General features: G+C 42.6%; 8 protein-coding genes across 10 annotated transcripts; 2 read left to right on the forward strand and 6 right to left on the reverse strand.

Moving 5' to 3' along the window:
* Positions 1-4,730: 4,730 nt before the first annotated feature.
* zswim5 (zinc finger, SWIM-type containing 5) lies at positions 4,731-65,458 on the reverse strand (the record flags this gene model as incomplete). 2 transcript variants are annotated; one of them, XM_083890423.1, is made up of 16 exons in its annotated part: positions 4,731-5,593; positions 6,013-6,094; positions 7,084-7,247; positions 7,343-7,500; positions 8,165-8,300; positions 8,471-8,573; positions 9,347-9,498; positions 11,274-11,411; positions 11,500-11,646; positions 12,655-12,831; positions 13,479-13,655; positions 14,422-14,572; positions 14,707-14,855; positions 17,437-17,605; positions 18,492-18,679; positions 64,891-65,458. In XM_083890423.1, the coding sequence occupies 16 exons, from the start codon at positions 65,420-65,422 to the stop codon at positions 4,731-4,733; spliced, it is 3,486 nt and encodes a 1,161-aa protein (XP_083746549.1). The 2 variants fall into 2 exon arrangements, with proteins under 2 accessions (XP_083746549.1, XP_083746548.1); XM_083890422.1 differs by having other exon boundaries at positions 9,347-9,558; positions 64,891-65,422.
* A 26,232-nt stretch (positions 65,459-91,690) lies between these two features.
* On the reverse strand, positions 91,691-93,670 carry LOC310926917 (gastrotropin-like; the record flags this gene model as incomplete). The annotated part of the gene is made up of 4 exons (XM_083889129.1): positions 93,586-93,670; positions 93,316-93,491; positions 93,147-93,236; positions 91,691-91,741 (listed from the first exon to the last, which is right to left on the reverse strand). Exons 1-4 carry the CDS (start codon positions 93,650-93,652, stop codon positions 91,691-91,693), a joined length of 384 nt encoding a protein of 127 aa, XP_083745255.1. The 5' UTR covers positions 93,653-93,670.
* A 5,939-nt stretch (positions 93,671-99,609) lies between these two features.
* On the reverse strand, positions 99,610-108,833 carry selenop2 (selenoprotein P2; the record flags this gene model as incomplete). Its single annotated transcript, XM_083888891.1, has 6 exons — positions 99,610-99,721; positions 106,373-106,566; positions 107,225-107,344; positions 107,567-107,675; positions 108,300-108,512; positions 108,607-108,833. The coding sequence occupies 6 exons, from the start codon at positions 108,831-108,833 to the stop codon at positions 99,610-99,612; spliced, it is 975 nt and encodes a 324-aa protein (XP_083745017.1).
* Positions 108,834-115,685: 6,852 nt separating this feature from the next.
* On the forward strand, positions 115,686-116,893 carry LOC310926708 (histone H2A-like; the record flags this gene model as incomplete). Its single annotated transcript, XM_083888892.1, has 2 exons — positions 115,686-115,712; positions 116,510-116,893. 2 exons carry the CDS (start codon positions 115,686-115,688, stop codon positions 116,891-116,893), a joined length of 411 nt encoding a protein of 136 aa, XP_083745018.1.
* A 4,920-nt stretch (positions 116,894-121,813) lies between these two features.
* On the reverse strand, positions 121,814-123,036 carry LOC310927777 (histone H1-like). Its single transcript, XM_083890166.1, has one exon. It carries the CDS (start codon positions 123,024-123,026, stop codon positions 122,388-122,390), a length of 639 nt encoding a protein of 212 aa, XP_083746292.1. The 5' UTR covers positions 123,027-123,036; the 3' UTR covers positions 121,814-122,387.
* Positions 123,037-126,025: 2,989 nt separating this feature from the next.
* Positions 126,026-126,400, reverse strand: LOC310927129 (histone H2B-like; the record flags this gene model as incomplete). Its single annotated transcript, XM_083889396.1, has 1 exon — positions 126,026-126,400. One exon carries the CDS (start codon positions 126,398-126,400, stop codon positions 126,026-126,028), a length of 375 nt encoding a protein of 124 aa, XP_083745522.1.
* A 2,464-nt stretch (positions 126,401-128,864) lies between these two features.
* LOC310926921 (histone H2B-like) lies at positions 128,865-130,465 on the reverse strand (the record flags this gene model as incomplete). Of its 2 annotated transcripts, none has more annotated exons than XM_083889134.1 (2): positions 128,865-129,170; positions 130,418-130,465. In XM_083889134.1, the coding sequence occupies 2 exons, from the start codon at positions 130,463-130,465 to the stop codon at positions 128,865-128,867; spliced, it is 354 nt and encodes a 117-aa protein (XP_083745260.1). The 2 variants fall into 2 exon arrangements, with proteins under 2 accessions (XP_083745260.1, XP_083745259.1); XM_083889133.1 differs by having other exon boundaries at positions 128,865-129,182.
* Positions 130,466-135,340: 4,875 nt separating this feature from the next.
* tmem70 (transmembrane protein 70) lies at positions 135,341-138,612 on the forward strand. The gene is made up of 3 exons (XM_083889898.1): positions 135,341-135,574; positions 136,358-136,457; positions 137,409-138,612. The coding sequence occupies exons 1-3, from the start codon at positions 135,401-135,403 to the stop codon at positions 137,852-137,854; spliced, it is 720 nt and encodes a 239-aa protein (XP_083746024.1). The 5' UTR covers positions 135,341-135,400; the 3' UTR covers positions 137,855-138,612.
* Positions 138,613-139,603: the final 991 nt, after the last annotated feature.

A 139,603-nucleotide genomic window follows, 5' to 3' on the forward strand; every position in this document is an offset into this window, starting at 1 on the left:
TTTTTCTCCACAAACCAAAATTATGCACTTAATCGTTTCAGTAAATGAAATATCGGACACAACACAAACACTAACACTCGTTCTTTCTTAACGTGTTTCACACTTTATTCATAGAAAAGCACTGAGATTCCAACACAAATCAATATAAAATGGTAGTAGCGTTACATAAATAGTAATAAATTTTCGCTTTATAGACAGTAGCTCAAGAAGTCGCATGGAAAAAAAAATAAAATTACAAATTCCAAAACAGACAAAAAAGATGTTCATGATAAGCTATCATACTTCTGTGGCAACAAATACTGGAAATACCTTTTCTTTTTTTTTTTCATAAATCAGTAGCACAAAGAGGCAACCAACACTTTTCCATTTTCCCTTAAGTTACAAAAATCAAGTAGGAAACAGAAGGTGAGCTAGATCTAGGAAGGAAGGAAGGAAGGAAGGAGGGAAGGAAGGAAAAAAGACCTTAGGAACTGGCTGATAATAAGGAACGTCTTTGTTGTAATGCTGTCAGGTAGTGCATGACATCATGACCCCTCTGTCACGTAGGATTTCAAAAACAAACACTGCCAACGAAGTCGCCAAGAAAGTCGGGGGGGGGGGGGGAGGGGGGAGGACGCAAATTTGTGCGTCCACGAAGCTGAAATCAAAACAAAAGAAAACAAAAGTGGAAAAGGGAAACAAACGTACGGTGGTGACGCAGAGGACGATGTGAACTCTGCCAGTTTTTTGTTTTTAGGCCGAAGTGAGCGTTCATTAATAATCCGTGACAAAAAAAAAAAGACAAAACAAAATGAGTTGCAAGAAAAAAAAAAAACGCGAACACGAGTCCGTTCATAGGCCGTCGTCGATTTTGTTCGTACAGTTCCCGTCGCTGACGCTCGGTCGTCCGTGTGTCGACGCGACGCCTCGGAGAAGACACTAAAGGCTTGAGTCCTGATTTAAATAAAACCGCCAAAAACGAGATACGCAAAAATAAACTTTGTACATTGATCAGTCAGAAAGGCATTTTCCAACATCTTTCTTTTCTTCTTCTTCTTCTTCTTTTAAATGTTGCAGCGAATGCAGGCTGGCTACGGCTTATTATTGTCCAAATACAAGCATGCTGGGCCTCGTCTTTGTCCATACTCGTCTCCTCCTGAAGGGGGCGACAAGACCGTCCAAAGTGGTTCTGCATAGTCTAGGTTTATATCTGTTTACAAATGAAACGCCTTAGTCATTTTTCCTCAAATCTGAATAACATGCCTTCTTTTGGAAAACAGATTCTTTTCTTTTAAAAAAACAATAATAAAAAAAACTTATTTGCAAATCTAAAACAAACACAAACAATAATAATAATAATAATAATTATAGTAAAATCAAAACGGAAAGAAATGTACACAGGAGCACCTGAGAAATGCCTTGAAGTCTTTGCTCTTACGTTAAAAAAAAAAAAAAAAAAAAAGGTCCTATAGTTCCCACGTTCCAAAACAATTCAAGTACACCCTCGGCAAAAACAAAAGGAAAAAAAGCCAAACACATAACGTACTTATCATAAATAATTATAACTTTACAATTTCTGAATTGACACTATCATATTTACAATATCTTAAATGCTTAATGCTACTACTTTTTGTTTTGTTTCTTTAAGTGATGTCCCTGAGAACTGAGTTTAGCCTCTCAATTTTCCTTTTTTTTGTCGTCGTTCTTCTATCTGCATTTCTTCAGATCCAACAAAAAAAACCCTCAAAGAACAAAAAAACGAAGGTAGCTTCCATGGAATGTTAAAGCAGACGAGAAAATGTGCCTCCATTCTTTTATTCTCCTGACGTCCACAGGCCGACTCATCTGGTATTTGAGTTTTTTTTTTTTTTAAGTCCAGTTCTTTTCTTTTTTTTTGCGTTTTTCCACTCGAGACACACAAAACAATCAATAAATAAATGCTGACGCAGGCAGGAACGTACTAAAGAGGTATTTCTTTTTTCTGTGTGAAGTGCTTGTACGATGATCAGTTTGACCAGAAGAAGTTTCAAAGTCTCTCGCTGTACGAGACACTGCCGTTAACACCATAAACAAATCAGAACTACTTCCTGCGTTGACTCGAATGTGTACGATTGATGGCGTCGAAACGTAAAAAAATTAGGGCTGCAACTCGCGTTTAATTTTCATAACAAAAATTATTTTTGATTTCTTTGTTATATGGAGCAAAGAAAGCAGGAAAATGATCACATTTAGTGAAAAGTGTTGACAAATGTGTTGTTTGTTATTAAAAGAAACCAATCAAAATAGTTGTCCATTAATTTAGTAATCGATTAACCGAATAATCGTTGCAGCCCTACATAAAATATACAGTAATGTTTTTTGTGATACGTCACCCTTAGAGAAAGACAAAGCCGCTTATCTTCACAGTCCAGAATGATCACAACCAGTAGCATATGCAGCTAACTAGCTTTAGTAACTAAAGACCCTTTTCCATAAAGATTTTCTGAAACCACAAGTTTCTTGAGCATCTTCACTTATCTATTAGCCATGATAAATTCAGTGTATTTTTTAGCTCTGGTTTTGTCAGCTACTAAAACCTCTGCTCGACTTATTAGCTCGTGGCTAAGCAGTTATTAGCCAACAACCAGTGTAGCCGTGGCTGGTTTAAAGGTTGATACGTTAAATATGCTGTCAATAGCCAAACAGTTGTCTTAATAATGCTAATAACGACACTTAACATCGAGCAAATAGTCCTGCTGGCAATATTGACTCTTATTTTTAGTTTTGCTCTGCATTTTAGCTAGTAGCTAGTAGCTGGCAACAGGTGCATTCTGTAGTAAGCTTAATAATAACTCAGTTTCTATCTCTATTTTACTCTTAAACCACACTTGAGTAAGAAAAGTCTTGTTCAGCTGCTAAAACTTCTGCTATGCTCATTAGCTAGCAGCTAACTTGTTAACAGCCAGCTGGTTTTAGCAGTGGATAAAAGCAAAAGAAGACTTAAGTCAAATTTTACTGCACTAACATGCTTGTGACATAGTTGAGGTGAGGAGAGTTAAAGTATTTTGTCTGTTGCTAATAGCAAAAAATCTTAACTAGCGCAGCCTCATTAGTGGTTTAAGGTTAGTTCTGCTAACAAAGGTTTGCTTGGCTAACTCTATACTCAAAGCAGGACGTCTACCTGCTATTAGTTGTATATAAATAGTCCTTTTTGCATGACCCAAAAAATGTAGACCTAAAAATATAACCAGATTTCTGCTCTTGAAATAGGATAATGTTCTGGGTTCTTGCCAAAGCTGAAGGAACAAAGACTTAAACTTTTATGGGGACTCATGAGTTCCCATTAAAGTTCTTCAAAAGTGGAAAAGGGGCTTTAGTTAGAAGCAGAGTTAAACAGTCCCAACATCTTATCAGGCTTCTTATCACAATACAAGGTGATGAAAGTAAAGCCACTGCATGATTTAAAAAAACAACAACAAAAACAAACAAAGCAGACTTGTCTTATATTGCTTATTGAATTATTTTTGATTTAGCACGCGGAAAGGAATCGATGCAGTCTTACAGACTTTTGGCCACAAACGGACAGCAGTGCAGTGGTATCTCTAGAGACAGAAGCATATAATGTGTGTGTGTGTGACGCCCTCAGTTCATCACAGTTGTTGTTGTTGTTTTCTCACTGTTTTTATGAACACTCGCTCTACCTTAGCGAGAGTAGCCTGAAAAATTTCAATAATGTCAGGCGGCTGGTCTGGAGACTCAGTTCTACCTCTAAAGCTACGCTAATGCCGGGATCAGACGACGTGAATTTAGGCCGATTCGGACGTGTCGCGTAAAAACATAATTGAAGAAGTGCTCCTTTGCTTTGGCAACAGCACCCCCTGCCTCTTTGACATCTCCTCGAGGGACTACCATGACAACACTTGACCATGAACGATAACTCCTTGGTTCCCGTCTCCCCAACGACCGCTGAAGTCGCGCAGTGTCGCGAATGGCGACTGCGACTGACAATCTGACGCGGTGAGGACGTAAATATGGTGCGATCTGATCCCGGCGTTAATGGGAAAGCACTGACCAGCAGGTGTGGAGGACGGGAGCTAGTCTAGAATGGCTTTAGTCCACTTTTTAAACCCGTCGGTGCCGACGTGGTCTTTGTCCGCTTTCTGTATTCTGCCCTCTCTACTCTCTACGATGCCCTGAATGAAACAAGAGGCCGTTTCTGATAGAGAAGTTAAAGCTGACAAATAATACAGTTGAGGTACGACAGCAACACTATGTGCGATTACCACCTCAGTGGTTTTTTCTTTGTCTGGAATGACTCAAACCTTCCATTGTTAAAACCACGTCTTCTCCTTAAGCGTCTTCCGGCTCAAACTATGTACCTCCGCCATCAAATTAATTTGGTTTTCCACTGAAATACAAAAGTTCCTTTTTATGCTTTTTTTGTCACCACAATCTCCGGACTTTTTCCCATTATAGATATATTTAATGTGAATTAGAGGGGAACATGTTTGTTTGCTGTTGTTTCTTTGATGTCTCGAGCCATTTACGCCTTTTGCAGTTCCGATGAAGACGAGCAGTGTACTGCAAACACTTCCTGGTTCACATTCAAGAAACAAATCAACCAAACGAACAAACAATTATGACTTAGTCAACAAATGGCTCAACAAAGGTGAAAAAAAACTAGAATGAAAAAAAAACAAAAAAAACTTAAATAGAAACAAATACATTTAACTACTTCCCAAGGACTGTGTCCTTGTGAGGGAGGTGTAAGGTCAGCCGAAGCGCTCCCTGACCAACATCATGAGTTTCTTCTTGCCCTTGTAGATTTGTTTCAGGTTGTCTATGAACTGGGCAAACTGAATGTGGCCGTCCTGTGCCAGCAGGAAAGTTACCCTTGCTTTGCTCAGGAACTCTATGAACTCTCCATAGTGCCGCGGACTGATGTGCGTCAGACGAGAGTGCGTGGTGTTGATGTACGCCGAGATTGTGGCGTCAAGGAGCTGCCGCAATGGCGCCTTGTCTGTTGACATCAGCTTCCCAGAGTTCCTTCTCCCGGGGATGCCGGCAAGACCGGGTGCTGTCAACGTGCACCGCTTAAGGATGTCAGACAGCACCGTGGCGCAGTGCACGCTCTTTACCACCAGGGGAATAATGGCTGCAAGCTCATTTTTACCCAAAGAGTGGCTGAGCGCACAGGCCCAGAGCACGTCGTTAATAGCTGGGTGAGTGTCCTGGTTGTAAGCCAGGTTCAGATGGGTCATGGCGAGGGAGGCCAGTTTGAAAGAGCGCAGTGGGTATCCTCTGTGCTCCATGTACCTCGCAATGGTAAACAGCTGAGAGTACGTCATTCCTGTCGATGCCGCGTCGATCACAATCTGGTAGGCCGTCTCGAAGGCGATGTGGTCCTTCTCGCAGAGCGTCAGAGCGGACAGGGCGCAGTTCTGCGGGTCCTTCATGGCGCACTGAAGGGCAAGGGTCCTTGCGCAGCTGGCCAGCTCCTCGCGTTGAGGGTAGTCGAGGCTGAGGCGCAGGATGGTGTTGTGGGACATGACGGTGGCGGCCACGATGCTGGTGGCCTCGGTCGGTGTGAAGAGAGTGTACCAGCTCTGCAAGATGCTAACCAAAGCCCGAAGACCTGAGGAGGGGGAAAAAAGACAAAATGTAGGATGTCGTGTAGGATCATGGCAGTATGTTCACAGAAGTCAATCCAGAGATTCTCCTGCCAACTTCCTTGATCTACAGTTCATGTCCAAGTGTCTCTCTGACTGATCGGTGACAACAAACGTCCCAACCCACATCTCTGGACATTATCTGTTGCTCATGACTAATCTGTAACCATCGGGTTCTTGGTCACCTTTGATAGCAAAGTCTTTGCTCAGTTTGGCCAATCAACAAGATCTTGAAATTATTATTATTATTCCTACGATTCTTCCACTCAAGGATGTGATAGTGGGAACTTTCTCCAATGAAATCCTGTTCTTTTGACCTCATATCGGGTCCAAATCATCTAGCTAGCTAGCAATCAACTAGCATGTTTTCTAAGTTTTCCCTTACCAACTTCAGTGGCACAGGTGACCAACCAGCGAACCATCTCTCTCCGCCTCCAGTTCAGTGTGGACAGAGTCATCCTCATTACCTGTAAATCACACACACACACACACATCACATTTTAGATTTCAGAATTCATTGCACTATATTTAACCGTTACCGTGGCGAGCCATTTCAGACTAAATAGTGAAAACTAAACCTAACATATTGACAGTTACACCCATGATTAACTGCGGTCCTTCCATTTCCAGCCCTTTGGCACAGAAAAGTCTGTCCACATGTTAAATAGTAGGAGAAACAGTCTGGTGAAGCCACAACCAAACTGCTGCTTTGACGATGTCGAGGGTTTGTGTTTACTGTGGAGCCCAACAGACGCAATTATGTGGTTTCTTTTGCAGCAAGTTGCTGCGAGAAGTTTTCCCTGTTAATTTGTAGTGAGGCTGTGTCGGACTGCAGAAATGACAAATCCAAGAAAATGGTCACCTTGGCTCGACGCAGGGACCAGTCTTTGCTTTTCTGTCACACACCGACCTGAATAAATAACATTCCCGCAAAACATATCGTCCGTCTATTTCACGACAAAGGCGTTTCCTGAACACCCTGAATTAATCGTGATACTTTTTAGACTTTTCAGAACATCATCTTTTTGAGTGATCTCCATTTTAGTTCATTCATCGGGAAAATAATTGTTAGTTGCAGACCTAATTTCTTAGATGTCGCTGGAACTGTAGAACAGCGCTTTGTGGAGCTTTGGCAACAGAGTTTTGAGGAAATACGGGCGATTATAGCAATTTCATGGTTATAAATGTGGTGAAGTTATGGAAACGGCAAATAACCTCGGAAAATCAGATGCTTTTTTCTCTTAGCCTCAACATCACACCAGCCATGACTCCCACCCTCTTTTTTTAGCAGTTGTCCAAGTAACTTTTATAACACATTTTTATTGCAGTCTTACTTCATTTTGAGTATGTATATATCCTCTGCTGTTAGCATTTTTATGGTCAAGTATGGATGGCTTGCTCTTAACATCGTCACAAATGTGATGTCAAACAACATTTATTATGAAACACACAGTACCTGCAGGCCGAGCTCCAGTGCTACGTTGAGTAGGGTTATGTCAGGTGGGCTGTCTGCGGGCGTGGCTATCTTAAAGGCGTCCTGGGCCAGTTTGAAAATTAACGAAGAAGAGTGGATGTTTTTCTGGATGGCCTCCAGAACCGTCCGCAACCTCAACATATCACCTGCGGGCAAAGATGACGATAATAATAAACGTTAGCTATGATCTCGTTCTTGAAAATAACGGCCTGGACTGTGTGGATTTGTTGACTGACTGTACCTTTAGCAGCAGTTAGCATGGTGGAGGCTAGCTCGCACTGCTGTGACTCCAGGTGTCCCAGTGTGAACCAGCGTGGGTATCTACTGGGAACGATGGAGATGCCATGGTGAGGGTGGCCCACGTCACCGGAGCCTCCCGATGATTCCAAAACAGGCAGCCTGGAAAAAAAACAAAACATGACGGTTTATTGGTGACTACGCAAATGTAGAATTACGGCACCGGCTACATTAACCCTCTTATGACCATTGTGTTATTCAGGCCGTCTGGATTTATTATGAATTAATGGCTGTAGAGTTGTCAGAAAATGTTGTTCATGGAGTGAGTTCTTCTGCCCCCAAGATGACTTTCACTTTCTGGCAGTTATTCAACCGTTTAGGAATTACGGTACTGAGAAGCTGACGTCACAAAACGTGCGATGCACTGGTGAATCTCGTCTGCGATTGGACCGTCGCTCCCTGGAAGTCCTGTGGGGCTACTGTAAGGGCACGTATATGGGTGCACAGCTCTAGGGTCGCAGGGGGATTCTTTGGCGAAAGGGTCACACCCTGGACCGATCGCCATTTCATAGTTTTTTTAATTTTCTAGATGTCACAAACGGCGTCGAAAGTTTTGGTAAAAGAAGGGTTAAGTTGATGCATAAGCCAACGTCAGAGAGGGTGAATGTAGTTCCCTAATGTACCGAGGAAAAGGAGGGGGTAAGTGGAGGACTGCTTCCTTGTTGCAATTTGCAGTCTGACCATTAGATTAGATGTCACTAGTTCTTAGTTCCCAGGCACATCCAACACAGCCGTTTAAAATTAAAATGTCTTTTGAGATGCTGACCTCATTGCACGGAGAGCCACTTTGTACGCCAGGTCTGCGTCATGTGGCAGCAGCGCGGAGAAGAGGTACTTGGCAAAGGTGTGCATGGGAACACTCTCTCTGTGGATGACTTCACCCAAGCCGCTAAACGGACCAGCTGCAACGAGACAAAGGCAAAAACAATGTCGTCAACGTCTTAAAACGATCAGTTTATTCAAATACGGGGCTAAAACAGCAAAGATCGAGATTATGAGTCAAACTAAAAATCCTTTGTTTCCGACATGCTGTAACTCATAAAGCATCGTGGGGACGGTGTCGTTGTCGTACCATCTAGAAGCTGTATGGCCTGTTTCCGAAGAGTCTGCACCAGGAGGTCATCCAGGTCCAGTTCTTGAAGCTTTGCGACGATCTGCTCCTCGTTGCGACACACCTAAAAAACACACAAGATGCATTCTGTTCAGTTTTTATTAACTCAGAACAGCATCAACGAGTCATAGAAGAACCGATTCTGTCGATTCTGATTCTGCTGCATCACCCAAACGCATACCAAGGGCTTAGCTAAAGAAGTAACTGTGGTAGTATCGCGGGAATGGACAGGTTGGACCTTCAAAGTTTCGACTCTGAGATGGTAGAGCATCTGCTTTTTGGGTTTGAAAAGTCTGACGTGGACCAAACAACCATATAGGAGTACCAAGGTGTGTTTACCATTGTACCATTTTCCCAAAAAATGCCATTGAATGCTGTGAAACCCATTCAAATTTTGAAAAAGAGGGTCATATAAATGTTTGATCATAGCCCCCAGCACTGCTTTATCTCGTAAATTGGATTAGAACGTTGTTTCCCTTCGTTCAGCCTGCAATCCGCTAAGATCTCACTTTGCAAATTTGATTAATATTCAAGACTTTTGCATAAAAACCTTCATGTTTTTGCCGATTCCCATGACGTTTACATTAACAAAAGCCTTTGGCAGTGCGTGTTTGAACACTTTGAAGCAGATTAGCACTTTCGTGCAAATGTGAAATGTCCCTGTGAACGGCTTTAATCTAATTCCCATTGACTTTCTGCTTCTTTTTTCGCCGAACAAAACAACATGACCTTTACTCTCCCCCGCGCTCTCTCTCTCTCCCTGCATTGAATATTCCTCTCATAGATGTTAGATTAGAGCAGTTTTCTACCCTGAAACGCATTCAGAAGAAGTCGTACCTTATCCTGAGCGTACAGGCCCTCGGGCATTATCCTCTGCTGGCCCATCCCCATCAGAGCCACCTCTAAGGCCAGAGTCAGGTACGACTCCCCGCTGTCGGGACTTCCCCACACGGGTACGTGGTGGTAGACTGGAGGTCTGGGTTCTCCTTCTGAGGGTGGAAACAAAGTGGAGACGCACACAAAGGGTTGATCATTGATGACAAACAATGCTAACATAATCTGGCGAGTGACAACCAAGGATATTTTACTGAGCTTGTAATTTATTCACCTCCATTTTCTACTCTATTTATATATCCGTCGATTATTTTCTCCAGTTGTTTGGTTCATAAAATGCTGAAAAATCCTCATGTTTTCACTTTTTAAGGATTTCTTTTATGTGGAGCAGAAAATACTGACATTTAAGAAGCCAAGACGTACGTATTTATATGTATTATTATGGTTTTATTTGTATTTATGGTGTTTACCACCGTGTTTCATCTGTTTTTTTTGTGTGCGTTTGTTTCTTATTGATTACTTTGGGCCTTAGTGTGTTTGTTATTTGTCGATCGGATTCGATGATTGGCTGATACGTAGCCATGTCCCGCCTCCTCCTCCTCCTTGACAGATGTTCCCAGCTGTCTTCCATTGGGAAATAAAGCCCGGTGACCGGGTTACACACACACACACACACACACACACACACACACACACACACACACAAAATAATCATAGCACTCTGCTCAAATTCCCAAAACAACAAAGGCAAATCACTCAACTCTTTCTTTAGAGAACCAACACACACACACACACACACACTTGAGTGTGCCAGTGGTCAATGCATTGCTTGAGCTGACAATGGCTCCCTGTAGGCCAGGAACAATGGGGAAAAAACCCAGCCCTTATTCTGCTTTGTTGCAATGACCACTGGTGCAAAAAGGCCCTGGGCAGGATGAGAAATGCAAATGGTGATGGATTCTATACATACCACACACACACAAACACACACACACACACACTGATACACACTCACAAAGAGTGTGGTCTAAATGAGCAGCGTGTTCCAACCCGATCCATTCATGCTCTGCAGCAACAATGGCGCCTGGGTCCATATACAAGAACATGGACGCTGGTGTAAATGAGTCACTGCTGGTGACCCTGATCGACCTCTGCGTCAGCTGATACAGTGTCGTCGCGGGGGGGGGGGGGGGGGGGGGTCGGAGTTTTAATCGAATTGTAGAGCGGTGCTTTATAGCGCGTCGATGATAATGCAGCAGATTCACCGGTGGACACACAGAGAATGAGTATTTCATGTAGAGCTGCAACTTAAACGCTTATTTTCAGGTGCTTCATATAGTCAGTGTAGTCTTATGGAGATGCTATTGTGTCGCCTTATTTCCAAGCCTGAAACTCGTATGGTAAACCTTTTAAAGGCGCCATATGAGAGGATGTGGCCAAAAACAGTTACTACATTCAAATTGAAAATATCGAGGTCTTTTAGGTTTCGTTTTCTTGACGTAACTGGCAACCCGTGGCTGCTCGGCAGCTGAGACTCTACTGACTGCATGATTGGTAGACGGCGGTAGGTGGCGCCACATGACGCCAAAACATGATTTGCAGTCTGCAAAAAATGTTTTTAATGCAAATATTTTGTCTGTACTGTTGTTGTTGGTGAGTTCAGTTTGTTATATGAACATTATTCCTGAGTCTCTGTGACATTTTTTGAGGATTTTATGGCCAGTTGCTTTAGATTTACTACATAATGCACCTTTAAGTGACAGACTCTGAAAAATCAAAAGTCAACGGTTTGTTGATTCCCCAGAAATAATGGAAATGACAGGCTTCAGGAGCAGAAACACTTCAGTTAATAACTGAAGGTTGTGAAAACGGAAGATCCCTTCAAAAGAGCAGATTTTTAAAAACGAGAACAGTGATCATGTTGCAGTACCTCCAATGTCCATGCTGTTGTCGTCGTCCACGCGGCATGTTTCGGTGAGCGTGACGAACAGACACCCGATGGGGTCTAACGGGTGACCGACCCAGCCTTCCAGATTGGTGGTGGAGGTCACGCCTCTCTGGAGAAGCTCTGACAGAGGGTTGAGGAGACCGTTAGAGCGACGTGAGGCGACTGAGACGGTGTATCTGTGTCTCTGTGTGTGTGTGTGTGCGCTTACCTTTCTTTTGGTGTTTGTAGATGTCCATCTGCCGCTGCTGTTGGAGGCGGAGTGTGTTGATGATGGCCACGGCCAAACGCAGTGCTTCCCTGGAGTAACCGTGGGAGCGCAGGGCGTCGACGCGAGCGCACGCCGTTGGGACGTGGTCTACGTGGAGGACAGAGGGGAACAGACGGAGGGTGAGGTGAGGGAGACTCGACACACACTCGCTCACTCACTTGCAGGCTCAGCAGAACACCAATGCTCGTCTGATCGCTGGCTTAAATTGCAGAATCTGACAGATCTTAGCTGGAAGCTGCTTACTGCAGATCCTGACCTCAGTATCAGCAGAATTACTCTGTGTGTAGGTGTCTTCTTATATTTGTTACCACTTTAGGACCCGTTTTTTTTTCCCTTGGAGACCAGAACCTGGCAGAACCTCATTTTCTGAGGAACTGGTTAAGTTTAGTGCTTGGTTTAGAACATCGGTTCTCAAAGTGCGGCCCGGGGGCCAATGGCGGCCCGCAGAAACATTTCTGGCGGCCCCGCAATGAATTACTGTTGATAGTTTTAATCCAGGAGCTACTAAGCTTGTTAAATGTTTATTGGACATTACTGGATACAGACCAATAAGTGTAAACAAAAATACTGGGTATTTAACTGGTTTCTATATGGTGAATTTTAGTGTATTATTGGGTTATAAGCTGGTAATAAGCAAGTAGCTACAGCCCCCAATTACTAGCTATTTACCCAGTAAATATATGGTAACAGAAATGTGTTACTTGATATTAGCCTGTAATTAGAAGGTAAGAACAATGGCCAAAATACTGGGTAATTACCCATTAAATTATAAAGCGTTATTATATTAATGCTTAAATTACATTATATTAACACTTATATTACTTAACGCTAAACTGTAGAACGGCAATCTGGTCATTAAAATGATTACAAATGGGATTTATTTCTGTTTTTTTTTCGTTTTTTTTTCCTTTGGCGGCCCTCAGTCCAATGTTGGGTTCCTAAATTGGCCCTCAGGTATCAAAAGTTTGAGAAACCCTGGTTTAGAATGTCCAAATGAATGTAAGTTAATGTAGTGTCCTAAGAAGAGCAGCTGTTCACGTTTTCATACAGATTTTCGTCAGACGACGCATTCGAGTCACGGGTCCAGGTTCTTACCGAGCCACAGAGGCAGACCCTGCGGGTTGAAGAGCAGACTCTCTCCTTCTCTCTGGTAGGACGGCGACATGTAGAAGTCACTGCTGATGATTCTCTGCAGGTGACTGTCCTGCCAGTGCAGGTCACAGGCCTCCACCGCTCGACTGAAAACCGTCCTCCTAGGTCTGGCCAGGGAGTCTGCGGAAGAAGAACGGACACAAATTCAAATGCGTTCAGATGCAGCGTGAGAATAATCAGAGCACCTTTCGTACATGAATTCAGCTCAAAAGTCGTGAAAATTGGAGCCGCGTGGTGAAGGAAAAAGCAGCAAATGCAGGCGTTGGCAGAGCAAGCATTTTCTATATCTAACCTCTGAGAGAAGCCTCAACGGTGATTGACTTCAGAAGTCTTGCTCTTAGTTCCGTCCGTTATAACGCGTTAACGGCCGTTAACGCAAAAACCCATTTTAACGCCGTCGATTTTATTATCGCGAGATTAACGCTCTTTTTGCCCGAGCAAACTTTGTAGTTTTTTTTCACATGCAAATAGTAACGTTACAAAAACTACGGCACTGGATCTAGCTAGAAAAAATAATGGGACAAAAAGAAATAGTGGGACATTTAGAATGGATAAAAATTTGGATTTTAACTGCGATTAATCGCAATTAAATATTGTAATCGTTTGTCAGCACTACTTATTGAACATCACGTTTTATTTCCTGCATTAGAATCTTTTCAAACATTTGTTTGTGCCGCTGCTTATTCCTCGTCGCCTGTGATCAGATCTCTGAGCACTGATTGTGACCGTGTTGTTGTTGTTGTTGTTGTTGTTGTTCTTCTGCTTACCCTGGGCGAGGTTGCTCTGCGGCAGAGCATTGGTGATGTTGGGCAGTTCGCTGCCATAGTTGCCGTCCTCCAGCGGGCAGATGTCCATGTCTCCCCATTTCTTCAGCTGCTTCAACCAGCAGGTCTTCTCCTCGCTTTTACAGTGCGGGTTTAGAACCACGCATACCCACAATGCACCTGCAGGAGAGAGGAAAAAAAGATGATCAACGAACTGGTCCAAGTCCTTCAGCGAGCAAGGTCCTGGTTTGAGAAATAACTGTGTCCGTATTCTACAAAAGTACAAATGTAAAAAAGTACAGATGTTCCCTTCCTGTAAATAATCTCTGATATTGAGTAAAAAAAAAAAAAAAAGCTCGGTCGATTTATCGTAAATTGCAGAGTGACGTCTTAAATGACATTACATTCAATAAAATCTAATTTACGTGAAGTAGCAGCTGAAGTCTCTGTGACCTTTTTCTGCTGCGTCACTGCACCAGACTCCCGGCCTTAAACTGCGTCTCACCGCACAAGAGGAAGGAGGCCTGTTTGTCCTCTCTGTCCCAGGAAGTGTTCTTATTGACCTCCTAAACGCTGAGATTGATCGCGAGAAGAGAAGCCGAGCAGCCGTATTGATCGGCAGCCTTTATCCTTCGCTCGGAGGAGAAGCCTCTTGACCACATGACCTCAGTGCTTACCGACTGAGACGAGCGTTTACCTCACGAGCTGCAAGTGACCATTATTGATCTGTCTTTCATTTTGTAAATGAACCAATTTGTCGTTTTGGTCCTTAAAAAAACATCAGAGAAATGTTGAAAATAGAGCTGCGACTAACGATTACGCTGTCGGTTATTTTCTCGATGAATCGTTTGGTCCATAAAATGTCAGAAAACGATGTTCTCCAATGTCTATCTTTCACTCCATAGCCAATAACTCGGTCGCTAAGCGTTTCTCCGTCAGTTCTTACCCAGTTCATCCCAGAGTTGCCGACACTTGTCAGTCATCCCCGTGCCCTGTTGTCTCCATAGCGACAGACGAGGGTCGGCCATAAACTGCTCCGTGATGAGCGTCAGCATCCGGGCGCCGTTGGAGTCTCTCATTCGAAGCATCTCCCGCACCTGGAAACACCGACAGGGCTCAGACGCTGTCGTTCCTAACCAGTGTGTGTCTTTGTGTGTCCTTGTCAAGTATATTTTTTTATCATTTTTAACATAATAATCCTTTGGGGGGGGGGGGGGGGGGAGAAACAAACCTTGGCAAACATGGAGTTGAGCTGCTTCCCAGAGCCGTAGTATCCTCCCTGTGATAGAAACTCTTTGACCTGCTCCCTGACTTGATCCTCGTCCAGATGCCAACAGTTGTCATCATCAATGCTGGCGCCTGCCGTTGGGTCTGGTGCACCTGGGAACACACACATACACACACACGCACACACACTTAGACGACATCCACTTTCACTTAAAAATGCATAAATTATCCTCCTCCCCTGGTGTTTTACATGCCAAATAAATGCTGCTAGCTCTGTTTTAGATTGGACAGGCAAAAGCTGCAGCACAGTTAGGCACACATTCATGTATTAACACCTTATTCTACTTCTATACGTGCTTAATATTTAATAATAAAGGGCTAGTATGCTACTTATATGCATGTTAGTAAGCACCTAGTTAATGGTGAATATGTGTTCCCTAATCTAAAGTGTTACCGGTAATCTCTGTGCCGATCAGGCTTTTAGCTAGGATTTTTTTAGAGGGTGTCCCCCCTTGCCATCCGGAACCCCCCCCCCCCCAAAAAAAAAAAATTGCCGGGCATGCAGAGCTTTTGAAAATTTGTGGTAAAAATTGGGGATTTTGAGGCTTTTTGAAGGACCATTATGGAGACTCATGAAGTAAGGGCAAGTAACTCAAAATGGAAAAAAACTGAAAAACCGAAATTAATTCTCTGTGCGCATTTTCATCGCCACATTCATGTATGAGACATACATAATGATCTCTATGACGAGGATCCAGTGCAGTGGCGATGAAATACAGGAGAGCCGAGAAGATCTTAGTAAACTATTGACAGATTCTCAAGAGCGCACTTTTCATTGTTTTTACTCCGTGGTCTCGTTCTTTCTTTAGAAGACGCTTTAGCGCTGTAATTAAGGGAACAACGGATGCATCGGATGAGCTGATCTTTTTAGTTAACTGCTCAAAGAGAGAGAGAAGAGAGTGTCGCGGGGACACCCGGACGCCCTGCTGGCTAAAAGCCTGGTGCCGATAGCATACAAAACTTCTCCGACGTCTCCTAGACTACGAAGGGTTAAAAAGAAAATATAGAAAATCAACCTTAAAACAATCACATCCAATATCAACATCCTTCTCACACCATCAAAGCTGCCGTAAACAGAGGTGCGTGTCCTTCCTGTCCTCAATTCTTAACCGGAGAAAAAGAAATAAACAAACGTCTGCACATGTGGCCCAGTTTGAATCCGTCCAAACCAAAGCTTATCGCGCAAAACGATGATCGTGAAAACAAAAAACACAACTCTGCTCCACCGCCTTTGCACCTGTGTGACATTTACAAAAAAAAAAAAAAAACCTGCTCTTTACAAGCTAATCATACACCGAGGGGGGAATATATAAGGCCAACTTTATTTTCCTAATATCCTGTGCTGAGCATGTGTGTCTGGGTAATACTACAGGGACATGTTGATACGCTCTAAACTGGGGGGGAAGGCGCTTTGATGTCGGCAGGAAGTGAGCGGAGGAAAAGCCCTGAGACGTAGTTTCCAACTGAGTGCACTGCAGCAAAACAGCAACATTCCTCATCAAAGAGCGTCTCATTCCTGGAGCCACTGAAGTGAACTTCAGGGCCCCCATGAGCCCCCACCACCACCACCACCTCCACCTCCACCATCCTCCCCCCTTCTTCTTCTTCTTCTTCTTCTTTCGCTCTTAAAACACAGAGAGGAAACGCTGCCCAGCACTTCCTGGACAGGAGCGCTGGAGAATGTCAACATTTAGGAAGACGAGGATGAAACGGAGAAAACATGAAGAATTTTGTTTGGTGAGAGGATGTGTGTTGTTTTTGTCGCTGCACAGATCTCCTCCTCTCGGCTCACTTTCATCTTCCCCCTTCCCATCCCTTCCCTCACCGTTTCTCTCGTCTCTTCCTCTCAGGTCTTTTTTAGTTACCGCACAATTTTTTTTTATTTTTCTTTACTTTCTGCCGTTCAACTTGTTCTCCCTCCACTTTCTTTCAACGCACTCCTTTCCGCACGGCGGTGACTGGAGAGAGTGGGAGCTGAATCAAACGAGCCATTTGAAGCCCGTGGCTTTGCTGCTTCACTGGAGTAATCACAGTCGCTGACGTATGACGGCCTGTGGACGCGCATGCAGCATGTTTCAAGTCTGGAAGCTTTTAAGTCTGGCCTGTTTCTGTGAAGATATCACTGCAGAGGGACGGACAGCATCTCCACAAAGCAGAGGGTACAAACCTCGTTTTTAAAGACGGAGTTTCTCTGTTAAAAAAAACAGTGGCTGAGAACGAGAAAAAGTAAGACAAACCGTTTCTCCGCGGTTGGCTCGATGTTAGCGCTGTAACGATACAAAAACCCTCAGAGAACTTTATCAGCAGTAAATGAAGTTGAGGAGAAGAGCCGCCTCCTGCTGTGAGGCCGCAGTACCACTGAGGGCAACAGAGGGAGACAGAGAGCAGGGACTGTAGCTGAACCAGAGCACGAGGAGGAGGAGTGGACGGAACGTCTTGAAGTGGCACCAAAGCAGCTGAAAGTCGCTCGTCTACATGTACACGTCAACAGGAAGTGTGATAGCGGCGCGTTATCGTTAATATCCTGTTACAAACACTGATGTTCACAGACTTTGGGGACCCCGCTACAGTGCATAAATCTGTACGTGTGTGTTTGGGTCCTCCAGTGCGCACAAGTGTGGCTCTCACAAAAGCCACAAAACAAACTGAACGCACAAACAAGCGACGCTCTTACCGTGGACCTGGTTGATCTCGGAGTTGGACGACAGGATCTCGTCGGCCAGTTTCTGAGCAGTGGGCAGCACCTCGGTGTGGTGAGCCGTGATCAGATACTGAACCAGCTTCTGCAGCTGATCTCTGTTCATCTGGAACAACGTCTCCGAGATGGGCAGCCGCAGCTTCACCTGCACCACGCACACACACACACATATTAATTAGTGCTGTCAAACGTTAATGCGTCAACGGCGTTTAAAGGCTTCAACGTTAACGCGCGACGTATTTCCATGACGGCTGACCGGGGAAAAAAAAGGACGTGCGTGACGTCATGTTTACGTGACTCCGGATTGTAAAAATGAGTCTTTAAAGTAACGCTAAACTTTAAAAACAGAGATACATACGCAGTACACAGGTACGCTGGTTATTTGTTTACGTTTCGTTTAACAAACAGAGCACTCCAGTTCAACTGTAGGTACGCTAACGGCGTTAAAGGAGCTAATGCAGCTAACGGAGCTAACTGGTAAACTGTGCCTGGACTCCGGTGTTGCGGCAGGTAAACATGACGTCATGTGCATCTTTTTCTGGTCAGTCGTCATGGAAACGTGTCACGCATTAACCTATTGCACAGCACTAATATTGATGTTTGCCGCCACAACTTTCCTCCGCCATTACAACCTCAATTACTATCTCGTGATTGGATTTGGATGTTTGGGGCTACAATTCGATTGTTAAAATGAGTCTCTAATGTAACGCTAAACGCTTAAAACAGAGGCACACATGCGCAGTATTATTTGTAGCGCAGTATAAATTTGTGGACCGCTCCAGTTCGACTGTAGGCGCACTAACGTCGCTAAAGGAGCTAACGCAGCTAACGGAGCTAGCGGACGGCTAGCGGACTCCGGTGCCGTGGCACGTAAACGTGACTTTTTCCAGTCAGTCGCCATGGAAACGCGCCATTGCATTGACGGCACACCCCTAATGGATATGTCGGCAAACGTTGCCACGTTGTGAACCTGCATTAATCCGGCGCTGAAGGTCACCGATCTAGATCGTGTCCTGTGAGTTCCAGTTTACCTGTTCAGGTTTGCGAATCCGGTACAGAGACAGCGCCACCACGTGTGCGCAGTAGAAAATGTCCCTGTTGCCACATCCGCAGGTGACCGACGTGATCTTGCAGCGGTCGAAGCTGATGGCCACCTTGTGCGTGACCGCCGGCTCCGATGACGTGGTGGGTTCAGTGACCGTGCCGCTGAGGTGAAACCCTGTAAAAACACAAATAAAAGAAGGAGGAAGACGTCAGTCGAATGAAATTATAAAGCGACATCGAGAGCTGTGCGACTTCTGAAGATGAACAGCGACGGCACAAAACCAGACACACTGCAGTTAAAACATTCTAAACTCATTTGTTTTAGCTTCAATTTAGATCTTATACGGTGACCGGGTCACTAAAACGTTATTTTCTGCTTGGTGTAGATTATACCGAGAGATCATTTGTGTTTTTGTGTTAGGGAATCAACCCTGGACTGCTCTGATTCTAAAAAATCGGCTTTGGCCATAGAAACACCAATATCAGTCGACCTCAGTGAAACTCCAGTACACACATTTTAATGAGGCGTATCCAATAGGACTCCACCTCTGTGCATGTGTGTGTGTGAGTGTGTGCGGTAAAACAGGTTGCTAAGGGTAGTTAATTAAATACTGTAGATTAACTTTGACTCTGCTTTGCCTAGTTAATCTTTACAGCCCTCGTACAGCGACTGGACTATTTGCCGTCATGCTCCGCTGAGCTGTAGTTAAGTGAACGTGGGTCGACCGTGTCATTTTCTCGCAGGATGTCAGGCATCGTTGCCTTTAGTTGCTCTTCATAAGCAGCTGTTTGGTCATTTTGCCGTGTGGGATTAGCAGGATGGATTCTGAAACATTGATTCCTGAGCCATTATTCCCCGCCGTCATGCACGTGCGTTTTGGCCGTCATCAGCGCGACAGCTGTAGCCTTTGAAATAAGTTTAACTGCAGGTTTTAACGGGGGGCGACTGAAACCTAATCGGGCTTTGTTGACGCCATCGTCTCAGACCTGTGGAATGAAAACGGCGAACGCTCTGAGAGAATTGGCGAAATTCTTTGCAGAGTAAAACACAATAAATATGTTGTGTTTTATATTCTAGGAAATGGATTAACCGTGTGAAAAAAATACAGCAATTTAACACCAGGTCAGCACCAAGCTTTGAAACTAGATACGAGTGTAATCCTGGGTTTTTCTAGGATTACCTACTTTATTCCACCTGCCAACAAAAACAAATAGTGAAAATAAATCGTCATCTTTACACAAGTTCAATAAAAGAGGGAAAAAAAAACTTTGTTGTGGAGTACCTCAAGGCTCTGTCCTAAGTCCTCTTATTTTTTTGTTTTGTTTTATGGATAAATGCTTTTATTTGACTAAAAAAATAACATCACTATTATCAGCATCTGCTTAAGTTTAATCAGAAAATGTCACATATATCACAGCTAACGATAAAAGATATTAAGCCATTTCATTCCACCTTTAGAACAAAAGAAACGAGCGAGAACGGCGCCTGCTGACAGGCAAACTAAATTCGATATGAGGAGAAACCTAAGTATATATGGTCTGTTCCAGTCGTCTCATGGTGACAAGTCACTTATTTATGAGGTGAGGTGTCTCCACTGCTGTTTTTACAGCCAGAAAGACCGAAGAAAGACCGAAACCCGAGGAGAGGATGAGCAATGCCAACTGGAAAGCGATAATGTGGCTATTTGTGGGCTAAGAAGGAAATGCAAGTTCTGACAAACTATTAGTTTTCTCTGCAGACTAAAATGCCTTTGATTAGTTTTTTCAAATCCCCAAAAAAAACACCCAGCCATGAATGGTTAAAAGGTCAGATCCACTGTATGCCGTTCAACATAAAGACCAAATACCAACGTCCCACCGACATAGCAACCACCGACTTCACAGATATGCATTGTTAAGCTGCTCCCACAGACCACTGCAAAGTATTTCTGTGTGGAAGTACGGACAAAAGGAGAACATTTTTGATGGACCAGATATGTTAAGACGGTGCATGACTGGGAGAGACGTCGCCTCCGAGTCGAGTTGAACGCCACGCTTCTACCGCGCGGAGCGGTTCGGTTCTGATTATTAGAGGGATAGTTCGGAATTTTGGACATAAGACCTATTTTCCGACTCAGCCGGTGTGATGGAGACGTCTGGAGACGTTTTCAAGAAATTTCATTCAGTTCTTCTAGTTGCCGAGTTCGCTGATGCTATGGCTAGCGCAAGTCAATGATACAAGCTAGCATGGCATTAAAAACACTCATACTGACTCCACAGTGCACCCGAGGCAAATCGATCGTAACGGCAGACTATCGATGTACATATCTGTGTTGATAGAATGTTTGAAATAAAACCAACCTTGCAATTTGAAGGATTTATGTCTCAGCAGCAGCAGCAGCGCGTCATACTTCCTGTTAGGCTATGGCAGCGGCGGACTGATTCCACTGCTGCTGAGAAAGTAGTCCCTCAAAAATTCATGCGATGCGAGGTTAGTTTTGATTCAAATATTATTCTATCAACACAGATATGTACATCGATAGTCTGCCGTTACAATCGATTTGCCTCGGGTGCACTGTGGAGTCAGTATGAGTGTTTTTAATGCCATGCTAACTTATATCATTGACTTGCGCTAGCCATAGCATCAGCGAACTCGGCAACTAGAAGAACTGAATGAAATTTCTTGAAAACCTCTCCAGACGTCTCCATCACACCCGGCTGAGTTGGAAAATAGGTCTTATGTCCAAAATTCCGAACTATCCCTTCAATCGACAGATTACGAAAATAATCGTTAGTTTGCAGCTCGACGGCCAACCGTTCCAGTTTTGGCACCCTTCCCTTGGGGTACCAGAACAAAATGGTACGATCACCCAAGGCGATCGGCTGACCCCCCCTTCTACCGAATAAAAGTACCGTTATCGGTCGAAAACACGAGCCTGACCACGGGCTTTACCATTCCAAACTGTGCCAAACTGAACTTATCAGCATAACTGGGCATCTGACAGTGACAGGACAGATAAGAGTGACACTGAGTGAGAACAGACTGCATGGGGAGGATGAGCGGTGGATGCATCTGCTGGTGATAGACATAAAGAGTCCTCCAGCCTGTCCAACCCATCTCTGTGTCTCGCAGCCTCATGGTTAATATCGTAAATGTCAGAAGAAAGGCTTTCGCCCGTCCCCCCCCCCCCCCCCCACCTCGTCATTAATGGATCTACCTGTCGAGCTAATTTGTGCAAACCACAGCTTAAAGTAACGGGAGGCCAAATTGTTTTATCTTCCAGTGGCAAAATCCGTACAGAAGGGAAAGATCAGGCAAAAATCTGGAGGAGTGCATTTCTTAAAAGCATCGGGGGGAACATTTGAGAGCAACCCCCCCCCCCCCCCCCCCCCCCCACCAGAGCTGTGTAAATAGGCTCTTGTCAGTCATCAGTCATTGCTGCACTTGCCTCCAGAAATCCAGTCTAGCGTTTCAGATGAGTGTTGAAGGTTTGATGGCAGATGATATTCAGCATTCAATCTTCCTCGCAGCTGGGAGTGCTAACCTTCCTCCTTCCTCCTGGCTTTAGACCTAAGCCCCTCCCCCTTCCTCTCTCTGTCTGTGTCTGTTAGGTTGAAGCCCATTGTTGCTCGGGCCACAGGGTGAATGTGACGGTGACACCGCTGCTCTTTTCACTTTCAATCAAGTCGGGGAAAAAACGGCTCAGACACTGTTCATAGTCCGTCTGTCTGGCACTGCTCCCTCTCTCTTTCTCTCTTTCTCTTGCCAGATTCGCACATAAAAGTTGAAGCGACGCTGGGGTTAATCATCTGGTTATGTTGGCAATTTTTGAGTGAAGTTGCTTGGGTGTTTTTCCGTTTTAGACTTGGCCTTCCAAGGTGGTGCAAATAAAAACATCAGTTTAGTCTATTGTGGTTGATATTGCTATCCCTATATGATCAGGGTATCTTAAAAAGTCTTAAATCCAATAATTTGAATTTAAGGCCTTAAAATGCCTTAAATTCTCCTAAAAATTCGTAAAAGGTCTTAAATACAATTTTGAAAGGTCTTAAAAATAAACTAATGTTCAACCTTCAGTCTCGCTTTCAAATGTTTGGATTTTTGCGATAACAGAACATAACTACAACAACTAAAGTAGGCCACTTGTGCTGCCCGGGGAGAATTAATCGAGCACCACTAGCTAGTGTGCTGTGCGCGCCATTATGGATGTGAAATGGGTCTTAAATTGTATTCATTAGGGTCTTTAAAAAGTCTTAAAAAGTCTTAAATTTGACTTGTTGAAACCTGCAGAGACCCTGATCATTTTTTTTCCCTTTTTCGTTCTTGGAAAGTTGTCTGTAAACATAACATTGGGACTTAGGAAAGAAGAGAAAAATTAACGTAAAGTAAAGCGGAAAAGAGTTCACTTTCTCATGGGTGACTTCTGGCGACCACTTGTCCTTTTCTACTCCCATATCTTGGTCAGGTGATGCACAAAGGCTCTGTTGTCAAAATTTGGAATTTCAAAGGTCATGTGGCGTTCCTTCCATGGCAAGCCCCAAATTTCGGAACGTCACCAACCCAGACATGGGATTCAAAGCTGGCTGCCACTGTTTGAACACTGTTAGTTTACTTTACTGTTCGTAGAACTTCTGTCGTATTCGTTTTACTTGTTGCTACGCCGTTTGTGTACGCAAATAACACGTCAAGTATTGGTATTGCTAGCCCAAGACGCGTTTCCATCCATGGTTTCTTCCAACTAGGGCTGCAACGATTACTTGAGTGATTGGAGTAACTCTATTGCCTCGAGTATCCGTTTAATTCCTGTGTCGCGCGAGGGATCATTGTTCCACACGGACCGTTTTAGCAGACGCACATCCAGGTCCAATTGGTCGAATACTGGATTACAAAAATATCCGATAACTGCAGCCCTACTTCCGACCTCTCCACTGGAACACCGCAAACTCAAGGGGTTTAAGTCACTCCCAGGTCCGACCTGAGAACAGCATATAAACACCGAGCTTGTCAGGACCAGAAGAGTCCTCATAGAGGCCAAAACCTGGTCCTCATGAGGCAGAACCTCATTCCTGAGGAACTGGTTAAGGTTGTAGATCAGGCTTTATTTAGACTGTCCACGTGAATCGACGTCAAAGGGAAGAACGGCTGTTGTGTGCGAAGGAAAAACCTTGTGTCTTCGGCAGGTGGGCATGAAATGGCACTTGATGAAAGAAAAAGATTCAGACACAGACGCGGAAACAAAATAACCTTTTCAAAGCCTGTGTCTGCTTTTGTTCTTAATACCAGAGCAAACAAAAGTCCATGATATTTACTGTAGATATCATCAGTCTGTCTCTCTCTATTGTATCTTTGTTCCTTTCGCACAAACGCGTCATGCATATTCTTGTTCTTGATATGTGCTCATGCAGATATACGTGTGTGTCCAGAAAACCTACAAACACTGTTGTATGTGTAGAACTGCAACGGTTACTCCATTACCAGATTAGTCGATTATTTCGCACTATTTACGTTTGTGAACGTCATCGTTTTGAGAGTCGGGAATCGCACATCGACACTTTGACATTTTATGGACCGAGCCACTCCTCAATCATGAAATCAATCAACAGATTAATGGAGTATGGAAATAATCATCTGCAGCCCCGACGTGTGTGTGTGTGTGTGTGTGTGCGCATTGTTTACTGATAAATAAAAGCTGTGTGTGAATTCAATCCTCACGGTGACAAAGAAAAGACAATGAACCACAGCGGCTCCTCCTTCTCTTCTCAGATGAGGCAGAATTTGCATGTGGATTTGTTTTATTTGGAAATATTTGCATTTCAATCGCATATATGATAATAATAATAATAATAATAATGCACTGGGGACCTGACATCACAACATGTAATTCACTGGCTGTCGTCTCGATATAAAGAGACGGTGGTCTGCGGTCATCTATACGTACACGCGTCATTGTGTGCAGACACAAACACACATTCTACCCTGCCTCCCACCCACAATGTTATACACCATCTGCCACTTGATGAAAACCCCACCCACACGTATGCACGCCGGCCAATCAAGGCGCGGAGAGCTCCCCCACGCTTACAGGCCATTAACCCCTTAATCAGCTGGGGAGATGGAGCTGGGAGCTCAGCCAAAGTGTGCATGAACACCCACCCACACACACACACACACACAGATAAGACTATAGTCTTATTCAAACCCCTGCCGCGCCACAAGCCTCGTAGACACACACACACACACACACACACAAAAAAACACACAAACTCCGCCCACTCCTCAGAGTCCATTTTAAAGTTCAGGAACGACGGCATCTTTGATTCCATCCTTTTCACCACAACACTGTGTTAATATTACACACACACACACACACACACACACACACCGTGCCAAAAACCACTCCTCCATTTTGCCACCCACGCTGGATCAATGCATTCTGCGGTCGTTACAGTAACATCAGTAAAGTTTAGTGTAAAATCAAACGTCCACCGTGAGTCTCCAGAACAGTTATTAAACATACATCTTATTTCATCATATTTTTAACTTACAGCTATAACCTGTGTAATGATTGGGAAAATTCTGCAAATAAATCCGCCATGATCCATCCGCGGGTCCTGGCCCTGTCTTTTTGGAATCACTGGTTCAAATGGTAAAATTAGGCTGCGTGGGAGAAGAGAGCTGCGTTATTGAGACGTATTCAATGTCTGTCCATGTGGGCCCAGAAATACCAGGCAGGTGTATCCAGGAGTAGATGCGACACATTAATATGAATAGTTTGGATGGAGCCGAACTCTATGGGAAAAGGAGTTTGATTTCTATCATCGGTAGACCCTTTCCTGGGGCGTCAACGAGACAGGACGTCCATTTTGTAAATTGTCGTCCAATTAAGATTCAAATGGACCATAAAAGCGCTCTCGGTGAGACCCAACCTTCACTTCTTCACCAGCTGCACCCTCTCATCCAAATACGGTCTTCTTTTCTGGTGTCAACAAAACATGGTGGACAAAACCGGAGCGGAGCTGTTTAAAAAAACGCACTTCGTCTCGTTGCAGTAACTAGAACCATGGCTTAAGTGTCTATTGCCGTCAAACACAAACGCACTTTTACTCCATTCACCCATTCGTCGACGTCATTTAATTGCACCGCCGTCCTTGACCCAGTTTACAAAAGTGTGTCAACCTCCACTCCACTAGGTGCCGATATAACCCTGTTCAGTTTGTCAGTATTAGGCATTTCCCAGTTGTCCGATTACGTCATAGGCGAAAAACTACTTTAGCTGGTCAATCGTTAGGCCTTATCCATAACATACGATCTTTTTTATATTCTTGCCTCATTGCCAGGCCTGCAGGTGGCGCTGTAACACCAATGTAGGACCCCCCCCAAGAAAATAGCATTTAAGGGCCCCCTGTTCCATCTTATGTCTTTCTCCATCCATTAACGGTATTTCAATGATATTTCATTCATAATTATAGTCCCCCCCCCCCAAAAGAAACAAAACCCAAACCAATCTGGTGTCTTTTCGCAGTTGTCGTCGTCTTATTCTTATTCTTTTGTTGTACCAGCTTCTTCTATTATTTCTAGGTCAAAGCTTGGGGGTGGGGGGCGGGAACTGAGGAGCATTCATGTGTAGAGCGTCTAGACCAGTTTGGGTCCAGTAGAATGTAAACATACAACCGTAATTCAACTCCCTTGTTGTATAGGGGCGTGGTGTTCCTGACGCAAGAGTTATTTCTGCGTTAGATTCCTTTTAATGTAAAAACAAGAAGAAACAATCATTTCCCACAGATATCGTGATGAAACATTGTTGTTTTCGACCCTGATGTCAGACGACGCGGTCTAACGTGATAACACGTGCATTAAAAAGTTTGGGTTTTAATTCATCGTGTAAATGTACCGACTGGCTCCTCCTCTTCCTCGGGCCCGCCCACATGTCGTAACTCTGTCTACGTCGAGAAACTCACACACACACACACACACACACACACACACACACACACACACACACACACACACACACACACACACACACACACACACACACACACACACACACACACACACACACACACACACACACACACACACACACACAGCCGCGGTAGAGAATACATCCCAGAACACACAGATCTCTGACACTCCCGTCACTTTCCAAACCAGCAGCCGACGCATCCCTCGCAGCCTCTGTGGCCCCTCCCTCCCCATCGCCCATCTGTTCTGACAGCTCCAAGGTTAACACAGCAACCCCCTGCTCAGCTCTCACACACACACACGGCTCTCTATTCAATCAGCCATCTATCTCAGCAGACACACACAGAGTACAGCCGATCCATCCTTACATTCATCCATTCATCCATCATGCATCCATCCCTCACTCCCTCCTGCAGTGTTTACTGATGCGATAACAGTTGATTGATTCATTTGTGATATCCCATCATCCATGTCACACACACACACACGCACACACACACACAAAGAAATCCTTGCTAACCGCAGAGACTCATTTGTCATGATTACACTGAATTGATTCCCTGATTTGCTCCATTCTGTTGTGATGGGGGGGGTGGGGGGGTGGGAGGGGAGGGGCCAGAAGTGAGTGACAGGAAAGTGAAAAAAAAAAAAAGCCACTCTAGAAACAAAAGGAAAAAGTGCAGATGTGTCAGAGCTGCTACGTACGGAGGGAAATCAGCAGGAAAAAGCTGACGCGCCTGACCCCGAATTCCCCACGTGATCGAGAAAAGGGCAAGAAAAAAAAAATATATATATATATATATATATATATATATAAAAAACAACAACTGGAGGAAATGGAGAGAAGGAAGGTCCGCAGGGACGGACGACAGTGGAGGCTGATTGCTCTGAAAAGAAGTTCAGCAAAAACACACTCAAAGAGATAAAGACGCGGACAAGAGCCAATCATTATCATCAAAACGACGAGGCACACACACACGATAACGCCGCTAAACCCTGTTTTTCACACACACACAGGTATCTTCGCGTCAGATAAAAGCTGCGGATGAATGGACGGATGGAACGAGGCACGGCGCCGCTAACCCCCACCCCACCCCGCCACCCAACCCTCCGACGACGTCTGAAATTCAATCATTGGCCTGATCTGAAAGCAAGCAATCTTAAGTGAAAGCCAAAGTGGCTCCAATTCAAGACGTGCAAACATTGTGCTGTTATTGAAGAGCCACTCGGTCCATTCATGCCTTTGTGAGCGCGTGTGCAGCACTGGAACCAAGGTAACATGGGAGAGGAGAATACGCCACGAAAAACACCAAAACCCTGAGTGTGATAAGAGCAAACAACAAAATAAAAAAATGCATGAGCGCAAACACAAGAAATAAATGATATGGAATACAAAGCTGGAGCTGGAGCTCAGGGCCTTGGTACATGTGTTTCAAACAACCACGCAAAAAATATACCATGTTCATCCAAGGCTAAATTAGAACGAAGAAGACTGTGGTTCTTTGAGTTCCGGGCCTGTTGTTTGCTCTGTGTTTTGAGTGTGGAGGCATCATTGTGCTGTGGCCTTGTCCTGCCGCTTACAAAGATGTGAGCAAAAGCAATTTTTTCAGGCTGCAAAAACACTCTGGAAACCCGGCTCATGTCACCACACTCCCCCTCAGGTGATGCAGCCTACATTCACTTCAGTCTGCTGCTGCTGCTGCAAAAAAAATAACCTCCCTCTTCCAGTTTTATATTTCACTGGTACTTGCTTGACCCTCGAAGCAAACGGGTAAATGTGCACAAACGGGAAGAAATGACAAAGCAGCTTTTATGAGAACCTGCTACGCAACATACGAGCGTGAGAGTTAACGCGACGACCCAACACTCTGGGAGTTTGGGGCGTACAACCAAAATATTCAGTGAAAAAGCAGGAAGTCAACTTGAGCCGACGTCATTATCCAACATGGCGACATGCGCTGTATCTGTATACGGCTTTAGCGGAGTTGTTACAAAGTTTATTTTACTGTTTTGTGTGTAACACTAGAGATGGCGTAAGTAAAGTACGCTGCCTGGCAACAGAAGTAAACAACAACTTTCACAAAGCGATCCCTCATGTTTTCCTACGTCAAAAACCATCGTCTGTTTGTAACGTTGTCGCAATCTCCTCCCGTGAATTAAGGCCATTTCACGACTGTCTCGGTGCTCTCGGACATTAGCGTCACACAAATGCTCGTACGAGCTAACCTGCTCGACCCGAGTTGGCGCGCGCCGCAGCCGACAAAGTTACAAAAAACGCGCGGTTACCGCACCCTAGCGCCGCGACACCTTTCGGAGCGCACGATACGATGTCGTTTTTGTCGCGCACCCGGCACACTGTAGCGACCATAAACCTAGCTTAGGTCACATGCTTCCCAAGACGCCAATTATCTGCTCTTTTAACGGCAGAACCGGGAAATAAAACCGCAAAAAAACCCTCACTCATCTCCATAGGGTGTAAAAATCCCATATCGACCATAAAACGCATGATACCTGCAACACAACCTTATCTACAGTGGACTATTCATCATGTGCAGGGTGTTTGTGTGTATCCTGCAGTCTTAACATGGTCTACACACATGGATTTCCTGCTTGTGTTTACGTATGCTGAGCCTGTTGTCTGTGTGCGCCTCCCTCTGCTGCTCTTTTGTCGCCTCCTCCTCCTTCTTTTTCTGTCTCGCTCGCACTTTGCCCTTTTCCCCTAAACCAGCCATGGCCTTAGCCATGGTTTTTGTTTAATATGGCGACGCGCAAAAGAAGTAACCATCTGCCATATGCACGCATGCATGCAGCCGCCGTCTTAGGGAACAACAACAATGCCTCTTCAGTTAGTGTGTGTGTGTGTGTGTGTGTGTGTGTGTGTGTGTGTGTGTGTGCGTGCATGTGTGTGTGTTTGTTCTTCAAGCGCAGTCTGCAGGGCAAGATAAGTATGCATTTAAGAGGCTTATATTTCATTTCAGGAACCGGAGGAGACAAAATGGCTCCATTCTGAGTTGGCGGACACAACATAAGGCGTGAAGAGGCAGCAAAGGAAGAAAAACGTGCACCCGCGCAGACTTGCTGCACAAACACAATCGGGCACAAAAGCGTTTAAACGTGTGATACGCACAATCCAGCCGCTCATTAATCAGTGGGTTTTTGTTTTGTTTGCCGTAACGTAATGCGACGACGGGCGCCAAAACGGCGCCCGTGAAAGCCCAACAAAAGTAACTTCAAGGGCGTCTCGGAGCGAGGGCGCCGACCTCGGCTTGTCGAGCATGCGATCCTCTCGACGCACAGAATTAGCAGAAAAGAAACAAAAAAAACAAAACGGTGTGAATAATTCAGCATCTCTTAGATATTGATAGGTGGCCGAGTGCGTTTTTAGCCTCTGAGACTCGTTTACAGCCTCGTTTTTAGACGCATGCAGTTTGAAACCTGAACATACGCAGGGAAATCAAAATAAAGGCTTTACTGGTTTGTCTGGTTGCCGATTCACCACAGTAACAGCAACGGACCGTACGTGTTCAACAAAAGAAGCAGGACGTGGACTCGGTTCACAACTCTGAAAACACAGGCTCGTCTCGTATGTACGCGAGGTGCTCTTTCGCGACACATTTCATGCGTTTCTTCTCGCAAAGGTCTCGGCGTTTGAGTTTAGAGACCTCCTGATTAGCTTCCACCCCCCCCCCCCCCACACACACACACACACACATACACAGTTGATCACTTGCACAATCATGCGTGAAACATGAATAATGAAATATAATGAAAACAGCTTGCAAGCCAATATACAAGCTGACGCTCACACACACACAATAGCTCTGCAAGGGTGAAACTCTCATTTAGCCATTAGCTTCGACACAATCACAGATTTGCGCTCACATACACACACATGGAGGGATGGGATGGGATGGGGGGGTATTTCTGGTTGACTTCATCAAGCTCTCATCAAGCCGAGCCACCATATGGGGATGGGGTTTGAAAACAGAGGGGGACTGGATTGTGTGTGTGTGTGTGTGTGTGTGTGTGTGTGTGTGTTTGTAGAGACCCCCCCATGAACACACACACACACAAATGTAGTAACAACACAAAGGAAGCATGCATCACCAAATCAGCTTTGTCTTACATTCATTATGACGCTGCTGTTACCCTATTAAGAAGACACACACACACACACACACACACACACACACACACACACACACACACACACACACACACACACACACACACACACACACACACACACACACACACACACACACACACACACACACACACACACACACACACACACACACACACACACACAGACACACACACACACCCTGGAGGTGTGTTGTGCTCAAAACAACTGAAGCAAAGCCACGATGAGGGTTAGACAGCCTGATTAATACCTTCGTCTTTTCCCTACACACACACACACACACACGCACACGCACACGCACACGCACACACGCACACACAGAGCTCGGTTGTGTCTTTATTCCTTTCACTCTAATTTTTGCTCTTCTTTTTTCTCTCTCTCTTGTCATGTGAATGCCAAGAGAATCCCCACTCCTTGCATCCCACACACACACACACACACACACACACACACACACACACACACACACACACACACACACACACACACACACACACACACACCAAGGCCAGCTTGCTGACGTAGCAGACAGTCATACGTGGGGCATACATAGAATTTTAATCTGGGCGTGACCTCCTTTTTTTTTTTTTCATGCTTCACCCCCACAGAGTCAAGTCTTTCACAGAACATGCACACACCGCCGCCTTCTCCCCAGGCACCGCCCACCGCGACAGCCCCCTCTAAGAGCCAGGCTGTAGGCCTCGAGGCTGGGGCTTTTGCCGGCCATTGTTAGCCCACAATGGGAGAGAGGCGGCTGGCAGGCAGGCAGGCAGGCAGGCAGCAGCCAGGAGGAGGAGGAGGAGGAGAGGAGGCCCTGGTGGAGGAAACCTGGGGAGAAGGAGGAGAGCAGCTACTGCTGGAGGGGGAGGATATATAAATAAATGGACGGATGGATGGATGTGGTCCAGAGGCAGATATAAAATGGCAATCTTACTGTTGAAAGTAGACGGGGGTTAATGAGGTGTTCCTGTTGTCGTCGGAAGTCGGAATTGATAGACGGACGGATTTCCAGCTCAGAGAAACCTCACAAACCTCGAACATCTTCGACCTCTTCCATTTTTACTGTCGATTGCACTTCAGAACTGTTCTATTTCCGCTCTTGGTACGTGTTGCTCGGCTGTTGGCGTGTGTGAAAACACCGCGTAGAGCCTTATTATCGACTGGCATCGCTAAATCTGTAGAGCCGGATACGTCAACGGCGTCGTCGCTGACGCGCAATGCGTTTCAACGTCGACCGGCCTGAAAAAGACACGCGTGACGTCATGTTTGCGTTGAGTAACGTCTAAAGTAACGCTAATCTTACACATACGCAGTACACAGCTACGCTGGTAATTTGTAGCGCTGCTTCACATTTAGTTTAATAAACAGACCGCTCCAGATCGACTGTGGGCACGCTAACGGTGCTAAAGGAGCTAATGGGGCTAACTGGTAAACTGGTGCTTGGACTTCGGTGCCGCAGCACGTTAACATAACACGCGTGTCTTTTCCAGTCAGTCGTCATGGAAACGTGCCATGCGCTAACATTGACGCCATTAACACGCTGCATAAATACGTCTATACCACTTCTCAAAATCCTCAGAGAATGTTGAACAATGTTCCCCAAACTTCGAACTCATGTTTTCAAATGTCTCCTTTTGTCCCAAACAAATTGAAAATGATTCATTCTCGATGACTTCTTTGTTATTTGGAGCAAAGAAAGCAGAACATATTCAGTCACATTTAACACGACTGAAAGCTGGAGAGCTCGTTTTAGACCCGATTAAACCTCTGCACAGACGCGCGACATGTGTTTCCAGTGTTGTCCTTTAAGTGTCGGAGCTGCGACGCGCATCAAATCACACGCATTAACTTTCATGGTAAACAAAGGTTCGCGCTGTTTGCATAAAAAACTCGACAAACAAGTTAAGAAGAGATGAGAACAGATGGGCGATTGTCAAACGTGAAATGAAGTAACATTACGAGACGCCGGCGCGTGCCAAAGATATTTCACAACGCGAAAGCCGATCCCAACGTGCATTAGTGGAGACTCGTTTACAGCCAGATGCAACGTTCAAATTGTACCTGTGTTGAGTCTGTGGCGATGCTAATGGCACTGCTAATGGTTTCACAAATGGGAAGAGTGGCGCTAACGTCCTGTACGGCTGATGACAAAGAGGACGTGACGGAGGGTTTACGCCTCTCTCGTTGTCCTGATGTCTCCCCCCCCCCCCCCCCCCTCTGGTGCGATGAAGCTCATCTGACGCGTATGATGGTTGACTTTTGTTTGCAGGAACGTGTGAGACGTCGTTGATTGAAAAGTTCAGTTTCACAAAACTCCTCTCTACCGTTGTCTGCTTCACTTATTATGCTACTTTTGGATTATGCTACGGTTCTGATTGGTACAGTATGGTTTAGTCCTTGGTGCGTTTTTTGACTGAGAACAGCACCTTTACTTGGTAGAGGCGGGGTGTGTGGGCTGTGTACCCCCGATGGCCGCAACAGTGAAACGCGTAGCGTCTAGAGCAGGGGTCAACAACAAGTAGCTTGCAAGCTACCAGTAGCTCTGGGTCCCTTTCCGAGAGTGTGTGTTCGATTCTGCAGCCCAATCTAACCCAACGTATTGAAGCACTGGTAGGAAATTCGACATAGTGAATGGTATGTGTCCTATAAAAGGTATTACGGCCCCTTTCCGAACACGATTCCATGACTTTCTACCATCGCGATAGGGTGTCCTTGTGAGCCCAAAAACGTACTCACCAAAGTCCGAACACGAGGGCAGGAAATGTGGAAACTAGGCCAGTTAGTACACAGCGTGCAGTCGTAGCTCGGCTTTTGTCTTAGTCCAACTTTGAGGAACGTGATTTTGTACAATTTTGAGTCGGACTCTGTGTATATTAAAGAAAGTGACTGTCACACCCATATGTAGGACTTGTATTCCTCAACACTTTTTATCATCTTACATTACACACACACACACACACACACACACACACACACACACACACACACACACACACACACACACACACACACACACACACACACACACACACACACACACACACACACACACACACACACACCGGCCGTCTGAAAGGCACTTCAACCCAAATTATGTAGATTTAAACACAGCTATGGACACACAACGCAGCAGCAGGTGTGTGTGTGTGTGTGTGTCTTGGGCTGGTGGCTACGGCAGCATGAATATTCATGAAGAGGCATTTTAAATATCTCATGGGTCACCGCAGGGGGGTTTACCCAGCCAATCAACTTCTTTTTTAAGCATTTTCTAAATCTATTGATTTTTATTTTAACACTCGGCTGAATAAATATGACTTGACAATAAGATGACAGTTTTTGGTTTCTTGTGTAACTGTAAAAAATACAGTTTCATTGCCCCCAACAAACTGACACCCAATCAGGTTTGGATTCGCATCGTTGACTAATGGTCAAAGCTGCGCTAACGGCACTAACGGAGCTAATTGGTAAACGGTTGTGCACTTCAGATTAGTCACTGGCGCGTTTGCCTCCTTTCTTTTATTCATCATGAACAGGATCTGACCCGGAGAGCAAAGCCTGTGCCTGAGACAACAGTGGACGGCAGGTACCGTGGTGTCCACAGTCCAACACCAGCCAAGCCAATAGAGAGTAGGTAAGTACACGTGGCAGCATTGCATTTCTAATCCTGTTTTTGGTCTGTGCACCACATCATGGTCACTGAGGATGCCAATAATAATACATTCCCCGTATGCCGGGATCAGACTGCACCATATATTTTGACACTCCCGGCGGTCAGTGAGTCAGATTATCGATCGCAGTGGCGCGGATTCTTGTCCCACGTTCATAATAGGGTCTGACACCTGATTTTGTGCCGTCCGGTCCTTACCCATCACACCTGAGCCCACAGAATTCACTTAAATGTCCTCACTTCTGTTGCACGAGTTTGTTTTTTCGATGTATGTACAAGTACACACAAGACGCACACAAAAGGAACAAGGAAGGGAAGAGCAAGTGAATGGCTTCTCACAACAATGCGTGTCACGGGCTGAATGCACAGCGCGGCACAAAACAACAGCCCGAGCGACAGACAGCTGGCCTGGTACCACTTGGCATGGCACAGGACTGCTTGTCCTTGGCGTGACAATGAAACACACACACACACACACACACGCATGCACACGCACACGCACACGCACACAAACACAGACTTAACGCCACACACAGATACCAAGTCTCATCTCAGGTGGACTGAGAAACGGTCACTATCGTCGTGTTCAGCAGATCCCAGTGTGGGCTGCAACACAGAAAGCATCAAAAGAGTGTGTGGGGGGGGGGAACAGAAGAGGAACTTGAGAGTGAGACTAGGGATGGGCATTTCAAGCCCAGAGTCACAGGGGATTATCCGACGAATAGTCAGATTTGTCCTCCAAAAACACACACACACACACACACCCTGCTGAAAATAACTTCACAGAAAGTCTTTGTGAGGCTCCAGCCAAACCTACACGACACAATTCAAACCTCCTTTTCTACTTCAGAGACGATTTAATCAGAAAACAAACAGGCGGCGGCGCATGAGCCCTAGTGGCAATAATGCAGAGTTCCCAGGGTGTTGCATTCAATAAACCTGGTAGATGTCGTCACTTCTGCAAACACACGTGCAAATAGTTGAAGTCTTTTTTTAATCGACTTTTTATATTAAGACCGACGTGAAAGCTCAGCTGGTGGCTGTGGAGGACGCTGGGTAAATATTTGAGACGTACTTTAAAAAAACAAGTGCAAACAGAACGGGTTTCGTAGTCCATTATCTAACTAAGTCTTGTTCGTGTTGTTGCCTGGTAAAACTGTTTGTTGTCAAATCTACGCAACTGCTCTGACATACAACTAGGTTAAAGGTCGTGTAGTGACCATCTTTTCATATCCAGTGTTTATGTCATGATTATGAGAGTAAACGAGCCACACAGTAGCAGCAGAATATCGATGAAAGTGTCGCGGTGAAGCTGAACTCTAAAAGTACGGAAGAGGATTAGGGCCACACAGGAAAAAAATATTTGAGTTCTGACTTTTGAAGTTTAAAGTTTAAAGACGGACATTCTCAGAATTCTCAGAATTCTGACTTTAAACAGAATTCTGACTTGAATTCTGACTTTTAAACTGAGAATTCTGACTTTTAAACTGAGAATTCTGACTTTTAAACTGAGAATTTTGACTTTAAACTGAGAATTCTGACTTTTAAACTGAGAATTTTGACTTTAAACTCAGAATTCTGAATTTAAACTCAGAATTCTGACTTGAATTCTGAATTTATTCTCAGAATTCTGAGTTTAAACTCAGGATTATGACTTTATTCTCTAAATTCTGAGTTTGCATTGTGCGATCACTATCAGGCTAGCTTGGTTCAGACATGCTCGCGCTCAACCGTGACTACTAGTTGAGCAAAAGTGATGCGATAAGATCTGGCCATATTTCTCATAGCAGCACATACCTCTATATCAGTTCACACAGGATTGTGTAGTGTTAGCGGAAAAACACACACACACACACACACACACCTCGTTTTTCACCGTGCCCTAAATACTGTTATTATCTCTAAGGCTCACAGATCAGTATTCATTGTACAGTTAGATCAGAGCACACAGCTCAGCCCTCGTCCCTGTGACTCAGATGTCTTTTAGTGTCTCTATATGTTTAAGTTTCTTCTTTGTTCATCAAAAGTCCAGCCTTTTTTTTTTGTCTTTACAGCAAACCTACATCTCTAAATCAAACTCTCTGAGTCACTGAGCGCAGGGATTTGTCAGGTCTGGCCGTAACCCTGCCGTTGTGAAACACGGTCTATGGCTTAAGGCTAAATGTAGCTGCTTGAATCCCCGACGCTCCACCTCTAATTCCGAGTTGTTGAGACATTAGCGCCGGCGGGAGAATAAAGACGTGACTAATGGCCCGATTTAAATCTTCACATAGACGAGTACAATGTGCCGATTCAGATGGCGAGCGGCGCAGCTCGTAGCGAGGCCTCGCTACGACCGATTCTCTGCAGGTTAAAGACGAGTTTGAATATGAGGAGAAAGATGAGACGAGAGTGAGTGAGCGAGTGAGTGAGCGAGGGCCTCCTTACTCAGCAGGAGCTGTCTGCCAAAGCAGGAGTCAAGCAGGAGGCGAGTGTGTGTGTGCGAGACATAGGGGAGATAGTGGCCACGTGCCAAATACAATGACCCACAAAGCTGGCAGGACACTGGGTGTGTGTGTGTGTGTGTGTGTGTGTGTGTGTGTGTGTGTGTGTGTGTGTGTGTGTGAGAGTGTGAGTGTTGGAATGCGTGTCTGCTTGCATTCCTGGGACGCACACGCTCCCGGTTTCTCTGCAGAAATGGAACGACGAGGAGGCGGTGGAGTCTGCGTGGACAGAGGGAGGGAACGAGGTGCTGTTGTAGTTCCAGAGAGATTCCAAGAACTGCTCTGAAGGTGCATTGTGTGACGCCATTGTTAGTCAATGCGTTTAGATGCATGTTAAAAGTCTGATTTTAGTCGGATCAAAAGACCATAGTTTGGTTTTTTCCGAGTGTCACGGAAACACCGTCTTCTGAGTAATATCTCGCTATTCTTAGTTGCACAAATGATATACACTACCGTTCAAGAGTTTGGGCTCACCTATACAATTTTCCATTAAAAGTCACACTTTTATTAATCAAAAGAGTTGCAAAATGAATAGAAAATATAGTCAAGACATTGACAGGATTAGAAATAATGATTCTAGCTGTGCTTACATCATTGCACAAGGGTTTTCAAGGGTTTTCTAATCATCCAATAGCCTTCTAACACAATGTACCACGAGAACACTGGAAATGGGCCTCTATACACCTATGTACATATTCCATTAAAAACCAGACGTTTGCAGCTAGAATAGTTGTTTACCACATTAACAATGTCTAGAGCATTGGTTCTCAAAGTGCGGCCCGCAATGAATTACAGTTGATAGTTTTAATCCAGGAGCTACTAAGCTTGTTAAATGTTTATTGGACATAAGTGGATACAGACCAATACGTGTAAACTGTAGAAACTGCAATCTGATCATTAAAATTATTACAAATGGGATTTCTTTCTTTTCCCTCAGTCCAATGTTGGGTTCCTAAATTGGCCCTTTGAGAACCCCTGGTATAGAGTGTATTTCTGATTCATTTAATGTTATATTCATTGAAAAAAAGGTGATTTTCCTTCAAAAATAAGGACATTTCTAAGTGACCCCAAACTTTTGAACGGTAGTGTACGTAAGAAATGAGACAAAAGTGCATTTATTTGTAAAAAATATCAATGTTTTTACTTGTTTGGAGTTTTCGATGTTGGAAATCCGACAGGACTCGGAACTTGAACAATAACCATAGATGCTCTATAAAGGTTTTCTCTTGCGGCTCTGGCTGCGTCCGTTTGTTTACTCAGAAGATGACAAAGACTTTCTATATCATTGATAATAATGACGATTACAGTATTTGGTGTTTTTTTTTGGCTTCGTCAACACAGTCCTGCTCGAAGCCAGCAGACAGAAGAGAGACGAGAGTGATTGGATACGAATCAGGAGGAGGATGCGAGCTGGAGAGTGTGTGTGTGTGTGTGTGTTCTTGTACTTGCAGCATACTGAGGACCAGTGAGTGTTTTTAACCAACAAAGTGAGGACATTTTTACAGAGTGAGGACATTTTGGCCGGTCCTCACTTTGTATTCAGTGAATTCACTTCCTTAGATTGCTATAACATGCTATACTCAATTTGTAAAAAAAATAAAATTTGGACGACATAGTATAGTATGACATTCCTGTCAAATTTTGGACCAAACATTGTGGGTCAAAATTTGGACGACATATGACGTTTTTGTCAAATTTGGGACCAAAAATGTTAAGTCAAATGTTTTTTGAAATTTTGGACGACATAGTATAGTATGACGTTTTGCCAAATTTGGGACCAAACATTTTTGGTCAAATTTTTTTGGAAATTTTGGTCAACATAGTATAGTATGATTTTTTTAAATAAAATTTTTGACCAAAAATTATGGGTCAAAATTTGGACGACATAGTTTAGTGATGTTTTTGTCAAATTTGGGACCAAAATTTTTTTGGTCAAATTTTTTGGGAAACTTTGGTCAACATAGTATAGTATGACTTTTTTGTCAAATTTTGGACCAAAACTTTTTTGTCAACATTTTTGGGTTAAATTTTGGACGACAGTATAGTATGGCATTTTTGTCAAATTTGGGACCAAAAATTTTTGGTCGAAATTTTTTAAAATTTCGGTCAACAAAGTATAGTGATGTTTTTGTCAAATTATGGACCAAAAAAAAAAAGTTTTCCAGCTCTTTTTGCTCTGGGGCTCCACCTGCAGACATTTTATGGTACTGCAACCAGTAGTTCTATATAGATGTCATTCATGAAGTAGATATTTTTAATTGTGTTGATTTATAAAGTGGAAATGTGTGTGTGTATGTGTGTGTGTGTGTGTGAAGACGCTCCGGTCGCATCTGGTGAGGACACAAACCCACACAATCACAAAGTCATACCCACTCACACACTCGCAGACATTGTGTGGAAGACGAATAAAGGGTTAAAGGCCCCCCCCCCTTGCTGCCTCCCTGCTGACTCCTGGATGCCTGGAGCACTAATCCTGTTATCTTCGTCCCAATAACAAATGAATTAATGAATAGAGCTCGGGAACGCAGCAGAGTTGATCGGCGACGGCCCCGCGTGGAAGCCACCGAGCTCACGGCAGCGGCCGCCTGCTCTCACCCGGAATCAGCGCAAAAACAAAGGAGGCATTCTCCACACACACTGATATGTCGTCTTCACACTATGAAATACCCCGAAAGATTATGCCCCGTGTCCTTCGCTAACCATTCTCCCCCCGCTCCCGACCTTGAAATATTAAGTGTCGTCCGCCTTTTCAAGGACTTGTGCTAAGAGTATCCTCATGTGTTTAGACGAGGACGAGCAATTAAAGCCGCCGCGGATGATACGAGACGCAGATCAATACGTGGATCAATCAATTGTCGCCCATCTTTTTGTAAGCACTGTGCGGCGTAGCCAACGCTAACACCAGATTTCAATTGTTTTTTCGACAATATTTACTGTGGGAAAGACCATCTGTGTTAAAGGATTTTCTCCAAGCTAACCTAGTTCCCTGGTGTCCTAATGAACATGTCTGTGACAAGCTTTGGTCAAAATACCTTAAGGATGAAGCACCACAGCAGTTCAATCACTCTGCCAAAACAGCCCTGTTCAGAACGCTCGCTTTTGAGGGCCTGTCTCTTTAAATATGCAAATGAGACACAGGAAACTACGTCAGCGTCACTGAGGCTCCGGCAGCTAACAGCAATTAGCATTTGTAGAAGCCATCATTATCGCCGTCATATATAAAAGGGAAATTCTCTGAGGCTGGAAGTTTGTGTAGAACTCTGTGCTGCACTGTGCAGCCAAGAATAGAACTAGACTTCCGCTGTTTCGGATAAAGGATTAAAAATATGGACGATATGTCCATAAACCTGGCCGTTTGGTATATTTAGTTTTGTCAGCTGACCTAATTTTTTTTGGACACTGAAGCTGACCAATTGCAGCAATCCCTGGTCGTAACACTGCCGATTAGCATCAGCGGGAAATCAAAGTTATTTAGCGAACATGCACATTTCTTCTGAATTGGCTTAGATTTTTAGCCTTAATTTTCCTTGCGGGCGTCTTTTGCAGTCAGTGATGGCCGTTGCCACATATCCCACTGCATCTCAGCACGGTCCCTGGACAATGTCCAGATTTCAGTGCTAGCTTAAAAGAATCCAAAGGTAGCTACGCGTGGAGAGAGAGTAAAGCTCTTTGCTAGCACAGCAGACACACAAATAAATATGTGGTTAGGATGGGGATGATGTTTTTCCTGTTCTACTCGTGTTATCAAAGATTTACACACATGCTAGCACACAAGCTAGCGTACACACACAATGCATCCGGGGCATCGCTCTGTTAGCTGTTATCGCCACAACAAAGCTGCTTCTGTATGAAGGAGAATACTTTTCCTTTGATACAGATGAACTTTAAAACCCACGGGGGAACAAACATAGGACAGGAAATACTGTGTGTGTGTGTGTGTGTGTGTTTGTGCATATTTGAGAAGCTCAAATATCTCTTCATCTTTTAATAGAATAAGAGAAGAGCCCATTGACTGTGTTTCTATAATAGTAAGGCAATATGGTGATCATTACCGAGGAAACAAATAACCACACAACGCAGTGGCAGAGGGGCGAGACCACAAAGAGACGCTCAAAGTTTTCAAGCTTTGGGTTCGGGCAGTTTCTGTGTGTGTGTGCGCGGACCAGTGAAGGTTTTTAACCAACAAAGTGAGGTCATTTTTACGACGTTGGGACACTTTTTTTTTTTCATTGAAATCACTTCCTTAGATTGTTAAGATGCTATACTCCTCAATTCGGTACAAAAACCCTGTTTTCCAGTCCCGGTGTTTCACACACTTTTTGCTCTGGGGCTCCACCTGGAGACATTTTATGGTACTGCACCCAGTAGTTCTTTATAGATGTCATTCATGAAGTAGATATTTGTAATTGTGTTGTATTTATAAAGTGTAAATGCTGTTCCTCTGTCCTTTTGTCAGCACTTTTTTCCCCAGTCCTCAGTATGCACCAAGTACAAGAATGTGTGTGTGTGTGTGTGTGTGTGTGTGTGTGTGTGTGTGTGTGTGTGTGTGTGTGTGTGTGTGTGTGTGTGTGTGTGTGTGTGTGTGTGTGTGTGTGTGTGTGTGTGTGTGTGTGTGTGTGTGTGTGTGTGTGTGTGTGTGTGTGAGTGACAGATTCAGACACTGAGATCGTACAGTCGCATTCTAGTGTCACAAACATGCTTTCGCTTTCAACTCAATAGAAACGTCAGCGCAGTCTGTCCACACACACACACACACACACACACACACACACACACACACACACACACACACACACACACACACACACACACACACACACACACACACACACACACACACACACACACACACACACACTTCAATGGCAAAAAAAAAAAAAAATGATGAGGTCCTTTCAGTGCGAGGACCTGAGGGAGAAGAGGCAGACGAAGGGCAGGGGAGTTCCCCCTCAGTCATCAGACAGCAATGACACAACACTGCAGGGAGAGCAGCTGGACACACCACAGATACAGAAGGAAGACAAACCTCTTATCAGTCTATTTCACAACCACGTCACCCTGGCGGCTCAGATAATGAAGATCTGGTTTGCACCATAGTTCATTCCAGAATCTTAAGGGCTACACAGACGGGTTTATGGGAGACTGTTGGGCTGAAATCTGTTTGCGGAAAATTACTGCGATGAGAAGCAGAACTGATAGCTCTCGGGTCATAAAGATGCCGAGACGCTGGTGAGGGCGACTGCAATGTAGTGTGATAATTAGGGTCGCTTCACATATGAATCGCGATTCTAATTGTCCACGATTTTGAATCGATTCATAAACTTTTTGAAAAACATTTTTGGAATCGAGAGTCTTTGGAATTGAGCAACGTCGGAATCGAGAATTGTATGAATCGAATCGGTTGAATCGAGAATCGATTTTGAACCAAAACGTGACCCTCAGAATCGGAATCGACTCGAATCGTGAGCCACCCAGAGTGATATTGCAGTGGAGTAGAGCTGCAACTAAGGATTATCTTTGTAATTGATTAATCAGTCAGTTATTTTCTCCATGAATCGTTTGGTCCATAAAATTTAAAAAAATGTCGATCAGTGTTTGTCAATCCTGGAAATGACGATGTTCTCGAACGTCTTGTTTTTGTCCACAAACCAAAATGATTCAGTTTTAATGATTTCTTTGTTATGTGGAGCAAAGAAACAAAGAGAAAATCTCAATTATCAAAATAGTTGACCGATTGTTTCATCTCTAGTTGAAATGTTTCTGGACACACATTTTCCCGCCAAAAATCAAGCCATTTAACGCAAACGTTAACTCGAGCAATTCACGGACAGCAGCTTTACAGTGGAATTGGTTCATCTCTGTATGGGAAACCTAGCGTCTCATAATAATAATCATAATCATCATCATCATAATAATAATAATAATAATAATAATAATAATAATAATAAAAAAAGGAACATATTTTTTTCAAGTGCCAAGTGCATTTCGAGCAGCTTCTGGCAAAGCACCACTTGGCCTTTCTTGACTCTTTCCTGGCTTTGTGATGCAAAATATCAAAAGCATTCTTGAGCCTTTTCCACTCGTCTGATACTGTTAAAGCGGCGGACAGTGAAGTGGCTCGAGCTGTCACCTGGCAACACTCGACACAACAACTAGAAAACCTTTTTCTCAAATGTATTTCAATGCACTGTGACGGCTAAGTAGCATGCATAGTAACCTGACTTCAGAAAGCCACAGTGGGTCACTTTTATTTTGTTTTATTTGTGGACACATCACCAGGGATGCTTTTGATGGTGGAGACGAGGCAAAAAAAAAAAAAGAAAAGGGAGGGAGGGAAAGAAAAGGGGGGGAAAAAAAGAGCAGGAAGTGGACAATTGAGGAGGCTCTGATCGCAGTCTTTTGGTTTTTCCCACCGTGAGACTCGGTCACCCATAGTGAGCGCCCCCAGGCCTCGGTAACCATTGGCTTCCAAATGAAATGGTCTTTGTAAGTTAAAAGGTGTGCCAGACTCTCGGCTATAGACCCCTGCAACAAAGGCGCTGGTTAAATAGCATGGGAACCCCCCTAAGGGTGTGGGCCACGGTCAGTTGGTGTGTGCAGTCAGGGCTTGGACAGTGTGAGGGGTGTGTGTGGCTAAATATTGTTAGTTTAGTGTGTATGGGAAAAAACTGACACTGTTCTAAAACGGTTCGTAGAAAAGCGATAGTTTGGAGCATGAAAAAAGCCAATTAATGGACCAATAACCATCCAAAACAAAATGATTCCGTTTAAATGATTTCTTTGTTCTACAGAGCAAAGAATCCGACAAATATTCAACTATTTAGACGCTGAAAACTTGTGGTAATCATTAAAAAAAAAAAAAACTTGTGCCGGGCAAGCTAACGTCGTTAACGTATGACGTGTTTCCTTGACGACTAACTGGAAAAAGACATGCGACGCCATGTTTACGTGCTGCAGCACCGGAATCCAGGCACCATATACCCATTAGCTCTGTTAGCTGCGTTAGCTCCTTTAGCGCCGTTAGCTTCGCCATAACATTATGAATCAAAAATCGGTTTTGAATCGAATCGTAGCCCCATAAATGGGAATCGAATCGAGTCGGGAGATAGTAAAAGATTCCCACCCCTGCTAAATACGCTAAACAAAAGTTCCATTGAAAGTCCTCATGACCTGGTTCTCGGAGCACAAGCACATTTTTGTATTTTGTATTTGCTGCTGTCTTTATTCAAGTGTGGGAGAGGATGATGAGGATGATGGGGAAACTTCAGGAGCGATAAAACCAGATACGTTTAAACTGATTCGCTAAAGACACGTCGTTCCCTGAGACGTGGCGTCTGCGTCTGAATGGCACGTCAGGGTATGAAAAGAATCATTTAGATGGCAGCTTATTAAATTCCCCCGGTGTACAAGATGAGTCATCAGAAATCTCTGAACAGATTTGAGGGCAGAGCAACCTTTAAAAATGGCTCATTTGATGTTATTCAGTTGCTTATCGGTGACATTTCAAGCAACATAGATAGATGTGTGTAATGTGTTGTCATGGGGACTTTTAACAACTTCGTTCACCCGTGGGTTGATCAGCTGCAGAGCAGCCAGGTCGGCTCAGTGAAACACAATCTGTACTCTGACTCTGGGACGAGCTCCAACTGCAAAAAGGCCTGTGCTGAAGAACAGACTGTAAGCAGCTGCTGTGTGCGTCCAGTTAGCTCCGTCATCACATTTTATTTTTTATAATTTAACAATTTCCACTGCCTTACTAAGTTATTCTTAGGTTTTTTTTTTTTATCTTGATCCAAAACCCAAAGGATAAGAAGAAAAACCTCAGGAGGCACAATCACCGAAATCAAGCAAGTCCAGGGAAGCTAACATCCTGCTGATTCTTTACATCAGCCCCGGAGTTTGATGAACTGAGGAGGGAATGGAAGCAAGGACAGAGGGAACGACACAAAAGGCCAAGGAGCCTAGGTCGAGGATAAGTCGCCGCTTTGACGCAGAGGCTGGCCAAAAGGAGACAATCGGAGACAATTATCCAGACAAACCCTCTCCAATCACACGGCCATTCACGCTCAACGCTGTATCGCTTTCATCGTTCATTCGTTCTTCTGGTTACATCTCAGAATGAGGAAATTAAGGGAGCGATTATGGGCTCGGGCTGTGGATATATTCCACAGACGGTGTGAGAAGAGGTCAGAACAAACAGGACTGGGAATCTCACAGAAGCGATGACGAGTTCAATGGGCGGCTTCCAATCGAGCAAGAAGAACATGGAGCGATAGACCCGTTCCTTCATCTGAATCGGCACCAGAGTTCCCGACTCGTAGCTGACTTATATTTAAGGCTGCAGCGATTACTCGAGTGATTCGAGTAACTTGATTACAAAAATTCCTCGAGTTATTAGTTTAATTCCTATCTCGCACGGCCTGTTCAGCGCAGGGATCATTGTTCCGCACACGGACCGTTTATGCAGACGCACACCGCACAAAAGTGTGGGACCATTTCACGCTGAAACAAGAAGCCAACAAGGTGCAGTGGAATCACTGTAAACTACCTACACTGTAAACTGGCGTAACCACAACAACACGTCCTCAACGATTCAGCATCTGAGCCGATAGCATCCAGTTGCTAATGTTTCTGGCACACTCTAACGTAAACATTGATGCTAGCTGATTTAATGTAGCTTACTAGGGCTGCAGCTATCGAATCGTTTATTGAAAGAATAGTCGATTGAATAGTCTGTGACAAAAATATTCTATAGCTGCAACTTTTTAAGATAAATCGCGTTTTAAAGACGTAATCCACTTGAACTTCCTGGGACAAACCTCCTGTGAAAGACATCAGATTCAGAACTACTTCTGTCACTAATCAATCGTGACTTGAGAGAACCAAAAATGACGACAATTCCCATAATCCCGTGCTGCTTTTGCGGCGTCATCAAACTAGCGCATTTGTTATTTTGTTCATTGTTAGATGCACAGTTTAATAAAGCAAATGTTCTGGCTTGATTCTGGATTGCAAAGCTATGGAAACAGAAGTAGAGTTGCCCAAAAGACTGTAGTTTTAGTGGTAGTTTGGAATATTTTTGATTGGTATCACGCGGGAATTCAAAGGTAACGTACACTACCGTTCAAAAGTTTGGGGTCACCTATACAATTGTTTTGTGTTTTCCATTAAAGGGATAGTTCGGAATTTTGAACATAAGAACTTTTTTCCAACTCAGCCGGTGTGATGGAGACGTCTGGAGACGTTTTCAAGAAATTTCATTCAGTTCTTCTAGTTGCCGAGTTCGCTGATGCTATGGCTAGCGCAAGTCAATGATACAAGTTAGCATGGCATTAAAAACACTCATACTGACTCCGCAGTGCACCCGAGGCAAATCGATTGTAACTAACCCAGACTATCGATGTACATATCTGTGTTGATAGAATAATATTTGAATCAAAACTAACGTCGCATCGCATGAATTTTTGAGGGACTACTTTCTCAGCACTATGCTTCCGGCAGTGGAATCAGTCTGCCGCTGCCATAGCCTAACAGGAAGTATGACGCGCTGCTGCTGCTGCTGAGACATAAATCCTTCAAATTGCAAGGTTGGTTTTATTTCAAACATTCTCAGATAACACAGATATGTATTATCTGTGTTGTATGTATTTAATGCCATGCTAACTCTTACCATTGACTTGCGCTAGCCATAGCATCAGCGAACTCAGCAACTAGAAGAACTGAATGAAATTTCTTGAAAACGTCTCCAGACGTCTCCATCACATCGGCTGAGTTGGAAAATAGGTCTTAAGGCCACATTATACTTCTCCGACTGCGTATGCGTTATCCGTCTGCGTCACCACGGAGACGCCTCGAGCATTTATACTTCTGCGTCGTGGTGACGGACACTCGCTGCAATTTCCCGCCCGATCAGTAGGGGTCGCTGCGCAAGGTTGTTGTGCTTCTGGCTACAGTGAGCAATGGCGTCCGAGAAAGAAAGAGAGAGAAAGACTGTTGTTGTTGAAAAAGTGGCCGTTTCTCACTTTTCTGTGTCACGGAACGCAGTTTTAAGATAATTTGAGGCGAGAAATTGGCCATTTAGAGTCTAAACATGTGCTGTGTGTGTTAAGATATGACGTATTTATAGTTCGGCAGCGGCGTTATCGGCGGGGATCAGCTCCGCCTCTGTCAGGACGCCCGGAGCGCACTGAGAGCCGGCACAGAGCAGCTTAGCTCGGCCTGTCCTGAGGACCAATCGCAGCTCTTGCCGTCTCCGTAGTCCCTTGACGGAGTGACGGACACTTAAAAAATATTCCGTGCACCCGGAGACGACGCAGAGGCTCTTCGACAGGTTCTGCGTCGACGCAGAGGACTCTGCGTAGCTACGCAGAGCACTTTACGCAGGAGTATAAATTGGGCTTTATGTTCAAAATTCCGAACTATCCCTTTAGAAGTCACACCAAAAGAGTTGATATGATGATGATATGAGATAAAAAGCTGCATGGACGATCAACGTCTGACACGTGTCGCTGAGCGTCCAGATAGAAGGAGACAGTTTGTAACGGTGTCCACCAATCACAACCTGCACCACGCCTCCAGAGAACCAATCACAACCTGCACTACGCCTCCAGAGAACGAGGGAGAGGAGAGAACTAGAAAAAACATAAGAGTGCTCTTTGGTGTAGAAGCAGATGAGATAAGATACCGCTTAATTACTTCATTCATCGGCAAAACTTTAATCCCATTGTAACAGCGGCCGTGTTTCATCCCACTGATAACTCACAACACTTTGAACACAGCTACACACACACACACACACACACACACACACACACACACACACACAGTGTGTTGTATGTACACACACACACACACTCAAAGATTTCCTTTTTGCTGCCGTGGCATAAAAACTGCTTAGTGTGCCACATGCTCCCTCTTTTTTTTTTCTTTTAGGCAAAATTTAACTAAAGGGGAAAAAAGTTTTTTCCAAAGTTGTGTATTAGTTTCATACGTGAAGAACCAGTTTTACAGAAAATAGCATCCGAACACCAACACGCACGTTCTGTGTGGATAAACAAAAGCCACCTCTCCGCCATTTTGATCTTTGAATTAAATTCTTTGAATTGTGTAAACGTGCCAATTAAGGAGCAACCTGCGAATCCAGTCAAGATTATACTGACAATAATTGCGATTACAGATGCAACTAATGATTATTTGTTTGTCAAACCTGGAAATGACGATGTTCTTGAATGTCAATTTTACTGAACAAAGAAAATATTTACATTTAAGAAGCGAAAACAATCAGAAATCTTGTTTTAATCGATTATCAAAATGAATAATCGATGAATTGTTTCAGTTCCAACTGCGATGTTATTGCAATGACTTTGTTTTTCTCTGTTCCCGATTATTACGGTAATAGAAATTCACTGCAATTCTATCCCAATATCATACGTATGTATGTTGTCCCATCACTTGTTGGCGACCACTGAATAAAAAAATCATGTATTGTGTGAATTAACATAATCCCCACTCCCCCATAAAAACACCCACTAACCGTCACAGACCCAGATCCTGCTGTATGCTAACATTTAGCGTTCCATTCTGATTAATTGTTTATTCCACCTGCTGAAAAAAGCCATTCAATTGGCTTTAAATGGGTTTTTGATGATGAAAACGTGTTTTATCGGAATGTGTGCAGGTTTTTATCGGTTATTAGCATTGGCGAGAACGCAAAACTGGGGGCAAACGTGCAAATATTGTCCTTTTTTTCCCCTCCATTTTTTTGGCACCCAGCAAGCAAACATTAGCCATGGGAACGGTTACAAAACACAAGTGTTATTGTTTTTTTAAATGTAAAAACTTAGTTCTTCAGCTAAAACAATCACAGCCATCTTTGTGTGGGTGCGGAGTCGGCGGCGGCGGCAGCGGGGGGGTTGGGGGGTGAAGAGGGTCAGTGTGTGAACAAACAAGTCAAAAAAAGGCCATGGAGACATTTTAAATGTGTGTGTGTGTGAGAGGGTGAGAGGTCTTGACCAGACTTATCCTCACGGCTGTTGACCACATTAATCACTGTGTGTGTGTGTGTTGCTGCACTTGACTGCTCCTATCAATTCAACGTCATTCCTCCCTCTGCTCCCTCCTTTTCTTTTTCCCTCCCCCCACCACAGTCTCTCTCTCCTCCTGTGTGTGATGGACTGCTGAGAGCCTAATGAGGTCCCTCCCTCCTCTTTGGCTTTTCCTCTGTGTGTGTGTGTGTGTGTGTGTGTGACAGAGAGGGGAGGGATGATGGTGGTGATGATGGTGGTGATGGTGATGGTGGTGGTGGCAGAGGTGACAGGTTCGTTATGTACTTCTTAGATTTTGCCTTTCGGCTCCTCTCCTCTTCCTCACTTCACACCTCCGTTCCTCTTTCCTTCACACCCACTTCTCCCTCGCTTCCCTCTTCTCACCCATCCCATCTTTTGCCCTCCTTGTCTTCTTCCTCCTCCTCCTCTTCCTCTGCAGTCACCTTCCCATTCATTTGTTGGCGAGGCTGCAGCCTAATGGGCCGTAGCAGGCCTCGCGCTACACAAACCCACACAGAGTGAAGGCCACATTATACTTCACCGACTGCGTCACCACGGAGACGCCTCGAGCCTTCATACTTCTGCGTCTGACGGACACGCGCTGCAATTTCCCGCCCGATCAGTAGGGGTCGCTGCGCAAGGTTGTTGTGCTTCAGGCTACAGTGAGCAATGCCGTCCGAGAGAGAAAAACTGTTGTTGTTGAAACAGCGGCCGTTTCTCACTTTTCTGTGTGACGGAACGCAGTTTTAAGATAATTTGATGCGAGAAATTGGCCATTTAGAGTCTAAACATGTGCTGTGTGTATTAAGATATGACGTACTTATAGTTTGGCAGCGACGTTGCCGGCGGTGATCAGCTCCGCCTCTGCGGATGCTGGGTGCGCACTGTGAGCCGGCACAGAGCAGCGATATCTCGGCCTGTCCTGAGGACCAATCGCAGCTCTTGCCATCTCCGTTGTCCCTTGACGGAGTGACGGACACTTAAAAAATATTTTGTGCAGTCGAAGATGATGCAGAGGCTCTGCGACAGGCTCTGCGTCGACGCAGAGTCTCTGCGTAATCTACGCAGAGTCTCTGCGTAATCTACGCAGAGCACTTTACGCAGAAGTATAAATTGGGCTTGATGTTATTAGCACGAGAGAGAGAGAGTAATGAAAATGAACGAGAATCATGTTCAGAAATAAGGTCCGTGCGGCCGATTCACGGCAACGCAGCTGGGCCATTAACATGTGCCGAGGAGCCGCGATCCACTCTCCAGACTGATGTGATTATCATGCATCTGTCTGACCAGTTGGTTTCCTGGCTTGTTTATAGAGGAAGAGGCCAAGCCTCAGAGCAGCATGACCCCCCACCACCACCACCACCACCACCACCAGGCTCTTCCTGGACAGAGCAGTGAGTCACGTCCAGGGGAGCCAGGGTTTTTTACAAAGGATGACCATAAATCCATGGCGTCATCACCGCCCAGAGGAGCTCGTTTATAATCCCTTTCATACACGAGTCTGTATGAACTAGGTTTTTAAATTAAAAAATACCAACAATTGTGTTTTGTAACGACTACCACTGAAGAAGAAAAAGGACAATATATGCACGTTTGCCCGAGTTTTGCGTTATTGCCAATGCTGTAACCGATAAATGCATACAAGCCGATAAATTCGCATTGGTCAAAAACCCATTTAAAGCCAGAATGGAATGTCTTTTTTCAGCTGATGATGACTTGTTTCATCCATAAAGTTGTGTGCAAGTTCGAGGAGAAAGCTAAATGTTAGCATACGTCAAACCAGCAGGATCTGGGTCTGTGACGGTTTGGGCTCAACGGATAAATAAGTGCAGCGAAAGAATTGATCTCAGGTTGTTCGCAAATGCAGAATTGACACGACGACCGTAAAAATGAGATTACTTTTGTGCGTTTCAGAGCTTTAGCCAACATTAGCAGCTGTATGTAAACATAGTTTACGGTGATAAAGTCGAGCCGAATACTCGGCCAAAGAGAGATGGGAGTGTCTGAGGCTTTTCAGAACCTTTTCAGGGCCAGGTCACAATTCAGATTCACACAGCCAACGACTCCGATTAATTCAGCCACAGAGAAAGGCCCTGTTCCATTTGCTAATGCACACCGACAGTCTGAATCACCATAATAGGGGACTTGGTTGCTAAGTGATATAATTATTCGTACTTTTAGCACTAAGTGCTTCCTTTAAAGCCTCATCCACACGTTTGGGGAAAGGGAACGCTGCAGCGAAAGTGAGCGATCTAAAGCACAAGATGACCAGAGAGGAGAGAGATAAACCTTTAGCAATTAGCAATGTGCACTTGAAGAGGTCAGTGTGGATGGATCACATGATCAGTGTTAAATGCAGGTAAATTAAAAAAAAGAAAACCACAATGTTCGGCCTCACACATGCAGAAAGAAGAAGAAGAAAAAAGACCAGCATCACGATTGTCGACTCATTTCCTGAGATCAAAGTGGACCAAATGTATGGAAATAGTTTCTAATCCAACCATTAATGGATGTTTCACACACAATGGACTCCTATGGGCCCTCGTCAGCCTCTTTGGCAATAATAGCACTGTTGTTGTGAGGGGCTTTGAGTGCTGCAGAGATGGGAGAAGCACATAGGATACAGGCACTCACTGCAATACACAACTGTGTGTGTGTGTGTACTCAAAAGAAGAGTGGTGTGGTGGTGATGACTGATATCTGTGATCTACGACTGGCCGTTTCAAGTGGAGACTGGCAACGCACCAAGGCAGCAAATTCTCTGCATTCAAAGGGAGAATGGAAACGCGTCAGAGTGGAGATCAAGAAACAGCCAGGACTGGCCAACACAAAGCAGGGCATTATGGGAACACATGAAATATGTAGAGGGGAGATTCTGTTCTGTGTTCTAAATGCAACAGACGAGGAGAGATAATCACATTTTTTTTTACAATAACATTCTATGAAAGCGCTTTCAGTTTTGGTCGTCCAATCGAGTTGATGCTATGCTACGCAACAATTATTATTTTTATAATTATTTGACCTTCGACATTCAGCCCCATCCTTTTTACACAACAGTAGTGAACACACAAAAGCCGAGCACCAGAACAGTGGGCAGCACTTATCTGCACCCATGGAGAATCGGGTGCCTGGCTCAGGGGTCAACCATAGCCCTTTACCTGTCCAGGGATTTGAACCAGTTGCTTATAAGTCCTTTCCTCTTGGACCTGGATTCCAAACACTCCCAATCTGTGCGGAATGCGTACGTACGCAGATGGCGTCATAGGACACACGTGGTTGCACTCGTAATCTTCCACGAACACAACTGTTCCTCAGTGCAGATTAGAGATTTGATTTATTTTCTTTTATGGTCAACCTCAGACACATCTGTCAAACCAGAATCATTCAATTTAAAGACAAGATTTTGTTCTTGTGAGCAGACTGTCAGTGTGTATTTGGATAGAGGGGCATACTTGGCACTAACCACACATGGCCATGGATCACTGGGGACAAATGCTAAAACCTGGTCTGAACTGGCCGCAAGTCTTGGTATCTGGTAGAAGTATTGCGAGTCCGGTTGAAGCTAAAAATAAACATGAATTGAAAAGATTGTGATGTGAATGAACATGCTTACAGTTGACCGTGTAACCTGACGCCCAAGCCTTTTAATTCTGTTCTATTGAACACTGTGTTATGTCCATTCAAAACAACAATCCTAACCCTGCCACTCAGTACATACTCTTGTTTTGCATCTTGTTGACTGTGCATTCACTTCCATGTCTACATGTTGATTGGAAAGACTTACAGTCATCTCATAGGCTAACACAGAGGTGTAGTCAGCAGCCAGTTAGCTTAGGATAAAGACTTTACCGCTCATTAAGGTTTAGTTAATGTTTGTGAAACATTCTTTGTGGCTGGACTTTGAACTGAGGCGTGTTGCAGGCTGGAATAAGCTAACGGCCCCCTGGCTCCTGGGTTTATCTTCACAATACAAGCATCAATCTTCTAAATAAACAAATACTGTCCCACATTCTCAGCTTAGAAGGAAGGATCTGTTGCCTCCACTACCGTACGTTCTACCATGTTTTCACCCCCCCCCCTTCCGTCCGTCTGTTATAGCGTGTTAGCAGGATTACTGGAAGAACTGCTTAAAGGATTTTCCAGAAACTTTGTGGAGAGATGGGGTTTGGTTCCAAAAGAGATCCCATTAAATTCTGGTGCGGATCCCGATACGAGAGCATATGCAAGAGTTGGCTAACTCCCAAGACACGCCGGCCCAACAGTTGCCTGCCGGGCAGTCAACGACCAAGTAGAGACCCAGAAATGACAAAGCAAGTAAGTTTGTGCTACTTGCCACCATGGCCCAATTCATACCAAAATATAACCAGGTCTTCTTAGGCCTTGTCCAAATTGAGCCAGAACTTTACCTATACGAACAATCTTACAGAGCTTTCTGTGAACGCTGGATAGTTTCAGGAAATGTCTTCATACACACTCTAAACATTGTGGTATACCTATGCTAGGCCTGTAGCGTAAAAAGAGGACAACAAGGCAGTCTATGACCTAAATCATTTCCCTAAAAACTGCGTATTGGTTGTACATTTCAGGGATGCCAAAATGTGGCCGTGCGTGGAGCCCTAACTAAGACATCACCACAGAAAGATCACGTTAAAATTAACTATACATAAGACTACCTGACTTAAGTTTTTTGAAGAGTTCCTTTGAAGGGCCAAAGATTGTGAGTTCTGCTTGAGTTAGTTTTATCCAACCATCAAGTAATCAATGGCTTCACCGAGATGAACAAAATGGCTGTTTTTCCTTCGCCTCACTGGGGTTAAAATGGAGGAAGGAAATGAGTTTGAGGGTCAATAGATTACAGACAGCTTTTATGTTTTAGTCGGGGGGGAAATTATGCTTTTGGCAAAAAACTGGCGAGGCCTGAACTTCTGACTTACAGACAGTGACATCATCTTTTGCGTGGCTGGGGAGGCTTAGGTTGATGCATGTCTTACATTTACCCAAAGAATCTCAAAGTCTACAAATAGGACTAACCCCCCCCCCCCCCCCACCACCAATAGATTATTGTTTTTTTTGGAACAATGCTACCCGTCACTGCGTTCCTCCCTCACCTAAGTCATCCTGGTTTTCCCCTCCTGCCATGTTCCACACCCCAGGCATTGCTTTTATTTTTTATGGAAATGCGTCACTTAATCTCACGTGGGTTATGAGATGAGACTTTACATGAACAATATACAATTTCCAAACCCTCCTGGAGCCGTGGTGCTTCTGCGGCACAGCAATCCAGTTCAATTTGGTTGTGTTTTGCATTTCAAATCCCCTCGCGCCCTCCATTTTCTCTTGCTTTCTCCCCAACATTTGTTAGGCAATTACAACCAAACAAGGACATAATGGTCCGGTCTGCAAGCCTCAACAATCTTCTTTTAAGTCCAGCTTCTGTCGAACAGAGACTGGGGGTGGTTGGTGGGGGGGAACAAATGTGTACAACAACCATGGAAAGTACACAATTTTACACACACTAGACACAGCCAATAAAAGACAGGTGTGGAGCAGTGCTATAACTGAACACAGCCGCTTGTTGGCTTCAAAAGCTACGAGGACAAGGCCACCATTGATCTCGGCTGATAATTTAACACCCACCACCCAAGGTAAAAGCACTAAAGCTGGGGGGGGACACACAAAAGCAACACGCACAGGATAGGCAGGCATGATAACAAGACACACAACCACACACACACACACACACACACACACACACACACGTTGCACTGTAACACAACTGTTGTTGAGAGACGTGCTGAGCAAACAGTACCATCAGCAAGTGATGCCTGTTTTCTACTCAAACAAGTCTCGCAAGAGTGGAAGTCACAGCAGTGACGAGAAGAATTATTCTAAACTGAGCATAGTCAGCTGATAATTAGAGATTATCTGGATTTTTTCAAAAAAAAAATACCTTTTTAAAACAAAAGTTGTCGCCTTCTTTGTTGGTTGGTGGTGTTTCCCTTATTTCGTTATTCCTCAGGCAAACTCTGCGATTATAATTTATATTTCTAATCTTGTCAATGTCTTGACTATATTTTCTATTAATTTTCGCAACTCTTTTGATGAATAAAACTTCTAATGGGAAAAATCAACATAAATTGTATAGGTGACCCCAAACTTTTGAACGGTAGTGTATTTGCAATAAAGCTTTATTTAAAGGTGCCATATGTAAGAATGTGTCCAAAAACAGTTATTACATTCAAATTCAAAATACAGAGGTCTTTTAGGTTTCGTTTTCTGACGTAACTGGTAACCCTTGGTTGCTCGGCAGCTGAGACTCTACTGACTGCAATGATTGGAAGACGGCGGTAGGTGGCGCCACATGACGCCAAAACATGTTTTCAAAAACATAAACATGATTTGCAGTCTGCAAAATATTTTTTTTAATGCAAATATTTTGTCTGTACTGTTGTTGTTCGTGAGTTCAGTTTGTTATATGAACATTATTCCTGAGTCTCTGTGACATATTAGGAGGATTTTATTGCCAGTTGCTTTATTACATAATGCACCTTTAAAATAAGGCTTGTGCACAGGGCACTGTGTGTATTACAGCGTTTAGAGTCGTTTGGAATGAAGACATTTCCTGAAACGGCGGCGTTTTTTCTTTTTTTAATGGGAAACGTTTCTTTCCGCGCAGTCATATTGTGTGGTGGCAAAAACGGACAAGACGGCAGCAAAAACAAAAGTACGGTTCCTCTCTACGATCGCGCAAACGTAGCGTACACATGGGCGACGCCTCGCTGTCTGGTGGAGGACGCCCTCGAATAACCACGTCTGATTAATGATTTTTATATAATAAGTCCTCATGCGCACACACACACACACACACACACACACACACACACACACACACACACACACACACACACACACACACACACACACACACACACACACACACACACACACACACACACACACACACACACACACACACACACACACACACACACACACACACACACACACACACACACACACAGGTGCCTCTCCCTTTGATGAATACAACAGAACATCCTCCTAATGGCCTCATCATTCACGAGCCTCTCCGAGAGCTAATAAGAGTGTGGGGACGATTTGTTTAACTGATTTTCTCTTTTCAAGTGTGGCAGGCATGGAATTAATTAGGCTGATTAAACATTGTCTGTCTGTAGTATGCGCTGGGGACAGGCTGAAGACGAGACTTTGTGAGTGGGTATAAACGCCTTTGTGTGCTAAGTGGCTAAAGTTGTGGCTCAGGAAATATACTTGCAAATGCACTTAAATGGCAAGAAAAAATGTTTTCTCAAATTTTGCGCTAGATCTACGCTTTCGAAATGAACCTTACAGCACTTAGAAGTTAATAATGTACCTTGTTTTTTTTTTTTTATCTTAAGTGCATTTCAACCATAATAATAATAATAATAATAATAATAATAAACACAGCCATTTCATGGAACACTTTGCAAAACAAAAAACAATCCATTAATATAACTCACATGGTTAAGGCAGTACACGTGCAGTACCTTCAAGACCAGACACACAGGAGCTCTGTCTTGGTTTTTACAATAGAAGAAAACAAAGGAGGAGGTCGTGCAAACATCTGCTGTGTCATAGACCTCGACACCACAGAGACTTTGTGTTGTAACGATCAGGAAGGAGAGTGAACGCGACACAGGACCGGCAACAAAAAGACTTTCAGAGTCGTAGGATCATCGCGGTGCGTTCGGGGTCACAAACTTTTTCCTCCTCACAACAAAAACAATATTTGGTCACAAAGACACACAGGGAGGGAGTGAATGTTGTTTTGGTAGCACAGCGGTCTCTAATCTTATTTTTAATGCTGGTCACGTTAACGCATGACGCGTTTCGGAAAAAAATGCGCGTGTGACGTCACGTTTACGCGACTCCCGATTGTTAAAATTAGTCTCTAAAGTGACGCTAAACTTTAAAAACAGAGGCACACATATGCAGTACACAGGTACGCTGGTTATTTGTACCGCTGCACTTTTCCATTAACAAACAGACGGCTAACGGCGCTAAAGGAGCTAGCGCAGCTAACTGGTAAGCGGTTGCTGGACTCCGGTGCCACGGCGCGTAAACATGCGCGTCTTTTTCCAGTCAGTCGTCATGGAAATGCATGAGGCGCTAATGTGTGTTAACGACGCTAGCGTGCCCAGCGCTACTTATTTTGCGATGTTGTATATGTTATATTTTTTGATGTAACCCTCCAATTTATCCAGGCTTGGGATAAAGGCACCAGGAGCCCCCCCCCCCCCCCTCCACTATAGCTGGGGTCAATATAGAGTGTCTAATTAACCCAATCAATGGCTCTCAGAAGTAACCCAGCCCCAACCTTCAGATTACAAGCCACGTTCCTTTTCCACCAGAGTTGGAGACTCAGACTTGGCTAAATAGACACTTTCTAACTCAATATTGATGACGGGGCTCATTCCAGCTTCCACCAAACTTCCTGTCGCAACCACCAACCCCCCCCCCCCCCCCCTTCAGCTGAAACCTCACACATTAACAGTGTTGGAGACGAAGCAGGAAAGTGAAGAAAGAACACTTGTAATATGCAAAAAAATGGCCAGTTTTGTCATATTCCAATATTGGCTATATATTTACAAGCTAGTTTGTACGAGTTGTAGCCCCGACCGAAGTTTGCGTACATGCTGCTGTTACGATTTTTTTTGTTGTTTTCACAATATTTGGCTCACTTCCAGTAGAGCTCACGTTTAATCCTCGTCAACTTCCCAGCATCACGTTTGCTGTTGCCGCCGCTTCAAAGGACGTCGGGGACCCATTACAGCTTTATGTCATTTTGTGGAGACTGTGACTTGCACACACACACACACACACATATCCATCCCCCACCCACACCCCCTTTTTTCTGTGAACAAGGGCTTTTTCTACAGCTGGGTAACAAAGCATGACCCAATAATCCCAAAGCCTGACTCAAAGCTAAAGGACCCCCCCCTTCTTCTTCCCTCCCTCCTCTTATATCCCTTCCTCCCGCTCTCTGAAGACTTCATAAGGCTCTGGTAACAGGGCTTCTGGGCACACACACACACACGTACTCAGAGGAAAAGGGGGGGGGGGTTTGCAAATACAAGCACGCTTAGCTTTGATTATTCTAATTACGACTTGGAGTGAGGAGCAGATTATTATGAACACATGGGCCAATGAGTTGCTGATGAGCTCACGTCCCCTCAGTCTCAGAGTGTTACCGTTAAGAGGGGCCGACACATGAGGCCTTTACTGGTAATGTATGTGGGGGGGGGGGGGAGGGTGGATTGAGTGAGTGAGTCAACCCTGTATGACACATCTACGTCTTTACATTTGAAGCCAAACTTCAATAACAGCAAACACGCACCAGCAAATATCCAGTGTGTAGAAATCACAATAGTTTAGCCCCCAAAAAATAGACATTATGAACTAGGGCTGTAAAGTCAAAGTCGACTGGTCGACTAGTTGGTCGACACGTTCTGGCTCCACCAAAATTTTGGTTGGTCGACCAAATTTTATTTTTTTAATTAATATTATTATCATGGTGAAGTGCTAATAGGGGTGTTTTCGAGCACCCGTGTTTCACAGGAAACATCGCGTCTTCAGAGAACACCCCCTTAATTTTCCACTACTTGGTTAAGTCCAGCCCAGTGGGTTGTTGTCGCTCTGTGACGAACGAGAGACAGACAGATTAGCGTGAATTTTAAACTTTTCGTTCACAAAAATCGACTTTCTTTGGTTGACTACAGCCCTATTATGAACAAACAAAAAAAGGTTGTTTTTGTCGTGACTTAAAGGGACACTGTGTAGTATTTATGGGTTTATATAACCCAAAATCCACTCTTTAATACATATTATGTGCTCCTGCATTGTCTAGTCGCTGTATAATAGTTTTTGTTTCATTTTCGTAGTGTTTCAAAAAGTCATGTAAAATAACATGGTCGCGGACCGCGGTTGCATTGCCACTGTTAGCAGCGAGACGCCATGTTTCTACCGGAGCCTGTAAGGACAAACGCGAGAGAACAAATCAAGCGTCTCTTTACTTGTAGCAGGAAGTCCCGCCTCCTCTCTCTCCGCTTCGTCTGCCACGGCCGCGGTAGCTCCGCCCTCTCCCTCGCCTCACGAACCTCATCTGCTGACACGGAGAAAGACGACGAGGACGACATTTGACCAGCTGAGGATACCGTAGCGCTCAGGGAAGGGAGGGGGTGAGCAGAGGAGCAGTTCTTTGCTGTAAATTTCAGCTTCTCCTCTAGATGGCACTGTAAACTACTTACTTCACCTTTAAGTCAGGGAGGTCGGAAATCTTTAAAACGTTGGTAACCTCACAAAATATTTGGTAAAACACTGGGTTTGAGCAATGCTTTCCCAAACAGAGGGTGACGCATTCATTTACAGGAACATGGGAAACGTTTTAGGGTTAGGACAGTGGCTCCCCAGGACCAGTGGTATATAATAATAATAATATAATTTTGTAAAATTGACGTCGGGAGTCTGCCGCACTAGTATTTTCAGGATTGGGGCCCTGTTCTAGTTTCGAGATTCTGTCAAGACATTGGTTGGGTCACACTAGTCCAGTCTGAATTCACATAAGTGTATGTATGTATATATATATATATATATATATATATATATATATATATATATATATATATATATATATATATATATATATATATTTTTATTATTTATAGGAACATCACTTGATGATGCTAAGCAACATCTTTGCCAGCCCCAAGTTTCGTCTTAAACGTTCAGTGACCTGCAGGGTTAGAAAAGCAGATCACAGACCCCGACCACTGCCGACACAACACCCCCCTACCCCCCCCCCCCACCAACCCCACCTGATCCCATTAGCAATTACCTGAAAGAGCAACTCCGGATCTGCCCCCAGGCACAAGTTTGACGATGATTATGAGGTATAAAGGAACACAGGAGAACCCGCTGGACTTGTAAGGAATCAGAGTAAATAAATTAGGACTGCGACTAAAAGGTATTTTTCGATGCTTCGTGTATAAAATAACAGGAAATGCTTACTGGTGTGTTTTTCCAAAACTAAGGAATCGCCGTAGAATATCTCACTCGTCAACCAGAGACCAGGCCAACACAACCTGAGACACATGACCAATAAAAACAGTGCATCCTTTTCATGTGCTGTAATTGTAACTTGAGGGCTCGTATAAATTAGGACGCATACCACGCGTTGTTAAAGTTTAATACCACTTCTTCAGACTGCCATATTTGAAACCATGCATGACCGTGTGCGTGTGCCAGCATGCAGCCCGCTCTCATTCCTGAGCTCTGCCACTGCTTTAAGTGGTGATTACATTATGCTAGGTCAGGTGAAAGTAATCTCCGCTCGATGTAATTTACAGGTGTGGAACACGATCCGTAATGAGCGCATTGTGTATGCGAGCGCTTCACACAATGTATCTGAAAACCAGCTCTGTGAAAGACGACGAGGAAGAAGAAGAAGAAGAAAAAAACAATTGTTCTCCTTGAGAAGCAAACACAATGTCCACATTCCCCAGGGTCCACGAAGCAAAAGAACAAGTCTTATCCTGGCGTCCTGTCGCTTGTTGACGGATAAACATGACGGTGTTTGCGCCGCATGTCGACGGCGACTGACCTTGAGGGAAGCGATTCGCGGCTGAGGCGGTTGCTCACAGGTGTGTGCTTTTTCTCCTCCGTTCAATTTGAATTTTAACTGAAACACACAAAGCCCGTGGCATGCGTCCAAAAATCACATGCTCCGCGGGTCATAGCTGTGTGATGGATGCATAGATGATGCACACGCCTGTGTTCGCGGATTAATGCCACGGCTCTGCTAATCTGTGTGATTCCACCCAAGCGAGGGCACGGAGTTCATGTGTTTTCTGCCACTTTGTAATTTGCTAAAGCACTGGTTCAAAGGGATAGTTAGACTGCTGTTCAAAGTTAAACCGGAGTCACTTAGAAATTATGAAGGAAAAGCACTTTTTTCAATGAATATCACACATTTTGAGAAATAAATGACAATTTTGAGGGAAAGCAATAAAATTCTAATAAAAATACAATAAAAATTTTTTGAGAAAAAATATATAATTTTGAGAGAAAAAACATTTAAGAAAAAAATTGAAATTTTGAGAAAGAAAAAAATTGAGAAAAATTTAGAATTCAGAAAATAACATTTTGAGAAAGCAATTACAATTTTGAGAAAAAATATTTAAATTTGAGAAAAAATATTGAAATTAGAGAAAAAAATTGAAATTTTGAGAAAGAAAAAAATTTAGAATTTTTTTTTAAATTTAGAATTCAGAAAAGAAAAATTTGAGAAAGCAATTACAATTTTGCGAAAAAAAGAGAAAAAATTCTAAATTTTGAGAATTAAAAAAAAGTGTGACTTTCTAATGGAAAATACTTAACAATTTGTATACGTGACCCCACACTTTTGAATGGTAGTATAGTTTGCGCTCGTCCTGGCCTGTGAGGGCACCAATAAAACAGATCTAAGCCACTTAAAATAATTATATTCGACATTAAAGTCGACATAGTCGATGCTTTCTCTCAACCTTCAACAGCCTTTTCTGATCGGAGGCTGGAGTTTGTGTCGCTTCAGAGGCAGCATACCAAAGTCCACTGGAGAAAATTGTCTATTTTACATCATGGTACACAGGAGCTGTTGATCCACTGTTGCCTCAATTTGCTGAGTGTGTGTTACACAATGTGTTATTGTGTGACTTGTGTGTTTAAATTGACCAAAGTGACTCAAACTTGTCAAATGAGATGACAGTAGACCGACATCTCCTGTGCCCCTGTGAGCTTAAAAAAAACACTTGTTTGCTCCATGGAGTTTGGCGCGGGAGAGTTGACCATTGACAATTGTCAATTTTCAGCCTTAAAAGGCGAGATAACGCAGCAAATATATTCTTAAGATATCAAAGAATTAAGTTCAACTTAAGTTTCCAGGTGGTTCAAGGGTAACGCTGACGTTCGTGGTCGATGCATCGACGATTTAACAACAACAACGACGACCTTAACGTTCTCTTGAACAGATAAATTCAATAGATCTGCTGATGCAAGCGTCTGCAACCGTGTGGGAAGCTCAGAGTTCAAGTTGTTGTTTTTAGAATACATCACAACGTCTGCTCTTCAAGAAACCTTGAACGACGACACGAGTCAGACTTTTTAAACCTCACTGTCTGCACACTTGCTCGTGTGTGTGTGATGATGTCACTTTTGTTTACAGTCAGACTCACAACTTTTACGGTCAACTAAAATAACTGTGCTGTAAACGATGCTTCCTGAAAGGTCACAAAATCACACTTTATCTGTTTTTGTACACACATGAAGTAACACAAGGTTCGGGCTGCGTGATATCAGGAGAACATGTGATATGCAATGACGCTGAATTTACTTATCTATCTTTTGTTTTTGTTCTGCAGTGAGGAGGAGGAGGAGGGGAAAAAAAGAGAAACAGACTCAACAACGTTATCAAGTCAGCCTGCAACAAATCTCACTTTCATATTCATAAGTCTCACATTTCATTGAGTTAAGGGCTAAGAATCGATGAGCATTTATGAGATGCAATTACATACAGCAGTCACACAAGCAGCCTGCACCCCCCCCCCCCCTCTCTCTGGACACACTGGAGCAAGCAACATGAAACCCCAGACAAGCTCCAGTGGCTCTCCACACCATATGGCCATAGATAAATACTCCCAGTAACCATAAAAGGAAGTGCTTTTTTTCCATCTTTTTGACGATGCACCAGTTTCATCCCCATTAATAGCTAAATATACTGCACATTTTAACCAAACAGTAAAGGGAAACGGGTATTTATTTATGCCGATTAGCAGTATAAATCGGGGTCACCGTGGAAGAACGAGAGGAAGGCACGGAATGATCACATCAACGAAAAGCGCTAGCAGCTGTAAAAAAGCGTAATTATATTGTCTGCAAGTTTCTAGCGCTAGCAGGTGTAAAAAACTTAATTGTACTGTCTGCTAGTTCCTAGCGCTAGCAGCAGTAAAAAACGTAATTGTATTGTCTGCGAGTTCCTAGCGCTAGCAGCTGTAAAAAACGTAATAGTATCGTCTGCTAGTTCCTAGCGCTAGCAGCTAGAAAAAAACGTAATTGTATTGTCTGCGAGTTCCTAGCGCTAGCAGCTGTAAAAATCGTAATAGTATCGTCTGCTAGTTCCTAGCGCTAGCAGCTAGAAAAAAACGTAATTGTATTGTCTGCGAGTTCCTAGCGCTAGCAGCTGTAAAAAACGTAATAGTATCGTCTGCGAGTTCCTAGCGCTAGCAGCTGTAAAAAACTTAATTGTATTGTCTGCGAGTTCCTAGCGCTAGCAGCTGTAAAAAACGTAATAGTATCGTCTGCTGGTTCCTAGCGCTAGCAGCAGTAAAAAACGTAATAGTATTGTCTGCTAGTTCCTAGCGCTAGCAGCTGTTAAAAAACATTACTGTATCGTCTGCGAGTTCCCAACGCTAGCAGCAGTAAAAAACGTAATCGTATCATCTGCGAGTTCCTAGCGCTAGCAGCTGTAAAAAACTTAATTATATTGTCTGCGAGTTCCTAGCGCGGTGAATAGCACAGAAAATAAAAGACGGAAAGTCAAGTGCAAAGTTAACTCCGCAGATATGGTTTGACCTCGTGGCCCAGAGAAGCCGAAACGTTGCAAAATTGATGGGCGTAGTGACGTGAGCCGAGCTTAGCCGTGGCATAACGCGATTAGCCGACAATGGCAGCGCGGGAATATTTGCATAACGCGATTTCGTAAGCAGGTGCTCCGGGCTGCCTAACGTCTGCCACTAACTCTAAAAACACCTTTATTTATTTATTGAACTCATATAGTCACATATTCATGTGCTAACTTTTCAAAGCGTATAAATTTAACTTTTATGCAAGATTTTTTTTTTTTCACTTTTTTGCACAAACCCACTTGATTTCCAACCGGGTCTCTGAGAGTGGTTTTGTGTCCGTGTTGAAACTAATGAGTGTGTGAATGGAGACGGAGCTTCTTTGCGGAATGGCCCTTTGTTTGGAAACAGCCTCGCTGGAAACGAGAGACGTTTTATCGATCATTTAAAAAAAAAAAAAACCTGGAAAAGCCTTTTGTGTCGCAAGAAGCTGCGGCCAAACCGCACACGTTACTGCGTAAAACACCGCGTTATTCTCTCTAATAACCGCACAATAACAATGTTCTGCGTGTGTTTCTACTGCGCTCTTTGTCCGCTCCGAGCATCAGCAAATAAACAAAAAACTGTGGGGGATTTTTTTTCCCTCCTCTCTCTGGGATTAACGCTGGATTAATCATAGTAAGAGACCCAATAACCGCCTTTGTTTGTAGCCTAATCTTCCTTCCACTGGTTTTAAACTGGGAAAGAAAACGACTTTTTTTTTCTCCACCAGCACAAACAAAAATAAAGCCCCGACGCTAAAACAACGCTGGGTCTTTTGTATCCGCGTCTGTCACAGCCTTCCTCCTCCTCCTCCCCCGCCTCCCCTGCCTCTCTGCCGGGGTTACAGCTCCAGCGAGCTCCGGCCGTGGAGCCCCCGGGCAGACACCGAGAACGTTCGCAAAAAAAAAGAACACAGCGGAAAAACACTGCTTTTTGTTGCGTTTATGAGAAAACACATTAATCAAGTTTAGGGTTGTAGGCAAAACTAACCGGTTAGAAAAAAGACGCAGTAGCCAGCGGCTACGAGTGACGAGTTCGCCACAATAGGAAGCCCTTTAATTTTTAAACAGCAGCTGCTGCTCGGCTAAAGCTAGCGAGCGAAACCCTCACGATCGCTGCTTCCCGTTCCACGCGAAAAGTCGACGAAAAAGCTAAAAAGTCGATAAATAAACGTCCCCACGTTAGTCACACAAAGTCGAACAAACACACTGCGGAGCGCGAGCGGCTCCGCGTTCGCCGCAAAACACTCGCTTCGCACACTTTCCACGGCAGCGGCGGAAACTTCCATCAATCATCCCCCGCATAGATCCAGCAGCAGCGGCAGCCGCGCTCGGAAACACTCCGGTGGTTGCGGAGTGTGCACGCACCGTGAAAAAGCAGCCTCTCGTTTGTTTTTAAGTGACTTACCGACTTGTAAAACGTTTTCCACACAGCCAGTCTCAAGCAGCCTGATTCCGCGGCGGAATGGCAGTCCGTCTCCGGTGCCCGCCGCTCCGGCTGCTGCCGCGGTAGCCGGAGTCGTAGCGGCGGTAGATCCTCCACCAGCAGCGGCTGCGGCAGCGGTCGTAGCTCCGGAGCCAGAGCCGCCGGGAGCCGCCGACGGACCCTCCTCTCCGGCGACTCGGCACTGAAACGACGAGTACATGCATATCTCCTTTTCGTTGCGGGGGAAAGACCAGTAAACGATGCGGCGCTGCACGGGCTCCGGGATCCGCTCGAAGCGCTCCTCCACTCTTTCGAAGGCCCATTTCTCCGCGACTGCCTTCGCGGCGCAGTCCAGTAGAGACTCCGGGGAACGGTACCGGGAGCTGGGCAAGCCGCTACCGTGGCCGGACCCCGGCCCGGGACCCCGGGGAGCAGGGCGAAGGCAGGGTCGCTTGCTGGCCGGTGGTGTGGAGAAGAGGCGATGAGGCGACTGTTCTCTGCGTCCTTCCGCCATGGCGAGCCGATCAACACTGACGAGACGGACGGTGAGAGGACACACACACATACACACACACATACACACACACACACACACGCACCCCCCCCCCCCTACACACACATGCACGCGCACACGCGCACACTCTTGTCATCAAAGCACAGTTTTCATCAAAGCGATGTCACCAAAGCTTTGTTTTTGTTGCAAGTTTGTATCAAGGCTTTGTTACCAAAGCTTTGGTTTTTTGTGTAGATTATTTTATCATAACCGTACGGTATTAAGTAGTGTGTGAAATAAAACTTCATAAAGACACTGGAGTTGTTGTCCGCTGCACTTGTTCTGGTCTGGTCCAGTTTATTGAGCTGTAATAAGCTGTTTTACGGTGGCCCTGAGGTGCAAAACACAAACGCAAAACCAAAAACACAAACGCAAAAGAAAAAACCTGCAGTGAGGACTGTAGCCTTAAAGGTGCATTATGTGATAAATCATAAAATCCTCCTAATATGTCACAGAGACTCAGGAATAATGTTCATATAACAAACTGAACTCACCAACAACAACAGTACAGACTAAATATTTGCATTTAAAAAATATATTTTGCAGACTGCAAATCATGTTTTGGCATGTGGCGCCACCTACCGCCATCTACCAATCATTGCAGTCAGTAGAGTCTCAGCTGCCGAGCAACCAAAAGACCATGGTATTTTGAATTTGAATGTAGTAACTGTTTTTGGCCACATTCTTACATATGGCACCTTTAAGGCCACATTATACTTCTCCGACTGCGTCACCACGGAGACCACTCAAGCCTTCATACTTCTCCGTCGTGGTGACGGATACGCACTGCAATTTCCCGCCCGATTAGTAGGGGTCGCTACGCAAGGTTGTTGTGCTTTTGTCTACAGTGAGCAATGGCGTCCGAGAGAGAAAGACTGTTGTTGTTGAAACAGTGGCCGTTTCTCACTTTTCTGTGTCACTGAACGCAGTTTTAAGATAATTTGAGGCGAGAAATTGGCCATTTAGAGTCTAAACATGTGCCGTGTGTGTTAAGATATGACGTATTTATAGTTTGGCGGCGACGTTGTCGGCGGTGATCAGCTCCGCCTCTGTGGACGCTCGGTGCTCACTGTGAGCCGGCACAGAGCAGCGTTAGCTCGGCCTGTCCTGAGGACCAATCGCAGCTCTAACCGTCTCCGTTGTCCGAGTGACGGACACTTAAAAAATATTTTGTACAGGAGTATAAATTAGCCTTTAATATGGGATGGCAGCTCTACAAAGTGAGTGTGTTTTGTGATTTGCGCTTGTGTTTTTGTTTTTTTGCGTTTGTGTTTTGCACCTCAGGGCCACCGTACAGTTCAGTAAAAATCTGGACACACACACACACATAGGGAGATTAAAATGCACAAACCAGCAGCTAACACAACACAAATATAATCTTTCAATTCATGGCGCACCATTATCCTGTGTATCGGCACAACAAGAAAGAAAGAAAGAAAGAAAGAAGCAGCGATTTTATTTATTCAAATGAACGTAATTCAATTTCCTGTTTCTTTGCCTGGTCGTCTGTGTGAGTTAACACAGAGAGAGGGTCAGAGAATTGACGGGAGGTGGAGGATGTTGCACATCACTAACCAACACAATAACAAAACACTTGAGTCCATAATCAGCGCTGCACGCCGACCACAGCAGCTCTCACATCTGTCACATTCAATCGCGCGGCATCAGTGAAGTCACTGGTGCTGATGCACAAACAAGTGCCGCATATAATGTAAAATGAATCAATGAATTAGCATGAGCTAACATGAGTCTATGGCTGCCTTGTTTATTTTGTTGTTTACGTTGAATCCCCGCTCGTGATTATGACTTATCACGCCCTGATTAATCGATCACAGAAAAACGTTGCCAAAATAGTTAAAAAAAGCTGTAATATATGTATTCAGATTCAGGGTGTGGCCTTTTTCCACTATGGTCCCGGCTCGTCTCGGCACGGCTTAGGTTGCGTTTCCTCTAGGAAAGTACAAAAGTTTGGGGTCACACTTGTGACTCTTCAGTGACGACACTCTCTGACCAATCAGTGGCCGGCAGTCTGTGGACGTCGCATTCGAAGCGGTGATTACACTTCTACGACTGCTTAACGCGCCATCCAACTGCGTAACCACGGAGATCCCTCATCGTTCTCCGTCGTGGTGCCGGATATGCGATGCAATTTCCCGCCCGATCAGTAGGGGTCGCTACGCAATACTGGCCTCGTCCCATGACGCCGATGTTCGGTAACGTCGTTGGTTGTTATGCAAAAATACTGTTGTTGTTGTTGTTGCAGCTGAATAACATTGAAACACCGATTCTTTTGATACAAAAATGCCAGGAGTGACTGCTTCAACTACAAAGGAGCTCACTCCACCGTGCTTATGGCTACGTGTGAGGCCAGGTTTATGGACCGGTGAGCGACGTTGGCGACCAATCACAACCCTTGCCGACTCCGACAGGCTCTCCGGCGACGTAGAGCACTTTGTGCAGTCATACAATCATCAAAAGCAACCATCAGAGTTATAATGGGGAGGTTTTGTGTGGTTGAAGACAACGACGCTGCTTTCTTTTACAGAAAGAAGAAAAGCTCTCAGACCTCAGTTGATGATCCCGAGGAGTTTGAGCCGTTTTGCAAATTAAATTCACACCATTCCACGTGAAGATCAGTCAGATCACTGAGGTCGGCAAATACATGTTGTTTCTCAGAGGCTTCAGCTCTGTTTCAGTCTGGTTCTCACAGCAGGATCTCAGAGCCCATTGTCAACTTCAGTCTTATTTGTTTGACTTTACCCTAGCCCAAACTTGTGAACACAGGGTTAAAAAGTCTTAAATCCAATAATTTCAATTTAAGGCCTTAAAATGTCTTAAATTCTCCTGTTTTTTAAGGATGCGATAACAACAATAACTACAACACGGAACGTAAAAGTAGGCCACCTGTGCTGCCCGATGAGAATTTATCGAGCACTACTAGCTAGTGTGCTGCGCGCGCCGCAGTGTGTTATAGCTTAGCATAGCATAGCATAGCAGCGGAGAAAACTTAACGAAAGCCCACAGCTAGGCCGAATTGCTTGCATTAGATGAGTAAGTGCAAGTTCAACCATTTGTGGCTGCAATTTTCCTTCATGTATTTTGTGCTTTTTTTTTTGCCAGTGTTGATTTGAAATGGGTCTTAAAGGTGCATTATGTAATAAATCATAAAATCCTCCTAATATGTCACAGAGACTCAGGAATAATGTTCATATAACAAACTCACCAACAACAACAGTACAGACAAAATATTTGCATACATTTTTTTTTTGCAGACTGCAAATCATGTTTATGTTTTGAAATCATGTTTTGGCGTCATGTGGCGCCACCTACCGCCGTCTACCAATCATTGCAGTCAGTAGAGTCTCAGCTGCTGAGCAACCACGGGTTGCCAGTTACGTCAGAAAACGAAACCTAAAAGACCTCTTTGTTTTGAATTTGAATGTAGTAACTGTTTTTGGCCACATTCTTGCATATGGCACCTTTAAATTGTATTCATTATGGTCTTAAAAAAGTCTTAAAAAGTCTTAAATTGACTTGTTGAAAACCTGCAGAGACCCTGGAACAGTAGCGTAGATCCTCACGTTGTGTTGATGCAGGTGAAACAATGGTGCAGACGTGGTTTTATTGGCCGTCTTCACGTTATTAACTCTTTACAGTCACTCAGTGAGCACAAGGACAATATTCACATCTCTTTCTCTCCATCTCCCCACCCTCTTTTTTTCTATTGAACAATAGGCCAAAGCCAATGGAGGATGCAACCCGTTACCATGGAAATGATTATGATGGATTTGCGGATAGACAGAGCAGGTAATTGGAAAAAGATTGATGGGTGACACGGTGAAAGTTGGAGATAGAAAGGGACGGAAAGAGGGAGGGATGAATTACCCGAGCAGCAGTGGGAGGAGAGGAAGCCCCATTACACCCCATCTTTGTGGGATTACAATTATATAATGATGCGTCCTCTCTCATCGAGTCGATAGGCGATCGCTCTCTGTGGCGTTCGCAGTCACTCCCTCTTCTCTCTTTACTTCAGCCCGTGTTTGAGTTTTTGTTGTATCCCTCTCTTTTCTCTCTCTCCCTCTCAGACTTCCCATTATTCCTCTCCCCTGAAGAGGAAAGTAGAACCATTGTGTGTAATTCCTCTCATTATCACTAAGAGGAAGAGGGAGGTCTATGAAGAGCAGAGACACCGCTGTGTTATAGTCACATATATCCACTCTCAGACTCTGTCCAGGCCACTTTATTAGGTACAGCTTCTATTCAGAGTTCCCACTGGTCCTTGAAATCCTTGGGAAATTCTGCATAAATAGATGCCGGACAATGGGGTACGCCGAGTCGTGATCACTCGCGGCGTCCTGACGTGAGATTCCATTTAGAACGACGAGCGAAGAAAGAAAGATCTGACTTTGACCGATCCAAGATTCCAAGGACAGTCGCACAAATCATTAAAAGTGGACGCCATCATGGGTCAAAAGTCCTTGAATTTGATGCCAAACAAGGTGTGGGGAACCCTGATGATTGACTTCTTCTGCCCTGTGTCAGCTGGGATTGGTTGCAGCAGAAGCCTGTGACCCCCATGTGGACGATAAAACGGTTATTATTTGAAGGTTGAAATCCCTACAACGGTGTCACTTTAAAAAAATGCAGCGTAGGAGTTTTCAGACTTAGAAACCGAGCTTTTAAACTTCTGCGTTTCCAGCACTGTGACGTGGCTGCAGAGGGCGTTGAATGTGTGTGTGTGTGGAGGATAATCAGATTGTTTCTTTAAGTGCGTGGAAACAAAGCAAGTGTCTGACAGTCAGAGTCGGATCAGAGCGCAGCTTTTTGTCGACCTGACACCGAGGTGATGATTAAGACTGAGGTGTCAACGGGCTGTGGATTGGCCAGACAATGTGTGTGTGTGTGTGTGTGTGTGTGTGTGTGTGTGTGTGTGTGTGTGTGTGTGTGTGTGTGTGTGGGGGGGGGGGGGGGGGGGGGGGGGGGGTGTGTGTGTGTCAAGGGGGGAGGGGGAAGTGTGTAATCACCTAACCCATGGCAAACTCACAAGTGTGCCATTTGCGCCTCAAAACACTTCCTCTCCAAATTGCACACACACACACACACACACACACACACACACACACACACACGCGCACGCACACACACACACCTCTGCCTTTTAGCAGCTTCTTATGACCCTCCATCTTCTACAATACACTCTCTCTCTCCCTCATTCAGAGCTTGATTTCCTTTCATCACGTCTGTCTCTTCACCTTCTCCCTCTGCTGGATGCTCTTGTTTGTGTCCAGTCGTGGCCTCTTTAAGGCGCCTCTCTCTCTCTCTCTCTCTCTCTCTCTCTCTCTCTCTCTCTCTCTCTCTCTCCACTCTCTCTCTCCATCTTTGTCTTCTTCCCATTATCCTCTCCCCGGCTTCTTTTCTCCCCCTTTCATTCTCCCTCTTTCACCGCGGAACCATCTCTCCTTTTATTTGCCTCTTTCTCTCCGTATCCTCTGTCTCCTCTTAAGTCTTTCCCTCCACTCTTTCTTTCGTCCTCCATTCTCCGCTCTCTTTACAGCTCTCTTCTCATCGGCGACCTCTCACCCTCTCACCCTCTCACCCTCTCACCCTCTCACCCTCTCACCCTCTCGCCCTCAGCTCCCAGTGGGAAACATGCAGCAGGAGAAAGAAGCAAGAATGACTGTTAATATAAAGGGAGGAGGAGGAGACTTCCTGTCTAAAATAATTTAAGTTTGAGGATTTAATAAAGTTCTTTATATATGCATATGTATGTATATATGTATGTATATGTGTATATATGTGTGTATGTATGTGTATATGTATACGTGTATATATACACATATATATGTGTATTTGTGTGTATATACATATGTGTGTATATACATGCATATGTATGTATATATGTGTATGTATGTATATGTGTGTATATATTATATGTATGTATATATGTGTGTATATATGTGTATATATACACGTATATGTGTGTATATATACATGCATGTGTGTATGTGTGTATATATACATGCATGTGTGTATATATACATGCATGTGTGTATGTGTGTATATATACATGAATGTGTGTATATATACATGCATGTGTGTATATGTGTATATATACATGTATGTGTGTATATATACATGTGTATATATATATATATATATATATATGTTTATATGTATATATATACACGTATATATGTGTTTTCATATATGTGTGTATATGTATGTTTATATATATGTATATACATACGTATATATATTTTTTTAAATTTTGTTTATTATTGATCTTATCAGAAAAATGTTATCTTTAATTTTAATAGTTTTAGACTTAGAGAAAAAAACAACAAAAAAAACCCCCATAATTTTATGTTAATGAGCGCTTATATGAGCAGCTAAAAATAAAATAACCGGCCGACAAGGACTATATTTTCTCCCACCACTGGCTTTCAAAATAATAGCCACTGACTTTGGCTGACCCGATACTAAAAGGCAACAGCTGACACAAGAATCAAAGCAAAAGATACTGAACTGTAGATCAGTTAAAAAAGGCTTGAAAATCACTGAAAATTTTCACGTTCATCTCCAACATTTAACAAAGGAAATGTCTAAAATGTTCATATTTAACAGAGGAGTCTCAGACCGGGTCTGTGCTCTGGTCATGCAGGAAGTTACTGAACCATTCTGAGAACAAATCACACACGCACACACGCACGCACGCACGCACACACACACACACACACACACACACACACACACACACACACACACACACACACACACACACACACACACACACACACACACACACACACACAAAAGAGGTTCATTTGCTTTCGCCCTCGTCTTCTTCTCGTGATCTGCTCTGCGATGCTAATCTGCCAAATTCACCTCCTGTCAAAGAAATGTTTATTGTCGATTCTGCCGATCTGCACTTAATCCTGTTTAAACATGCAAATTTCGAGATTACGGAACAATACGCGCACACACACGAAATCAGAAGCACAAACAAACACGGGGGCTAACAACAGGCTAATGTGGGCCACACACACTCACACAGGACAAACAACGTCTTCAGGAGACGTTTGGCAGCGTCTTGGTTTAGTTGTACTCTCTTCAGTTGTACTTTGTGCATTAAATTAAAGTTTTGTTTCGCATATTTGTAAGTTTTCTGTGTATATTTAATCTTGCATTGGTTTGGCCGTCACATGTTTGTTTATATCAGATGGAAAAGGTACCAGAATGCACCGTGGAGTGGATTCGCGGCTCACGATTGTCGCTAAACACACCAGATTCCTCTGTTAAATACAGAGATTTTAGACATGTTTCCTTGCTAAATGTTGGAGATTGAACTCGTTTTCAGGATGTTTAAGTCTGATCTTCAGTTTCAGCGTTGCAAAAACTCAACTCAATCACACGAATCATAACAAATTCCTAAAAGATTACGCGCAGTTTAACGGTTGTTTTCCATTTTTTTTTCGTGCCCAATTCTGCAAAACTCGTACGGTCTGATTATAGATCTAAACCACCCAGAACAAAACAAAACAAAGTCGTCTAACTTTGGACACAAAGGCAAGAAGAGCAGCTTCAGGAGTAACATCTGTTTATCATCAGTCTACAAACTCATGTCAGCGTCCACACGCAAACAAACGCCTATAAACAAAGAGTCATTAACCAATCAGAGGTATGAAATTTATCTCCTCTGTTTGCTCATCTGGAAAATGAATTCTGACAGGCGGTGAAATTGTGTGTGTGTGTGTGTGTGTGTGTGTTGGTGTTTGCCTCTGTTTGCATGAGAGACCCTGCACCTGTATGCAAATATTGGGAATTAGTGTGTTTACGTTTTCTTCATCAGTCCACACCCCCCCCCCCCCCCCCCCCCCGGAAATAGTTTCCCATCTGACAGATTATTTATAATCTGATATGTTTATGTCTACGTTTAGGTTTACAAATATGTCTGTAAATCTGGATAAACGTCACTGAAATTATATTATCACGGCCATCTGTTTTGTCATTATTCAGAGTTATTTAGGTAACCCTTTCTTTTACAGTCCCCTAATTACCAGGTATTTACCTGGTAAATTCATGGTAACCTAAAAGTGTTACTCTGTAATTACCAATGGTAATAAGAAAGTAAATACAATGAAACTATGGCCAACATACTGGGCATTTACCTGGCAACTATATGGTAAATTATAGTGTGTTATTGGGTAAATACTGTGGGTAATAAGGAGGTAAGTACAATTAAACTATGGCCAAAATGTTGGGTATTTACCTGGTAACTATATAGTAAATGTTAGTGTATTATTGGGTTATAAGCTGGTAATAAGCAGGTAGCTACAGTCCCCTAATAACTAGCTATTTACCCAGTAAATATATGGTAACAAAAATGTCTTACTAGGTATTAGCCTGTAATAAGAAGGTAAGAAAAATGAAACCATGGCCAAAATACTTGGTAATTACCCAGTAAATTATAAAGCATTATTGGTAATAACTACTGGTGATAAGTGGGTCAATACAGCGGAAATACTATATATTCATCTGGTAAATTGTGTTATTGGAAAATTACCACAGGTAATAAGCAGGTAAGTGTTTCCCTGTTATATGTATGATAAATTAAGATCGAGTTACCAGGTAAATGTCCAGTATGTTGGCCATAGTTTCATTGTATTTACTTTCTCATTACCATTAGTAACACCTTTGTGTTACCAGGTATTTACCAGGTAAATACCTGGTAATTAGACTGTAAAAGAAAGCGTTACCGTTATTTAACGTCCAGTCTGTTTTTTTGGAGACGTATTTTCACAATTTCACTGTATTGATTTCATTAATTAATGTGATTTTGCGTGAGTTAATGGTTGGAGTGTTCTTGGAGGATTCTTAGGTGTTTGATCTACCACCGACAGAAAAAAACTGTTGGAATTGGTGACATGGCCTGGTTGTGAATTAGCCTCTGGGTTCAAACTAAGCTAACATTGTGGGTTATATATATGCTACGGTGGCCCGGACAGGGGGCAAATCTGAAATGTGAAACCAAACGCACGCACAAATCCCAAAATACAAGCAGGAGCGAAAACGCAAGCATCTTCAATAGTCAGAGGCGATTCTAGAGTCTGTAGGGGCCCGGGGCAAAAATTCCCAGGGGGCCCTTCCTTCCAACCAGTGTTCATCACCATTATGTTACAAATAATCTGAAAAATGTATGACTTCAAAATAATTTTCTTTCAAAATGAATGAAATAATATAATAAATATGTAAAAATATAAATGTAAAGAACAATAAAATACTGTAAATAGCTTTTAAAAAACTATATGAACTTACATTACACTGTAAAGAACCCACATTATAAAACAATATAAATATATAGAACAATAAAATTCTGTAAATAACTGAAAAAAAACATATATAAACTGAGTAAAAAAAGATATGCATTACACTGTAAATAATCCTCTTCATTTTCCAACTTGCAGAACGATAACTTCACACAGGTTGAAGTGAGGTGGGGCCCCTTTAGGGGGGGTTTACTACTGAGATGTCAACAATGGACGGTTGTGCGTCTTCACTGAACTACACTGCTGTACTACCTGCTTTCTACTTTAGTTTCAGGACCTTCTTAAGGCGTCACACGAGACAGTCGGGACGAAATGAGACGTTTTAAGTATAGGAGACAACTCACTTTGGGAGGTTATGGAGCAAATAATAAGAGTCCACCACTTCCATCCTCCTCCTCCTCCTCCTCATCATCATCATCATCATCATCGCCCTGAGCCATCGTTTTACTCTGAGTCGCCCTCTTCTCTCTCTGCACTTTATCATCTCCACTCTATATGTCCTACAGCTTCAGCTGCCCCCCCATAACCCTGTTAATATAATTAACCATCACACAATCTAAAAGGCATCTGGAGTTGATGTCCCAGGAGAGTGTGGTGTATGAGGTGGAGGTTTGATCTATAGGTTTCAGACCAGCGCACACACACACCGACGGCACCGCTTCATTTCTGTGCAAAACAAACTCTGCGTCGACTTCCCTTCATTTGGACGACCTAAACAAAACAAACCCTGATTCAAATATCAGCTCTAAGCACAACCAGTTCCTCAGAAATCAGGTTCTGCCTCATTTGGACCAGGTTTTGGGCTCCTTCAGTGTGTTTCAGATGGAGTCACCTATACAATTTGTTGGTGTTTTCCATTAAAAGTCAGACTTTTATTCATCAAAAGAGTTGCAAAATGAATAGAAAATATAGTCAAGACATTGATGAGATTAGAAATAATGATTTTTATTCAAATTAATAATTTTGCCCTTTCGTCAAAGAACCAGCAAAACTGTTTTCAGCTGTGCTAACATCATTGCACAAGGGTTTTCTAATCATCCAATAGTCTTCTAACACCATTAGCAAACACAATGTACCATTAGAACACTGGAAACTGGCCTCTATACACCTATGTACATATTCCATTAAAAAACAGACCAGTGTCTGAAATCCTTTGTTTTGAATTCACCTCAATGACACAAACGCACCACAGGGGGCAGCACCAGAGCAGCAACATACAGTACATGTTAGCTATGAGCTAAAATGGCTGATTCTCTCTGTGGACTTTGGTGCAGCAGGTTTATTAAGTAAGGATAGTGAGATAAAGAGGATGAATTGACATGATTTGAAGCAGCAGAGCAGACTTTCTGATACAAGTGCAACGAGGACTGGTTTTCACCACGTTGCATCACACACACACACACACACATTTAACGCTGATCTATCACTCTGAGTGCATGGATGGTCATAGATCATCTAATATGGAAATGTATGTTATTTATAGGCTCGTATTGCAGATGGGTTTGTGTGTGTGTGTGTGTGTGTGTGTGTGTGTGTGTGTGTGTGTGTGCATACGTGTGAGTCTGTGTATCTGTGTGTGTCGTCACCGTGCTGTTGTTCTAGGTATTAGAATGAAATGAAGTGTGAAATAAGCTCCTCAGTCTCTGGAGTGCTGCTGCTGCGGCGGGAAATTCCCTCTCAACACATCACACACGCTTACCATCTATCCCTCCATTTACACACACACACACACACACACACACACACACACACACACATACATCTGTATCTCGGGTTGTTGTTTCATTTACTGTTTGGACTAAACCCACAGATCGCACATCAGAAAAAGTCAACGTCGTCTTTCACCTGCAAACCAAACAAATGTTTTGACGCCTTCGGATTAGCAGAAAACTCGTGACTGAAACCATAAATTCCTCCCCAGGAAAACACAGTTCTCTACTCGACTCTATTTAGTATCAGGCATGTCGCAACTGCCGTGACGGCGTATTTTGTATGCGTCGCAAACTAGTGGCTCAGTATCGCGGACGGCGCGTTGTTAGCGCTAGCTCATTTGCGTCACCGTAATTACACCAGTAAAGCACCAAAGCCAACGCGTTGTGATTATAACGGTTAATTTAATTTGCGCTTTTCGCAGGAAGCCGGCGAATCAGGGTCTGAGTCGTCACCAGAGAGGAGAGAGTTGGAAAAAAACGCCTGTACGTACTCTAGTTAACTGTTTTTGGACAAACCAAACGTTATTTTAAATATGTGCTATACTGTTCACTCATTTTTTCTTCATTTTAAATCGTTAATGCACTATTTTTACATGCAGTAAATGCACATTTTGAGGCTAAAGGGTTAAAGATTTGTTGACATCGGTCAATGCTTCCTGCACAGTCACTGAACTGCAGTTAAATGTTGAAATTTTTTCCTTTGGTTTTTCTTCTGCCTTTGTAGCTGATGTACAGTTCAGCACTGTTCGTCTGTTGACGTCACATTTCAGTATCGGCTCAGCTCGCTTGGATCAAAGCACCGGGGTACCGTCACTAATGGAAAAGCACAAAAAACCCGTGCTCGAACTGGATAATCTGTTTGCTTCGTGTCAAATCTAAAGTCAAATCTACCAAAATGACATTTGCCACAGATGAAGAGCAGGATGTAATGGTGGAGAACTGTGGGCTCTTGCACCCCCGGGTTGCAATCTCAGGTCTCTGCGTGTTAATGTGTGCACTGGATTACATTTTTAATCCCCGCCCTCGAGGGCCGGCCCCTCCAACCCAACAGTGGATCTCCATTAGTTCAAACCTCCAGAGGAACATCGTGGCCTCACCTTGCCCCAAGGCTCTGCTCCAGTTTTTCGTTTATTGGCACAGAGGACAGACAAAGACACTTGTCAGCACCCACATTCACCCGAGCGTACACAAATAAAACACACACACACACACACACACACACACACACACACACACACACACACACACACACACACACACACACACACCCACAAGTGTGTGGGTGGTAGTGGTTGTAGTAAAAATCTCTTCCTAATCTCACTGTTTTTAATAATAATCATAATAATAATACTGTCAGTGATGCTGCGGGGAAACTGTTACCTGCCAACGATCACGCACGCACGCACGCACAGAGCAGAGAGACGACAGACGTGAGGCGACAGCGCTGCAAATTATTAATCTCCGCTCTTACGCTTAATATCCAAAGTCAGTCTTGCCCGCTGATGAATTTATAAACGGCAAACAGAGCGAATTTAAAATCACAATGACTCACACTTTTCTCCCGTGTCTTTGTTTCGTCTCTTTCTTTGACCCCCCCCCCCCCCTTCCTCCTCCTCCTCCTCCTCTCCAGCTGTTAAACCAATTAAATGCTCACAGAGGGTTGACTGCCCACTCTCCTGTTGAGAAAAATACATGCAATAAAAGAACGTCTCTGTGCAGTGCCATTGTGCGACGGCGAGGCGGCCATCTTTAATTATGGCCTACGCCCCCAGCCGTCTTCTCGGTGAATAGATGTGGGCTGTAGGTACAGACAGCCACTGGCGCTGCGGCAGGTTTTTTTTTGTGTCTGTGCGTTTTGTGTTGAGCGAGCGGCGAAGGGGGCGGGGGGGGCTGATCCTGGACCAGCGTGACGGTACAGAGCAGGCGACAGGCCCGATCGCAATCTGGAAAAGTTGGATGTTGGACCGTTTTGGAAAGGAACAGGCGACGGTTTTATTTCCAACGCTGACCTCGCTCACGTACAGTGGACATGTGAAGTCGCGTTGACGTGCCGCGGCACCGAAAGTCCAGGCACCGTTTACCAGTTAGCTTCGTTATCTGCGTTAGCTCCTTTAGCGCCGTTAGCGCGCCTACAGTGGAACTGTTTATTAAACCAAAAGAGCAGCGCTACGAATAATCAGCGTACCTGTGTGTTGTGTGTGTGTGTGCCTCTGCTTTTGAAGTTTAGCCTTACTTCAGAGACTCATTTTAACAATCGGGAGTCGCGTAAACATGACGTCACGCACGTCTTTCTCCGGTCAGTCGTCATGGAAACGCGTCATGCGGCCCAACACTACAAAAAGACATATCTAATTGAAACCGTTCCTGCTTAAAGCGGAAGTTCCAATTAACGCTGTTTTTTAGTGTGTATCTGCGTCATTACCTTGTTTATGAAGCCCTGAAGGTTCTAAACAAACAGTTCAGCCACTGCTGAGAACGTTGTGTTTTATTGTAATCTCGGGCTCAGCGAGATCTCTGAAAAAACCCGGTCCGGTTACGTAAACAGCGGTTCTCCTGAACAGCAGATCCTCCTGCTCCGGGCACTAGTCTGGGCACATCCGGTTACGTACATTGAACCGCAGAAGAAGAATAACGTCCGTTGTGGAGGTGTTTCACGAGCGACAGTGTCTTCTGACTCTGGGTCTGAGTCCGGGCCAAAGGTCGTCAAAGGGACTGCGGCGGGGAGTCGTGAAGAAGCTATTTTTAAACACTGTTAAAACAATGTTTTGATAATGAGTAGCAGTGCATCCACCGTTCCAGAGGGGGGAGCTGTGCTTCTGAGAGCGGGTGTGCTGAATATGTCACTTCCGGGTACTGGCCAATCACAACACACTCTGTCTTCTGGGTGTGAGAGTTGAGTCTGAAATCTCGCGGCTGGGAAACAGCGTCAGAATAGACAGATTTCTATCGGCTCGTTTACAGCAACTCGGAGGTTTTTGACAATAAAAACAAGTTGATGTATGTAAGTAGACCTCCATAACTAACATATATGTGCAACAGTACCACTCTATGTGAGCTTTAATGGAGACATATTATACAACAAAACCATCCATTTTAAATCATTTTAATACATATTTGGGACTCTGGAAGCCCTATGAATAGGCAAAGTAGGAACTTTGTAAGCGTGATCGCTTCTTCACCTTCTTCTCTTACATATTAGTTCATATCACATATTTCTGCTAACGCGATGAACGTGTTAAATAGCGATACATCTGCCTTGATCTAAGCACAATTCGTGTTTCTTGCAAAGATCTCCGGATTCTGAGGACTCCGGGTCCGAGTCGGTCGGCGGCCCTGATCTTGCGAGGCTGGTTTTCCCGCTAACAGGCAGTAGGGGGCAGTGGTGGCAGCCCCAAATCCCCCCCAAAAAACATGGAATATTGTTTGCTATTATTTGCTGCAGAAAATCAGTGTTTTATGGTCGTGGGGATATAAGAGATTGTGGTCTACTGCTGCCTTGTTTTTGTAAAATTACAGAGTTAAGTCTTATGTTATCTTATGGCGATAAAGCAGGGAACACATCCGTAAGGTGTTGTAGACTAAAGCAGGTATAGATTTTATTAGGGGATCCTTTCATTCACCGGCTAAAATCCATATTTCCTTGTGAGAGCTTCACAAAAACAAAAAAACAAAAAAGAAAGAGAAAAGATCGGAGAGAGAAAAGAAGTGTCCTATTATATTGGATATATATATTTATAGTTTGAGTTATACAGTATAGATGTAAGAAAGAGAGTTTATTTAATCCATCAAAAGTGAAGTGAAAAACAGGCCTGATGTGTGTTTGAGAGCGGAGTGAAAGAGAAGGAAGTTGAGAGAGGAAAGAGAAGGTTGAAGGTTGTTCGCCGTCAGTTTTATGGCCTGTAAAGAAAGATAGAAAGATCAAGAAAGGGCATTAGTAAAAGCTTACTGCCGGAGAGAGCCGGGGGAGGGAGGGGAGGGATGGATGGAGTTAAAAGAGTGATACTATCAGAAGGAGAAAGAGTAATGGTGATGTGGAGAAGGCCCAATGCCCCCTCCTAGTGCCCTGTGCCTTGGGGTGGAGGACACAGGGCAGACCTGGGGAATGTGAGGCATGAGAGGGAAACAAAGCCGACTACTGTCCCCCAGAGAGAGCCCTTGTTCTGGGCCGGGGGGGCACAAGAAGTCAGCCAGTGCTAGGCTGGGTGGATGGACAGACGGACGGATGGATGGATGGATGGATGGATGGATGCTTGCAGTCTACTTGCCCATGGAGCAGGCATGTAAGGGAACCGGGGAAAGGTCTGGGGAATGTAAAGCACGATACGGGGAACAAAGACGAAGACTGTCCCCTGTAGTGAGAGTCTGTCCTGGACTCCTGCGCTCAGGGAATCAGCCTCTCTGTGAATACATGACTGACAGAGCGAGTGCAGCACAGAGTTTGAACACAGTGGAGTCTAGTGTGTGAGAGAAGGTACTTGTATTATTAATTGGTTTCTACGACATCTTTTTTATTGGCCTGTCTTATGACGTCTCTGTGATTGTGCACACTACCGTTCAAAGGTTTGGGGTCACTTATACAATGTTTTCGTCAAAGAACCAGCAAAACTGTTTTCAGCTGTGCTAACAACATCATTGCACAAGGGTTTTCTAATCATCCAATAGCCTTCTAACGCCATTAGCAAACACAATGTACCATTAGAACAGTGGAAATGGGCCTCTATACACCTATGTACATATTCCACTAAAAACCAGACGTTTGCAGCTAGAAAAGTCGTTAACCACATTAACAATGTGTAGATATTCATTGGAAAAACAATTTTTTCTAAGTGACCCCAAACTTTTGACGCGATTACAAAAGTTCCTTGAGGCAAAAACTCTTGCGCGGTGGCTCCTTGTTCCACACGGACCGTTTTAGCAGACGCACACCTCACATTCGGTTTTCAGCCGACGCGATGGCGGTGACGGAGAGTGAAACCGTCCGTAAAAGGCAGAAAATGTGAAAAAAGTGTGGGACCATTTCACGCTTTTAAGTAAGAAGCTAACAAGGTGCAGTGCAACCGCTGTAAACGACAGATGGCGTAAACACAACAGCACGTCCTCAATGATTCAGTATCTGAGCCCAAAGCATCCAGTCGCTAACGTTGCCGCTACACGCTAACGTAAACATTGATGTTAGCAGAATTAATGTAGCGTACTAGGGCTTATTTTTGTAATTGAGTATTCTACCGATCAATAGAAAAACCCCCCAAAAATTATAATTTTGTGTTTTGCATCCTCGATTAATTGTAAAATAATTGGTTGAATACTCGATTACAACAATGGGCTAACCCAGCCCTTGACCTGGCGGGGGATTTTAACCGCTAACACCGGTTTGGTCAGGATAATGATGACGTGAAATTTTACAGTACACTAAGTGCAAACTGTATGTTCAGAATCAATGATGTGCGTGAAGTTTTTATTTGAGAGAAGAATCTCGAGGCAAATTGGAAAAAATCAGTTTGTGAATTGTTGACAAACACGATCGAACAACCCCAGCGGACAGAGGCTTCTTTGTCACAGAACGTCGCCGCGGGCTGAAAATGCACACAATAAATACTAAATTGAGCTGCGTGGTTTTCTCCTCCATCCAATTGGACCAAACACCTTTCACCAAGACAGGAGATCTTCAAGCAAATTGGCAGTGTTGCCATGGTTATTCCAGGTAATTCCAGGTTATTAATGCCTAACATGCCAATCACATGGTGCTATGTCACCCCTTCATTATCCTGCCCAGAGTATTTTCTCCCTCGTGCCGTTTCTCGCTTTTTTTGTATTTTTTTTTATTATTGTCTCAATTCTTCACTCATTCTCCTCGAATCACTTTTCTTTGTGTCTAACTGTGTCTCGTTATTCAGCGCATCCTCTGAAGCTGCTGTGATTTGAGCTGCTGTGATTGAGGCCGAGGCTGCGGGAACGATAGATTTACTTCAATGACGGCGAGGAAGAAAGAACGAAAATGAAACGAGCGTTTTTGTTCCAAAAAGATTTAAACTCGACTGCACTCGGGGAAACAAAGGGAGCTGAGCAGAGACGTCCAAACACAGGACGCATTAAATAAAAGTAAGTGATGTCCAAGCCGTTTAAGATCCTATCCACGCTGAAATGGAAGAAACGTACATTATCTCCTACTTTTTCTTTTTAAAAAAAGGTTTTCCGTCTACATGGCGTTGTTTTTTTTTAGTCTAAAACCAAACAATCTCCAAACACAAGAAGAAAAATAGACAAATAAATAGAGTTTCAGGGCTACGGCTCAGTTCAACGCGTTATTAACGGCGTTACCGCAAACCCGTTTTAACGGTGTCAATTTTCATCATCGCAAGATTAACGTTCATTTTGGCCTCGCAAACTTAATAGTTTAAAAAAATGACAACAGCACACCAGATCTAGCTAGACCGGGAATAAAACAACAGGCACGCTGCGCAACACACACTTGTTTGGGCTAGCGAGCCCGCTAAAAAGTAGTAGGCTAACATTAAAGGGATACTTCACCGATTTGAATGTGGCTTTGTTTTGCTAGAATAGCGGTAGTATTTTATAGAAAATGTGCTTCCCTCCCTCCCAAAATCTGTTTTCCCTTATCCAAATGTGCCCTACTGTGATGCAAAATGCGTCATTTGACTCACAGTAGGGCACATTTGGATAAGGGAAAACAGATTTTGGGAAGGAGGGAAGCACATTTTCTATAAAATACTACCGCTATTCTAGCAATACAAAGCCACATTCAAATCGGTGAAGTATCCCTTTAAGCTGTGAGTGGATAGCGTGCGTTGTGCGTATCCAACGCAGTCTGGATCATTTCGACGCACTCCCCACATCCAAGTAACGGATCTCCGAAAAGACCGCTAGCTCCTTTAGCTCGGATTAGCTCGTTGCGGCAACAACAACACGCTAAACCACGGGACTTCGTCACTTTATTCACAGCACTGCAGGCTGAAACACAGCCTCTCTTGTTATTGTGCGGCTCTCGCAATAAGAGGAATTACTCAAAGTATGAAGGGTGACGGAGATGTTCACGTGCAGCTCGCTAATGTAAACACACGGCACACACGTTACTTCCTGCTTCGCCTTGGTGTAGTTTGGTGTTTAGTTGTCGGTGCTTTGTTTTTCAGAGAGAGAGCGAACAGAGCAGACAATCTGGAGCGTATTGTTATGATTATATTACATTGGTTATGGTGTAAAGCACCAAAAAAAAAAGCTGTTTCGGTTTTCATTCAAATTAAGACAAGATCTGAGAGGAATGCAGTTTCTTACACACACACACACACACACACACACACACACACACACACACACACACACACACACACACACACACACACACACACACACACACACACACACACACACACACACACACACACACACACACACACACACTTGTACTTGCTGCATACTGAGGACCAGCATTTCCACTTTATAAATCAACACAATTACAAATATCTACTTCATGAATGACATCTACAAAGAACTACTGGTTGCAGTGCCATAAAATGTCTGCAGGTGGAGCCCCAGAGCAAAAAGGGCTGGAAAGTGTTTTCTATTTTTTTTTTTTGGTCCAAAATTTGAAAAAAAAAATGGACCCAAAATTTTTGGTCCAAAATTTGAAAAAAAAATGGACCCAAAATTAGAAAAAAAATTGACCCAAAATTAGAAAAAAAAATTGACCCAAAATTAGAAAAAAAAAAATGACCCAAAATTTGAAAAAAAAATTGACCCAAAATTTTTCGTCCAAAATTTGTCAAAAACGTCATACTATACTATGTTCTCCAAAATTTGAAAAAATCATTGAAAAAAATGTTTGGTCCAAAATTTGACAAAACAAAGCGAGGACCTGCCAAAATGACCTCACTTTGTTGGTTAAAAACCCTCACTGGTCCTTAGTATGCCACAAGTACAAGAACACACACACACACACACACACACACACACACACACACACACACACACACACACACACACACACACACACACACACACACACACACACACACACACACACACACACACACACACACACACACTTGTCACAGTAGCCCTGTGACTCACAAAGCCTCAGTCAGACTTCATTATTTTTAATGAAGATATCCATAACCTCATGTAACTGAAACTGAAGTGTGGTCACGATGAAGTCGCAGATATCTATAACACGTTAGCGCGGTTTAATATGGACAATCAACACTGCAGTTAAAGTTAAATGGAAATTATTGTTGAAGTTTGTCACCCCCCCTGTATCATGTACTAAAAACCGTTTGTCACTTGTGTGAATTTGTTCCACTGCTGCTACATCACATACTTTTTGTCTGCTACAGATTTCCATTTGGTGAACCATGAACGTCGCATTTCGCTCAATAAAGAAGTAGAAAAGAACTGTGTCGTGCTGGACAAGTTAACGCATTAACAGCAACAACATGTAGCACCAACAAAATCAGGAAATGATCCATTTGCCCTGATGCACTTTGACAGTGAACTGACTTTCTTCTCAAAAAGTATCTCAGAATTACTTGAAATTTACCATCATAATAGTCGGTGTTGCCCTGAACATGGATCCTTTGAAAATATTTGCATATCTCTTAAGGAATAATTTTAATTAATTTTTGAAAATCAGGAAATTAACCATTTGCCCTGATGCACTTTGACAGTGAGCTGACTTTCTTCTCAAAAACAAAAAGTATCTCGGAATTCCTTGAAATTTACCATGTTAATAGCTGGTGTTGCCCTGAACATGGATCCGTTTGCATATCCCTTAAGGAATAATTTTAATGAATTTTTGAAAATCAGGACATGATCCATTTGTTGCACAATACTATTTCACCACCACAGGTGTCACGCTGCAGTATTGGCTTTCTTCCCTGTCAGATGTGGGCTTTTTCCACAGCGCCATTTGGAAAGCAAATAATTAAAACATTAAAAATACACAATTAGAAATAAAATAATTGACATTTTGTCTGGTTAAAAAGGATAAGGAAGCCTGCAAACGGTATCATGTATGTAGATCATATTATGTAAAACTGAAATTACAAAAATTTTTAGGAAAAAAACATGCTTTCCAATTACACTGTAACATGTTTAGACCCCCCTAAAATTTTGCATTTGAGGCTTTCAGGGGGTCTTGAATGTTAATCAGGGGGGTCTAACCCCCCCAGACCCCCCTGTATTTCGCACAGTGAGCACATAGTTAATGGTGAATATGTGTTCCCTAATCTAAAGTGTTGGGTTATGATGAAAAGAACGTTGTAAAGCACACATAAAGTTTATTTCGTGCCTTGGTTTCAACTGTGCTCGAAGGTGCAGATAAAACAGAAAGAGAAACACGACACGGAAACGACCGAGTCGGTTTCCTGCCTTCCACCGCGATGCGGACCAATCAGAAAGGCGGCAGAACGGCCAATCAGAAACGCTGGCCTTGGAAATAGCCAATTATGCGCGTTTGTCTGTGAGGATAAAGGTAGCGGTGTGTTGCAGAGTGATTGCGCCAGCGCCGAGCTAACGTAAACATGCACAAATGACACCTTGCATGTTGCTTTTCGTCCTTAATTTTCCAGGAGTGTGAGCTCCTGATTGCAGCGGCGAAGGCAAGAGAGAGAGGACGTCTCATTATTGCACCAAAACAATCACCACCTCAGAGGCAAAGAAAGTCTGTTTTCATTAGGGAGCCATTGAGACAGCTGCTCTCAAGTCAAGGCCAGAACACACTCACAATCACACACACACACACACGCACGCACGCACACACACACACACACACACACACACACACACACACACACACACACACACACACACACACACACACACGCACACTGAGGCTGGAGTCTGGCAATTCTATTCAAAAGATTTGTCCCTTACTTTGGTCCACTTAATGAAGCTGTAAATTTGGAGACATGAGAGCATTTACAGGGCTCCTCTGAGAGCGGCGACAATGATCCTGGGAATGAGCCGGTTAATTAACTGATTGTTTACTTGGCTGCGAGCCACGGAGACGCAGCACAGACGCGAAGAAGGAGAGAGGAACGAAGGAACACGGAGGACAAAAACAGCAAAGTAGAAGAACACGGGCCTGTCGTGCACACTCGCTCAATTCAATTGAATTTTATTTGTATACATAGACGACATCATGCAGAGCAGAGAAACCTAACAATTCACACAATGAGCAGACACTCGGCATCAGTGGAGATGAAGAAATCTCTGACAGAACCAGACTCAGAGATGTGCAGCATCTGCCTAGACAGGTCGGGGTGAAAGGGAAAATGTGGGACAGGAAGGGGGAGAGAAAGGACAAGCCAAGGAAAGGACCAACTGTTAATGAACACATACTTGAAAGGAAACTTAAGGGACAGGAAATGACATCAGCCACAGAGGCTACTGGGAGCTAACAGCAGTTAGCATTTGGTTATAATTTGCAGGCTCTAGCCGGCACGTTGCCGTCATATATTAACATCTATCCACTGGACACGTAAATCCTCTGAGGCTGCAACTCTGTGCTGCACCATGGAGCCAAGAATAGAACTTTTCGAGGACTTCTGGTTATCGGATATCGTTGCCCTCGCCAGCAAGACACGAGCTCTGCGAGACAACAATTCCAGGAATTTGGCGTCTTGTGACGTAGAAATGAGTCATCTTTTTTCACACTTTAGCGACTGGTAGGACCTCCAGAGTCCCAAATATAAGGGTTTAAATGATTAAAAAGTTGATTTTGCCTAATATTGAGCCTTTAAACTACAACCACAAAACCACACTGGGGTGAAATGGATGTCAGTCAAAGACTTTTAATATCTCTTCCTTCCTCTTCCAGGTGCCGACGCCCCCGAGGCATCACAAATAAATAAAGGCCGACACTGATCAGATATAATTCAATGTAATATCATCTTTATGAAGCCAGACAGAAATGTAAAATTGACGTCGGACAACGCGATTTGAGACGCGGTTTATTTGATTATAGGGAAAGATAAGCCGATAAACCTTCAACTTCAATCTTCAAAAAACAAATATGAGCCGCGCGGCATCAATGTGCTCATCTAACTCTTCATATGTGTGTGTGTGTGTGTGTGTGTGTGTGTGTGTGTGTGTGTGTGTGTGTGTGTGTGTGTGTGTGGCATCGCCTGTATCTCATGTAAACTGATCCATTCAGACGTGGTGTTAAAGTGATATTTACCTTTTCTCTGAAGCGTGGTTTCATGCTTACTTTCGGCTCCTTCCACTTAAGCACCTCCCTTTCATCTCGGCGGTGCAGTATCCCGATTTCAACTCAGTCCAAAATGGATTATTATGAGATGTTCACCTTCATCAAGCTACACTAAACACATTGGTTTACGGTCTGTTGTAGATAACATAACATAACATAATAGGCATTAACATATTCATGACATCATGCCAGTAGCTTCTGCATATTTACATATTTCTGCTATTGCAAAGAAGGGAAGATGATCAGAAACTGGAAGATGTCAGAATGCGGCAACTGCAGAATAATGGAACTCCCAGCTGTTTCCATGCCGCTTGTAAAGTGACTCAAGCTGGAAATAGTCTACATTTTGGCCAAATTTAGCTCCAAAAATGTAAAAAAGTGTGAATTTGATAGCACATTTTCACCAATATGTGTTAACTTATAAATGGACTGTATAGTTCAATCTAAATATTGCATTTTAAATCTAAATATTAAACGTTGTTTGGAGCAAAAATGTCCAAGTTATTTTCATCTTGAGCCACTTTACAACGACACCTCGTAACAACAACACTGCGTGATCTCCACGGATTTAAAGCAGAGCTTTGCAAGCCTGGTCGCTTTCCTACGGTGGCCCTGAGGTGCAAAACACAAACGCAAACCACAAAACACAAACGCAAGCAAAAACACAAAAACATTAACTCAAAACGGAAACACAAAAGCAGAAAACATTAACTCACAACGCAAACACAAAAGCAGAAAACGCGAAAACATTAACTCACAAAGCAAACACAAAAGCAGAAAACACAAACATTAACTCGCAACTCAAACACAAGTCACACAACGCAAACACAAAAGCAGAAAACACAAAAACATTAACTCACAACGCAAACACAAGTCACACAACGCAAACACAAAAGCAGAAAACACAAAAACATTAACGCAACTCAAAAAACAACTACGAAAAACGTTGTTTCCCGCGATCGAGGTGAGGTTAAAAACACGGATTGTGCAATGAATCGACGACACTCGTCGTTGACCACGGTCTTTTTTGTTTACGTTTTATGATTTGCGTTTCCGTTATTTGTGTTGTGTTTTGTGATTTGCGTTTGTGTTTTGCACCTCAGGGCCACCGTACTTTCCCCCTCTACAGGGCGCCCCCTTGTGTCTGCCGCTGTATCCTCGTTGTTGGCAAATACACAGAGAACAGCAAGAACGCCAGGTCCTCTTGACTCCAGGTTCCACAGTCCTGATCCTGCAAGGCTGGTTTTTTGCACCAAGACATTTTTTCATTTGTAACTTTTTCTGCCACCAAGGTAGTGCAAAAAATGGTCACATTACATCTCGAGCTCTATATATGAGTTGAAACTGAATTGTGATTCAGAAAAATCACAAAGCAGATTCAAGGACTGAGCAGCCTCTCACATTAGGAATGGTAGACAAACGATTCTTTTTGATATTATTAGGTTGTAAAATGAGCATAGAGGTGACATTACAAGCCAAATGTATTTGCATCAAAGCATTCAAATGTCTTTAAAGATGAGTTCAAAATGCTGGCCACGTTAGCGGTGTTAACAGCCTCAACGGAAAACGTACGTTGAGGCATGGCGCGTTTCCATGACGACTTACCGGAAAAATGACGCGCGTGATGTCATGTTTTCGTGCCGCGGCGCCAGAGTCCAGGCACCGTTCACCAGTTAGCTCCGTTAGCTCCTTTAGCGCCGTTAGCACGCCAACAGTTGAACTGGAGCGGTCTGTTTATGAAACGAAAAGAGCAACGCTACAAATAACCAGCGTACCTGTGTGCTGCGTATGTGTGCGTCTGTTTAGTTTAGCGTTACTTTAGAGTCACGTAAACATGAAGTCACGCCCATCTTTTTCCGGTCAGCCGTCATGGAAACGTGCCATGCGTTAACTCTGACGTCGTTAACGAACGTGCCCAGCACTAGTCCTAGCGTACCACATCTCTGCTTTTTCCGCAGAATAATGTCCACACGAGCAAAAAAAAAAAATACGTAGCATCTGCTGACATAAAGCTGCAAACACCTGTACGTGTGTTAGCGCGCGTGTGCGTTCAATCAACTCTCTGAGCATCAGCTGTGTTTAGAGACCGGCGCAAACCACCGCTTTCCTGGCAGATTGTCGCTAAGCCTTGTGGTCGTATACAGCTTGAGCCCGAAACGATACGAAAAAAAGAAGACGAAAAACACGCTTTATGTGCTTTTTCAATCTGTTTGTTACCTGCATCCCTGCCTGATTCTAACCTCACTCTCTCCGTGTCTCTCTCGGAGTCTTGTGTTCATGGACACCAGCTGCTTCTGCACTTCTACACCATGACAGCACTGCCTCAAGCTGTCAGCCAGGCCACTTCAATTTGCCCTTGAAAACACTACAAAAAACTACACCTGTGGAAATGTCTGACTATAATTTGCTTTGTTCTCTCGCTCAGCCCCTACATATTCACTTTATCGCTTTCTTTCCTTATACGTTCCGTTTCTATTAAAGGTAAAGGTAAACACGCCATTTTTCCGCGAATCGTCTTCGTACGTGCAAAACTGTACCAAACAACTTTGAAGTACGATAAATGCTAGTGTTTTACCACTGATTGGAACAGTTTGGTTCGGTACGGTACACATTTTTTTGTCTGTTTCCATTAGGAATAGTAACCAAAATAACTGGCCTCAATCGTTCCATTTTTTGATAGCCGTCCCTTGGGGAACCAGAGCAATAGTACGGACGGTAGTGGTGGAGAAGGACCCACGACTCCCTTACAACTGCTGTTTCTTGTTCTTCCTGCAGTCTATTCTCATACAAAGCTTTGACGTCTTGTTGAGACAAAACAAGCTGCTCCATTGTTGTGCCATGCGTTGTTGTCTGTTGTGTTGCGTCCATTGTCGTTGTTAGTACCGTACAGCGTCACGTTACAGTATGAATATCACATTAAATTAATCAGAAATACACTCTATACATTGTTAATGTGGTAAACGACTATTCTAGCTGCAAACGTCTGGTTTTTAATGGAATATGTACATAGGTGTATAGAGGCCCATTTCCAGTGTTCTAATGGTACATTGTGTTTGCTAATGGTGTTAGAAGACTATTGGATGATTAGAAAACCCTTGAAAACCCTTGTACAATGATGTTAGCACAGCTGAAAACATTTTGAAAAGTTTTGCTGGTTCTTTGACGAAAGCAAAGTTTGAAGGGCAAAATGAATCAATGAAAAACACCAAACTATTGTATAGGTGACCCCAAACTTTTGAACGGTAGTATAAACTTCCCCAGAAATGAGGTTGTGCCTCATTAGAACCAGTTTTTAATCTACATGAGGATTACTGGTCCTGATAAGGTCAGTGTTTATGCCAGATAAGGTCCTAGCACGCTAACAAATACACAAATACACAAATGCAAACCTGCAAAACTGATTTGAGGACTGCTAGATATTCACTGGCTAAGCTAAGTCGCTAACCAACTGTCGGCATTTTCCCTCCTTTGACTTTTCATTTGACACACTTTTCTTTTTTGAACATTTTTGACGATGACACAGTAAATGTATAATTATTATATAATATAATTATCGGTGATAAGCCAGAAGCCAACAACTCCTTTGGCTAACTGGGTAGCTAAAAACACATGTAGCATTTGTAGCATGTCTGGAATCATTTATTTGTAAGTGTGAAAATATCCCAACAATATGTACTGTATTTACTAAATCAGTATGTGTTATTGTTCTTAAACTGTGTATTTATTTGTCTTATATTCTTTATATTACTATATATTTATTGTTTCTTGATCCTACAAAAAGACAATCTCAGGTCCATGAGTCCGTTTGTGACTTAAAAATAGCACATAAATGTTCTTAAATGTGTGGCACAGCAAAAAAAAAAAAGCACAAGAAACAGTGAATTCACGTTTGTGTTATTGTCATTGTTTATTTTCTGTAGTTCTGAGGTCACTGTTATAACTGGGTTAGAGGTGAAAGGTCAGGCCGCAGTTAGATCTTCTTGCTGGTTCTCTTCAGTACCACAGAGCCAGCTTTGGAGGTCTAGAGAGGAAAAGAAGTCGGATATTACATGAAGACATTTTTTTTTTGCCTGTGTTTGCACATAATTTGCCACATTTGTGAGGTCATACTTGAAAATTCATGCAACGTAGACACTGGAATCGAAAAATGAATGTTCTTAATCATGTTCTTCATAGGATAGTCCTCAGATTTAAAGATTTTAGCACCTATAAAACAATGTGTTTGCCTTGGAGTAAGATAACTATCCTTAAAAAATTGTTGGACTGAGTATAAAAGATTACCTTCACCTTTAATACATTTCCAAATACCTTGTACATTTTTGTTTTTATTCATTCATGATCACTCGAATGAATAACAATGGATATTTTTCACCTCCCTGAGCCATTATTTTCAACTGTTTTTTCTTTTCATTTCATTCTACTTCTGAAATGCCAAAAACTAAAGATGAATATCTCTAATTATCTACGACTTGGAGACTCATATTTCTGACAGAAAATGCTGCGTGAATGCAGAACATTCACAAAATGTGACACTATAATAAAAGCATAGAACTGGCACTTTATTAGGTACAACCAAGGTGTTGCATGTTGATGGATGATCTTCTTCACATCACTTTGTTCTAACAGTTTCAGGGCGCTTTCACACCAACAGCAGTTGGTACGCACCAAACGATCCATTCGACCCAAAAACTCTAGTTCGTTTCGTTTTTGTTGGTGTGAAAGCATCAATCGCACTCGGGTCCGCACCAAATCAAGCGGACCGAGACCGCCAAAAAGAGGTGGTCTCGGTCCACTTGACTCCGCACCAAATGTCAGACTCTGGTGCGGTCCCTCTGGTGAGAACGCCAACTCAGGTCCAAACCATATTCTGCAGTAAATGCCATGGACATAGCCTACCTTGTAGGTCTTTGGAGCAATCTTCGTCTCATAGTTAGCACGACCACATTCATGAAAATAGCGCGTCTCCTCTGCCTGAAATGACGCGATATACGTCTTCGCCGACTCCAGTGCATCAGCTGATTGTTCTCCAGACGCAGCCGCGACTCATTCTCAAATTGGATATTTTTGCCAAAAATGGCCAATACAGAGAATGTAATAAACGAAGATCAGAGCAAGTAGCAATGTGCGAACGTGTTGCTCCATAGTGAGTCAAAATTGGCGCTTTTCTACCGGAAGATATAAACACATGATGAAACGTCAATCGGGCCAATTTTGGTTGGTTTACTGGTGTGAAAGCGAACCACACTGGAGTCATATGTTTCATAATAACAATTGTATTGCCTGGTGCGGATCAAATAATCAAACTAGTGGTGTGTAAACGCCCTCAGTGACTGTTGCCTTTCTGGTCGTTTTGTCTTGTATTTCCTCTATTTTGGACCATTCTCTGTAAACCTTAGAGATGGTAAATGGTGTCAGAGTGTGTTTACCTCGATGAGCTTGCCTCCGCTGACCTCACAGGTGTGTTGGTAGTTGGGGAAGGTTGTGGTCAGCTTGCCTCCCTCCATGTTCACTGTGGCCTACGAACACAAAGGTCACAGTTGTCCTTCACGCCTTCTCTCGTGGTTCACGATGTCTTGACTCAAATTTGAAAAATACCTTGAATTTCTTGCCCCCGATGGTCTCCATGTCGCACTCCTTGCCAATGCTGAACTTGTTGGTGACGGTGGCGTTTGTGGGGTAGATCTGTTTCCAGGAGAAGCTGTCGCCGTCCTGCGTGACCTCTGTGATCAGCTTGTAGTCGCGGCCCTTCTCGATGATTTCATCGGGGATACCTAGAAGGTGGAGAACCAGAAGATCGTGAGGAGAGAAGACGGGTGGCTAGGAAGCGAAATGTTTTTTTCTGAGCGTCAGAGAGAACGTTCTCACCGAGCAGCTTGCAGAACTCGTCGTATCCCTCCTGGGTCTCGGTTTCCCATCGTCCAGCGAAGGCCATTGCGGTGGTTTTGTTTGGTGGAGGACGTGCGAGCAGAGACACCTGAGGCGAAGCTGAGGGAAAAAGCAAGGTACTATCCACCAAGACTGTCCCCGTTTATATACTCTCCAGCACTTGCCACCTCCCTCATCTGCATGTGTGGACACCGGAGAGCAATCGCAGCAGAAGTTGATGACAACATCATCTTACAAGTGCGACGACATTGAGGGCAATAACCCGCGTGAACAGGCGTTTGTTTTATGGAGCTCCCAGACAGTGAATAAAAACGCTGAGTGCTCATTGTGATGAGATGGTGGCTCACCTCTGGGTCAACGAACTCTCCTGAAATGGCTTTATGGTCACATCCTCCACTTTTACTGCAAATCAAATGAATTTCCTCTGTCTGTAGTAGTTTGTTATCTTCCCTTTGTGAATGGTCTAATCAGTACAAACCTCATTGTGCGCATATCCAAGGTCATTATTGTGTTGACATGGGTCATTTCAATAGTACTTTATACTTTAAAGATGTTTATAGGGTCACATCCTTTCTCTTTTATGTGCTTGTAAAAAGCTGGATTATAATGTAGGACCCAAAAGTACCAGGTTCACTGGGTTCAGGAACTTTTTGCGTTATAATTTTTTTTGTTAATTGAGTGTTATTTTTTTGTGTATCTTCTTTCACTTTGTTGGAATCAAGGTGGTTCATTTCAAGGGGTTTATCCTCATAAGTGAATTTATTTATAATAATCCTCTTATAGTTTTGCTGTCAAAATGCACCTCGTCATCTTTGGGATTAATTTCAAATATTAAGCGCATCATTAAAACGAGATTAACGCGGATTAATTCTTTCTACTTGACACACGCACGTGTTGGTAGCTACTCTTCTTAGGACACGGCATTGAGTTCCATTATTTTGGACAAATTAAACAAAGTTTTAGACCTGGATTTTAACCCAGTTCCCAAGAAATGAGGCTGTGCTTCAACAGAACCAGGTTTTTGTCTCCATGAGGATTACTGGTCAGTGTTTATGCCAGAACACGTCAGAGAGAGGTAACAAATACAGATACGCAAACCTACACACAAATTCTAACTGATTTGAGGACTGTTAGCTAGCTAATCACCAGTTAAGCTAGGTTGCCAACCAACTGTTGGAACATTTTTCCTCCTTTAGCTTTTTGTTTTGACACTCCTTTCTTTCTTGATTCCCCAAAGATATTTGAAGATGACACAGCAAATGTATAATTCACATAATTACTCTTTTACACTCATAAGCGAGAAGCTAACAGCTGCTTTGGCTAACTGTCACAGAGTTAGCTTTGTAGAAGACGTTGGACCCGGACCTAGAGAGGTAACAAATACACACACGCACACAAATTCTGACTGATTTGAGGACTGCTAGCTTGCTATTCACGGTTAAGCTAAGTTGCCAACCAACTGTTAGCATTTCATAGCGGTAAAGCGCCCATTATCCTAACCCTTACCCTTTAAATCTTCCCTCGCGACAAAACCCAGCCCATGGACAACGTGGTCGTTGACAGAATGACAGTATAATAGTGACTGAATTGTCCATTAAGGTGCGACTTCATGACAAAACACCTCAGGCTTTCAATACTGACAAAACTGTAAATAGGTAAAAGCTTTCGATGCTGCACTTAACTTCAATCTCACACAATACAGCCATTTACACACACACACATGCACACACACACACACACACACACACACACACACACACACACACACACACACACACACACACACACACACACACACACACACACACACACACACACACACACACACACACACACAGAGCACTGATAGTGTTTTTATGCTGTGAAAAGTCAACATGGCCTTGAAGGCCTTTGTAGATACATGAAACATCATATTGGCCAACATTCTATAAAAGAGACCATTATCTCTCACACTTTACTGCCACTATCTGTCCACCACACACACACACACACACACACACACACACACACACACACACACACACACACACACACACACACACACACACACACACACACACACATAAAGTACAGTTCTTCAGATTTCACATGTGCTTCTATCTCGAGACATTTTCAATACATTATTTTCTCAGCATGTTGTGCTTTCATGTGAGACGACTGATGATTCGTCTCAGGCAAAGCTTTGACAGAGATAGTTCAGTTTGACACACAGGTTACACCAAGATGAAGTGACTCAGATCTTTGAAGCTAAACCTCACGCACAAACACAAAGACACAAAGTTGAATCACAAATCTGCGTGTCGTTTGAGAGGATAGTCACGTTCACGTCAAAGTCGTATGTGAGACACTTGTAGCTGTGGACGTGGATATGAAATCTGATTTGAAGAGTGTAGCCGGTCGGTGAGAACGTGCCTGTGATATACATATATATATATATATATATATATATATATATATGTACACACACAGTCTGACATGATGTGTAAAATTTGGTGATTAAATTGCAGTTGTTTGACCAGAGCTAAATCAAAATAACATCCTAAGATAACTGTAATTTCAACTGAAAGGTTTGATCTCCAGCTCTAATAATCTACCCGACAACCAGAAAATGTCACATGGCAAAGATTGCTCTTGCATTATTGTTGTCAGTTTGGGTGAATATGGGTGACACAGATGAAACATGTACGTGGATACAAATTGTCGAATAAATGAGATGATATTAACTGTAAACCTTGTGAATAAAGAGTGTGTTTTTACTGTTGATCTTAGAATCTTACGATGAGCTCGCTTTGATTTACAAACCACAACTTTCTGAGAGTTCCACTCAAAACGTCCCACTACAAACAAACGGAAAATTCTAACTTCCACCGACGAACTTGGCAATCCCGAACTTCCGATGACGACTAGAACGCACCATAAGGTGCATGGGGCAACATCAAAAAGGCCACATTTAGCTGGGTTTTATGTAGTGCTGGGCAAGCTAACGGCGGTTAATGGCGTCACCGTTAACGCACCTAACGCATGTGCTGAAAAACTTGTTCTTGTTTTATCTGACTTTTTAAAAGCAAACGTCGTGACTGCGCTCACAGCAGCGAGCAAAGTGCAGTTGTTGAGATTTTACTGTGGCTGTTGTAAACTTGTGGTTACACTTTAATCGTCGGCTGTATTTCCAACATTTGCCGTTTTTTTATTCTCTCTGTAAAAAAAAAAAAAAGGTGTGAATCACACTGGATAATAAGTGACTAACTTTACTGACCATTACCTCATCAGCCGTCTCACGCTGTTTGTGCAAGAACAAGAGAAAAAGGAAGACAAACGAAGCAGAAATTCATTATCATTACGGGGGAAAATATAAATAAATAAATAAATAAGAATGTGAAGCAAAGAAGAAGAAGAAGAAGAAGAACGAGGAAAGAGGGGGAGGGACAAAAGATTCTAAAGAAAGATACATATAGATAGATTCCTTTTATCTGCAGCTATAAAGAGGGGATTTGTGATGGAGGAATTAAAGGGAGGGAGGCCTTGATATGCAAATGAAGCTGCTGCTAATCAAAGCAATAAGATTAGCCTTCCAAATTGAGATGAAGAAAGGCTCCATTATCTGAGCCGAGTGTCATGTTTAATAACGCGGAACGGCATCGTAATTCACCAGTGATGCAACTGTAGCTTGTGTGTGTGCGTGTGTGTGCGTGTGTGTGTGTTCTTGTACTTGCGGCATATTGAGGACCAGTGAGGGTTTTTAACCAACTAAGTGAGGTTATTTTTACAGAGTGAGGACATTTTGGCCGGTTCTCACTTTGTTTTCATTGAAATCACTTCCTTAGGTTGCTATCATGCTAACATGCTATACTCAAATTTTTTTTTTTAATTCAAATTTTGGACGACATAGTATAGTATGACGTTGTATGAAATTTTGGACCAACAATTTTTGGTCAATTTTTTTTTCAACTTTTGGATGACATAATATAGTATGACTTTTTTGTCAAATTTTGGACCAACATTTTTTTGTCCGAGATTTTTTCAAATTTTGGACGACATAGTATAGTATGACATTTTTGTCAAATTTCGGACCAACATTTTTTTGTCCAAGATTATTTCTAATTTTGGACGACATAGTATAGTATGACGTTTTTGTCAAAGTTTGGACCAAACATTTTTTGTAAAAAGTTTTTTCAAATTTTGGACGACGTAGTATAGTATGACATTTTTGTCAAATTTTGGACTAAACATTTTTGGTCAAATTTTTTTTTTAATTTTGGTCGACATAGTATAATATGACGATTCGACAAATTTTGGACCAAAAATTACACACACAAAAAAAAAACTGAAAAAGTTTTCAACCCCTTTTTGCTATGGGGCTCCACCTGCAGACATTTTATGGTACTGCACCCAGTAGTTCTTTGTAGATGTCATTCATGAAGTAGATATTTGTAATTGTGTTGATTTATAAAGTGGAAATGCTGGTCCTCACATTGTTAGCAACCCAGTCCTCAGTATGCAGCAAGTACAAGAATGTGTGTGTGTGAGTGTGTGTGCATGAGAAAATGTCTCTGTGTTTCCGTGTGTGCGCGAAGAGGAAGGAAGATAAAGTGAATACGGGGAGAATTTAATTATGTGTGTGCGTAGGCCTCGACGCCAAAGTTTTGTGCGAGAATCCGCGGCAGAGAGTGAGGAGACGACGCACAACACCGACTCACAACAGTTGTCTAGTGTCAGGTGTAAATAAATGGAGGGAAAGTGACGTCGCAGCTAAACCTTTAACAAGTCACAAGTGTTGCACCTTTGCACCTGCCGTACTCTGTAAAATCACTGGTGTGGATCATGTACGGCTAAAGTGCACTTTATTTTGAAAGTCTGCAGCTATTCTTACAGTTGGATAAGTAACCAACTGATAACATTGGTAGAAAAAAATAGTTTAATCCTGCTATTTTTACCAGTGGGAATGTGTTTCATTTGCATTCGCTCCTTCACTTCTTCAACCTCTGCTCTTTTTTCCAGATTAGTGCCAATTCTGGTGCAACGCTATGACATGCATTCATTTTCCGAGCAATTCAATTCAATTCAATTCAATTGTATTCAGTTTTATTTGCATACCACCAAATCACAGCATACATTGTCTCAAGGCAAAAACAATATTTACAATATTATAGAGCACGTGTGTCAAACTCAAGGCCCGGGGGCCAGATGTGGCCCGCCACGTCATTTTATGTGGCCCGCGAGTGATTAATTGGTCTTAAAAATCAGTGCTAAAATAGGTCTATGCTGCTTTAAGGCGTGCGTTGACCATAAACTACATTTCCCACAATGCATAGCCATTGCGTTACCCGCAAAGTGACAGCGCCGCCACTAGATCACAGTGTATCATTGTATACGCATCATGCGACGAGTGAAATTGAATAAGTAATAAATACGGAAAGTTATTTAGCAACATGTTACACAGGAGTAGTTACCTTTATTTTACATTATCTTTGGTTACATTTAGTTACATTTATTCTGTATGACGGTTACATCTGGCCCTTTGAGGGTCACCGTTATGCTGATGTGGCCCTCAGTGAAAATGAGTTTGACAGCCCTGTCATAGAGACTTGCAACGCTACGACATGCATTCATCTCCCGAGATTCAATTCAATTGAATTCAATTCAATTCAATCTCAAGGCACTTTACATAGTAAGGCAAAAGCAATATTTACAGTATTATAGAGAGCAGAGAAACCCAACAGTTCACGCAGAGAGCAAACACTAGAGGCATGGTTAACATGGGTAAATACTGTATATGAGATACTGCACTGAAATATCGCAGTATTAGAGCAGCTACCAGTTGTTTATGGTAATCGCACCAGGCTCTCACATCAAATTTGACCATGACTATTCATGCTCTTGGAAAACGCTGCACCTTTAATTCAGAAAAAAGCCTGTCAGAGACTCGGGCATCGAGCCAATCTCACCATTAAACACTGAGACAGAAATAGGCCGCGGTGAACCTCAGTAAACATTCTGCTGTTGTTATCTGCACTGCTCCTCCATCCATCCATCCTGCCGCACCATCCTTTGGGGAAGGAAACTGCAGTCGCTGGTGATTATGAAGCCCTCGCCTCCACCACCACCACCACCGCTCCTCAACCAGGGAGACAAATTATGCCCACATTAATATTTCATCCTACATGAGATTTACAGAGAAACCACATGTGTACTCAGCCCTTTGTCTTCATGTCTAATGAAATGTGCTTGGAAATCATCAAGAGGGTGAAGTGAGGTGGAGAGAGAGAGAGGGGAGGGGAGGGGAGGGGAGGGGAGGATGCCTGCAGGCCACTAGGGGGAGGAGGAGGAGGAGGAGAGATGAGAGGAAAGGATGCAAGAATGGAGGAGGAGAAGAAGTGTGGATCCAAGGCAAAGAGAGAGGAAGAGGAGGGAAGACAAATACAGGTGAGACGAGATGATAAAGTGATGAAAAGTAAAGTTCCTACTTTACTTCTACTACTATCACTACTACTACCAACACTACTGCTACTACTACTACTACTACTACTACCACTACCACTACTACTGCTAATACTACTACTACCACTACTACTACCACCACCACTACCACCATCACTACTACCACTACTACTACTACTACCACCACTACTACTTATACAACTACTACCATCACTACTATTACTACTGCTGCCACTGCCTTAGTTTCATGTAAACACAGGATTAATACTACTACTACCACTACCACTACTACCACCGCCACCACTACTACCACTACTACTACTACTATCATCACTACTATTACTACTACTGCTTTAGTTCCAGGTAAAGACAGGATTACTACTACTACAACTACTACTACTACTGCTATTACTGCTGCTACTACTACTACCACTACTGCTTCTACTACCACCACCACTACCACTATTACTACTGCTACTACTACCACCACTACTGCTACTACTGCTACTACTACTACTACTACTACCACCACTACTACTTATACAACTACTACCATCACTACTATTACTACTGCTGCCACTGCCTTAGTTTCATGTAAACACAGGATTAATACTACTACCACCACCACCACTACTACCACTACTACTACTACTATCATCACTACTATTACTACTACTGCTTTAGTTCCAGGTAAAGACAGGATTACTACTACTACAACTACTACTACTACTGCTATTACTGCTGCTACTACTACTACCACTACTGCTTCTACTACCACCACCACTACCACTATTACTACTGCTACTACTACCACCACTACTGCTACTACTGCTACTACTACTACTACTACTACTACTACCACCACTACTACTTATACAACTACTACCATCACTACTATTACTACTGCTGCCACTGCCTTAGTTTCATGTAAACACAGGATTAATACTACTACCACCACCACCACTACTACCACTACTACTACTACTATCATCACTACTATTACTACTACTGCTTTAGTTCCAGGTAAAGACAGGATTACTACTACTACAACTACTACTACTACTACTATTACTGCTGCTACTACTACTACCACCACCACTACTACCACCATTACTACCACCACTACTATTACGACTGCTGCCACTACCTCAGTTCCACATAAACCCAGGCTTGTGTTTCAGAATCCAAACTCCACGGTCACATGACTTGTGTCTCTGACCTGAGGTGAAGACACGGCCTGCTGCTCTGTGTCATGACAGATCATTAATAACAGTAATCATTTCCCTCACATTCAACTGAACAAAGCACTTTGAATGTGAAGCATGTTGAATAAGAAGTGACAGCGCAGCCAGGAAATCAATTTGGCCTAACGGGACAAATTCACAGAATCAGGCTCACGTAAAAAAAAGAAAATTAAATCAAGCAAACCCCCCGCGGGCCTGAGCCCCGTCTGAAACAAATATCAGAGATTGTCTGACCCACAGCGAACAATAAAAGCCATAAATCAAGCCAAAGCCTGTCACCATCGATGGCTCATCCCCCATGTAACTTTGATAACACAGATACAGGTGGCGTCGGGTTCATCCCATTGTTCACAAATGGGGACGGTGTTGTCAACAGATGGGGTTTTTTGCTTCTCGTTGGAGACAAAGACAGACATGGACACACACACACACACACACACACACACACACACACACACACACACACACACACACACACACACACACACACATACACATACACATACACAGGGACAAAAGACGTCAACGAAGACCTTATATAGGGCCCTTTTTTAGAAAAAGGGTCCTATGTTCCCCGCTTTCACCCAGAAGGACCCGGGGAACATAGGACCCTACCCCTAACCCTACCCCTTACCCTTACCCTTACCCTTACCCTAACCCTTATCCTAACCCTAACCCTAACCCTTTACCCTGGAGCTCCACACCCAGGCTTCCACAAAGTGGGGAACATAGGACCTTTTTTGGGTAAAACGGGGAACATAGGACCCGGGGAACATAGATACGGCCCCCCTTATCTGATGTTCTTCAGAGCTACTGATAGATACACACTCTCAACAAGAAGCTACTAACTAGCTCGTTTGTTGACTGAATCTTGAAATATTTCTGCCGTTCCACTAAACTCAAAGACTATGTACCTAATGCAGGTGATCCGGTCCAGGTTATTGTTGTTTTATGTGGTCTCTCACTCTTGTAAACATCCGTCGGCCTAACCTGGTGCAATACGGTTACCATGCGAGAGGCATTGACGTTTATGTGACATCTGCAACTAACGCGGCGTCAACTGCAAAGCCGCGGAATTCACCGGAACACATTTTGCGACGGAACCTGTCACCTGGTCGCAGAACTGCGCGCTGATCAAAGTGACGCAGAGTCGGAGCGTCGGTCATGCCTGCTGCACGGCACTCAGCTGGAATCGACCTGGAGCTGCAGAGACACTGAGGGACGGCGGTCTCTTAAAGGACCGTCCATCCGTCCCTCGTCTACCTGCTTTATCCTCCGCATGAGGGTCGCAGGCGGCGCTGGTGCCAATCTCAGCTGACATAAAGGGCGAACGGCGGGGTGTCACTGTGGACAGGTTGTCAATCCATCACAGGACCACATGTAGAGACAGACAACCATTCACACCTACTTTCAATTTAGAGCGTCCAACTTTCTTTAGGGACCTTTTCTGGCATCAATACCACAGGTGGGGACTTCAGATTTGACTTGTGACTCGACCTCAAAGGACTTCAGACCTTACTTGGACTCCAGGACAGTATTTCATTATACCAGTAGGTGTCAGTAGAGGGTTGGGCAGGGCAAACATAACAAGAGACGGTGAGCAGAGAATAATCATGCTCAGATAAAAATGGTCTTTCTTGTTGTATTCCTAGAGTTTTTGTTCACACTGTTAAAAAATCAGCCTATCACTAACTATTGCTAGCCTCCATGGCTAACTGCTGCTAGCCTCCATGGCTAACTGCTGCTAGCCTCCAGAGCTAATTTAGCTAACTGGGCTGGTCATATTAGCTGTGTAGCTGTGGGAAAATGCTCCTCAAAGACTTGAGACGAAACAATTTAGAGCAAGGGACTGAAACTAATATTGATGGTATATCACAAGATTTCAAACTAAAAGATAAAACGTTCACAATGTGAACCCATATAGAAATAACTTGACATTAAGTGAAATTGACTGATACCTGATACCTCATTTGCCTAATCCCCAAATACTGCATGTGTTTGGACGGTGGCAGGAAACCGGAGAACTGAACCCTAAAATTCAAACTCTTAGCCCGAGACAATTGCTTTGAAGTTTTGAGGACCTGTTAAACGACAACAATGGTTTTAAACCGTGAAATGAGAAATGTGAACCATGGCAATTTTCAGTCTTCATGGCAAATGAGGACACGTAGGCGCACCCACCCACAATCTCCAATCTCCCCAATCAACTCAACTGTCTCAGCTTTAATTCTTCCAATTATCAAGCCGACTGTAATGAAGCCGTGCATGTCTTTCTTATGTTGTCGGGACCTAAATTTGTCACAATGTGAGGACTTTTCTTCCTTATGAGGACAAAAAGCAAGTCCCCCATCACGTAAATGACTACATTTTAAGCAGAAGACATGTTTTAAGGTTAGGGTTACCTCAAACCTATACCTCATACATCAACTCAGTAAAGGGAAAAACAGATGGTGCAGTAGCTGCTGTATATGAAGCTCATCAGTGTCTCTAATCTGTCTAGATTTGCCAACAGTCAGACAGAACAATGACAGTCTCAGCAGGACGTCTCTGTGTCGTCACACACACAGCACTGTATCATGTGTGTGTTTATATAAAAACGTCTGCTCATTGTGTCACTGCTTCACTGATGTATTTCACCTTCCAATCAAACCGAGGCGATGCTAAAATGTAACGTCGACGGACTACTGGCCACCGATTGGTCAGAGATTTTATTAACGTCTGACGCAAGAATCGAAACGAACGACGCCGAAACCGTAGAACAGTTAAAAAGACATCTCGGAAAACATGCGTTAATCTCTGACATTTAGCAAAGGAAATGTCTAAAATCTCAATATTTAAAGGTGCATTATGTAATAAATCTAAATCAACTGGCCATAAAATCCTCCTAATATGTCACAGAGACTCAGGAATAATGTTCATATAACAAACTGAACTCACCAACAACAACAGTACAGCCAAAATATTTGCATTAAAAAAAATATTTTGCAGACTGAAAATCATGTTTATGTTTTGAAATCATGTTTTGGTGTCATGTGGCGCCACCTACCACCGTCTACCAATCATTGCAGTCAGTAGAGTCTCAGCTGCCGAGCAACAACGGGTTGCCAGTTACGTCCGAAAACGAATGCTAAAAGACCTCGGTGTTTTATGAATTTGAATGTAGTAACTGTTTTTGGCCACATTCTTACACACGGCGCCTTAAACAGAGGAGTCTGGTGTATTTCGCGACACCTGCTTACATTGTCTTTCAAACTTGACCCGTATCTTAAATCTTGCATTGACCTCGTTAAACATGTTAATCTTAGTTCTTATTTCTGAGATTATTTGCGACAACATTCCAGTCAAATCGACTTCCAAACATCTCAAATATTGAGTAACTGTTGAGTTATCAGTGTTCTTGCTCCATGTAGTTTCATGCTGCAGCCACAGGGTGTCACTGGTTTGTTCAGAATCAGATGTTTACCATGGACGATGGATCGTCTTACGTGATTTTCTCATTCCCGAAGAAGCCTCCGCATTCAATAAAAAAACCTCTGTTCCCTCGCAACCAAAACCGTACATTTTCCAGGTTTTTTAAACCAAAACAATGACACAAAATACACTAAAATCTTCTGTTGAGTTTAGAGAATCTGCACAGTCGGGTTCATGAGTGCATCACAGTTACTGTTATCCTGAAAATGTTTGTTTCAGCTTCAAAAACAAACTTAATTCTCATGTTTTTGTCGTAACTGGTGACATTTGTGTTGATTTCTAACACAACATCACTGAAACACAACAGCAATGATGTCGATGTCATGAGAGTCTGGAAACCCTGAAGAAGAGTAGAATTACATGTTCCTTATCCCCCGTTACTGTGCCTTTAAATCTTCGTAAAACAGGAAATTAAAATACACACACACACACACACACACACACACACACACACACACACACACACACACACACACACACACACACACACACACACACACACACACACACACACACACACACACACACACGATAAGTAAAGATAAATAAAGATAAGTCAGAGAACAAATAAAAGAGTATGTCCCTAAAACCTCTGTACTGATAATAAAAAAATAATAAAAACTTAATTAACCCAGCGATGATCTGGATTATAACTCAAGGATTATCTTCACTAATTCAAATTGTTGTTAATGGTATAATAATAACTAATAATCCCCCTGATGAAGGACAGTCCTCACATGATGATGAACACATGAAAGTGCTGCCACCTAGTGTTTGGAGAGTAAAGTTGTGCACACACAAAAAAAGTAATAGAACATTTGATTTGAGGATTTGGGCTCCCCCTGCTGGTCATTGCAAAAAAAAACACACCTTAACTCGTTGCATGGTGGGTTATTTAAAGATTAAATTGGTATAACTGGACACTTAAAAATAACAATGAAATAAATGTTATATCACAAAGAGATTTAGAAGTAGTTATAGTAGTAGTAATTATAATAGTAGACGTGGTGGTGGTAGTAGTAGTAGTAATAATTGTGGTAGTAGTTATAGTAGTAGTAATAATAATAGTAGTTTTAGTAGTAGTAGTAATAATAGTAGTTGTAGTGGTATTAGTAGTTTTAGTAGTAATAATAATAGTAGTTGTACTGGTAGTAGTAGTTTTAGTAGTAATAATAATAGTAGTTGTAGTGGTAGTAGTAGTTTTAGTAGTAATAATAATAGTAGTTGTAGTGGTATTAGTAGTAGTTGTAGTAATTGTAGAAATAGTATGAGTAGTAGTATTAGTAGTAGTAATAGTAGTAGTACTAGTATTAATATAGAATTGAGACCCTGAAGTAACACTGTTTACATGTTTAAAAACAAACTCAGAATAAACAAATACATGAATACGTTTTTGTTGAAGAGGTTTTTATTTATTGTAAAGTGAAAAGGATCAACGTTTCCATGGTAACTGTTACAAAGTACACAGATATTATTATTATTATTATTATGACAGTAATCCAGATGAGAAAATGCAAACTGATGTCTCCCTCTGTCTCTGTGTGAGCGTCCACACCTGGTCCGTCCACACACCTCCATCCATACACCTCCGTCCACACCTGGTCCGTCCACACCTGGTCCGTCCACACACCTCCATCCATACACCTCCGTCCACACCTGGTCCGTCCACACCTGGTCCGTCCACACACCTCCGTCCACACCTGGTCCGTCCACACATATCCGTCCACACCTGGTCCGTCCACACACATCCGTCCACACCTGGTCCGTCCACACCTGGTCCGTCCACACACCTCCGTCCACAGCCCTCCTGCAGGCACAGGGTTCACGCCGTAGACTTCATTCACTGGAGGAGACAGATGTGGACGTCGTCCGGTTTGTGCACACACACACACACACACACACAAACACACACACACAAACACACACACACACACACACACACACACACACACACACACACACACACACACACACACACACACACACACACACACACACACACACACACACACACACACACACACACACACACACACACAGAGGCAGAGGAGCGAGGCGTGCCAGCGTGAGGACAGACCGTAATCTGATTACTGTGTGAGATTAAACTGGTCATATTTATTGTGCATCATTTAAATTTTGAGAATTACTGCTACTTTGTTGAGCCTAACGCATGCAAGTAGTTATTTTTACTGACATTTACTCCCCAAACCTGCTGACAACAGAGCTAAAACAATTACTCGATTAACCGATTATTAATCGTTTACTAAATGACTCGTCAACTATTTTGATAGTTTTCTGATTTTTCTGCTTATTAAATGTGAATATTTTAAACAAAATGAACAAAATAAACAAGTACTGTTCTTAGTTTAGGATTGTGACAGTGATGATGAGGGAGAGGATGAAGATTGTGGATGATGATGATGATGATGATGATGATGAGGAGGATCATGGTGATGATGAGTTACAGGTGCTTTGTCTCCCCCCTCTGGTTTCTCAGTGTCCAGTTGAATTGTGGGTAATGCAGTGGTGGACAGAGTTGCCTCCTCGTTCTTCGTGACGCTCGGTGCAGTCGAATTCACCTGCTGCTGGAAAAAGAAAAACCGAAAGCTTATCAACCTCTGCTTCATTTCTGGTGCAACGCTACGACATGTATTCATTGTCCGAGCGGTTATTGTTATTTTCCTCCTGTTTATGAGACAAATCCAAGGTTTGGAGTTTAAAAAATGGCATATTCTTAGTTTGGGTCAAAGCTGACGGTGACAAATGAAGAAATAGTGTTATTATTGATGTTGTGCGTGACTGCTCACCTGACAGTTGCAGATGTTCTTCATGTACGTGGCTCTGATGGCAGCTTCTACGTAGGGCTGATGCAGGAAACTGTAGGGTAACACCACGTGGAAGGTGAGGAAACCACACCTGCAGACACACGGACGAGAGGGGGGAAAAAATTATTATTATTATTTTTTTTTTTTACTGCTTTGACATGAAAGGTTTCAGTTTGCAGGAATTTATTGGTCGAGGTTACTGGTGAATATTTCGATGTAGAACAAGTGAACTGAGAGAGAAAAAGACTTTGGGCTCTGCCTTTTTAGAAGATCTCCCCTTTGATGGGTAGGGATGGGAATCACAGGGTACATCATGATATAATAGCATAGAATTGTGTAAATAGTGGGAAAAAGCACACAGTTATGTAGGGTAGGCCAAAATGGACTCCAAAATTCAAAATGGCTGACTTCCTGTTGAGTTGAGGCCATGGTTACGTTTGACTTTTTTGTTCGTCTTGGTCTATGACATCTTCCCACCAAGTTTCAGGAAATTTGGTGGAACTCAATTGTGCCATTGTTTTCACCTTAGGTGGTGCTATAGAGCCCGTGACAAATGCATGGGTCCGGGACCTATGCTAATATCGCATTTTCGCCAGACCTGACCTCCATGGCAAGTTTCAAGAGTTTTTATGCACGTTAAGCCACGGATATAATGATAATCTGAGGGATAACGATAGGCTATTCGCCAACCGTGGCTCGGGCCCGAAGGTCTCACCTGTCGTAGACCAGGAAGTCATCTTTGTCGCCATCCAGCGCCTCCCACACGTCGTCCTGAAACGGCGCCTGCTGGTACACGGGAACATCGGGTGGCGCTCTTCTCTTCAGCTCCCAGTACATCGCCCTGGACTGAGCCTCGCGCTCGTTCACGATCATGAACGACACCTCGGTGAGGTTGCTGCGGTTCAGCCGGTCACGCAGGCCTCCGAGTCTGCGGAACGAGGACCATCGAAGGTTGACGTTGCGGCTTTTTAAAACAGGGAATGACTGGGTGATTCTAAACGATCCAAGAACACGTTTCTTACTTGGAGGCCTGAGTGAGGCAGAAGTGTCAGCTGGCCTTCAGCAGCGCCACCACCACAACTTTTCCCAGCAGCTCTCGCATAGGCGCCTGTCCCTTAATCTCCCAGTGGGGGGCAGGCTTGCAGATCCTGGAGGCGTCTTTGTCGCCCTCGACTAACAGAGTGACGTGCGCGGCCCACAGCACGCCAGGTATGGCCGCGTACAGCCACAGCGGAGGCAGCCACTGCATCGTCCTCCTCTGACAGCAACGACTCAATATGTCTGAGACAAAAGGACGAACATATGACACAAGATATCGTCCGACAGTGAGACCAAACATATCCTGTAGATCACATAGTCTTGATCGGAGGTAATTTAATATCGTAGCTTATATTTGTTTGTTTTTTTAGTCTGTTTCGCTAATATTAGCGACTACATTCTTGATTTTTTTTGGGACAAATGCGCGAGTCGTTCGCTCTTTGTGATCATTTACGATCTGATTTATGAAATAACTTTGAATTTGCACCTCGCTGCCAAAAATAGAGCAGACGAAGAAGAAGAAATGTTTACCCGTTCAGCCTTGAGTTCCCGCTGATGCTGATTGGAGCCAAAGCTGATAAAGAAAAACTGTTTGCCAGGGCCGGTCCAAGCCTACATGGGGCCCTAAGCAAAATGTGATTTTGGGGCCCTCTGTTACTGCCAATAATAATGATTATTGATCATTCACACACCTACTATACTAAAGCTATTCTACTTATTCTACTCTGTCACAATTACCAATACACTTGTAAAACTAAATGTGAGAACTTTTTGTTGCATGGAAGCAGACACCAGATTTGCAAATTTACAGAAAAATCTTTCAATTAATATTTGGCAAACTCAGCAGCTCCCGCTACTGGCGACACAGAGACTCAATACATAAAACCAAACGTTTTAAAACGTTAAAACCAAAATAAAATATTAAGATATTACCGTCTGAAAATCTAAAAATGTGCACGATCGTTGGGGGGGGGGTTCAAAATACACTCCTGTAATATAAAGATTTGACTTTTATATGTAAAAAAAACCACAGCATTAAATAAAATAAACAAATAGATATCAAAAGAATACTTCAATAATAATGTAAATCAACAGAGGTACCCGGAACAAGGTAATAAAAATGGTATATAAATAAAAAATCAAGTTAAATAATCACATCTGACAACTATGTAAAAACTGTTAAAAAGCTTTGGTAAAAATGGGGAGAAAAATTCTAAACAACAATCCAAACTTTTAATTTTTATTTTTTTAGTTAATTGCTCTTGGGGGCCCTCTAGTGGTCACGGGGCCCAAAGCAGCGGCTTAGTTCACTTATGCCTTGAGCCGGCCCTGCCCTTTTGCGATGAACAATCTTTTGACCCGTGAAGCAAATACAGATTAAACAGATTAAAATCCAAACTAAACAGGGTTTTTTTTGACCAGCAAATGGAGTAAAAGTCTGATTTCCTGACTCAGACGGCCTGAACTGTCCCTTTAGTACAACTTTAGCACAGTCACAGCCTGTGTTCGCCTCAGTGCATGTTCTCACAAAGCAGATTGAGTGTTTGGCAGCTTCACAGCTCCCTGAACAGTCTCTCTTTGTGTCACTCGTCACATTCAGAGATAATCAGTGATAAATGATAACACATAAATAAATAAAAAGCTTGTTATTGGATAAACATCAGAAGAATGTTGAATTAGAGCGGCGTACATTAGCAGTTTGTCTCATAACTCGTGGATATCTTATTTTCTTATCTTCTGTTTGTTTTTTTCTTAAATGACGCATCATTTGATCTCATAAATCTGCCCTGCCACGTCTTCACAATCTTAATAGTTAACAGTTCAAAATAAACTGTGGAATTGAAGTTAAAAAAAAAAAAGCTCAGTCTCAGAGCTGGAAACATCAAGTCTTACCTCTGTCCTCTGTCTCTGTCCTGTGACCTACATAAACACAAAGCAGTTGTTTTTAAAGCATGCGGGGGTTCACTGAGCACTTCCCCCAAATTAAACACACACACACACACACACACACACACACACACACACACACACACACACACACACACACACACACACACACACACACACACACACACACACACACACACACACACACACACACACACACACACTCACACACACACACACACACACACACACACACACACACACACACACACACACACACACACACACAGGAGAGAAACTGTAACTGGACTTTGAAAACAACCTTTATTTTGTACATTAAAGCCATTTTTGGGCCTTCCACACATTGTTTTTACTTTTCAAAGTAGACAGATTTGTTACTAACAAGATAATTATTTACTCTCTCAACATCCTCTCGTATACTTCCTCTACACACCGGTATTATCGTGGTTAATTCATTGTACTTTACGACCGCAGGACAACGGAAGGAACCTTAATAACCATTTTAACAATAATAAACGCAAACAAATAAGACACATTTGAAGTGCTAAATATGACCTTACAACACAAAATAAAAGTTAATTATGTATTACTTTTAGTTACCGAATGATTAAAACGCTGCTACATATTATAATAAACACCATTTCTATATGGCTCTAATTATTATTATGTGATTCATTATAGTGCTGGGCGCGTTAACGCGATAGCGGCGTCAACGTTAACGCACAGCGCGTTTCCATGACGACTGACCGGAAAAAAAGACGCGTGTGACGTCATATTACGTGTTATAAATGAGTCTCTAAAGTAACGCTAAACTTTAAAAACCGACGCACACGTACGCAGCACACAGGTACGCTGGTTATTTGTAGCGCTGCTCTTTTCGTTTTAATAAACAGACCGCTCCAGTTGGACTGTTGGCGCGCTAACGGCCACACGGACACTGTGTAGTATTTATGGGTTTATATAACCCAAAATCCACTTTTTTATACATATTATGTGCTCCTGCATTGTCTAGTCGCTGTATAATAGTTTTTGTTTCATTTTCGTAGTGTTTCAAAAAGTCATGTAAAATAACATGGTCGCGGGCCGCGGTTGCATAGCCACTGTTAGCAGAGAGACGCCATGTTTCCACGGGAGCCTGTAAGGACAAACGCGAGAGAACAAATCAAGCGTCTCTTTACTTGTAGCAGGAAGTCCCGCCTCCACTCTCTCCGCTTCGTCTTCTACGGCCGCGGTAGCTCGCCCTCTCCCTCGCCCTCTCCCTCGCCCTCTCCCTCGCTGACACGGAGAAAGACGACGAGGACGACATTTGACCAGCTGCGGATACCGTAGCGCTCAGGGAAGGGAGGGGGTGAGCAGATTTTGTAAATTTCAGCCTTTCTGGCACTATAAACTACTTACTTCACCTTTAATGCAGCTAATGGAGCTAACTGGTAACGTAAAAATGACGTCACGCACGTCTTCTTCCGGGTCAGTCGTCATGGAACCGCGTCATGCGTTAAGCTAGCGCCAAGCACTAATTTATTATAATTGTGTTTTAGTTCATTTTCTGCATTAACACAGTGGAACAAAAAATACTCCACAGTACCAACAGATGGAGCTCGCGTACCGCTGGTGGTACACACACCACAATTTGAGAACCGTGGCTCTGATCAATCAGTAATACATGCAGTAGACGCAAAGTAGTAACCGCTGTGGAACGATCGATCCGATCACTGAGTAAATGTCATGTTTTCACGAGCGACTCTTAGGCTTTGGACTGTGTGGAGGTGAACGCCACCGCGACAAACAAACAAAGCCACGGTTTCACTGTCGGGTCAAACTGAGTTGTGCTACATTTTTAATAAACAACACTTTTTTGGGGGGGGAAATGTGGTTTTATGAGACAAGGACACAACAAAACACACACATTTTAGCCACTTAACAAACGGATCCCCTGATAAATCGAATGCCTACCTTAAGTCTTAACATAATCGCTGCATGAATTACCCTTTAGACGAGGTTTAATGACTACGTTTGGTCACCTGCACCAAATCACATAGATAAAATGGTCGTTTTTAGCCTGTGAGGACACTTTGTTATGTTTCTATCACTTGAGAAAACATATTTTTTACATATCCTAGATGTCAGCAGGTATATTATAATATATTATATGAGGTGAGCTGTTGGTTAAAGTGGGTAGAATCTGGCAAAATCTGGTCAAATCAGGAAGTGAGCCACAGATGGCCTCAACTCCTGTGAGGCTAGTGTTATAAATATCTTATTTCCTTGTACAACGACACACTGAACACTGAACAATGCCTTTAACATAACAGGATACAAATCTACTTAAATCAAAGTTAAACTGATAATTTACTCCTCAAATAACTTTAAACACACAAAAAAAACCCTGTACTGTACAAATGTGCTGCACAGATATTTGCCATATCGATCTCTAAACCTGTAATTTATTGACATTTCAGTTCACCTCTGGTTTCTGCTGCCAAACAAACAAACAAACGTGTGTCACAAAACAGCTCAATGTCCAAACCCCACCAACGTAAAAGCGCCATCTCTGTTGACTCGGGTTAAACATACATTTAACACGACGCTCACCGTCAGTGCTGTGAGGCAACAACAGTTTCTTTGCATCATACATTATTATTACCATCGTTATTATACAGGTCATACAGTGTCCTTTACAGAAACACAAATATTAATTTAAGCAATATCTTCCGCATTGATATGGACATTTACGCAACACTTCTCTGGAGGGCAGTGACGTGTCCAAGTAGAAATGGGCCTGGGGACATTTCCTGCCATTCCGTGTTGAATTTTAGCCATTTTTTGCCATTTTAGCTGTGTTTTTTTTTTCATCTCAGGGTCTAATAATAATTATAATGAAACTCTCCAAGGAAATTATTGTAGTTATCCGCTCCAATTAAAAAACAGTGGAGTTGTGTAAACATAGTGGCCTTTTAAGGGTTATAATTTCAAAAATAACTCTTTCAGTTTCAATAGGGTTCTTGCACAGTCGTGCTCGAACCCTAATTATAATGGCCTTGTTCCACCTGTGGGCTTAAAGTCATTAAAATATTAAGACTTACAGTTCCCCCGTTAAAAACTGTTGTTAGGGCTACAAATACCTATAATGACCTATTTTTCCAAGGCGTTTAAATGTTGGCATTTATGTTGTTTTTTAACTCCAGAAGCTGCACAGTCTTAACCCTAGAACACTATCGCTCAAATTCAAATCACCATCACTAACAGCGGGTGATTTTTACCCGAGATAATAAACACACCCAAGAAATCGAAATATATCAAAACATGACAATACATGACACATTTGAGTAGTGTTCGTTTGTTTTAAACTGTCATGTCTAACAAAATCAAAGAAAAGCATCATGAGGGGACAAATATAAAAATGCTCCAGAATTACTGGAAAATTAGGAATTTGGAACAAAAAATTTCTAAGAATAAATAAATAATGAAGATGAAAACTTGGTTTTCATGAAAATCACATCAATTTATTTGCCACCTGGCAGTGGTGTTCTAGGGTTAAGTTAACTTGGTGTCAACACACACATATGTATAGTATATGTACACACACAAAAACTGTAGTATTGTACTGAAACACAATTATAAATGCAAAAGAAATACATTAATCTGAAAATGAATCAATCAGAAAATAACTGGTGTTTGAAAAGTGTAAATGGTTTTAAATAAATGTGCATAATTATTCATACACATGATCTAATCCTCACTTTCCTTATTGATTATTACATGTATGTCTTTACTGTTCATTAATTTATTTTCTTCAATTGAGGCAAATGTGGTCTTCATATACTTTCTGTTGCCTGATACATACTTTGAACAAATACATTTTTATATATTAATAAATGCATGTCTTATTATTTTTGGCAGACTTCTCAGTCATGCTGTCACTGACTGTTTTCTCCTGTTGGGGGCGCTGATGCACCACAAACTCCTTTATCCACCATGTAAACCCACAGAGGAAGAATATGGCGCCTCTGTCTTCAAACAGCTCCTCAGTCAGCCTTTGAATAGCCGTGAATCTCGGCATTAGCTACCATAACTTTTTGATTAATTAGCAAAAATGAGCGGAAGAGGAAAGGGCGGAATTAAACGATGTTCTGGAGGAAATCATAGAAAAAGAACAAACCTGTGCCGTTAAAGGTCGACTCATGTGGGATAATCTCTGCACCTTGAGAGAGACAATCTATAAAAACGAAAAGGACAATTTTTATATCATCGGGCTGGACCAAAAGAAGGCATTTGAGAGACTATCTGTGGGCAGTCATGAAGTCTTATGGTTTCCCAGAAGCATTTATACATTTAGTTAAGTGTCTGTATCAAAAATCAAATGTTTGCGTAAATGTTAACGGGGTTTTAACAGACTCTTTTAAAGTAGAACGTGGAGTAAAACAGGGCTGTCCTCTGAGCGCCTCTTTATATATTTTAGCGATAAATCCTTTAATCAAAAGCATTAATTCTGACAGACTAATATCTGGTACATGTGTTGGTCGTTCCCTGAAAGTCAAAGCAATGGCATATGCTGATGACGTCACTGTGGTTATAAAAAACCAATTGGAGATGGATGTTTTAACAAATATTTTAAGTCTGTACGAACTCGCCTCTGGAGCCAAACTAAACCATAATAAAACAGAGGGAGTTTGGATCGGGGAAGAGGATAAAAAGACTGATATTAACATCAAAGTAAAAGATGAAATCAAAATTTTAGGCCTGACCATCTGCAATAACGACTGCAGTGGAAAGAACTGGGAGAAAAAACTGGGTGAAATTAAAGAAGAAGTAAAGAAATGGGAAAATAAAAACACTAATTATAAATCAAGAGTTAACATAATTAAACCCTTCATCCTATCAAAACTCCTTTTTCTGGCCAATATTTTCCCTCCATCTCATAAAATGATTATACAATCAAATAAGCAGTGTGTAAATTTAGTTTGGGTAACAACTAGAGAATGCACGAAAAGAGAATTTCTTTTTAAAAGTAAAGAGTACGGAGGTCTAGGAGCTGTGGAGATGGGCACAAGGCTTTGTGTAGCTTTTGTTAAAAATGTGTCCGTCTCCATCAGCAGAAATGCTCTGTGGGTTGGTGAACTCAATCACTGGAGGAAGAAGAGAGGAAGAGCCAGAAATGGCCCTGAACACAGACTCATATATGGTGACTTTATTGATAAGTATAAACATCTCAACATAGACTGGAGCGGCCTTCCGGCTAAAATGATTTTTAAGAAGATAAATGACTCCACATATGGTGGTTTTATTAACTATAAGCATTTAAAAAGTGAAGAAACACCAGAGCTTTTGAAAATGTTTAAAAACCAGCATTTATCAGAGAGTATCAGAGACCAGAGATGGCTTCTGTCTCTGAACAGACTCCCTGTCAGAGCTGTTGTGTCTTGGAGCTGCTTTGTTAAAACTAAACAATGTCCCATGTTTAACTGCAGCGATGATGAGACACAACAGCACCTTTTAATAGACTGTTATCGAGCACAGGAAGTCTGGGGAAAACTTAAAGGCAATGGTTTTAATATAGACATCAACTACAAAACAATCATTTATTCACTTATCGATAACAAAATAAACCAGAAAAATAAAGAGCTCATGCAGTTAATCATCTGCATTGTAGGCTCAAAATTATGGAAAACAAGCTGTGCAATGGTCATTAAACAAACGATTATAGACAGTAATACAGTATATAAACAAGTTTTAACAGAACTCAGGAGGAGAAAATCTCTTGATAGAGATCAGCTGCTCCCATGGGAAAATTTAAATCTTTAAAATGTGGTTCTTTATATGTATTTAGCACTGTTTTGCACTTTTTTATATTGTTGTTTGCACTTTATACACTGTCTTGTCTTTTACTGTTTATGTATGTTTGTTTTTGCATCTCCGGTTACTCATGTGACGTAGAGATGTAATGTGTCATGTGTTTTATTGTGTGAAATTCAATAAAAGTCTTTAAAAAGGAAAACCGGCGGAAAGGCCCGCGCTAAGGCAAAGACCCGCTCCTCTCGTGCTGGACTCCAGTTCCCGGTCGGTCGTGTTCACAGACTGCTGCGCAAAGGCAACTACGCTCAGCGTGTGGGAGCCGGCGCCCCCGTCTACCTGGCGGCTGTGCTCGAGTACCTGACCGCTGAGATCCTGGAGCTGGCTGGAAACGCCGCCCGCGACAACAAGAAGACCCGCATCATCCCCCGCCACCTGCAGCTGGCCGTCCGCAACGACGAGGAGCTCAACAAACTCCTGGGCGGAGTGACCATCGCTCAGGGCGGCGTGCTGCCCAACATCCAGGCTGTTCTTCTGCCCAAGAAGACCGAGAAGGCCGCCAAGTCCAAGTAAACAACAACACGTCAACAAACAAAACAAAAGGCTCTTTTAAGAGCCACACACTCACTCTGAGAAGCTGCTCATCCCCCTCATGTGTTCATTCTCCACATACAGATGATAAGAACTTTGAACATGGAAACTGTCTAATGACATGAAGAATATATAAGGTATATGACGTAAATGTTAATGTGTTTTGATCTCATATATTTTGTTTACCATGTTAGTAAGGTCTGTATGGAACTGTTCATGCAGCAGAGTTGACAATAAAGACTACACTTTATAACCACATTTTAAATTTCAAGAAACACATAATCAAACATTATTTATGTCTTGAGTATCAAATACAAGGTACTGGTTAAAGGTCCAAATTTAAGTATACAAAATATAAGTTAAAACTTGTGCTTCAAACATAATCCTCATACTTTTATCAGACCGAAAGACATTAAGACGTGAGGAGAAACTGTGTTGCCTGCACATTATCTCTTCTTTATCTTATTTAATTTTTAATTTAAAATTTTAATGAGTCCACACTGAGGACATTTCTCATCACGCTTCACTCCTGTTTAGAAACAGACACAGAAAAAATAACAAAACAATAATAACAATAATAATAATAATAATAATAAATAAAAATAATAATGATATATGTCGTGTTTTTTCTTCTTTTGTTTCAAAAAAAGCAACAAACAAACACAACAAACAAACAAAAGGCTCTTTTAAGAGTCACACATTCACTCTGAGAAACTGCTCATCCTCATGCTCGTTAATAACAATGTAAATACATTCACATGATTGAACATTAAAGCTCACTTACATCAATATCTTTCCCTCAGGGGTCCCTCGGCCCTTTTCGTGGCTTTCTGTTTTTTAATTGTTAAGCCATTTTGTCTGTGTTGAATGGATATAGCTCAAATTTTCCAAAGGTTATTCATTTTTGGTAAACTTTAGAACTGTCATCTCACTTTTTTAAATTAGCCTAAAATGGCTAAGCAGCGCAAGAAGTAACAAAAGTGTTCTTCGTGGCAGAAAATGACCACCTTCCCAAAAACTGCTATAAACACATTATATATTAATATTTTTTTCCACTTTAAATTGTCAGTCTTTTAAAGCTACTTCAGCCTGAAATATGCATATCAAATATTAATAATAGTTTTTGAAATTTTAAACCTTTAAAAGCCAGTTTGTTTTCACAACTCCACTGTTTTTTTACCTAAAAAAACATTAACACTACAGGAATTTTTTTTAAATACAATTCAAGGAATATTTGGTCATTATCATTTTAAGGCCCTAAAATGGGTCAATGATTGGCAGCAACATTGATTTTGATTGCATTGTTAGTTTGTCTGCAGTAGCAGATTTAAAATGAACTAACCTAATGTGTTCTTCGAGCCTGAAATCGCCCCATTGAAAACCATTGAAAATACTATTTTTGATCAGACATTTATCTTAACATGAAATAATGCATTTCTTGATATTAAGGTTTCATGTTGGACTACTAGCATTAAATTTAATATTTTTATATTTGTCCACCAGGTGGCGCTATTTTTTCCCATTCAAAGCATGGAGCAAAGTTTCACTGTTTTCTGCACACATTTCTTGCTACTAAAATGATAATTGTGTGCCACTGTTGATGTTGGATAATGTGTATGTGTTAAAAAATTGTCTGAGTGTGTATTTTATGTCCAACTTCATAAGAATTTTTTCTTAGAAGACCACAGTCAGTGTTATAAAATCATTCAATAATAAAAACAGCGAGTCGCCTTTTAGCACTTCAAAGATAGCTCAGCAGCAGGAACCAAAACAAAGTTGGACTTTGTTTTGAGTCTTGCTGAGATAGTTCTAGTATGCAGATGCACTGCAGCCATGGTTATAAGTATGAGCAGTAGTGCAGCAGCAGTCATTTTGGAAATGGAAAGACTTTACACCACACAGGAGGCTTTGGAAATGATCATGAACTCTGAGGATTCAGAGGCCGACATGGATGAGGCCTCAGAAGTAGAAACAGACTGTTGTCCAACTCCAACTCATCTGAAGACTGATCTGAAGATGAGAGTGAAGTGGAGGTGGATTATGCTTTTATGAAGACACACACAATGGTCTCTTCCATCCCCAGAGGAGGCAAGAATGTGCTACTCCACAAATAAGTGTAAACAGAAAAGGAAAGGAAGAGAGAAAGGAAATATTACAACAGATGCAAAAGAGGTGACAATAACCTTGATCAGGTACGTGCCATTACGCATTAGTTACTCACACATTTATTTATTGTTACTCTAATGTTCTTGTCTAAAATATATGTCAGTTTTTTTGTTGCAAATGTCCTTATTTGGCATAACATAAATAATATATGTATCATGAGAAAGAATACTTGGATACATTTTTTTATATTGTTGTTTCAAGTGTTGTTTTTCTTTTGTTAGGTTGTCGGCACCAACCCCTGCAGAAGGAGAATAAATAGGTAGCAACTGGCCCTTTCCACAACCTGGTTGATGTTTGGCTGTATAACACCTTTATGCTGTGGTGGGAGAGATGCTGGTGACCCCCCACACATCGAGAGGAGAGGGCGGCTTCCCTGCTCATCAGCTGCTGCAGGAATGGTTGCATACCTGAAGGGTGCTGCTGCTGCAGGTCCTTTTCTCATGAGTAAATGTGAGGACAGGAGGCTGTGTCATTTTTGCACTGATAGAAAGACAAGAGTTGGCAGCACCTGCTGCAAATGTAGGGAGTTTACGTGCAAAGACCAAAGCCTGTACATTTGGAGTCTCTGCTCCACCTGAGCTGGACTCTCACACATGCTGCAGTCAGTCAGTCAGTCAGTCAGTCAGTCAGTTAGTCACTCACTCACACACTCAGTCAGTCAGTCAGTCAGTCAGTCAGTCACTCACTCTCCATCTCTATCTTTTCCTTTCTCCCATCTCCAACAACACACCTAACTGCCCCATGTTTCATATTCAATGTTCATATTTCAGTGTTCATCATTCAGTGTCCTTCTTTGCAAAATAAATGCTTTTTTCAGGTTCAACTTATTATTGTTTGTTTACTTATCTTAAAACAAAATATGGTAATAATTATTTAGCAGGGAAAAAAACATTTCGCTTGTAGCAGGAGACCGATTCAAAATCCATCATATATCACAAGATGAGATTATTAAATTGGATCTGCCACCACAAAAAACTAACAATGCATCAAAATCAATGTTTCTACCAATCACTGACCTATCTCAGGGCCTAATACTAATAATAATAACCAAATATTCCTTGAAATACATGTTATGATTGTAACTGGAAATGATAGGAAATTACTGTAGTTGTATGGTTTTTAGGGGGTTTTGTTGATGGAAAAAAAAAACAGTGGAGTTGCATTAATATAATGGCCTTTAAAGGGTTAAAATGCCAAAAATATAATAAATATTTGACATGTATATTTCAGGATGAAGTGGTTTTAAAAAATAGACTAATTTAAAATGGAAAAAAATATTAATATATAATATTACAGCAGTTTTTGGGAAGTTGATATTTGCTGCTGCTAGGGTCGAATTAGACAGTTTTTCTAAAAAAAATCTGACATTGCAAAAAAAATAACAATGCATCAAAATCAATGTTTCTGCTAATCATTGACTCATCCCAGGGCCTAAAAATAATTATTATCAAATTCTCCTTGAAATGTATTTTACGGAAGTTATTGTTGTTTTTTGTTGTTTTTTCAATAAAAACAGTGGAGTTGTGAAAACAAAGTGACCTGTAAAGGGTTAAAATTTCAAAAATATTATTAATATTTGACATGTATATGTCAGGCTGAAGTAGCTTTAAAAGACTGATAATTTAAAGTGGAAAAAAAATATTAATAGACAATGTGTTATAGCAGCTTTTGGGAAGGGGCTGTTTTCTGCCACGAAGAACACTTTAGGGATTTTTGGGAAAAATCTGACATTGCAAAAAAAATAACAGTGCTTCAAAATAAATGTTTCTGGTAATCAATGACCCATCCCAGGGCCTAATAATAATTATTATCAAATTCTCCTTGAAATGTATTTTACGGAAGTTATTGTTGTTTTTTGTTGTTTTTCAATAAAAACAGTAGAGTTGTGAAAACAAAGTGACCTGTAAAGGGTTAAAATTTCAAAAAATATTATTAATTTTTGACATGTATATGTCAGGCTGAAGTAGCTTTAAAAGACTGACAATTTAAAGTGGAAAAAAATATTAATAGACAATGTTTTGTAGCAGCTTTTTGGAAGGGGCTGTTTTCTGCCACGAAGAACACTTTAGGGATTTTTTGGAAAAATCTGGCACTGCAAAAAAAATAACAGTGCTTCAAAATAAATGTTTCTGGTAATCAATGACCCATCTCAAGGCCCAATAGTGAGTATAATCAAATTCCTCTTGAAATGTATTTTATGGAAGTTATTGTTGTTTTTTGTTTTTTTCAATAAGAAAACAGTGGAGTTGTGAAAACAAACTGGCCTTTAAAGGGTTAAAATTTCAAAAATATTATTAATATTTGATATGTATATTTCAGGCTGAAGTAGCTTTTAAAGATTGACTCATTTAAATCAATTAATTTTACAGCAGTTTTTGCCAAGGGGCTGTTTTCTGCCACGAAGAACACTTTAGGGACTTTTTTTAAGGGATTCCTGAGGGTTAAACTAGCCAACAAAATTCATACAATTCATCTTTGTTTTTGTAAAACTGAACTGAAACACTTTATGTTTTTGTGAACGCTGTCAGCTCCAATGCAACAGCCTTTCTTCCAAAACAATGCAGGTTTGGAGCTAAACAACACTAATGTGGGATTCAGAAAGATGAAAGTTATGAACACATGACGTTGTAATGTTTTCATTAGCGGAGGGTGAGAAAACAAAGGATTCATTTGTTCATTTGTCCATTTGTCCAAAACAATGAAAACAATTGATATTTTCTTATCAAACCGCACAATAATAATAATAATAATAATAATAATAATAATAATAATAATAACAGCAGTCGCTACATTTCTGCGTTTTTACAGAATACAATTTTTTCATTAGTGAATATTTCTCTTTTTATCGTTTACATCTTCATACTAAATTTATTACAGCTGTTATTTGTCTGTATCACTGTTGATGTTGATCAATAATGATAACAACATGTGAATTCACAATTCAATATAAATAAATGTATGTAATGACTTTAACTACTATGACTTGTAATTATTATATTGATATATAATTAGAGAAGATTGTCCTCTTTGAGGACACAGGTGTGTAACCTTACCTTTAAAAAAAACCTACTGTTACATATACACATGTATGTGCCTATATACATATGTATGTATGTATGTATATATATATATATATATATATAAATAAATATGTATGCATATGTGTATATACATGTATGTATTAATTGATTGACTAATTATAAAAATGACTACTAAAAATAGAGAATAATGGTTGAGCTCTTTGAGGACAAGTGTGTGGCTCTTAAAAGAGCCTTTGAACAGGATGGACATGTCTCACAGTGAGGACAGCTCACTTCTTCTTGGCTGCTGTCTTCTTCACTTTGGGTTTAACGACCTTCTTAGCGGGAGATCTCTTGGCTGCTGGAGCCTTCTTCACCACCTTCTTGGCCACCACCTTCTTGGGGCTCTTGTTCGCCTTCTTGGGGCTATTTGCTACTTTCTTGGGGCTCTTGGCTACTTTCTTGGCCGCTACAGGTTTCTTCACCTTCTTAGGAGACTTTTTAGCAACTACTGGCTTCTTGGCTACCGCTACCTTGGTCTTTTTAGCCGCTGCGGGTTTCTTAGCTGCGGGCTTCTTGGCTTTAGGAGCGACCTTCGCTGCTGGCTTCTTGGCTTCCACCTTCTTGCTCATTTTGAAAGAGCCGGAGGCTCCGGTTCCCTTGGTCTGGACCAGAGTCCCGCTGACCAACAGGCTCTTGATGGCGGTCTTGACGCGGGCCTTGTTCTTGTCCACATCGTAGCCTCCGGCAGCCAGAGCCTTCTTGACAGCGGCCGCTGATACGCCGCTCCGCTCGTTGGACGCGGCCACGGCTTGAACGATGAGTTCCTTGACGCTGGGGCCGACCTTCTTCGGCTTGGAAGCCGCCTTCTTCTTGGCTGCTTTAGCCGGAGCGGCGGCGGCGGCTGGAGCTGGAGCTACTTCTGCCATGTTTGGTGGTTTCTAAGTTGAGCTCAGACTGACAACGATCGCAGTGAAAGAGAGCGGATTATTGGAGAGTTCAGAGAGAGGAGGCGGTACTTGAAGGCACCATGAGAACCGTGGAGACTCAGTGCAGCCGCGGCTCCTGTGTGCAGCGTGAACACCGGGACATTTGTGTTTTCTCTTCACTCTCAAAAGAGTCCAGATGAGTGTGTGAGAGGAGCTGGAGGCTCACAGTGAACGGAGTCCATAGAGGACTCGTCTGTCTTCGCATTCAAGTCATGAAGAGCTCTGATGTTCTCTGTGTTTTCTCTGTGGAGCGAACAAACCTCAGCTGTTCACCGCGGTGAGCAGCGCTGCTCGGCGGCTTTTCTCACTCGTTTGTCTCCTAAAAGCAGGTGAAAAACAGCACAACTTGACACAAACGTTTTTCTCTGCTGCTGCACTCGTTTGTTCACAGAGTCCGAGTCCAAACAAGCAGCTGCTGACGATCACTGTGTAATAAAGTGCACTTATTGTGCAGCAGCAAACACACACTGCTGATGGTGAAGCTCACACACACTTCCGTTCATGCTGAGCTTATTATTGGACACATTTTCAAACACACACTTTATTTATGTCACTGTTGCAATAAAAGACATATGTTTACAGCTCTTTACTAAATAACATCTATATGTGTATGTATATAAGTATACATGTATGTGTATGTATATATGTGTATGTATATAAGTTTACATGTATGTATGTATGTATATATGTGTATGTATGTATGTATGTATGTATACATGTATGTATACATGTATGTATACATGTATGTATACATGTATGTATACATGTATGTATACATGTATGTATACATGTATGTATACATTATCCGATATACTGAATTTGTTCAGGGTTTAGAGCATTTAAAACAATAAAGGCATTAATTCCTTTATTGAGAGCTCGATTTAATGGAAACAACATGGACGGATTGTTTAGTCAAATTTGTCTTTGGGTTTAAAAATCGAATTTGGAACTTTAAGTAGATTCTGGTGTTATACTTAGCAGGAAAATAATGACTGAGAAAATCAGAAAAAAAAATATTCAAAGAAACAAACCAAAAAAATAAATTACTCAGAATTGTTTTTTTTCTTCTTCTTCTTCAAATGAATGCAATGCGCTTCCGTAGTTATATGCTGTGTTTTACACAAGCTCGATAAGCTTTGACTCTTTTCAGTGCTCAAAATAGGTGTGCGGGGTGGTCATCTCACCTTTATAAAGGATCTTTGTTTACCTCTCATGCGCTGCTGTGTTTTACATTAAACAGTTAAATAAGTCAGACTTGAGCCTGACAGAACAGGATAAATGCTAAAAACAGGAGATAACAATGAAATCCTGAAGACTGAGTAGCTGTGATTTCGAGAGGAACTTCGCTGAACCACTCAGAATTCTGAATCGATATCCCGGGTGAGTTCTGGCATGCTTGCCAACATGCTGCGCTAGCAAGCTAACGGTAGTAGCGCTGCGCTAGCAAGCTAAATGTAGTTGCAAAACGTAGAGGAGCCTTGTACGCTAATAACACACGTCATGATAGCATGGACAAGAGTCACATTATTTTTTGTTTAATTAATTGTTTGTGGACTTAATTAATTTGGGTAGTTTATCCAGTAGTATCTTATCTCATGAGGCCGGTTACCATGGGTGCTGGCTAATTAAGTGCAGTGCATGTATTTGACTAAATTTACTTGCTAACAGCTTGAGCTGCAGTGTTGAGTTGTTTAATAAATATAAGTATTGAAAGACATGATTATCTCCCAGTGTCTTAAACCCAGATCTAAGTAAAACTTGATTAAACTAAACCATGTTGTTTACATTAAATCAAGCTCTCAATAATGGAATTATTGCGTTTATGTTTGAAATGCTCTCTAAATGGAGAAAATAGTTTAGTAAATCTGATCAAAATTACTTAGAAAAACAGAGCCCATATGTAAACAATTAGCACTATCTTTAAGTGACAACGTTACACTAACATTGATCTATGTTTGTCTCTCTCGTGTGGCAATGTTCATCATAATCACTGAGATATTAAAATTCTAACTGAAATGACAACAAACCTCAGTCAGTGAGGACTCTGACTTTTATAGTTTACTGTAAATAATCTGTATTTTATTATGTTTATTCCACAAATTATTTTGTTGTATATTATTGTATATTATTATGTATTTTGTGTGTTCTTTGAACATTGTTATGATTCTCTGGTTAATTATTTTGCCTATTCTTATAGCTTGTTGTAATAGTGATAATGAATAGTATATTATTGATTGTGGCTTTGTCTCTCTTAAGTAATTACAAACTCAATTAAATAAAGTTCAGCGAAAAGTAAAGATACTTTTCGCTGAACTTTATTTGAATGTGAAAAACAAATTATAAACTAAATCGCTGCAAAACTAAGTGACTTTTCACTGTGGATCTGCAGGAAGGACTTTGTTGATGTTTATTAGTAATGGTGCAATGAGCTGTCCCCCAACACCAGGCATGTTGCAATTAAAGGTGCAATATTTATTTATTTAGTGATTTTCCACTTCTTATGTTATATTTGTCTGTTTTTATACTGACTTTGATTTCTATACTCTGGGACAATCTGAATTTCCGCTCTGGATGATCAGTAGTTTAAATAGTCTAATTTGTGTTCCTTCAGTTATGACAGAGTTTGATTGATGGCGTCATGTATCGTTTTGTGATGCTAAATACTATGTTCTGCTTTTGAGAATAACACAAGTCATGTGCTCTCAGGTCGTTGGGGAGTTTGCTTCAGAGATGTAGAAGCGTTTTGCATTAGTTCTTGGCTCTAGGGTGACATTTGTGCTATTAACGTTCATCGAACATTTTCATCTTCATACATATGCAATTCCTTATAAATACTTAAATATTCACACAGTATAAAGGATTATATTGACTCTCTTAGATGAAGTGTGTGGCTCTTAGAAGAACCGTTGTGTTGATGTGGTTGTTGTGGAGTCCCGTGTTTACTTGGAGCTGGTGTACTTGGTGACGGCCTTGGTTCCCTCGGACACAGCGTGCTTGGCCAGCTCACCGGGCAGCAGGAGGCGCACGGCGGTCTGGATCTCCCTGGAGGTGATGGTGGAGCGCTTGTTGTAGTGAGCCAGACGAGACGCCTCACCGGCGATGCGCTCAAAGATGTCGTTGACGAACGAGTTCATGATGCCCATGGCTTTGGACGAGATGCCAGTGTCGGGGTGGACCTGCTTCAACACCTTGTACACGTAGATGGCGTAGCTCTCCTTCCTGCTCTTTCTCCTCTTCTTTCCGCCCTTAGCGGCGGTCTTAGTCACGGCTTTCTTGGAGCCCTTCTTGGGCGCTGACTTTGCGGCTTCAGGCATCCTGTGAGTTCACTACTGACCTCAGTGATGAACGAATGAATGAGTAGCAGCAGGAGGAGACTGTTCTTATAAAGGCTCCATGCAAACAACACTGTGTGATCCCCCTCCCGTGATTGGCTGAATCTCTCACTGCGGTTGAATGAGGAGGAGACTGTGTTGTCTTTGTTTGAAACAGACTGGAGACATTTTAGAAAACATACAAATCGCTTTTATCCTTCAGTTACATCTTCAGACAGATTTTCTGCCTCATTATGTTTATGATGATTCATTCTAATATCAAAGGAATAAAATGCGTTTTCCAATCCATTTAGAAACATTAATGTATAGTGTTTTTCCCCTCACAGTTCAGAGGAGCTACATTTTATCACACATATTTAATTTGTCAATTTTTATGACGAAAATTAGTGATGACCATGCAAATGAAAATAAACTTAAGTTGGATAAAAGTAAGTAAAATTAGGGAAAAAGGAAAGGGTGAATAAAATAAGTCAGTACAGTGTGTGGAAAATGTGAGCTTAAAATGACACAATACATTTCAAATAATTTTTAAATAAAATTGTGTATTAAGAACATACATTTAAGTGGACTGAGAGTATAATGATGTTAAATTAAACATTAATTAAATAGAGCCAGTTAAAAAAGAGTAAAGCTGTTAATTATGAATTAGCAACAATTTTGCTTTGAAATAATTAACTTTTAACACCTTTTATAGGACGAGACATTTGTCCTCTTATGTCTCTCATGAGGGATTTGGACTCTTTTTGTTCTTGTACTTTAATTAATTTGTTTCAGTGAGGGTGAGATTAACACAAGCTGCTTCTTATTTGTCTTTGAATTGTTGAATATGTTTAAAAAGTAAAAGCTGTTAAATCAAACTCCTGTGTTGTTTCGGAAGAAAGACTTTGTCGCATAAGATTTAACGTTTGGAAACATTTGGAATTTAAAATTTGTTGTTCTTTTGACAGTGTTCACATAAACATCAAGTGTTAGGCTTCCATACTTTCTCTTACCTTTTTTAATGTTTTTTCATTATTTATTTATAGAAGCAGATTTATTATCAATAAAATAATTTGCTCTCTCCTCATATATACTTCACAAATTAGAGAAATTAGATCAAGATGGAGTGAGGAGTTTTTAAATACTCTGGTAGAACAGTATTTCTGATGTTTAACAATCATGGATGACATGTTTGATTTATTGAAATTACATGAAACGAAGATGATGGAATATGTACTTTAAATTAACCTTAAATAAGTGTGTGTAAATCTCAGGCACAGAGTGGTTGTCTATTTAACGAGTCGTTGTTGTTGTTTTTGAGGACAAAGTGAGTTAAACCGCTGAAGAACGTGATGTTTCTCCTGTGTTTTTATAATTTTATATCTGTCGTTCGACGTCTTCTCTTCTCCAGCTAGCTTTGGGTGGCGCTACATTTTGACGAGTGCGTTGATTAATTTGGTCCGGACCGCGATTAATAGTTCCGCGTCTATGGAAATTAATTAGCCCGTGCATTTAGGAACATAAAAAACTGCAAAAAGAATAAACAAAGACTAACGGACAACGTGGGGCATTTATAGATGGGTTGATATTATAATTTGGGTCATATATATATATATATATATATATAAAGATATGCATGTACATGAGGTCTGAGCTCTCAGAGACAAAGTGGTTGGCTCTTAAAAGAGCCGTTGTTGTCGTTTTGTTTGAGGCCAAAGTGAAGGGAGTTTAACCGCCGAAGCCGATTAACGGAATTAACTGATTTCATTATCAGTTTATGGTTGTTATCAGTTTTTGAAAACCCTGTTTCACACACATAGATTTCTGTCAATGATCTTATTTCTTAGAGACGTGTGTACACCTTAAAACGGTTTATTCCAGTTACCTGATTATTACCAGTAATCAGTTTCTTAGTGTGCATGTAAATGTAGATTTGTCTGTTGATGCCCAGGTGTAATTATGTTTATTAATAACGATAAACAACATATTAACATTCACAATAAATGATTAATAACTGTAGATATGACTAACTGTATGGTTCTTTAGTGATGACCATGAATCACGCGATACATCATTTTATATAAACATAATATGTTTTCCCACTGTACAAAAATATGGCTGTAACATCAGGAAAATTTAAATCAGAAAATGTATTGGCCAAGTCTGTACACATAAACAAGGAATGTTTTGAAAATATAAAATAGGTCTTTCACAGTGGACACGTGGTCATTTAATTGATAGAAATTGTGGAGCCATTTTTCCTTCATTACTCATTCAGAGAACTGATGCAGGTTAAAACTTTGCGGTTTTATTAAAGATCCATTTCCAATATTCAGATGCTTTCAAAGCATTTTACTCACCATCTTCATGATTTTCACACAGTAAGGATTATATTGACTCTCTTAGATAAAGTGTGTGGCTCTTAAAAGAGCCGTTGTGTTGATGTGGTTGTTGTGGAGTCCCGTGTTTACTTGGAGCTGGTGTACTTGGTGACGGCCTTGGTTCCCTCGGACACAGCGTGCTTGGCCAGCTCACCGGGCAGCAGGAGGCGCACGGCGGTCTGGATCTCCCTGGAGGTGATGGTGGAGCGCTTGTTGTAGTGAGCCAGACGAGACGCCTCACCGGCGATGCGCTCAAAGATGTCGTTGACGAACGAGTTCATGATGCCCATGGCTTTGGACGAGATGCCAGTGTCGGGGTGGACCTGCTTCAACACCTTGTACACGTAGATGGCGTAGCTCTCCTTCCTGCTCTTTCTCCTCTTCTTTCCGCCCTTAGCGGCGGTCTTAAGCCCAATTTATACTCCTGCGTAAAGTGCTCTGCGTAGCTACGCAGAGTCCTCTGCGTCGACGCAGAACCTGTCGAAGAGCCTCTGCGTCGTCTCCGGGTGCACGGAATATTTTTTAAGTGTCCGTCACTCCGTCAAGGGACTACGGAGACGGCAAGAGCTGCGATTGGTCCTCAGGACAGGCCGAGCTAAGCTGCTCTGTGCCGGCTCACAGTGCGCTCCGGGCGTCCTAACAGAGGCGGAGCTGATCCCCGCCGATAACGCCGCTGCCGAACTATAAATACGTCATATCTTAACACACACAGCACATGTTTAGACTCTAAATGGCCAATTTCTCGCCTCAAATTATCTTAAAACTGCGTTCCGTGACACAGAAAAGTGAGAAACGGCCACTTTTTCAACAACAACAGTCTTTCTCTCTCTTTCTTTCTCGGACGCCATTGCTCACTGTAGCCAGAAGCACAACAACCTTGCGCAGCGACCCCTACTGATCGGGCGGGAAATTGCAGCGAGTGTCCGTCACCACGACGCAGAAGTATAAATGCTCGAGGCGTCTCCGTGGTGACGCAGACGGATAAAGCCCAATTTATACTCCTGCGTAAAGTGCTCTGCGTAGCTACGCAGAGTCCTCTGCGTCGACGCAGAACCTGTCGAAGAGCCTCTGCGTCGTCTCCGGGTGCACGGAATATTTTTTAAGTGTCCGTCACTCCGTCAAGGGACTACGGAGACGGCAAGAGCTGCGATTGGTCCTCAGGACAGGCCGAGCTAAGCTGCTCTGTGCCGGCTCTCAGTGCGCTCCGGGCGTCCTGACAGAGGCGGAGCTGATCCCCGCCGATAACGCCGCTGCCGAACTATAAATACGTCATATCTTAACACACACAGCACATGTTTAGACTCTAAATGGCCAATTTCTCGCCTCAAATTATCTTAAAACTGCGTTCCGTGACACAGAAAAGTGAGAAACGGCCACTTTTTCAACAACAGCAGTCTTTCTCTCTCTTTCTTTCTCGGACGCCATTGCTCACTGTAGCCAGAAGCACAACAACCTTGCGCAGCGACCCCTACTGATCGGGCGGGAAATTGCAGCGAGTGTCCGTCACCACGACGCAGAAGTATAAATGCTCGAGGCGTCTCCGTGGTGACGCAGACGGATAACGCATACGCAGTCGGAGAAGTATAATGTGGCCTTAACGCATACGCAGTCGGAGAAGTATAATGTGGCCTTTAGTCACGGCTTTCTTGGAGCCCTTCTTGGGCGCTGACTTTGCGGCTTCAGGCATCCTGAGAATTCACTACTGACCACAGTGATGAACGAATGAATCAGTTACAGCGGGAGGAGGAGACTGTTGTTATAAAGGCTCCATGCAAACACTACTGTGTGATCCCCCTCCTGTGATTGGCTGAATCTATCACTGCGGTTGAATGAGGAGGAGACTGTGTTGTCTTTGTTTGAAACAGACTGGAGACATTTAAAAAAAAACCATACAAATCGCTTTTATCCTTCAGTTATTTCTTCAGACAGATTTTTCTGCCTCATTATGTTCATGATGATTCATTCTCAATTAATTTTCAAATTTAGAAACATTATTAATTTATAGTGTTTTCCCCCTTTCAGTTCAGATGAGCTACATTTTATCACACATATTTCATTTTTCAATTTTTATGATGAAAATTAGTGACGACCATGCAACTGAAAATAAAGTAAAATTATAAATAAAAGCTAAGAAGGAAGGGGTCAATTAAAAAAAAAGAAAAGTCTTACAGTGGGAAAAACTACTTTAAAATTACACAATATACATACATACATAACTATTCTTCAGTTGTTTCCTGCCTCAGTATTTTCTCTTTATCAAAGGAAGAAAATGCCATTTTCAATTAATAATAATAATGCATCCAGGTCAACTTAAAAGAGTCTCAGTGGTGACTCAGTGGTAGTGCGAAATTTGTGGGTCAAATTCCTGGCTCTGCTTGTGTATATGTGTCCTTGAGCAAAGACACTTAAACCCATCAAGACTAGAAAAGCATTAGATAAATAAATACAGACCATTTACCAACTCTAGTACAAGTTGCCAGAAATATAAACAAATATATATATATATATATATATATATATATATATATATATATATGTGTATACGTGTGTGTAGCAGCTGGTTATTCTTGGTTCTAATACTAATGTCCTGCTGCCACCTACTGGCGCTATCGTGTGCCTGTTTTTCTGACAAATAATCCAGGGTAACGAGAAAAAAGAAGAAAATACAAAGAAGCAAAAAAATGAAGGGAATATTTTTTTATTATAATTATTCCACCTACACTGAAATCAGCAAAGAGCCACAAGACTTGATCTGAACATTCTCAGGTCAGCAGAGTTCAGAGCCAAATCCGTCCAGAGTCTTGTCGTCACATCACGACTAAATTAGCCAGCTCTCAGATGTACGCAACATCTAGTTACAAAATAAACAAACATATGACCATATTACACTGCGCAAATGCATATAGAGAAAATTGTTATGCTGCAACTGGACATCTCTACTTACTTTAGGCCGTTACCGCACTGCGAAGACTTCTGGGCATAAAAATATTTGCCGCATGAGCATCTGCAGCTTCCCATTATGTTGCAACGCTTAGCCTCGTTCTCTGCAACTTTGATCGCAGAAGCAAAAACGTTAACATGGATGCTTTGTTTTTCCCTTCTTTGTTGTGCAATTTGTGCAAACTGAAGTCAGATATATTGTGTGTGTGTGTGTGTGTGTGTGTGTGTGTGTGTGTGTGTGTGTGTGTGTGTGTGTGTGTGTGTGTGTGTGTGTGTGTGTGTGTGTGTGTGTGTGTGTGTGTGTGTGTGTGTGTGTGTGTGTGTGTGTGTGTGTGCTCGCGCGTGCGTGCATGCGTGCGTGTTATACTTACCATAAAGCAGCAGGAGAACCATGAGAACCAAGACGGCCACACGATGAAGAGACATCCTCGCTTCTGGAACTGTTGCTCCACAGTGATGATGATGATGAGACACAAGCGTTGGTCTAATTCAGGGGTCACCAAGGTGGTGCCTGCGGGCACCTGGTAGCCCGCAGGCAGCCAATACGGTGCCCGCGGGCTCACTTCACTTCACTTGCATGTATCCGTATGATCGCTCAGTAAAATATCTTTGATATTGTTTATAAAAACTGGTAATCGTTAGGAGTAAGCACTGGAATGAATGTGTATGCAGTTTAATGCATAATATTAATAATTTAAATGGTAAACAAATAAAAAAAATGTTAATGTGGTAGCCCTCCATATTATTCTTTACCCTTCAGGTAGCTCTCTGTCTCAAAAAGGTTGGTGACCCCTGGTCTAATTTAACTGCTCAGCTTTGACGAAGGGCGGAGTTTAAACAGGTGAGAGGAGGAACTTTGTTTCTAATCTGAATGATGACTTCATGTGGACACGTTTAATGTCACCTTTAACTACGACACGTACACACAAAGTGACATTTATATATTTTAATTTCTATATTGTACGTTGTGCTGCTCGTTCTCTGTCAGCTGATTCTTTAATTCGAATTTTTCAACTTACAAACAGGCACACTCCCTCCCACCCTCCCGCCGGCGACCCGGCTTCAACTCCAGAATTCCAGAAAATAACATAATTGGATTATTATTTTAACTGAATTTCACAGTGGGCCCCCTTTTACCTGCCCAGAGTTCTGCCTGGGGATCGAACCCTGGTCCTGTCTGCTGGACCTGGACTGGATCACCATTACCACACACCGGATCAGTAGGCCTGTGCTACAGAAGTTTTACTTTCCTAACTCCAACCCCAACGCTAACGCCAACCCCCAACCCTAACCCCTAATAACTCGTTCAGCTCCCAGTGCAGATACCTGACAGTGACAGTGACACGTTGACTTTGGCGCCTGAACGATGATACAACAGCCTGAGGATCATCAGAAATAATATTATTCTGCCCACATCCTTCACTTCTATTTGTTCTCTTTTAAACTTCATCGTCGTTCAAGAACGAGGACACTTGACGACGTAACACCAACGACCCTCGTCTAAAGTAGACAGGTCTAAACACGGCAGACCCATCTGTGCTAAAAGAGAGGGGGGAAAAGATCGAAAATGACACTGAATCCAGGATTTGGAGAATTGTGACACTTGTAATATTTACACTAAACCTGTGTCACTCTTGCAGAGGGCAGGGAAATCACCAAAGTGTGTGAAGTACATGTGAGGAAGAGGAGGATGAAGTGAGAACGTTAAAATCACCACAAAGGTCAAACAATGGCAGGAAACACCAGAGGTGGGTCAAGATATATGTGATATATTGTCGTCCTTTCTGGTGCAATGTGATAATCGATATGCGAGAGCAAACGTCGATATTTTAATCAATAAATTAAGGCGCTAAATAGAGAAATTATGCACTTTTAACTCTTTAACGCACAGATAATGTGATGTACTGCTATATCACCGTCTTGCAATGTATTGATGATCACAGAATCGCTGTATCTTGATATTACTGGTGTCGTGGACCATGAACATGTGTGTCGTGAGGTAACGTGTGATTCCCTCCCCTTGGATTACGACGACCGTTGGTGCATCTCGTCGACGTCTGCCACTTACCAGTGAACAATCGCAGCCCCGCCTCCATCCACAGCCTCCTGGACGAACAGGTTGTAGTCATTGACGTGACTCAGGAGATCAGAGGTGGCCTCGTCCGAAGCACACACCCACTTCCTGTGGAGCACGTCATCAGCAGCAGGAGTCACAGGGGCGGGGTCAACGAAGTCCACAGGCAGGATATGAGCGACGTTGGCCTTGGCTGGCGCCTGAATGTCGTTGAGGTCGGCCGCAGTGCCAATGTACACACCAGGATCCACGAGGAGCATGACTGCAGAGGACGGTACAGAGCTGACACCAATCTCTCCTGATAACAACAAAAAAATAAAGACCAAGGCAGCGGCAGCTAAGAAGCCAGTAGCTGCTAAAAAGTCTCCTAAGAAGGTGAAGAAAACTGCAGCGGCCAAGAAAGTAGCAGAGAGCCCCAAGAAGGTGGTGAAGAAGGCTCCAGCAGCCAAGAAATCTCCCACTAAGAAGGTCGTCAAACCCAAAGTGAAGAAGACCGCAGCCAAGAAGAAGTGAGCTGTCCTCACTGTGAGACATGTCAATCCTGTTCAAAGGCTCAAAGTGAAGTAAGTAGTTTATAGTGCCATCTAGAGGAGAGGCTGAAATTTACAACAAAGAACTGCTCCTCTGCTCACCCCCTCCCTTCCCTGAGCTCTACGGTATCCTCAGCCAGTGAATGAAAACATTAATAGCTACATAAAATTATTGTTATATTCTATAAAAGCAGAAATGTACCGACTGCTATTATTATTTTTATTATTGTGCGGTTTGATAAGAAAACATCAATTGTTTTCATCGTTTCCTCTGAATGGACAAATTAATCCTTTGTATTGACTCACTTTCCCCTAATGAAAACATTACTAAGATGCTGATGTAAGTGAGCTTTAGTGTTTATCATGTGAATGTATTTACAATGTTTTTAACGAGCAGGTTGATGAACACATGAGGATGATGAGCTTCTCAGAGTGAGTGTGTGGCTCTTAAAAGAGCCTTTTGTCAGCTGGCCCGACGCATCCGTGGAGAGAGCTTAAAGTCAACAACAAACACACTAAACAAAAGGCTCTTTTAAGAGCCACCTCACTCTGAACTATAGACAACAAACCTCTGCTTATAACAGCCATAATAACACAGTATTGTACTTTTTATCTTAAATTAAATCAGAGAGTTTATTAGTTATAAGATCCATCAGTACCGTACACCAGATAGAACTGCACATTTATGAATGTTTATAGGCAATTAGGGATTTGACACAACGATGCCTTAATATGTTTCAGTCGTTTCTTCAACGCAGTATTAGAGCAGATTATGACTTGATTCTGATTATGACTATTTCTTCAGTTTGGCTGTAATACTCCGCCGTATCTTTCTTGTATATAAGTATTTATTCGTATGTTTGATTTAACTCGGGACCATAAATCACAAATTAATGGGAGATTGTGATTACAATAATGCTTTTTTCTTTACATGACTTTACTCCACTCCACGAGGTGGCGGCGTTCAAACATGGTCTGCTTCCGCTACTAAACCCCTGCTTCCGGTCCGTGTGTCATTGTGGCCGCCTGTGGACTCTCAAAGTCAGCCGGAGTCGGAAGAGTCTCTGAAGTGTGAACAATGTTTTCCGCCGCCGTCCTGTGCAGGTTACGGCCCCGTGTCGTTTCCAGCTCGCTCCGTTACATCCACGTCGCGACCGTGTGTCCCGGGCTCCGTGTCGGAGGGGTTAGCCGCGGACAGCTACACGCTTACAGGAGCTCGTTCGTCCGCTTAAACGACAACAACAACAGCGAGGTTTGTCACCTGAAACTGACACGACACGTTCTTCGCAGAGTCACCGAGTGAATGATCCACGAAACACTTTCACACGACTGGTGTTTGATGACACAATGAGTTTAGATTAGCTCAGTAAGCTGGAGCCGCTAGGATCAACTCCGGAATCGACTGCTCATGCCTGCAGCGATGATCAGTTCGACTCTCAACTGAGCGTGTGGAACTCAATTGTTTACCTTTTTATTTAAACATTCCTGTCTTTGTCTTTGAATAGTTGCATCAATGTGCAAATAAGAACACAGTGGTGTTTTATAATAATACACCGTCAAGACCTTCATTAGCTATTTTATGCTGCAACTAATGTTTATTTTAATAATTGATTACTCTCTGGGTATTTTCTCAATTAATTAAGTCCTTGTTTGGTCTATATTTAACGTCAGATAATGTTGTTGTTTTGACCATAAAGCAAACATGATTGTGTCTTAAATATTTGTTTGTTATGGATCAAAGAAACCATGAAAGAATAAAAAATAAACATTTGGATGGATGTGAGTCAAAGCAGAGAGAGTATTAGTCGAGTGATTAGTTCAACTGTTATGTAGAAATATACATTTTGTTGAAACTAATTTGAATTTTTTTTGGAGCAGAGGGTCATAGTTGAAGTAGTTTTTAAAGACCAAAACATGACTCTATATATAATATAATATTTGTATTATTATTTTTATTTGTCACAACAAAAACTTCACATCAAACATTCACACAAAAAGCCTTTTAATCATGTGCATTTCTATTGTTTCTGTGTAGTTGCAGTCTTACCGTCCATCCACACGTTTCACCTCTACATCAACCCACTCTGAAGACGGACATCTCATTTACACTGGCAGCATGATCAATGTTATCCGAGGTGAGGTTACATTAAGATTACGGTTAAGATTCCCTTATTAGTCCCGCAGTGGGGAAATTTCCAAATTCTGCATTTTAACCCATCCGTGAGTTAGTGAACACACACAGCACACAGTGAGGTGAAGTACATGCTAACCCAGAGCAGTGAGCTGCCTGCATTGAGCGGCGCTCGCGGAGCAGTGGGGGTGTCAGGTGCGGTCTCAAGCTTGAAGCCCTAACCACTAGGCCACAGCTGCCCCCTCACTGAGTTCCTTCCCACTGCTCCGTTTGTTGTTTCCAGACTATTATCTCACAGTCTAAAATTATGCGTGCGTATGTGTGTGTGTGTGCTGTAGGAGGTACGAGAGGTACGTATGTGAAGCAGGAAGTAATGTGTTGTTTACGTTAGCGAGCCGCAGGTGAACATCACCGTTGCTCTGCAGTCTGTGCATCACCCCCAGTGTTGTGAATAAAGAGCCGTTCTTTAACGCAGACGAAGTCCTATGGTTTAATGTGTTGTTGCCGTAACGAGCTAACCCGAGCTGAAGGAGCTAGCGGAGAAGCGCTCGCCATCCGCTCAAAACGGAACGTTTGCTCTTTACTTACGAGAGCCGACTACTCTTTGACCGGCTCGTGCAGCGTGTCTGTTGTTGTGTTTCCGGTCTGTCTAGATCCGTTTTGGTGTTGTAGTTGTTCTAACGTTACTAGTTGATGCAACATCTTGTGAAAAAAACGACAAAGTTTGCTCGGCCAAAAAGAGCGTTAATCGTGCGATTAAAAAAAATTGACGCAGTTAAAATGGGTTCGCGTTAACGCCGTTAATAACGCGTTTAACTGACAGCACTAGTATTCAGATGTTTAATATTGACTGAAAAATCCTCAGAGAAGTATGGAAATTTGAGTCTAGAAAAGTCTAGAATTTTGAAATGGAAACCGTGTAGGAACTCTGATCTTATTCTTCTCTTTCCTTCAGGGGTGAGGATGTTTTCCTACAGCACCAGCGGCGCCAGCCTCTTCCTCATGCCCTACATGGTCTCCAAAAACCTCATGGGAACCGATAACGTTGCCTTGCAGGTCGCGTTCGGCTGCGCCATTGGCTTCTTCACCTTCGTCACCCCGGTCTTCTTACACCTCCTGACCCACGGCTACGTGATGCGCCTGTACCACAATCCCGACAAAGACACTTACACCGCCACCACCTTCAGCGTCTTCCTCACGGAAAAAAGGAACACGTTCCATCAGAGCCAGGTCAAGGTCCCTGCTGTCAGCCAGATGTTCTCCACTTTCTACGCCGGCACCAAGGGGCTGTTGGTAAACCCGGAACTTTTCGCCATCCCACATGACTATAATCACCTGATGGGCTACGATAAGCCCTTTAGCTTTGACTTTGAGGACGTGGACACACCTGATAAGAGCTGAGAGACGCACTGGAAGTCCAAACTTCACAGTCACCATCTACGTCAACCACTGGAGATTTGACAACCGTAACAGTATCTCACTTCAATTCAATATACACTACCGTTCAAAAGTTTGGGGTCACCTAAAAAAAAAATGTGTGTTTTCCATTAAAAATCACACTTTTATTCATCAAAAGAGTTGCAAAATGAATAGAAAATATAGTCAAGACATTGACAAGATTAGAAATAATGACTTTTTTTTCAAATTATCATTTTGCCCTTTTGTTAAAGAACCAGCAAAACTGTTTTCAGCTGTGCTAACATCATTGCTCAAGGGTTTTCTAATCATCCAATAGTCTTCTAACGCCATTAGCTAACACAATGTACCATTAGAACACTGGAAATGGGCCTCTATACACCTATGTATATGTTCCATTAAAAAAGACGTTTGCAGCTAGAATAGTCGTTGTATAGAGTGTATTTCTGATTCATTTAATGTTATATTCATTGAAAAAAAAGTCCTCCTTCAAAAATAAGGACATTTCTAAGTGACCCCAAACTTTTTGCACGGTAGTTTAAGTGAAAACAAATTATGTGTTTCACCAAAGGTGGCCGTGTGTGTATCGATTTACAAAAGTAACACATGAAAAACATGTTTGTGAACAAGGAATGGACACAATCGAGCAGCGAAGCTCGGGATTAAGTCAGAAGTCCGGTATCCATCACAATATCCAGAATAAAATAAAATACACTTGAATCATTTTTACCAATAAATCTTGTGTAGAGCCAAGTGTTTTTGCTCGTATGTGTTTTTATTTGACGTCACTTCAGCCCTGACTATAAAGTAAGTGATGATTGCTGTTCCTGTGCCTGAGGACATGTAAGGACAGCAGAGAAACCATAACCAGTGATGGAAACCAAAGGAGAAAAGTGTTTTTTTTCTTGTTTTTTGACAGAAGGTAACGCCATGCTACAATGATTCCATGCAAACAGATTACAATGATGCCGCTTTCAAATGTACGGAAGCGTATTGCATTCACTTGAAAAAAAAAAAACTTTTTTCTCAGTAATTAATTTTCGGTTTGATTTTTTGAAGAGTGACTTAACTTTTTATTCAAAAAAGACCCCAAAAGTATCTTGGAATGTCTTGAAATTGTACACAGTCATAGTCAAGCATGCCCTGAACAAGAATCCGTTGAATATATTTGCATATCTCTTGAAGAATATTTTTAATGAATTTTTGAAAATCCGGAAAGCAATCCATGCACTTGAACATTCCAAGTATGTTGGAATGTCTTGAAATTGTACTCAGTCATAGTCAACGACGCCCTGAACAAGAATCCATTGAAAATATTTGCATATCTCTTAAGGAATATTTTTAATGAATTTTTGAAAATGAGGAAAGTCTGTGCACTTAGGCAGTGACTTAACTTTTTATTCAAAAAAGACCCCAAAAGTATCTTGGAATGTCTTGAAATTGTACACAGTCATAGTCAAGCATGCCCTGAACAAGAATCCGTTGAATATATTTGCATATCTCTTGAAGAATATTTTTAATGAACTTTTGAAAATCAGGAAAGCGATCCATGCACTTGGACATTCCAAGTATGTTGGAATGTCTTGAAATTGTACTCAGTCATAGTCAACTACGCCTTGAACAAGAATCCGTTGAAAATATTTGCATATCGCTTAAGGAATATTTTAAATGAATTTTTGAAAATCAGGAAAGCGATCCATGCACTTAGGCAGTGACTTAACTTTTTTGTCAAAA

This window comes from Microchirus variegatus (assembly GCF_963457635.1).
Source record: "Microchirus variegatus genome assembly, chromosome: 5".
In the NCBI taxonomy this organism is placed as follows: domain Eukaryota; kingdom Metazoa; phylum Chordata; class Actinopteri; order Pleuronectiformes; family Soleidae; genus Microchirus; species Microchirus variegatus.

What these genes read in the sequence shown, in the direction of transcription:
- tmem70 (XM_083889898.1), top strand. Translation starts at nt 135,401, where the DNA reads ATGTTTTCCGCCGCCGTCCTGTGCAGGTTACGGCCCCGTGTCGTTTCC. An exon ending in ACGACAACAACAACAGCGAG is followed by an intron (nt 135,575 to 136,357) that starts GTTTGTCACCTG and finishes GTTTCTGTGTAG; the next exon opens with TTGCAGTCTTACCGTCCATC. An exon ending in CATGATCAATGTTATCCGAG is followed by an intron (nt 136,458 to 137,408) that starts GTGAGGTTACAT and finishes TCTTTCCTTCAG; the next exon opens with GGGTGAGGATGTTTTCCTAC.
- LOC310927777 (XM_083890166.1), bottom strand. Translation starts at nt 123,026, where the DNA reads ATGGCAGAAGTAGCTCCAGCTCCAGCCGCCGCCGCCGCTCCGGCTAAA.